We start from the raw sequence: 132,151 nt of genomic DNA, 5'->3' as shown, positions 1-132,151 counted from the left end.
TGGAGAATGGAGAGGGTGAAGGAGTGGAGGAGTGGAGAATGGAGAGGGTGAAGGAGTGGAGGAGTGGAGAGGGTGAAGGAGTGGAGGAGTGGAGAATGGAGAGGGCCAAGGAGTGGAGGAGTGGAGAATGGAGAGGGTGAAGGAGTGGAGGAGTGGAGAATGGAGAGGGTGAAGGAGTGGAGGAGTGATGCGTGTCCTGTGTTCCAGGGGTCTGAGCAGAGTGAGCAGCAGCCGTGCAGTTGTGAGCTGCAGAGCAATTACACTTATCTACTCGTTAACAACCAGGGTAATTGACTACATGGGTCTGCACTGATACACTGAGGGAGAGACGGATATAGAGGGAGAGAATGGGAGGGGGAGGGGGAGAGGTAATGAGAGAGAGCGGGGAGAGAGAGAGAAAGGTGGAGAATGACAGCGGTGAGGGAAGAGCTGGGGAAAAAGGGAAAGAACGGGGAAAGGGGAGGAGGATGAGAGGAGAACACAAGAATGGGAGGGAGAGTAGCAGAGTGAATAAGTGGATGAGAAAGGTGTGTGTGTGTGTAGAGTGATTGATGGGACTGGTTCTGCAGGGCTGGTGAAAGAGCTTGCTAGACCGCCTTCACACAGGGAGGTACTTAGAGACAGCATATACCTATAGACACATACTGTATATTCACAATGACAAACTCATCTGCCTCCACTGACACACTAGCAGAGAATAAAGGGAATCCTTACACTAGTATCTGGTCCTAGAAGTGCTCTGTATGAAACGTTTCAACACTGACTGAGTCGTCGTCAGGACACACGTTTAACCCAATAATATTACACAACATGTAAAACTGGCTTCCTGGGACTAGGTGACACACTGATGCCAGCTCAGCAGTTTCTCTGGGGCAGCTCACAGGACTCGTCTACAGCATGTCGTACTACTCTAATGACTGTCCAGTACATTAAATAGGGCTGAAATATGGAAGACATGTTGCTATAGGCCTACAAGTCTTGATTCAACTTCCTCAACTAATCATCAAACCCTTGATTAGTTGAATCAGGTGTGCTTGTGTGGGACCGGAGTTGAGAAACACTGGTCTAGTATGTGAATCGACTCGTGAAACACTGGTCTAGTATGTGAATCGACTCGTGAAACACTGGTCTAGTATGTGAATCGACTCGTGAAACACTGGTCTAGTATGTGAATCGACTCGTGAAACACTGGTCTAGTATGTGAATCGACTCGCTCTGTCACTGCAATAAGGTGCAATGGCTTTGTCTTTCATGGAACGCAGCACGAGACACCTTCAGTAGAAGAAACATGTCGCTCCCGGATCCTCCTTGTTCCTCCCTGTTCCTCCTTGTTCCTCCCTGTTCCTCCCTGTTCCTCCCTGATCCTCCCTGATCCTCCCTGTTCCTCCCTGATCCTTCCTGATCCTTCCTGATCCTTCCTGTTCCTCCCTGTTCCTCCCTGATCCTCCCTGATCCTTCCTGTTCCGCCCTGATCCTTCCTGTGCTCCTGTGATGTAGGGGGGGGGGGGGCCTCATTACCTTGACATGATACCTCAACATCATTCCTCTGATCTAACACAAGCCTGGTCTAAGCTAGGCTCACCAGGTGGGTGGCAGCAGGCCTCAACATGAGAGATGGAAATTGAGAGAAAGAGAGAACATTTGAGTGAAAGAGAGAACATGTGAGTGAGAGAGAGAGAGAGAAAACGTGTGAGTGAGAGAGAACGTGTGAGTGAGAGAGAGAGAGAACGTGTGAGTGAGAGAGAAAGAGAGGACATGTGAGTGAGAGAGAGAGAGAGAAAACGTGTGAGTGAGAGAGAACGTGTGAGTGAGAGAGAGAGAGAACGTGTGAGTGAGAGAGAGAACGTGTGAGTGAGAGAGAGAACGTGTGAGTGAGAGAGAGAACGTGTGAGTGAGAGAGGCGGGGGTGGGGGGGTATTTGTCTACTGTGATGATGGCTGGCTGAATTTCCCCCTCAGAAATACATTGCCCCCTGTTGCATCACGAGCAAAGCAAGAGCATGAGAGAAAGGACGGAGAACATAGGGAGAAAAGGGGAGAAGAAAGCTCTCTCTATTACTCCTACAACTCTGTCACTCTACTCCCCTCTCTTTTTTTCTCCCCCTCCCTTCCCACAGTCCCCCCCCCCCCCCCCCCTCCTTCTCTATCTCTCATCATAGCTGAGCTGGTAGTGTAGGGGGATTTACAAAGTCATTCTGAAAATGGAAGTGGTTCTTCTGTTCCAACGGTTGCCCAAGTTGAGCCAATAAGATTTGCTCTTAGAATGCCCATTTTAGAAACAGCCCTGAACCCCCTCCTAAACACACATGCATACACACACAGCTGCACAGACACGGGCCTACACGCTAGACAGGAACAGGAAATGGCTTTTCTCCGTTTGACGTGCCACAAACAAACTGCATGCTGCAGGCCCATTTCTGATAGCTCTCCCCAGTACTCTGCAGGAGTGACTCTCCATGAATATGGAGATGAGGATTTGGAGAGAAAGAGAGAGAGAGAGAGAGAGAGAGAGAGAGAGAGAGAGAGAGAGACAGAGAGAAAGACAGAGAGAGAGAGACAGAGGCAGAGGGGCAGAGAGAGACAGAGAGAGAGAGAGGGGCAGAGAGAGAGAGAGAGAGGGAGCAGCTGGGTTCCGGGGTAGCTTTACCTGACTACACTCTGGGACCTGGCGGGATTTACTCACTGGATTTAGACTACCTTGTGTGTGTGTGTGTGTGTGTGTGTGTGTGTGTGTGTGTGTGTGTGTGTGTGTGTGTGTGTGTGTGTGTGTGTGTGGCAGCATCAGTGCTGTTGAGCCAGTCAAGGGGTCACTGTAGAAAAAGTTCAAGGAGCAGCAGGTCACAGAGTTATCAGACACAGACATGTCTGGGCTGCTCCCACTATCGTCCTCAATACCTCTTCTCCTTCACACAAATCCCTCTCACACCTGAACAGCTTTCTCCCTCTTTCCTGCTCACAGTCGGCGCACACACACACACACACACACACAGTCCTGTTTCCTCACCTGACTGCACAGTATAACACTCATCCACTTGGCTCCCTCCCTCCCTCTCTCCTTGTGTTCATTTGCCTTCCCTGCATTATAAATCTATAGGTTTCTCCATCTCCCAGGCATCCATGTATATTCAGGGCCATTTACAGTGCATTCAGAAAGTATTCAGACCCCTTGACTTTTTCCACATTTTGTACGTTTTAGCCTTATTCTAAAATGTATATTATTTTTTGTACTTTTGTACTATTTTTTGGACTTGCAACCAGCTCTAAGAAGAGTCTTGGTGGTTCCAAATTTCTTCCATTTAAGAATGATGGAGGCCACTGTCTTTTTGGGGACCTTCAATAATGCAGACATTTTCTGGTATCCTTCCCCAGATCTGTGGCTCGACACGATTCTGTCTCGGAGTTCTAAGGACAATTCCTTCAACCTCATAGCTTGTCTTTTGCTCTGACATGCACTGTCAACTGTAAGGAACTTATATAGACAGGTGTGTGCCTTTCCAAATCATGTCCAATCATTTGAATTTACCACAGAAGGACTCCAATCAAGTTATAGAAACATCTCAAGGATGATCAACGGTAGCAGGATGCACCTGAACTCAATTTCGAGTCTCATAGCAAATGGTCTGAATACTTATGTAAATATGGTATTTGCAAAAATGTCTAAAAAACTGTTTTCGCTTTGTCATTATGGGGTATTGTGTGTAGATTGATGAGGAAAATGTTTCATTTAATCCATTTTAAAATAAGTCTGTAACGTACCGAAATGTGGAAAAAGTCAAGTGGTCTGAATACTTTCCGAATGCACTGTATGTTGGGGAGATAGGAATCTCTGTAGCACAGTGCCGCAGGGATATACTATATGGATTATGGATTGGATGGAATGTGCAGAGATAGGGGGTCAGGGAGGAACAGGGAGGGTCAGGGAAGGTCAGAAAGGACTGCAAGGGTCCTTGTCTCTGTCATTCCCTTCCTGACTTCTCATGTTATCCTTGTTATCATCACTATCATCATCGTCAACATAATTATCAACATCGATGTCATATCCCTGTCATGCCCTTTTCAGAGTTTTAATCTAGTCTTGCTGATCATTTTTATTTATTTCACCTTTATTTAACCAGGTAGGCTAGTTGAGAACAAGTTCTCATTTATAACTGCGACCTGGCCAAGATAAAGCATAGCAGTGTGAACAGACAACACAGAGTTACACATGGAGTAAACAATAAACAAGTCAATAACACAGTAGGGAAAAGAAAAAAAGTCTATATACAATGTGTGCAAAAGGCATGAGGAGGTAGGCAAATAATTACAATTTTGCAATTTAACACTGGAGTGATAAATGATCAGATGGTCATGTACATGTAGCGATACTGGTGTGCAAAAGAGCAGAAAAGTAAATAAAAACAGTATGGAGATGAGGTAGATAGTCCATCTGTAAATAGCCCACCCAATCTATGTACAGCTGCAGCGATCGGTTAGCTGCTCAGATAGCAGATTTTTGAAGTTTGTTCCAGTCACAGGCAGCAGAGAACTGGATGAAAGGCAGCCAAATGAGGTGTTGGCTTTAGGGATGATCAGTGAGATACACCTGCTGGAACGTGTGCTACGGGTGGGTGTTGCCATCGTGACCAGTGAACTGAGATAAGGCGGACCTTTACCTAGCATGGACTTGTAGATGACCTGGAGCCAGTGGGTCTGGCGACGAATATGTAGCGAGGGCCAGCCGACTAGAGCATACAGGTCGCAGTTGTTACGGTTTTCTTCTATCTCCTCCTCTGAAGAGGAGGTGTAGCAGGGATCGGACCAAAATGCAGCTTGGTTATTTGTATACATCTTTAATAAAGATGAAAAAACACGAACAATACAAAACAAGAAACGTAACGCGAAAACCAAAACAGCCTATTATTTATTTTTTTATAAAAAATTATTTATTACCTTCAATACCATTCATTCTTTACAACTCATAATTTTCATACATACTCCAACAATGGTATTTTAATTTAACTAAACAAAACAAAAAACCCAAACAAAACCTCAGGGGAGCATCTTCCCTCCCCGTCACCCTACAAACTACCTTTCCCTAGCTCCCCGTCCCTAATCTATCCCCTTACAAATCTAAATAACACCCAGCCCTAAACCCCCCTTCCACCTCTCCCGAGCAGCATGCTGCCCCCACTTCCTCTCCTCCCTCTTCATCCTCCCCCTCAAATCTCCTTCCACCCTCCTCACTATCCCTTCCACCCCCCAGTCTCTCCCTGTCTTCACCATGTTCTGCCTGGCTTCCCACAGCCCCCGTTTAAAGAGACTCATGAGAAGCCAGAGCAGAAACCTGTCCCTATCCGTCCCTCTCGCTCTCCCTACACCTCTCTCTAACCTGGCCCACGTCAATACAAAATCCCCCCTTACCAAACCTAACAACACCCGTGCCCTAGCCCATACTACTCCGGCAAAGGCACAGTCCCAAAATACATGGCGCACAGTCTCCTCCCTGCCACAAGAGGATCTTGGACAGGTGGGGGATTGCACCAAACTATACCGGTACATGATGGAACGTACCGGCAAGCACTTATGGAGGCTCAACCAATTCAGGTCCTTGAGCCTGTTGTCCAGACCCCGCGCCTGCACTCCCTCCCAGACCACTTCCGAGATGCCCACTACAGGCGCCGGACTCCCTGCCTTTCTGACCTCCTCGTACAGGTGCCTGTGATCTAAACCTACTCGGGCAACTTCAACCTCAGGGTGTGCACGCAGCCACTTAGCTGCATGACCAAAGTGCCACGGCAGCTGTTCCACCCGAGGACCCGTGTTAGACCACACCATTACGCTTCTCGGCTTATACAAGAAGAACACCCGCAGGAGGTAACCGGACGGGTGTATCACTGGATGAGCAAGCTCCGTTAACAAGAAAGAAACAGAAATTGCGTCCAGCTTGAGGGGGAAATGTGGTGCCCCCCTACCTACCTCCCCGATGGGACAGAGCATGCGTGCCCTGGCGACCCACTCGCACCTGCCACTCCACATGAACTGAAACACAAGCCTCACTAGAGGCCTCCTCAGACAAGCCGGCAATGGGTAGATGTACGCCAAATACAAAAGAGACGGCAACACATCCACCTTTAGGACCAGGACTTTGCCCATAAAAGACAAATACCTAGCCTTCCACATTGCTAGCTTCCTCTGTACCACTGCGATACGCATGTTCCAGTTTAGCGTCGCTGAGCCGGAGGTCTCAAAATGGACCCTGAGAATCCTCAGGGCCCCCTCACAGAGAGATAACCCCCCAGGCACATCCGTTCTACCGCGCCATCTACCGAAAAACTTGACGGAAGACTTTGCATGGTTCAGAACTGCTCCCGACGCTCGGGTGAAATCCCCAAAGATGGCAAGGGACCTTGTCAGGCACGAGTCCTTGCACAGCAGCAAGGAAGTGTCGTCGGCGTACTGCGTCATCTTAACACGCAGCCCACCACTTCCAGGGATCAACAAGCCTTCCACCCCTGTGTCTGCCCTAATGGCAGCCCCCAGAGGCTCCATGTACAGAACGAAGAGGAGAGCCGAGAGTGGGCACCCCTGCCTGACCCCAGACGAGAGGTCAAAAACGTCACCCAAGTGACTATTTACACTAACTCGGCACCCCGCTCCGACATATAATGTACGAATCCATCCTATGAACTTCTCCCCAAATCCTAATCGACCTAACACTCTGAATAAAAAGGATCTATTCACGCGATCAAAGGCTTTCGCCTGATCTAGCGCTGCTACCATTAAAGGCAGTCCTCTATCTTCAACCCAAGCGATGGAGTCCCTGATTAACTGTAGGTTCCATCTAATAGAGCGGCCCTCTACCCCGCACGTCTGATCCTCATGGACGACGTAGGGAAGGGCTGTGCGCAACCGGTCTGCTAAAACCTTTGCAAGTAGCTTGTAATGTACACACAGCATGGTCAACGGCCGCCAGTTGCCAAGGTCTGTTACTTCCCCCTTCTTATATAAAAGTGACAGCACACCAACAGCCATTGATCCTCCCGGGACCCCCGTCTCAAGGATGGCCTTCAAGACTTCGAGGACCACTGGTCCAAGTATACCCCAAAACTTCAGATAAAACTCAGCCGGCAGCCCATCCATCCCAGGCACCTTCCCTTTTCCCATCCTCCTAAGAGCGCTCTCAACCTCTTCTAGTGAAATCTGGGCCTCCATCACCTCTCTAATGTCCTCCGGCAACCGCCTGGACAAGTGTTCTAAAAACACATTTCCCTGCTCTACATCTATTTCCCTTTCCTTAAATAAACCTTGGAAATGATCAGTTGTCACCCTGACCATATCCTCTGGTTCTCTAACTATACTACCATTTTCTTCCCTAACGCCATGCATTACCTTCCTACTCTGTCTGGCCCTAACCGACTTAAAGAACATAGTGGAACAAGTCTCATTGTGTTCTAGAAAGCCACTATGCGCACGCTCCAGGAAAGCTCGAGCCTTCCGCTCCTGCAACTCTCTGAGCTGCGCCTTTAGGGTAGCGGATCTCTCCCAGTCAAACGATCCGCCGAGGTTGCCTGCCTCGTACTCGAGTTCAATGAACCTTTGGATACGATCCACCTCCCTCCTCTCCTCCCTTTTTTTCCTCTTGCAATACCCTATTATAAAAGCCCTAATCCTCACCTTAACTAATTCCCACCACTCTAACACCCCCTCGCACATGGACCGGAGGCCTTCAAGCCTCCAAAAGAAACCATAAAACCCGTCAACAAAAGCCTGCTCCTCCAGCACATCCCGATCTAACTTCCAGTACCCCCTACCAAATAGGCAGACTGGCGACCCCACCTGCAGGAGCACCCCGTCGTGATCCGAAAAGAAAACAGGCAACAGCCGCCCAGACAACTTACCCAAAGACCTGGGTACAAAAATATAGTCGAGCCTCCGCTCAACCCCCCTGGAGTTGCGCCATGTAGGACCGGCCATTTTCGGAGTAGTGTGCAGACCACCATCAACCAGACCATGGCAAGCCATTAGCCCGGTAATGGCGCCTGCACTGCTATCCCCCCCTATTCCTAAATCTGTATTAAAATCCCCCCTATCACTGATTTCCTATTTGTGACACACAGGGGCGTCAGACAGTCCACCATCTCCCTCCTGTCTGCCACCACCTGTGGCCCATACACCACCACTAATCTAAATTTACAATCCCTTATCGTGACATCCACCCCTATAACCCTCCCCTGCATTACCACAAAAGAATCCTCCACTTTTATCTCCCTGTGCCCACACAAAATCCCTACCCCCTATGAGTGCACCCCCCCAATACCCCAAACCGACTCCCCCTTGTCCCACTCCCTCTTAAACTTACTAACATCCCCTCCATCCCTCAGGTGAACCAAAAATCAAACCCCACACCCTCCAAATAACTAAAAACCGCCCTCCTCTTAACAAAATCCCTTAAACCCCTTACATTTAAACTAACAAAAGTAAAATTAGACCCCATGAAAAAATAAAATTAAAACAGGTAATACACTCAAATTCTAAACACAGACAGAAAAAAACAAAAACAGGAGACTCACCCGATGCTCCCCTGCTCCATATCTACCGGTGAAAACACCATCCGTACTCCCGACATCCCCCCCACTTCCTCCATCTCACCAACCCAGGATGCAGGAATAGTGTTTGGCTCCGGGGTGCCCTGCACCCTGGGTCTACCCCCACACTCCTCCCCCTCCCCCTCCCCAGTGCTGCAGCTGGTTTGGAAAAAAAATCGGGGAGGCTGAGTCCCCAAACAAAAAACTCCCCACCTCCTCCTGTACCCAGTCCTGAGTCTTGTTAGGTGTGTCCCCACCCAACAGAAGTTGAGGGCCTGGGGAAACCAGCAGCAACCCAGAGGTTTCTCCCACCCCCATCACTCTCTTGGCCATCCCCTCCCTCTCACTGTCGGCCAATCGCACCCTCCTCTTCATTCTCTTCTTTGGTGATGGCGGCAGTGGAGAGATACCACCCCCCCCCCCCCGCCAGCTCCTCCACCATACCCCTCATCTCTTCCACCAGGGCACTTTCCCCCCAGTCCACTTGCTCTTCCACTGTCTCCTTCAACACGCCTCCCTCGCTTTCTTCTCTCTCATGCTCCTCCACTCGGTTGCCTTCTTCCGCCGCTTTTCCTGGTTCTCCTACTCCCGTGCCTTCCGTTTCCTTCTCTCTTCCATCCGCCGCTTCTTGCTCCTCCTCCTTCCTTGCGGCCTTCCCCTCTGGACCTGTACTCTGGTCATGAGGCGTGCTTCCTTCCCCTCCTCTTCTTCCCCCGCTCCTGCTCCCCCCCCCCCCCCCCAGCCTCAGACGCATATGACCTCTGACGAGCCGGGCACCCCTGCCACAGGTGTGCAGACGAGCCACACCCGTGGCACGCCTTAGGCTTGTCACAATCCCTCGCCTCGTGTTCCTCAGATCCACAAAATCGGCATTTTCTTGTGCTGCACGAGGCGAATATGTGGCCGTAGGCCATACAGCGCCTGCAAAATGGGGGCTGACGTGCATAAAACAACGTCCCCCTGTCAGCCCCTAGGGAGAACATAGCAGGAGAATGGAGGTAGCCACCATGTCCCTTTGGGTCCTCCCTGAGGAGGGCCTGGAAGCCTCTCCTCCCATTCCAAAACCCAAGGGAGTTTTTGAGGTGCCTTGCTGAGGAGGCGTTATCCATGTATCTCTCCAGAAAGGCCCTCACCTCTTCGTCCTTAACGTATGGGTTGTAAATGTTGACAGTTACAACCCTAAAGTTGTTCTTCGCCAGGCTTGTTATTTCATAATGGCTCATCGGCCTCTCACCTCCCACTGCTCTTGCCCTTCTCAGGATATCATCGTGTTTCTCCTCTGTATATAGTGCCACATCGTATGCTCCCTCCAACGAGTTGCCTTCACCGTCAGCTTTAGAATCCCCATCAATATTATCCTTCCAAAAGTTTCCCGTCCTAAAGGCTCCAACTCCTTTTCCTTCCAAGCAAACCGAATCGTGTTGGCCAGCCCAATCCCAGGGACCGACCGTGTTGATGAATTTAGCACCATCTCTGCAAGGAGAATGGCGCTCGTTCTTTTCTCTTCCAAAACAATGAAAAAAGAAAAACCAAAGTGACTGAGCCTATCTGGTACAAACTAACACAGAGACAGGAACAATCACCCACGAAACACTCAAAGAATAAGGCTGCCTAAATATGGTTCCCAATCAGAGACAACGATAAACACCTGCCTCTGATTGAGAACCACTTCAGGCAACCATAGACTTTTCTAGATAACCCCACTATACCACAATCCCAATACCTACAAAAAAAACAAGACAAAACACACCACATAATTAACCCATGTCACACCCTGGCCTGACCAGAATAATAAAGAAAATACAAAATACTAAGACCAGGGCGTGACAGCAGTGGTGGGTGGTATAAGGTGCTTTAGTAACAAAACGGATGGCACTGTGATAAACTGCATCCAGTTTGCTGAGTAGAGTATTGGAAGCTATTTTGTAGATGACGTCGCCGAAGTCGAGGATCGGTAGGATAGTCTGTTTTACTAGGGTAAGTTTGGCGGCGTGAGTGAAGGAGGCTTTGTTACGGAATAGAAAGCCGACTAGATTTGATTTTAGATTGGAGATGTTTGATATGAGTCTGGAAGGAGAGTTTACAGTCTAGCCAGACACCTAGGTACTTATAGATGTCCACATATTCTAGGTCGGAACCATCCAGGGTGGTGATGCTAGTCGGGCATGCGGTGCAGGCAGCGAACGGTTGAAAAGCATGCATTTGGTTTTACTAGCGTTTAAGAGCAGTTGGAGGCCACGGAAGGAGTGTTGTATGGCGTTGAAGCTCGTTTGGAGGTTAGATAGCACAGTGTCCAAGGAAGGGCCGGAAGTATACAGAATGGTGTCGTCTGCGTAGAGGTGGATCAGGGAATCGCCCGCAGCAAGAGCAACATCATTGATATATACAGAGAAAAGAGTCGGCCCGAGAATTGAACCCTGTGAACCCTGTGCTATCTTCTCATTTCCTCCTGTGTCTACTGATGAAGGCCACAACCATTAATTACATCCAAAGGTATTTTCTGAGCACTGCACTACGTGAGACCAAGTCCATTCCCATTCTAATGACAGTGTGTTTGTTTGGCCTGTTGTCTCAGGCCCTAATGGTGCAAGAGACATCATTAAAATGACTTACAGATGTAATCCTTCTCCTTTTTCCCTCGCTCACCCCAAAATAACTCACCGTAATATCCCCACAAGGATTAAATTAAATCGGAATCCCTCTTTCTCCTTCTCTCTCTTAGTTCTCTTTCTTTCACCCATTCTCACTCATTTCCTCCTCGGGTTAAATGTTTCTCCCTGCACACACACCTTATGCATCTCATAACCTCTGACATCCTCTCATCCCTTGCCCTCTCTCCCTCGCTCATTCTCTCAGTAATTAAGGGGATACTGTTGGTAATTCTAATCATTTCTGGTCTCTGGCTCAAATGCTATCACCCAGTAAGCAAAAGGACGTTGAAAAGACAATAAGGTGTTGAGTGAAATGTTAAAATAAGGAATTTTTGCGGACATCGAAAATATGTATTTAAAATAGGTCAAATATATCTTATACGGACATCAAAAAGGTGCCTTAAATGGATGTTGAAAAGATGTCTTTTAAGAGATGTCTTATATGGATGTTGAAAATACATCTTATGTGGACATTTAAAACATAATTTAACAACATTGAAAATATATTTTTCAGTCATTGACTCTATCCACAAATTTCAACTGCACATAAAGTACAAGTCAAACGTTTGGACCCACGTACTGTAGACCATCATTGTAAATAAGAATTTGTTCTTAACTGACTTGCCTAGTTAAATAAAAGGTTCAAAAAAATACAAAAATAAATCTACTCATTCAAGGGTTTTTCTTTATTTTTACTGGCCTCCACAATCACCTGACCTAAAACCCAAATAAGATGGTTTGGGATGAGTCGGACCTCAGAGTGAAGGAAAAGCAGCCAACAAGTGCTCAGCATATGTGGGAACTCCTTCAAGACTATTGAAAAAGCCTTCCAGGTGAAGCTGGTTGATTGAATGCCTAGAGTGTGCAAAGCTGTCATCAAGGCAAAGGATGGCTACTTTGAAGAAACTCAAATACAAAATATATTTTGATTTGTTTAACACTTATTTTGGTTATTACATGATTCCATATGTGTTATTTCATAGTGTTGATGTCCTCACTATTATTCTACAATGTAGAAATAAAAATGAAGACAAATCCTGGATATGTAGGTGTGTCCAACCATTTGGCTGGTACTGTACATTCTCAATGAAGTAAGCATTATATCACAACAATATAGGAAAGAGGAGCCAACTGAAGACTGCAAAATAATATTTTTTATTGAGCCAATCTGTCACATGCACTTATGTGAGCTTTTTCAAAAGCTTTAATACTGGCAGCAATGACGTTCAACCAACAGAACACTTCAACTGCAATAACATTCTCAGTAACGGTAACAGATGTTTTAATTTTCTTGCTATAACTGTGATATGTTGTTGTTTATCTACCTTAGTTGAATGCACTGAATGTCAGTCGCTCTGGATAAGAACGTCTGCTGTATGACAAAAGTGTAAAAGTTAAAACAAACATTATTCTAATGAGCTCCACCCCCAAACAAGTACAAATTTGGTCGGTGTGGACCATATCCAAATCTGAAAGAATCATAGACGTCTAAGCAGTTTTACAAGTTTGAACATCACGTTACAGTATGGCAGATTAGTTAAGCAATAAGGCCCGAGGTGGTGTGGTATATGGCCAATATACCACGGCTAAGGGCTGTTCTTATGCACAACACAATGCAAAGTGCCTGGACACAGCCCTTGGCCGTGGTATATTGGCCATATAACACAAACCCTGAGGTACCTTATTGCTATTATAAACGGGTTAACAATGTAATTAGAGCATTATATAAATAAATGTTGTCATACCCGTGGTATACCAATCAGGTATACCTGTCAGCCAATCAGCATTCAGGGCTCGAACCACCCAGTTTATAATACATTATAGAGCACAGTAGGGTATGGTACAGGACAGTCAGGTTTTCCTCAGTAGAGCAGAGCACAGTAGAGTTTAATTCAGTAGAGTAAAGCAGAATACAGTAAAGTTTAATTTAATAGAGTACAGTAGAATACAGTAAAGTTTAATTTAGTAGAATACAGTAGCATTTCATTCAGTAGAGTACAGTAGAGTTTAATTCAGTAGAGTAGGCCACAGTAGAGTTTAATTCAGTAGAGTACAGTAGAACAGTAAAGTTTCATTCAGTAGAGTACAGTAGAATACAGTAAAGTTTCATTCAGTAGAGTACAGTAGAATACACAAGAGTTTAATTCAGTAGAGTACAGTAGAATACAGTAAAGTTGAATTTAGCAGAGTACAGTAGCGTTTCATTCAGTAGGGTGCAGTAGAATACAAAAGAGTTTAATTCAGTAGAGTACAGTAGAATACAGTAGAGTTTAATTCAGTAGAGTAGAATACAGTACACTTTCATTCAGTAGAGTACAGTAAAATACAGTAGTTTCATTCAGTAAAGTACAGTACAGTACAGTAAGGTAAAATCAGTAGAGTACAGTTTTGTTCAGTAGCGTAGACTACATTAGAGTACTGCACTATACTTTTATTGACTGTACACTGTACTCTGCTTTCCAAACTTGTGAAACATAGATGTCTATTAATGGTTTAGATTATTATTATTTTTTTTTTAAATCAACATCCATGGACGTTGAAATCAAGTCCGGGACAAATACAAACGTCCGAAAGACGTTACCTGACGGTAAATGCTTAGTGGGATCTGTCTCTAAACTCCCACTGTTCCCCTCCCTCCCTCCCTCCATCCAAGCTCTCTTTCCTTCATTCTTTCCTCTTTCCCCGTTCATCCCCCAATCCTCTGCCATCCCCCATGGTTCATTCCCCTCATCCAACCCTACAAAGTCATTACACTCACCATTCCCTTCCACCTACACACACACACACACAACATCACTGCCAATATGCAGCCTATACATATTTGTGTGTAAAAACATTGATCCCTCTCGCCTTTCCCTCCTGCCCAGGATTTTGCCCATGCTTCCCTAGGGGATTGTGTGTGTATGATCGTCTGTGATCGTGTGTGATCGTCTGTGATCGTGTGTGTCCCGGGGACTGGTTAGCAGTGTGTGTGTGTTTAACAGCAGGGGAGCCAAGGCCTAATGGTGATGAATTGGGATAATAACGGATGCCTCTCCACTTCAAATAAAGTGGGTCACGTCTACGCAGCACAGATTAATCTCCACAGAGCTGCATCCACACCCATTACCCTCTCTGTTTTACTAACCATGGGACCAGTTGGAGTGTGTAGATGTGTGTATGAGAGAGTTTACGCATGTGTGTGTGTGTGTGTGTGTGTGTGTGTGTGTGTGTGTGTGTGAGAGAGTGTGTGTGTCACAGCCAGTTCATTCATCCTCATCATTATCGGCGTCTTTATCATCGTTGGTGTAACCGTGGAAGAGACAGATGAGATGGAGAAACGGAGAAAAGTTGGACAGAGAAAACAGACATGGTAGCTGTAGGCCTCTTGCGCAGCACTCAGCTATCCTCTGCCTGTCTCACTCTATCCATTCCTGTCCTCCATCCCAGAGATGTGGCTATTAAATAGAATTACATCTCTCCTGCATGTTTACATGGCGAGACACACGACATAATTGAACGAAAGTCACTTCCAGATACAGCGCTCGTTAAATGTAAATATTGAATCTTGAAAGCAATAACAGGTTGAATTCAAGTAAAGCACGAGTATCTATGAACAGAAGACACTGTATCGCTGAAGGCAGCAGCGTGGTATGGAATAAAGCATTTGAATGAAATAGACTGACTGCACTACAGTGTGTATGTACTCTTCTATTGATCTCTAATGGTCAAACATTGTTTCATCCATGATCCAACGATGAACGTTCTGACGCAATGTGGTAAGCAGAGGTGCAAAGAGAAAACATTGAAAAACATTTGGGTTACTTTAATTTTGCAGATACATGCTATTACAGTTTAATGTGCACCAGTCTTAACACCTGGAAATTACTAGCGCACTTTATTGTAAATCGTCCTTTTATAATACAGTTCCTTTACTGTTAAGGGAAGTTGGGGGGGGGGGGGGGGGGGGGTGAGAGAGAGAGGTAGAGAGGTATAGAGCGAGGTAGAGAGGTAGAGAGAGCGAGAGGTAGAGCGAGAGAGGTAGAGAGAGAGAAGATCTGAGAGACTTGGCAAGAAGGGCATTCTATGCCATCAAAAGGAACATACATTTCAGCATAACAATTAGGATTTGGCAAAAAATACTTGAATCAGTCATAGAGCCCATTGCCCTTTATGGTTGTGAGGTCTGGGGTCCGCTCACCAACCAAGACTTCACAAAATGGGACAAACACCAAATTGAGACTCTGCACGCAGAATTCTGCAAAAATATCCTCCGTGTACAACGTAGAACACCAAATAATGCATGCAGAGCAGAATTAGGCCGATACCCACTAATTATCAAAATCCAGAAAAGAGCCGTTAAATTCTATAACCACCTAAAAGGAAGTGATTCCCAAACCTTCCACAACAAAGCCATCACCTACAGAGAGATGAACCTGGAGAAGAGTCCCTTAAGCAAGCTGGTCCTGGGGCTCTGTTCACAAACACAAGCACACCCTACAGAGCCCCAGGACAGCAGCACAATTAGACCCAACCAAATCATGAGAAAACAAAAAGATAATTACTTGACACATTGGAAAGAATTAACAAAAAAACAGAGCAAACTAGAATGCTATTTGGCCCTACACAGAGAGTACACAGCGACAGAATACCTGACCACTGTGACTGACCCAAAATTAAGGAAAGCTTTGACTATGTACAGACTCAGTGAGCATAGCCTTGCCATTGAGAAAGGCCGCCGTAGGCAGACATGGCTCTCAAGAGAAGACAGGCTATGTGCTCACTGCCCACAAAATGAGGTGGAAACTGAGCTGCACTTCCTAACCTCCTGCCCAATGTATGACCATATTAGAGAGACATATTTCCCTCAGATTACACAGATCCACAAAGAATTTGAAAACAAATCCAATTTTGAAAAACTCCCATATCTACTGGGTGAAATTCCACAGTGTGCCATCACAGCAGCAAGATTTGTAACCTGTTGCCAGGAGAAAAGGGCAACCAGTGAAGAACACACACCATTGTAAATACAACCCATATTTATGCTTATTTATTTTATCTTGTGTCCTTTACCATTTGTACATTGTTAAAACACTGTATATATATTTAATATGACATTTGTAATGACTTTATTGTTTGAAACTTCTGTATGTGTAATGTTTACTGTTAATTTTGATTGTTTATTTCACTTTATATTTTCACTTTATATATTATCTACCTCACTTGCTTTGGCAATGTTAACACATGTTTCCCATGTCAATAAAGCCCCTTGAATTGAATTGAGAAGTAGAGAGAGAGAGGTAGAGGTAAAGAGAGAGAGGTAGAGAGGTAGAGAGAGAGAGAGAGAGGTAGAGAGAGAGAGAGAGGTAGAGAGAGAGAGAGAGGTAGAGAGAGAGAGAGAGGTAGAGAGAGAGAGAGAGGTAGAGAGAGAGAGAGAGGTAGAGAGAGAGAGAGAGGTAGAGAGAGAGAGAGAGGTAGAGAGAGAGAGAGAGAGAGGTAGAGAGAGAGAGAGGTAGAGAGAGAGAGAGAGGTAGAGAGAGAGAGGGGTAGAGAGAGAGAGGGGTAGAGAGAGAGAGGGGTAGAGAGAGAGGGGTAGAGAGAGAGAGGTAGAGAGAGAGAGGGTAGAGAGGTAGAGAGAGAGATAGAGGGAGAGAGGTAGAGAGAGAGATAGAGGGAGAGAGGTAGAGAGAGAGAGGTAGAGAGAGAGAGAGAGAGGTAGAGAGAGAGAGGTAGAGAGAGAGAGAGAGAGGTAGAGAGAGAGAGGTAGAGAGAGAGAGGTAGAGAGAGAGAGGTAGAGAGAGAGAGGTAGAGAGAGAGAGGTAGAGAGAGAGAGGTAGAGAGAGAGGTAGAGAGAGAGAGGTAGAGAGAGAGGTAGAGAGAGAGAGAGGTAGAGAGAGAGAGAGGTAGAGAGAGAGAGAGGTAGAGAGAGAGAGAGGTAGAGAGAGAGAGAGGTAGAGCGAGAGAGGTAGAGGGAGAGAGAGAGGTAGAGCGAGAGAGGTAGAGGGAGAGAGAGAGGTAGAAATAGAGAGGTAGAGGGAGAGAGAGAGAGGTAGAGAGAGAGAGGTAGAGAGCGAGAGAGAACCCAGAGAGCCCATTTTCTTTTGTCAACTACAGTCATATTCTGTCCATTGTTTTCGGTTGGAAAAACAGCTTTGTTTGAAATCAGCTGAGCTAGCGACGGTCCAATCACACTGCCAATTACAGAGCATTGTGTTGCATGGTGATATTCTCTTTCCTTCCTGTAAAATAACAGTCATTAACCCAGACGCTACTAATAACGTTACCTGCCAACCGCCCCGCCAAGCCTGTCCCATTCTGTCCTCTCGCCACTTTTAATTTCCTTCCTAAGCCTGTGTATTGATTCTATCCCTCCTCCTATCTCCCCCATCCCAGTCCCCCTCCTCCTACCTCCCCCATCCCCGTCTCCCTCCTCCTACCTCCCCCATCCCCGTCTCCCTCCTCCTACCTCCCCCATCCCCGTCTCCCTCCTCCTACCTCCCCCATCCCCGTATCTCCCCCATCCCCATCTCCCTCCTCCTATCTCCCCTTATGCTTTTATTAATAATACAAAGCAATAACAAGTGTGTCACAACCTGAAATTTCACAAGAGCAATTAATGAGATGAATCTAAAGCCAGCGGACGTGTTTCCCACTCTCTTTACAGCTTTTACCCCTCAGCCCACTGGGACCACCTCCTTCCTCCCTATCCCCCCCTCTCTCTGTCTTCCTCTCCGCACACCCTCTGCCAAGTCCAACTTCTGAAAGAGGCCGGAGAGAGAGAGAGAGGCTTGAAAAAAAAGTTTTGTTACGGACACCGAGCAAAAGAAAGCTGTGGTGGTAAATTCTGAGGAAGAGGAGAGCAAGAGAGAAATATGGATAGGCTGAGAGATAAAGAGATGAATAAAAGATAGAGGGGAATAGATAAGATTGAAAGGTAGTTGGTGAGGGAGGTGAAATAGGGCGGATGTATTAAATCCACAGAAGTTCATCTCTTCCTGCATTCTAAGCTCAGCTCATTTCAAAGATGCTTATGAATCCTATACATGTAAATGCATAGGTGTGTGTGTGGGGGGGGGGGGGGGGGGGGTGGAACATCATCTCCATGGGAGTGTTTAAGTCTGTTAGATGCAGTCACCGAGCCACTGAACCGGTGGGCTCAACACCAGTAGCACTCTCTGCACTCCTTTATACATACTAGTATACTGTATATACTGTGTACATGAACGCATCTTAGAGGAGTAATTTAATTACCTTAGGTTAAATGGAGCATCTCTGAGTATGTTTTGGATAATTGCTCAGTTAATTGCTCATCACTAGTATATGAACCTGTGTGAGGGTGTAAGCATGTTCATGAACGAATGTATGTCTGCGTTCACATGAGTTTCTGTACCTATGTATTTTGCCTTGTGTGTGAATGAGTGTGCACGTGTGTGAATGAGTGTGCACGTGTGTGAAGGTGAAAGCGTAGTATAATATGTGTGTGAAAAATTAAAATGATTTATTTGTGTGATTTAGATTACAATGTGTGTGAGATTGTGGAGTGGTGTGTGAGTGTGAGAGTGAGTGAGAGAGAGGAGCTGGGCATCTGAATGGCAGGGCTATGCAGTCAGGTACAGCTGTGTAATTGTTAGGGTGGCTGCAAGGCAGAGCTCCACTCTCCCACCCGCAGCCATTCACATCATTTCATGAGTGGTTGAGCACACCGTTAGCTGAGCACACTGTTAGCAGAGCACACCGTTAGCAGAGCACACCGTTAGCTGGGCACACCGTTAGCTGGGCACACCGTTAGCTGAGCACACCGTTAGCTGAGCACACCGTTAGCAGAGCACACCGTTAGCAGAGCACACCGTTAGCAGAGCACACCGTTAGCAGAGCACACCGTTAGCAGAGCACACCGTTAGCATAGCACACCGTTAGCATAGCACACCGTTAGCTGCAGCCCGTAGTGATTGCTTAGAGTGCTGAACGCTATAGGGCCCTCTTTCTTAATTGAGCAACCCCAAAAAAGATGCGTTGAGACAATGGCTGTGTGTGTGTGTGTGTGTGTGTGTGTGTGTGTGTGTGTGTGTGTGTGTGAAAGTGTGAGCGAGAGAAAGTTAAGTAATTGAGAGGATTGACACCTGATTGTGGTTTATATTAGTATTATATCTGTATATCTGTTATATCTGTATTCCCAGTCATGTGGAATTCATAGATCAGGGCCTAATCAATTTATTTCAATCAGCCCGATCGTTGAAATTGATGCATGTTGCATTTATATTTTTGTTCAGTATAGATGGCCATATATAACAGATTAAGATCTAATATAAACAGAATGAAAGATGGAGTAGACGGGAGGAGAGGAAAGGAGAGAGAAAAGAGCCGTTGAGAAGGGAGGGAGGAAAGGAGAGAGAAAAGAGCCGTTGAGAAGGGAGGAGAGGAAAGGAGAGAGAAAAGAGCCGTTGAGAAGGGAGGAGAGGAAAGGAGAGAGAAAAGAGCCGTTGAGAAGGGAGGAGAGGACAGGAGAGAGAAAAGAGCCGTTGAGAAGGGAGGGAGGAAAGGAGAGAGAAAAGAGCCGTTGAGAAGGGAGGGAGGAAAGGAGAGAGAAAAGAGCCGTTGAGAAGGGAGGGAGGAAAGGAGAGAGAAAAGAGCCGTTGAGAAGGGAGGGAGGAAAGGAGAGAGAAAAGAGCCGTTGAGAAGGGAGGGAGGAAAGGAGAGAGAAAAGAGCCGTTGAGAAGGGAGGGAGGAAAGGAGAGAGGAAATAAAGACAGAAAAGTGTATCTGATCAGACAGATTGGTTGGTTTGTTTCTCCACAACATCATCCCGGTTTGGGCTGCGGAGAAAGATGAATTAAAAATGAATGTTTATAAACGGAGCTAAACTTCCCCATCCGCTTTCATTCAGACTTAGCGGATAGAGGAGATGGAGAGAAAGATGGATGGGGAGAAAGCAGGAGAGGAAAAGAGGGGAGGTTGGTTGGAAGCGAGGGAGTATAGGAGAGGTAGATGAAAGCAGAGGGATGGAGGTATATAGGGTCTCAAAAGGGAATGCCAATGGGGGAAATATCTCATTTGAGAAGTGCAGCACAGCAAAGGAAAATGCAGAGTTCAGCAAGCCCTGTGCAAGAGAGATGTGGAGGGTAAGCTAGAGCAACTGCAAAATAGAAAGAGAGAGAGGGAGAGTGTGAGAGAAAGAGAGAGAGAGAAAGAGAGAGAGAGAGAGAAAGAGAAAGAGAGAGAAAGAGAGAGATCCAAAATAAAACAATAACAGACAGGGGAAAGACAAAGAGGGCTGCAAAACACATTCTCTATGCAAATGAGGAGGGAAAGAAACACCACAGGCGTTGATGCTGGCCACCTGGGCCCAGTCAAACCTTCCCAACACACCTGGCCATCACATCCCTGTATCCCGGGGTCAGAATCAGAGAGGGGAGGAGGGAGAGAGTGTGGCAGGGGGAGAGATCGGGGAGACGATGGAGGATGGCGGCCAAGAGATCAATCACCAAACAGTGGGGCTGCCGAGGTAGCAAACGTCCCCCTGCAGAAATCTGTCTGCCCTCCTTCCCTCCCTCATTCCCTTTTAACTGGGGAGCCTGTATCCTGCTGATCGGCTCTGATTCAACCATTGTGCGGCTGCTAAATACACACACCACTGCCTGATGATTGAGGTGTGTGTGTGTGTGTGTGTGTGTGTGTGTGTGTGTGTGGCTATTGTCACAGAAGTGCACTGCTGGGATGGAGATGGACTGACAAGGGGAGGGGATAGAGAAATGGCAATGAAAGCTATTGACGGTCTGTGGCGAGTACACACAATACCACTTAATCATTTCTGGGCCTTCGCCACTCTGGGGTAGGGGAGTGTGTGTGTGTGTGTGTGTGTGTGTGTGTGTGTGTGTGTGTGTGTGTGTGTGTGAGTGAGAGAGAGAGACATTGAAATAATGAGGGGGAAAAAGAGAGAGGGATTAATGTAAATGAAAAAAGAAAGACATGAAAAGAGAGAAACAGGTTCTGAACGAGGACAACGAGAAGAGAAAGGTATGCCAAGCTACAAGGAAAACAGAGAGAAAGGTATGCCAAGCTACAAGGAAAACAGAGAGAAAGGTATGCCAAGCTACAAGGAAAACAGAGAGAAAGGTATGCCAAGCTACAAGGAAAACAGAGAGAAAGAAAATGGGTTTAAGTACATTGACGAGCTGCACCAGGTGTGTTCCTCCCGTCTGATACATCATCCTTAGAAGCTCATCAGAAAAGGCCAGTATGTGGCCTGACATTTGAACTGTGCAGAGAAAATTTCAGCCCAAACTAATTCAAGTAAATTCCTCTGCAAAATCCAAGGTCTCTCCGGGAGAGTGTGTGTCCTCCACAGTGCCTGCCACATTGCAAAATGATTTATCCATCACCCATCTTTGGGGATCAACCTGATTTTTAATTACCAATGTTTTATGTTTGTTTTTAATTTTCTGTGTAAGCCCATTAATCACGTTCCCCTCAACACCACTCAAATCCATCTCCCCAAGCCATGGAATTGCATATAAAAGTAGGCCAGACTTAGTGGAGGGACTTCTACATGATCTGATCAACAGAAAGGTCACAGGAGGACATTTTGGGGGCAACACTATCTGCCATCATGGATATTTGACACTAAATACAAGGGCATTGTATTGTTTCAAACTGAGTGCTAAGATATTGTGGAGAGAGGAGACCAGTACACATAACAGGCCTATACAAGACGTATCCATGGAACAGACATGAATACCAACTAGAATACCAGTCCCTTCGTGGACTCTTTCCATTGAAATCCATTGGCCACAACAAGCCTGTTCATTTTCATTTTCCATTTCCCCAACAAGGCAGAGTAGGCAACCGTTCCAATGTTCTGCCTGTGGTTCTGGCTGTGCTGACTAACATCCATATCTGGGTCCTCTCTGTCGAATTACCTCAATATCAATGGCTGGCTCGCTGTTAGGCTGTGTGACTGTCCTGTCCTGTTCTGCCAGACAGAGAGGCTAGGGAGAGGAGAGGGCCCAGGCCCGTCTGTTAGGCTGTGTGACTGTCCTTTCCTGTTCTGCCAGACAGAGAGAGAGGCTAGGGAGAGGAGAGGGCCCAGGCCCGTCTGTTAGGCTGTGTGACTGTCCTGTCCTGTTCTGCCAGACAGAGAAAGAGGCTAGGGAGAAGGCCCAGGCCCATCTGCAGAGGGGTTGGGTTAAATGCGGAAGACACATTTCAGTTGAAGGCATTCAGTTGTACAACTGACTAGGTATCCCCCTTTCCCATTACACCCTTTCAGATGAACATGGAGATATCAGCATCTGCAGCCACACAGGACTGTCTCTGAGAGGCTGCATCCAGCCACAGAGCCAGGCAGTGGTACATCTGTCACTCCATGCACCGCTGTAAACTACAGAGAGCCCAGAGAACAGCACATCACACTCACTGAAATGAGGTGAATCCAGCTCTACCTGCTTATCACCTTCTAACCATCCCGACAAACGACTCCTTAGTGACAGAGCTATAAACTCAACAAGCACTAACCCGTCTTCAAGGTCGCTGGTGCTTGGCCGTTTCTTAGCGCCGGCCGCGCTTCTCAGAGCGTAACAGTCTCTCCCTTTAAAAAAGGAGAGTTCCCACTGTGAGGTGAGATCATCTCTTCCCATCGGAGCCAGAGATCCTTTCTTCCCATCGAAGCCAGAGATCCTTTCTTCCCATCGGAGCCAGAGATCCTTTCTTCCCATCGGAGCCAGAGATCCTTTCTTCCCATCGGAGCCAGAGATCCTTTCTTCCCATCGGAGCCAGAGATCCTTTCTTCCCATCGGAGCCAGAGATCCTTTCTTCCCATCGGAGCCAGAGATCCTTTCTTCCCATCGGAGCCAGAGATCCTTTCTTCCCATCGGAGCCAGAGATCCTTTCTTCCCATCGGAGCCAGAGATCCTTTCTTCCCATCGGAGCCAGAGATCCTTTCTTCCCATCGGAGCCAGAGATCCTTTCTTCCCATCGGAGCCAGAGATCCTTTCTTCCCATCGGAGCCAGAGATCCTTTCTTCCCATCGGAGCCAGAGATCCTTTCTTCCCATCGGAGCCAGAGATCCTTTCCTTTCTTCCCATCGGAGCCAGAGATCCTTTCTTCCCATCGGAGCCAGAGATCCTTTCTTCCCATCGGAGCCAGAGATCCTTTCTTCCCATCGGAGCCAGAGATCCTTTCTTCCCATCGGAGCCAGAGATCCTTTCTTCCCATCGGAGCCAGAGATCCTTTCTTCCCATCGGAGCCAGAGATCCTTTCTTCCCATCGGAGCCAGAGATCCTTTCTTCCCATCGGAGCCAGAGATCCTTTCTTCCCATCGGAGCCAGAGATCCTTTCTTCCCATCGGAGCCAGAGATCCTTTCTTCCCATCGGAGCCAGAGATCCTTTCTTCCCATCGGAGCCAGAGATCCTTTCTTCCCATCGGAGCCAGAGATCCTTTCTTCCCATTGGAGCCAGAGATCCTTTCTTCCCATTGGAGCCAGAGATCCTTTCTTCCCATCGGAGCCAGAGATCCTTTCTTCCCATCGGAGCCAGAGATCCTTTCTTCCCTCTGCGCAGGTGGCCCGCCCCGCTTTGTTTTCTCATCGAAAGGACTGCATGAATTGATGATCTTATGAATCTGTAAAAAGCCCTGCAAATCATCTCGGTAAATCTCCCCACAGCGACATTTAGCACCTCACTGGAGTCTCTCCCTTTCCGGCCCCTCTCCCCTCTCCCCTCTCTTTCCTCTGGAACGCTTAGGGGTCTTTAAGTGTGGCCAACTTTTCCAGGATTGTTTTCATATCCTGGTAATTAATTGCCCCTAATTAATGGTGGTTTACAGTTTACTAATGAAGCGGAACAAAGCTCACTCCTGACACTAAATCTGTTGTCTCAGGCTGAGAGAGAGAGTTGGGTGTGGTTCATGCGATTAAAAGCGATGCTACTGTAGAGAGGTTCCAGAGGTGTGTGTCAACAATGAGGTCTGCTTGGTTTCGGTTGTGATTATATGGGTTGAATGCTATAACACAGGATCTAACAATTAATAGAAGTCCCATGATGGTAGTGACTGCCCATTACTGATGATCAACTATTAACCATCATTTATTCAAATTACTTTACTAAAATATTATTACCAATTAGCTGTTAATAAACAAAAAAATAACTGAAATTTAGATTTTTCGGCTCAGCACTAGTCAACAATTATCTGGCCTCCCTCCAGAACCATATTGCTCAATCTTGTGTATTTGATCTAGTGGCAGCATTTATCCTTTTCACTGAATCTAGCAATCAACAGACATGCTTGTTGTTGAAAGAGCATATGGGACGGCTCAGATAAACAAAGCATTATATCACTGTTGGTAACAGCTAATAATGACAAGCCCACTGAGAAACTTTCTTCTTCAACTCCCCCACTTCAAACACACATTAGGAGCCAAACAACTCATTATCGCCATTATCGTAATTAGCTGGCCTGAATAAGGAACATAATCCGTCTGGAATATCAATGTTTCATCCAAGTCCTAAAAAAGTCCTTCCATCAAGACAAAAAAAACAACCGCAGCCAACGGGCAGATTCACAGTAGATATGAGTCTGCACCGAGACGGGGGCATTGGGAGACATTCTAAGATGGTGACCTCATCGCAGACCTTTTCAAACGTGTTGTGGTGACCTTTAAATACGTGAGTCTGATTTCCCTTCAAGAATGACTGAACAAGCCGATCGGCACGTGTTTTTCTGTTGCTCATTAGAAAAATGAGATTTCAGTTTTGGAGTTGTGTTTCTTGACCGATTCCGCTTTTGGTTAATGATGTTTGTGCCCCATGAGATATTGTAGACACGGAAGCCTATTTCACTTCCCTCAAAATCCCCAGAATGAATGTAAGAGAACTCAAGAGATCTTCATTTTGATGTTTTCATTGCACAATTTTACATCTAACTAAGGTGTTCTGTGCAGTATTTCTCAAGTAAAAACATGTGAGACGGGTTGTCTTATGTAAACAGTCGGAGCTGCTGGGCAGGTCTGTCTCACTGTCTATGTTATTGGATAGAGAGTAATCACCACAGCTGTTCACCCTGTTAGTGGGCCAATGGACATCGTCAAACCAAAACCCAACCTTCATTTACCCGTTGTGATGCACCGTTGTTCCAAACTCTGATTTAGACAAGGCTGACTTTATGACTCATATCGGTGCCCCATACGCCGTTTTAAAAAGCAACAAATATCTTTGAAAGGCAGTCACTCTTTAAGAAAGACTGAACATTACCAGAGCTCATCAAGACATACCATTATTAAAAATTTGAATTCCTGGTAAATGGCAAGCTGCTGAATGGCTGTGTGTGTGTCACTTAGGGGGTTCAGGGAGGGTTCTGAGAAGGTCAATTCAAGAGGAAATCTTAGTCATTTGAAGAGGGGGGTGGGGGGGTTAATACTGAAAGCTGAGTACTACTGTGCTGTTCTACACACTATGTAAGCGGGAGCATAGCGACCTGAGAGAATGACAGACAACAGTCTATGTCATTGTGTGTGTTGTATAGAATGAGCTCATGGCCTCTTTTCTCTGCGTAGTCTACACAGCACCCACTCCTCTCTACATGGCCATCGTGTCTCTCTCCCACTCCTCTTTCCACTCTGCCGCTTTGGATCTCTGTACATTGCCTGTGGTCACACCTCTGTTCTTAATCTCTCCCCCTCTTTCTACTTCTCTTCCTCCAGATTTACACCTCTCGAGTGTATTCAAACATTCAAACTGGACAGTTTTATCTCAATCTCTTTATTCAAAGACTCAATCATGGACACTCTTACAGACAGTTGTGGCTGCTTTGCGTGATGTATTGCTGTCTCTACCTTCTTGCCCTCTGTGCTGCTGTCTGTGCCCAATAATGTTTGTACCCTGTTTTGTGCTGCTGCCATGTTGTGTTGCTACCATGTTGTTGTCATGTTGTGCTGCTACCATGTTGTGCTGCTGCCATGTTGTGTTGCTACCATGTTGTTGTCATGTTGTGCTGCTACCATGTTGTGCTGCTGCCATGTTGTGTTGCTACCATGTTGTTGTCATGTTGTGCTGCTACCATGTTGTGCTGCTGCCATGTTGTGCTGCTACCATGTTTTCATGTTGTGTTGCTGCAATGCTGTTGTCATGTGTTGCTGCCATGCTGTTGTCATGTGTTGCTGCCATGCTATGTTGTTGTCTTAGGTCTCTCTTCATGTGGTGTTGTGTTGTCTCTCTTGTTGTGATGTGTGTTTTGTCCTATATTTTGAATCCCAGCCCCTGCAGGAGGCCTTTTGGTAGGCTGTCATTGTAAATAAAAATGTGTTCTTAACTGACTTGCCTGGTTAAACAAAAGTTCAATAAAAAGGGCTCTGCACGGGCAGATTCATCTTCCTTGTCTTTCTCCACCCTTCCATTTTCAACTCTAAATCCTGCAATCATTCACTCGTTTGTTGGACTCCTCTCTCCGTCTCTCACCCCGACTCTCAGCCGGCCCGCTCCACTGGTCTGTGACGTACGCTCAGGGCTCCTTCCCTCCTTTCCCAGCTTCCCTCTTTCCCAGGCCCAGCCAGCAGCAATATACACTCTCCTCTTTCTCCTCTCTTATCACCCTCTCCCTTCCCAGCATAAACCATCTCCAACAGAGCCAGACTTCAGGGGGACTGGTCTGCGTGTCATGCCCTGCTGAGGAAGCATCACATGGGCTAATCTCTGTGTCTCTCATCCCCCTGACCCTGGAGGAGCCCCTAATACAGCCCATTCAGAATCTGTACTCAGACTGTACTCATGAGCTAACGATGGGACAGTATTAGCCCCATTACACTGTTGTGCCTTACACTCCAATGTAAGATGGCTAACCACTCATCACAGGTGATTTGAAGTGTGTGCATGTGTGTGTGTGTGTGTGTGTGAGCGGGCGTGCTTCGGTCTGCTTTTCTCTTCATCCTCATCAAGCAATGGGAGGCATGTATTAGCTCCGTTGCTCAAGCAGCACCCAGGTTTCAACACTCCAATTAGAGACGGGTGGCCTTTCAGTTCAATCAGCTCCTATCATCCAATCAAGGCTGGCGAGGGCTCGAACGCCGTCTGAGTGGGTATAATCACTGTGGTTACAGTGTTACCGGGGGCCTTCCATCCCGCTGTGTTAGTGCCAGGCCATCCGGGAGTCACGGAGACAGGTGTCAGCAGGGTGGAACAGGGTGTTAAACAAGCAAGGGGGGCAAAGGGGAGGGGGGCGGTGTTTACCCAGAGTCATGGCAACAAAGTCCTCAATAGGAAGGAATGTTCACCCCTGTGACTTCCCCTTCTTCAAGGTCTATATCCTGTTTTCTCTTTAGCCCTGTTTCTCTCTCTCTCTCTTTCCCACTCCCTCGTTCACTCATTGTCCCTGTTTCTTGCTATTGTTGAATTCAATTCCGAGGTCCTTCACATAAGAGTGTGGCGCACATAGAACACACAGCAGTAGCACCGATACTACACAAAGTGTCAAGCGATGGTGAAGTGGGAATCGATGCTCTGATTTCACAGTCTCAACAGCAAAACAGACACAGAGACAGCGGTAAGGAACATAAAGAGCCCCGGCCCAAGAGACAGAAGGTCAGAACATACAGAGGGACATGAGAAAAGGCTGTCAGTTTACTGACCAAGAAGCTGGGGAGGAGAGAGGAGCAGACACTCAGCGGGAGATTAAACAGCAGATTGATTGACAGGCTGAGAGAGCCAGACAATAAGGATGTCCTTGCCATCTCCTCTTCACCATAACATCTTCCCAGAGAAGTTGGTGGAAAGCCAATTACTCAGACATGTCAGAAGGACAGCTTAGGTAAATCACTGTTATTATTAGCATGTTTAGCACTCTCTGAGTGATTCTAAATTAACTTCCGCTTTAAACAATCAAGTCAATATATATATATATATATATATTTTTTTTTTAAATAATCCCTCACAAATCCAGATTTTTTATTTTGTTGGACTGAAAATAAACAAATGAGATATCCGACTAAAATCATCAACATGGTTGCCTTCTGCCTTTCCATTGCCAGTGTCCACAATCTATTTATATCCTGTCGACTTCTCACTGCGGACAGATCAGCTACTGTAAGTAGTAAACAGGAAGTGAACTATGGCATGTGACCGACGGCCAAGTCTGATAGAGGCCAAGTCATCTCAATACTCTCAAAGTGGCTTCCTCTCTTCCTCTTCTTCCCTCCCTCTGCAGTCTGCACTGACATCGATGAGCTAGACATTCCTGATGGGCTTCTACCATGTTGCTTTCACATATCCTGTGTTTTCAGATCAGTGTGTAGAGGAAGAGAGAAAAGACTAAGAGGAATATACTTAAGACCTGAGATATTTGCCCATATTTCCATAGTTCCATTGTTATGGATGAGATGGTGGGCTAGTTGGAAATGAGAGAATCATTACAGTTAAATGCATCACCTGCACTAAACAGTCAGCTAGGAAATCTTCAATCCATGAGTAATGGAACCATAAAACCAGAGGAGGGAAGAATAAAACTCACCCACATTACGCTCCGTAACTCACTCTCTCTCTCGTTCACCGTTGTGACTTTGTGAAAAGCGACACACTCAAATTTGTTTATGACTTGATCCCTTCAGTGTTCCGTAGTGCAGAAGACAGAGCTTCTGTTTTGACAGCAGATAGCCTTAAAACTAAATCAGCTGATCAAACTGCTGTGATACTGCCGTGCCAGGCTGAATACAATCAAACCTGAGTATCACCCCAATCATGTTGACTTGACGGGCACGCCAGCATCGTATGATAACGTTTGATTTTCCCATTGTGTAGTCCCACTAGAGAGGAATCATGAAATAACGATGTATTACAGAGAAATTCCAACATTGGCATCGCTCATGACCTTTATTATGGCACTTCTGTGAGAAGAGGAGGACGTTCCACTATTTTAATTCAATTGTCGACAACCTTATTTTATTTGGAGTAGAATTATCAAAGGTTTGGATCAAAGGATAAAATCTTGGCTTACGCTGAAGACTTCTTCGATGCATTAAAGAACAAAGTGGTGAGCTGAACTAGTGATTCCGGCGTAATCTAGAAGAAAGCACAAGTGAATCCTCCTCTGACATGATGCAAACTATGCCTGACAAGCATAAAAAAACGGCTCAGGCTGACAGCGTCTTGCGTAATCATTCATCTTCTTGCATTAGACAGTAACCTGATCAAACGGTGTCAGCTGTCCTCTGAAGTCGCAGTGTGTGTGTGTGTGTGTATGCCTGCTTCCCTATATGTTAGTGTGTTTAAGGCAGAATAAGACGGTGACTCACACCGACATTGATTTATACTCGGCGCATGTGGATGTGTACGTGTGCACACCGACAATAATTGATATTCAAATCTTCTCCCCCCAAGTCCATCCAATTGCTACCGTTTTTCAACCGCCAGCATCTTTAGCAGATCCATGGCCCAGATGCATGATGACAAGGGGTTCAAACAGATGGCTCTCATTGCATGCAGTCACATAAACAAATGGAGGTGATTAAATGCCCAGAGGTGATAGGAGCAGCAGTAATAGCAGACGGGCTGGGGTGCAGTGTGGTGGTAGTGGTGCTGGTAGCAGCAGAGGTGGCATTCGCAGTATTACAGTGAGGGAAAAAAGTATTTGATCCCCTGCTGATTTTGTACGTTTGCCCACTGACAAAGAAATGATCAGTCTATAATTTTAATGGTAGGTTCATTTGAATAGTGAGAGACAGAATAACAACAACAAAAATCCAGAAAAACTCATGTCAAAAATGCATGAAGCACCCTCAGCCTGGTGCTCCATGCAAGATCTCATGTCTGACCTCTGTGATTGCCAACAAGGGTTTTGCCACCAAGTACTAAGTCATGTTTTGCAGAGGGGTCAAATACTTATTTCCCTCATTAAAATGAAAATCAATTTATAACATTTTTGACATGCGTTTTCTGTTTTTTGTTGTTGTTATTCTGTCTCTCATTGTTGAAATAAACCTACCATAAAAATTATAGACTGATCATTTCTTTGTCAGTGGGCAAATGTACAAAATCAGCAGGGGATCAAATACTTTTTTCCCTCACTGTAGGAGCTCTGCAGTATGGCAACTGCTCAGCCTCCGACCGCAAGGCACTATACTGAGGGTAGTGTGTACGGCTCAGTACATCACTGGGACCAAGCTTCTGCCATCCAGGACCACTATACCAGTCGGTGTCAGAGCAAGGCCCTAAAAATGGTCAAAGTTCTCTCTGCTACTGCACAGCAAGCGGTACCAGAGCACCAAGTCTAGGTCCAAAAGGCTTCTTAACAGCTTCTACCCCCAAGCCATAAAACTCCTGAACATCTAATCAAATGGCTAACTGGACCATTTGCATTGCACCCCCACCCCCATAAGTCACTTTAATAACTCTACCCACATGTATATATTACCTGGACTAACATCGACTCTGTACCGGCACCTCCTGTATATAGCCAAGCTATTGTTCTTTTACTGTTGCTCTTTAATTATTTTTTACTTTTATTCCTTTTTTTAAAAGGTATTTTTCTTAAAACTGCATTGTTGGTTAAGATGCTCTGGCAGTTTGGCCTGCAGCTGTAGCGGATCACCCACACACACACACACCAGAACCCCGATACAGAGCTCTCAGTGTGTGTGTGTGTGTGTGTGTGTGTGTCCCTCAGGCTTGCCCAGCAGACACGCGCTGTGAAGTCCTCCTTGCCTGTGCTTTGCTTCTTCATCTCTCTCTCTCTCCCCCCCATCGCTTTCTGCCCCTCTCTTTCTCCTCCTCTTAGGTAGCCATCTCTGGCTGCCTCCCTGTCTTTACATCACTCTGTCTATTCATCCATCCAATCAATCCATCTCACTCTCTGCCATAGTCAGAGGGCCTCTCTTTTTCTCCCTTCCCCTCGTCTCCCTCCTCCATCTCCCCTTTAAATTAGTTTTCTTGATTTCCATCCTGATTTGCATGATGAAGGGGTGTTGAAAACCAGCCATCTCTCCAGCTCCATCTCCTCACTGCCGCTCTGCCTCTCCTCCAACGCCCTCTTTCTATCACTCTCCACCATCTCCCTTCCCCATTCCAGCTCCCCATAAACTCGACCACGTTACATGTCATGATTCCTTACTCCCCTCGGCTGACTCCCCACCCCCCCGGCCCTGTCACTGGCTTGATTAATGACAGTGATCACCAACCAGGCCCCAGCCAAGGCAGCCTGCAGCTCTGACAAAACCCTGCACAGTAAGCAGCACAAACACCTTTCTCTCTTACTCCAGTAAAGGATACATGCACATACAGTAACACACTCATGCATATAACATCATTCCCTCTCTCCCTCTCTTGGCTATAGAGCAGCAGCTGTGAATACACACATAGGGGTACGGAGGAAAGACTCCTGTTTCCCCAACAGTAGACATCATCGGCAGGCACAGCACCACTCTGTGGAATACACACATAGGGGTACGGAGGAAAGACTCCTGTTTCCCCAACAGTAGACATCATCGGCAGGCACAGCACCACTCTGTGGAATACACACATAGGGGTACGGAGGAAAGACTCCTGTTTCCCCAACAGTAGACATCATCGGCAGGCACAGCACCACTCTGTGACAATACACACAGTATGGAAGCAAGATCTTAACCCATTCACTGCCTTGCTAGAAGCATAATCAATATTACTGAATATAAAGACATCAGCCTACACTACAGCGTAATATAACTTGGTAATAGCTAATGGGTACTATATGGGAACCTATAAAACAAGACTATCCACACAACCCACTTCTAATTCCTGTGTTAGAATCATGAGAATAGTAACTCATTCTAATAAACATTGATGCAGGCTGAGCTAAAGCAATTCCTCTCGGATACAAACAGATGGCAAATCCAAAGCCATGCAGTAAAAAAGAGCAAGTTGTCTTGGAGATGACATTAATCCATATCTCCAATGTGCAGCACATGCACTTCTCATGGGATGGTGAGCATGAAATAGGCTGTCCCTATGGGAACAGAATGGAACAGGTTGGGTCTATCCCTAGGTAAAGACATACAAGGGAGAGAGGACAATAGTAGCCTCCAGCACTGCCTAAGGGTGCCTGGCTGGCTTTAATGGACATTCTGCAATACAACACTTATAGATATCAGACCAGCTGATAAGGTGTTGAGAACTCAAAGCTTCCAGAACACATAATGTGGAGAATGTCAGAAAATTAGTAGTAATCTATCAGACGAACATATGAGGCTAGGGATACTGGGCTAGCACACTGGGACTATCTGTCCCCAGAACCCAGGCATCAAAATGATTCTGCCGAGGACGCTGTCAGCAGTGACTGACTGGACAGAGAATGTGTGGTAGTAGTGGGATTCTCTGCTCTGCTGCGGTATTTGTTATGAGTAGGCATGTGGCTGAATCGATATTCACACTGTGCGGTTACATAGCCTATGCGCATGGCGCGCACAGTCGTATATCTAGCTATACACCCCGTTATGTGTAATCCCAACTATGTTCTGTCGATACAAATGATGAAGTGGAAGATGTATAGGTTACGGCGTATGATGGCGATGAAATGTACAATTAAATATCATATAAGATCGGAACACTGGCCAGAAGGTACAATGGTGGCAATGGCTTTTACTTTTGTTTTCAATATGGGGTCGTAACAACGCATGTCTGCATATAATACTACATGTCCAAACAGAAAAATAAACCATGCTACCATGTAGCATCAATATATCGATGTGTAGGAGAAACATCAACGATGTGTGTTCAATGAGATACAGACCTCATCCGTCTTAAAAAGCTTCACAGACCACATGAGGCGCGTAATTGCATATGCACAATCACCAGTGTCCCAGGCAGGCAGCGGGCAGTCCTATCCACTGACAAAATATATAATTTACATGACGAAATAGCCTGCGGTGCATATTTAGCGTTTATGTTATTGTCACGCACTCCTTTCCACTTGAATAGTCAACAAAGGTCAGTGCAAGTCCCTACAGAAAGTAGGAATCTCTCGTTTCTGAGTCTTTCTTAACCAGCGGATGGCCCATTCTTTATATAATTCCCAAATAGAAAACGTTCTTACCTGTCCCCACAAGAGATAGCACAGTGATGACAGACAAGGGAACGCAGTAGTTCCACACCGCCGTAAATGCCATCGTTGATAGTCCCGCTGATCTCTTTTTTGATATTCCTCTTCCTTGGAGAAATCAAAGTGACGTGAACCCGCAGGTTCACCCGCGAATAAAGCCTGGAGTGTGTCTGGTTCTGTTTAATAACATTCGCTGGGGTCTTTTTACATACAAAAAAACTGCATACTACTAGACACATGCACCCATTTATTTCTCGTTGACGTGAATAAACGACCGTGGTTTGGACAGTTTTTCTTGGTTACTTAAATATATTTAAAAGCAAGCAGAGAGGGCGGGACTCGGAACTGTTCTCTGACCAATAAGAAGCAAGGAGCAAGTGGAGGATTTGTATATAAAGATGAGGGTGTGTTTAGAAAAAAAGGGGAGAGGGAAGGAACATACTACAATATATATCTATATGAATCAATCAATGTATGTAGGCTGCAATAAACCTGATTGATAACAAGCATTAACAGCCTGCCAAATAAAAGTTATTTACAAAACATGCATAGTTAGGCCAACATGTATGATTCAAATTCAATCAGATTAATAAAACAATATATACACTACTGTTCAAAAGTTTGAGGTCACTTAGAAATGTACTTGTTTTAGAAAGAAATACATTTTTTTGTGCATTAAAATAACTTAAAATGGATCAGAAATACAGTATAGACATGGTTAATGTTGTAAATTACTATTGTAGCTGGAAACGGCTGCTTTTTTAAATGGAATATCTACATAGGTGTACAGTGGCCCATTATCAGCAACCATCATTCCTATGTTCCAATGGCACGTTGTCTTTGCTAATCCAAGTTCATAATTTTAAAAAGATAATTGATTATTAGAAAACCCTTTCGCAATTAGGTTAGCACAGCTGAAAACTGTTGTTCTGATTAAAGAAGGAATAAAACTGGCCTTCATTAGACTAGTTGAGTATCTGGAGCATCAGCATTTGTGGGTTCGATTACAGGCTCAAAATGGCCAGAAACAAATAACTTTCTTCTGAAACTCATCAGTCTATTCTTGTACTGAGAAATGAAGGCTATTCCATGTGAGAAATTGCCAAGAAACTGAAGATATCGTACAACGCTGTGTACTATTCCCTTCACAGAACAGCACAAACTGGCCCTAACCAGAATAGAAAGTGGAGTGGGAGGCCCCGGTGCAGAACTGAGCAAGAGGACAAGTACATTAGAGTGTCTAGTTTGAGAAACAGACACCTCACAAGTCCTCAACTGGCAGCTTCATTAAATAGTACCCGTAAAACACCAGTCTCAACGTCAACAGTGAAGAGGCGACTCTGGAGTGCTGGCCTTCTAGGCAGAGTTCCTCTGTCCAGTGTCTGTGTTATTTTGCCCATCTTAATCTTTTCTCTTTATTGGCCAGTCTGAGATATGGCTTTTTCTTTGCAACTCTGCCTAGGAGGCCAGCATCCCGGAGTCACCTCTTCACTGATGACGTTGAGACTGGTGTTTTGTAGGTACTATTTAATGAAGCTGCCAGTTGAGGACTTCCACAGCGTCTATTAAAACATTCCCCCAACCAGAAACCGTAGATTGATGGCAGCATTCACGCAAAACTGAAAGCACGAACCACTGCTTTTAATCAGGGCAAGGTGACCAGAAACATGACCGAATACAAACAGTGTAGCTATTCCCTCCGCAAGGCAATCAAACAAGCTAAGCGTCAGTATAGAGACAAAGTAGAGTCGCAATTCAACGGCTCAGACACGAGAGGTATGTGGCAGGGTCTACAGTCAATCACAGACCACAAAAGGAAAACCAGCCCCGTCACGGACCACAATGTCTTGCTCCCAGATAAACTAAACATCTTCTTTGCTCGCTTTGAGGACAACACAGTGCCACTGACATGGCCCGCTACCAAAACCTGCGGGCTCTCCTTCACTGCAGCCAACGTGAGTACAACATTTAAACGCGTTAACTCTCGCAAGGCTGCCGGCACAGACGGCATCCCCAGCCATATCCTCAGAGCATGCGCAGACCAGCTGGCTAGTGTGTTTACGGACATATTCAATCAATCCTTATTCCAGTCTGCAGTCCCCACATGCTTCAAGAGGGCCACCATTGTTCCTGTTCCCAAGAAAGCGAAGGTAACTGAGCTAAATGACTATCGCCCCGTTGCACTCACTTCCGTCATCATGAAGTGCTTTGAGAGACTAGTCAAGGACCATTTCACCTCCACCCTACCTGACACCCTAGACCCACTCCAATTTGCTTACCGCCCCAATTGGTCCACAGACGATGCAATCGCAATCACACTGCACACTACCCTAACCCATCTGGACAAGAGGAATACCTATGTAAGAATGCTGTTCATCGACTACAGCTCAGCATTTAACACCATAGTACCCTCCAAACTCGTCATTAAGCTCGAGACCCTGGGTCTCGACCCCGCCCTGTGCAACTGGGTCCTGGACTTCCTGACCGGCCGCCCCCAGGTGGTGAGGGTAGGTAACATCTCCACCCCGCTGATCCTCAACACAGGGGCCCCACAAGGGTGTGTTCTCAGCCCTCTCCTGTACTCCCTGTTCACCCATGACTGTGTGGCCATGCACGCCTCCAACTCAATCATCAAGTTTGCAGACGACACTACAGTGGTAGGCTTGAATACCAACAACGACGAGATGGCCTACATGGAGGAGGTGAGGGCCCTCGGAGTGTGTTGTCAGGAAAATAACCTCACACTCAATGTCAACAAAACAAACAAGATGATCGTGGACTTCAGGAAACAGCAGAGGGAGCACCCCCCTATCCACATCGACGGGACAGTAGTAGAGAAGGTGGAAAGTTGTAAGTTCCTTGGCGTACACATCACGGACAAACTGAATTGGTCCACCCACACAGACAGCGTGGTGAAGAAGGTGCAGCAGCGTCTCTTCAACCTCAGGAGGCTGAACCAATTTGGCTTGTCACCAAAAACACTCACAAACTTCTACAGATGAACAATCGAGAGCATCCTGTCAGGCTGTATCACCGCTTGCTACGGCAACTGCTCCGCCCAGAACCGTGAGGCTCTCCAGAGGGTGATGAAGTCTGCTCAACGCATCACCGGGGGCAAACTACCTGCCCTCCAGGACACCTACACCATCCGATGTCACAGGAAGGCCAAAAAGATCATCAAGGACAACAACCACCCGAGCCACTGCCTGTTCACGCCGCTATCATCCAGAAGGCGAGGTCAGTACAGGTGCATCAAAGCGGGGACCGAGAGACTGAAAAACAGCTTCTATCTCAAGGCCACCAGACTGTTAAACAGCCATCACCAACATTGAGTGGCTGCTGCCAACATACTGACACTGACTCATCTCTAGCCACTTTAATAATGGAATATGTATGTAATAAATGTATCACTCGCCACTTTAAACAATGCCACTTTATACCATGTTTACATACCCTACATTACTCATCTCAAATGTTTATACTGTACTCTATACCATCTACTGCATCTTGCCTATGCCGTTCGGCCATCGCTCATTCATATATTTTTAAGTATATATTCTTATTCATTCCTTTACACTTGTATGTATAAGGTAGTTTTTGTGAAATTGTTAGGTTAGATTACTTGTTAGATATTACTGCACGGTCGGAACTAGAAGCACAAGCATTTCGTTACACTCGCATTAACATCTGCTAACCATGTGTATGTGACAAATACAATTTGATTTGATGAACAAAGACATTTCTAAGTGACCACAAACTTTTGAACGGTAGTCTATATACAGTATGTTATTGTAAGATTCAAAACATAATAGGTTGAATATTAAAATGTGCTATTATGGCCATATACATGGAGGCTTTAGAACTTATTGTCATCAAAGGAATTTATTAGACCTAGTTTGATATTGGAGTAGCCTAGGAGTAAACAAAAAACTTGTGTTTGTTTGTGTTCTAAATGTAAAGTGAAATCATCAGTGGAGTGTAGAGCAGAGCACTAGCCTAAATAACGCTATATTTGATCAAATTACCGCTTGGAATAGCGGTAATGGAATGAAACCAACAAAACTCTCCAGCGGTTCCAAACCCTTGTTCTTGACAGAGCTCGGGGCGCACATAACGTCTGAATAAGACGCACCGGAGACTCTTACCGTCATGCTGTGGTTGCACTGCACTCCAAATTGTGTTTTCTAGTCAGAGCGTGGCACCAAACGGGCTTATTATGAAAATGGTATTTTCTTTTGAATATACCTCAGTGAATATTTTATTATACGTGAATGAATATGTTTCAAAGTAAGTGTTTGGCGACACCTTTGGATGAGCAAAGTGCATAGCATGTCAGAACAGCTCGTAACATGAGCCTGTAATTAACATGTGTTTGTTAATTAATTAATTCAGCCTGAAAATTATAATATATTTGAAGCAGGGCACATTCTCATTTTAAGCTTTGAGAATTGCTCGATGGAAATGTTGTAGCCCTAAGCCTGAATGTTCCTCTAAAATTGCTACATGAAAAGTGGCCTGTCTCAGTCTCCATAACAGGCCCATCTGTATAAATTCTTCTGCCCCGTGGGTAGCCTGACATGATTGTAGGCTACTGATTTACCCTTCTGTACTTCTCCCGCTCAACCACACTTCCGTTCCTTCTGTCTTTTGATTTCTACTTGTCCCACGCCGAGATATGTTCGCTTTCATCATGTTGTTTTGGCTAGGATAATATCCGCCCCCCCTCGCATTTCGCGTTCCGTTTCATTTTCCCCTGTCACTTTCTCTCGGAGTGTTTGTTCCGGGGTTGGCGGGTGTCAGTGGCGGCTCCCCCGCATCAGATGGGGCATTGTTGGAAAGTAATGATGTGGGAACACCTGCCTCTCCAGAGAAAACCTATATTTTATTTCAGTCCATACATGTTTTTATATACAAGGAAACATACAAAACCAAGTGACATGCACGAATGTCCCAGTCTATAGCAATTCAACAGAATAGAGACCACGTGTTCTAAAAATGTCTTTGCCAGGCCCTAGTTGCTATATTATTCAAGAGAACTATACATGCTCTAGTCATTCTCATTCCAATGGAGATGTCCACTGAGACAGGCTTCTGTAGACGGGTATACTGCTGTCTTGCTGAAACATGTTGCACTCCAGTTCACAGCATAGTTTATCATTGACTGCAGGTCAAGTAGCATCAGCTAGTCACCCAACTATAGACTTAATGTAATAACCAATGTGTGTGGTTATGGGTATACTTATCACTATATTGTGAATGGATATTCTTAGGAAACAGAATCAGCAATGATAAATACTTGGTGCAGGATAATAATAATGAATCCTAACAATTATTCCTATATGATATGTGAGGTAAAAGTGTAGCTGGTCATCTTTTTGTAAGCCTACTCCAATCCTATGACCTTTAGCTACTGACATGAGGTCAGAAGCCAGACCATATGCCAGTGTCTAAGGGCAGCCCTCAACTTTACCTGGTGACATTAGAAGGGAAATCTGATTCTAGGTCAGTGCCTAGGGGCCAGAGCTATCCAAACACAACCATGGAGGCAGAAAGCCCTCATGCGACTGACCTCATTGTCATCTAGTAGTCCTTGGCCATCCTGTTGAACCAGCAACATCCATGAAGGCGGATGATTTTTACCCATAAATGCCTCAAAGGCCAAAATAAAACGCTGTTCACTGGCATTTCAAATGAAGAGCGCTTCAAATTTCCAAATGGTATTTTGATGAAGCATGACTGTTTTATGGACTTTTGGCTCCACAGTTTTGACCTCAGCCTTTACACCTAGCATCTAGGACACACAAATGGCCTGTAACAAGCCAGACGGTGGCCGGAGACTTGAATAATCAGTTTAATAACATTATCCTCGCTGTGCTCTGTAGCGCGTGGACGGTACCCTTTAACAGAGTGTCATCATTAAACCACAGCATCTCCTTCCGTTATTAACGACAGCCTACCTTCAACCAGGCACACATAGTAAAACATCAACAGACAGTCCAGGCGTAATGAAATAAATAGTTATGAGAAGAGCCATTATAGTGATAAGCGGTGAAGCAAATACGGTAAGGTTAGAAAGGCAACAGAGGAGAAAATGAAAGAATGAAGTTGTAGCCTGGCTGGGAGAGGGAGAGTTATTAATGGTGCTGTAGGATGCAGTGGGGAATGAACCATGTGTAACCACATACATAGCCTCACTTAAAACAATGGGTAGATGCCTCAAGGTTGTCTGTCGGTCTTCTGTTATTGACTGGGCATATCGTACGTAGGCTCTCTCTCCGTGGTTAGATGGCGTGTGTGAGGTGCAGTAAAGGTCAGCAGTAGAGGAAGGCCTTGCAGAATGGATAGGGAGTGGAGGGAACTGAGGTTACAGAGAGGATAGGAGGTCAAGAGGCCATTGGATTTACTGTATGTGTTCAAGCTTGTACCAGCATCCAGCTTTCCCAGCATTGTCAATACTCCTCCCGCTCCCGATATGTCCTACATTTAAATCAATGATAAAAGACACTGGGGAATTACTATTAGAATGTCTCAAAGGAACTTTATATCATGAATATTAAAAGTACAGGAAATACAGCAAATAGATAGCTCTGAGGGTAATGTTTGAAAGTGCTTCAGTTGTCATTGGAATATAGAGATAGAAAATAATCTACAAGTGTACATCTTGTCTGTATACTTTGAAGTGCATCACCACTAGTATGCTACATAAGGTTATACATTTCCTTGAGAAAGAAAATCCACACCAATATTCTACACCACGTAAAAGTATTGAGGGGAAAAGGCACATTTGTGATACAGCAGTCACATTATATTTGCAACGTAAGAGACATTCCTTTTTGTGAGCCCAAGGCTGCAAAAGTGGTGGTGGTGGTGAGCAGTTTATCCCAAGGTAACCTCCTGAAACTGGTCTGCAGCTGCTCAGGGTTCACACAGTACAAAAGACTCCTCCCCCCCGCCTTGCCTCAGATAAGAAAGTGAATGTCAATTTTGCAGGTTGCGAGATCAATAAAGAGAAAATTGCACACCTTTTGTTCAAGAACACTTCAGCCAAGCCCGCTGGAAGCAAACCACCCCAGTAAAACAATCATTTGTCTCCCTCCTCTTACACGCAGCCAGCCTTTGATAATAGCTTCGATTTTACTCTGCATCCTGGCTCACTGCAACTCTGCATCCATAACCCAGGCACCTCTCCTCCCACCTCGACATCTTCCCTCCTTCCTATTCCTCACTCCCTTGCCCCCTTTACCATCTTTCTCCATTTGTTCCCCTACTTCTCCTCTCCATCTCTTGGCGCGGTCACACCAGTGGTTGTTTGTCTCCACTGGTAGAGGCCAGAGACTCCACACTGGCTGTGTAGATGGGCTTCTTCTGAGAGTGGTCATCACTGGAGGTAGAGAGAGGAGGAGGAGAGAAAGAGTGAGTTGCACCATTATGTGTAAATGGACTGCTCAGAGAACCACAGAGGAGAGAAAGATAGAGAGTCGCACCATTATGTGTAAATGGAATGCCCAGAGAACCCCAGAGGAGAGAAAGATAGAGAGTTGCACCATTATGTGTAAATGGACTGCCCAGAGAACCCCAGAGGAAAGAAAGATAGAGAGTTGCACCATTATGTGTAAATGGACTGCCCAGAGAACCACAGAGGAGAGAAAGCTAGAGAGTTGCACCATTATGTGTAAATGGACTGCCCAGAGAACCACAGAGGAGAGAAAGCTAGAGAGTTGCACCATTATGTGTAAATGGACTGCCCAGAGAACCCCAGAGGAAAGAAAGATAGAGAGTTGCACCATTATGTGTAAATGGACTGCCCAGAGAACCACAGAGGAGAGAAAGCTAGAGAGTTGCACCATTATGTGTAAATGGACTGCCCAGAGAACCCCAGAGGAGAGAAAGCTAGAGAGTTGCACCATTATGTGTAAATGGACTGCCCAGAGTACCCCAGAGGAGAGAAAGCTAGAGAGTTGCACCATTATGTGTAAATGGACTGCCCAGAGTACCCCAGAGGAGAGAAAGATAGAGAGTTGCACCATTATGTGTAAATGGACTGCCCATAGAACCCCAGAGGAGAGAAAGACAAGTAAAAGAGAACAAATAGACTGCCAACCAGTAATCTACAGAATATACTGTAGGTCAAACACACAGATGTAAAGAGCAACCTAACCTCAATAGCTTTCATATATAAGACAGAATACCTATTACAGAAAACATGTACTGTACTCATGTTGTAATCACGCTGATATGAGGTTGTGGGTCACAATGTGTCTGATTACTGTGTATTTATTATTATTTTAACAGTACATACTATATGACCACAGTATCCTTACATGTTTTGCAAGAGTCTGGTGAAAACGCATCCACATGAAAAAAATACTATAGTATAAATACTATAGTATGCATTGCAGTGATTTTGAGGACTACAGTCTGCAAAACACTACAGTGAATACTGTAGTACTTAGTAGAAGTATACTGTAGTATCTACAGTTAACTCTATCTACAGTATAAATACAGTAGTTAAACAAAACGTGTAGTATATACTACAGTAATTAATGTAGTGTTTTTGTAGACTGTAGTATAATGTAGTATTTACTGTAGTGTTTGTGCAGACATTACTGTAGTGTCCACTAGAGTGTTTTGTTTTATTATCTTTTACATAGAAGTGGAGGCTTTCACTTAGAAGAAACCTACTAGAGAACCTGTAACGTCAGCTCTTTTCTCTAACCTGTAAGTAGGTAGGACTGGGGTCTGAACGTCAGCTCTTTTCTCTAACCTGTAAGTAGGTAGGACTGGGGTCTGAACGTCAGCTCTTTTCTCTAACCTGTAAGTAGGTAGGACTGGGGTCTGAACGTCAGCTCTTTTCTCTAACCTGTAAGTAGGTAGGACTGGGGTCTGAACGTCAGCTCTTTTCTCTAACCTGTATGGAACACAATATATGGTCTATACTTGGCATGCAGGTTTTTTACTTATAGGTGGCACATATTGGGATAGGGGAATGGGTAGGGATATGCTAATTAAATACTGTAGTATTTACTTTAGTTTAAAAAAGTCTACAAAATACTACACATGATTGAGGGATACTACAGTGTGTAGTATAGTTTTCTATAGTATACCACAGAATTCTATAGTAAGTACTGTAGTATTTTATAATAAACTGTAGTATTATTTCATGTGGGCAGGGAAGAGATCAGGGAGGAAGTCAGCGACTGAGTCTAGCTGGTCACCGCCACTGGGACATAGCGGTCTACAAGAACACTAACACACACAGTAAATCCACCTTAGCCTTGGTACTATCGTAAGAGTCAGAGTGAAATATAAGGCAATATATATAATATATTGGCCTGGCTATAATCTGGGATAAATGGAAGAGTGGAGGGGAAGGAGATAAGAGAACGGAGGGGGCACCACACACACACACACACACACACAGAGAGAGAGAGAGAGAGAGAGGTGAGGAGGGCACTGTGCCACAGAGCTCAGCACTCACATGGGTCCCTTGGTGCTCTTGGCCTGCTTGGCCCTGCGGACCAGGAAGACGGTGATAGACAGGATGAGCACCAGGAGAACCGCCCCCGCCACGGAGGTCATCAACACCAGGTTGGTGGAGTCGTACCAGGCTTGGTTGAGACGGCCGTTGGTGGCTGCAGGCCGGAGAGTCAGACACACTACAGGCTTTAATACCAGATGATTCACAGACAGATTATTTTGTTAGCCTAGCTCCATACTGTCCATGTTGTCATGTATCCAACTCTACTGGATAAAATGGTTATAATCTGACCCTGCTGGTCATCTATGAAAGTTTGAATGTCTTGAAAAACGATCTGGCCTTAATGGCCACATGCATCTCCACCCGGTACAGCCAGAAGAGCCTGATTCCTCTCTAGGTTTCTTCCTAGGTTCCTGCTTTTTAGGGAGTTTTTCCTAGCCTCTGTGCTACTTCATCTGCATAGCTTTCTCTCTGCGGTTTTAGGCTGGGTGTCTGTAAAGCACTGTGACAACTGCTGATGTAAAAAGGCTGTATAAAAATACATTTGATTATTCACTTCCACTTCATACTGAAGCAGTGTCTTTACTGTTATAATTGACATGCATCCAGTTTGATTGGCGCAACTGACTTGGAGGATAGATAATTGAAACGATTGTAATCGCAATGATTAAAATTGAAAAACTGAAAAATTGAAAAACCCGTGACCATTAATGCAGCGTAATCATCTCGCAGGTCGCTGATAAAAATGAACAATGATCAGTATGATAAATTGGATTAGCTGTAACGTAATGAGTCCTCTTCTTCAGTGACATATTTAGTGTCCTAAGACATGTCCTCTGCAGTGGCCAGTTCCTCTCCTCCATCACATAGCCGTAAGACCCTCGCCTTCACGGGAGCCTCTCGCTAGACACTCCCCTGTACCCCTCCTCTACATATGTGCATTGGCCCTAACATCTGTACCTCTCACCCTCCCTCTTGTCCTTCCTGCATTCTAACCCCTACACATAATGTCCCTCTTCATAACCCCTGACCCCCGTAGTCCCCCCCCTTCCTAACCCCTGACCCTCTACCTACCTGTCAGCACAGTTATGGAGATGGTGCTGCTCTTCTTCAGGCTGGACAGGGTGGGATGCTCAGCCATGCAGGTGTAGTCTCCACCATCCTCCATCCTCACATTCTTCAGCTTCAGCTTGGAGGAGGGCACAATCCAGTCATCTCCCTGTTAGAGGAAAGGATGGTGGGTGAGAGAGAGAGAGGAGAGAGAGAGAGGGGTGCGAATGGAGGAAAAAGCGAGCGAACGAGTCAAGAAAACATTTCTCAGTGGAGTTACATTATGTGTGTCCCTTTGAGAGAAGCGATAAACTCCCAGACAAGGTGTATTTACCTGAACAGTAATCCCACTGAATAAATTCCACATAAACCCCATTCACTGACCTAGATGGGGAAATCAGCAAAGAATAGCACGGCAACACTGTTAACAACACATAATGAGAAAACGGGAGGCACTGTGGACACAGAACTAGCTGCTGGGCTATTATTAAGAGGGAGAGTTAGACACAGTAGGGGAGAAATAATAGGGGAAACAGAATAGAAACAAACCAAAAAAAAGACATTACACCATGCAAATGATTTGGCTCCTGGGATCTCCCATTTTCCTGCCAAGAAAGTACATTTCAATTTGAATGAGGGGCTGAATTAAGAGGATTTCCAGGAAAGGCCAGGTTTGGCCAAAACAGCATTCTGTATGCAAATCCACTGGCTCAGATGCATCTAGCCTCCTGCCTGCCTCCCATTGACATTACTAGAGACCAGGACTGTGCAGTCAGTCAGCTGCTGTCCATCAAATGGCCCATACTGTTGGTTTCTCTGCCCCCATAATTCCTCCCATCCCCATCCTTGAATACTTTCTACCACTTGTCTAGACCTCATTAAACCATTAATCCTCTGAGTGGACATGCTGCTCTCCAGAAAGAGGAGGGCCCAAACCAGGGAATAACATGAATACTGAGTACCTCTTATGGTGCTGAGAGAGAAAGAGGAGACAGAGATGTATAAACAGTTATGCAAATAGTTATGAATGTGTGGACAGAACAGTTCAAAAGGTAGATGGAGGATATTCACAGTGACGGATATTGGAGGGTGGAGGGGTATTCTTTCTAAAGACATTCAAATTCAGAAAAATGTATTAAAATGAGGACTAAGTTGATTTTAAAGGTGTGAAATTGCATCAGGTCTGAAATAGTGGACCACAAAGTGCTGAAGTAGTGATACCTTATTTTACCACTAGGGAGCAGCAAATCAATTCACCAAGGTCTTATTGTTGCCTGCATGGCCATTCGGGAGTTTGACATTTAGCATTGAGAGGTCTTAATTCCCCTGGGTATTTGGTTTGTGGCTTTGGTAACAGCAAGTTGAATAATTCAACAATGGTTAACTGAACATTGGAAAATCATTAGGAATCTATCAACAGATTGGCTTTCAGGTTGCCACTTGTCTAGACCTCATTAAACTATTAATCCTCTGAGTGGACAAGCTGCTCTCCAGAAAGAGGAGGGCCCAAACCAGGGAATAACATGAATACTGAGCACCTCTTATGGTGCTGAGAGAGAAAGAGGAGCGGGACAGAGAGTGAGAGATCGAGCGATAGAAGGCCAGATCCTGACAGACCCAAACTCACATATTTCTTCCAGAAGTATTGTGGTGCCTCAGAGGCTGTGGTGGAGCACTCCACCTCTACGTCTTCGCCTAGTGTCACAAGCAGGTTTTCCTTGATGAACTTCCGTCTGGAGGAGGACACATCGTACACAGACAGCTCACGCATGTCTGAACAGGGGATCAGAAACACAGCAGGTTCAGGCAGAAATCAAGAAGAATGCATGTGTGATGGTTTTAAGAGGTTTGAGTGTGTGTGTGCAGCTGTTCACACAGTGTACAAACATGCATAGACATCAGTCAACAGAGTCATATCCTTGAGTATACTGCAGTATCGTGCCTCAAATCCTCTACAAATTGCCCATGAGGGAACAATCAGATAATGGTAATTGCCATCATCTTCCTAAGTCCTCACAATGGTGCACTGTGGAGTGTGAAGGTTCATTTTCTCCCTCTCTACGTCAACGGAACCATCTCCATGTGCCTTGGGCTCTCTCCTTCTGTCCACACAAATAATTCCCCATTATCGATTGCTCCACAGGCAAAGAAGCCTATCAAAAGACGTGACGGACGATTTGATCGCCCCTGTAGCGCAAGGGAAAATAGGCTTCACGCTATGACCACCCTTTCATGTGCCTTGTACAGTACAATATGTCTCTTCTTCTGGTTATTTGTATTTCTATTCCCCTGTGAATTTCCGTTTCTGGAACATTGTTTTTGAAAACAAGGAGAATGGATATACTGTACGGTGGAGTGGATAGCAGGCGCTCCTCCTGGAGAGCTACTACTGGGTGTGCAGGGGTTTGTTCCAGCACTACACTTACCCTCCAGATTCAGCTAATCAAGGTTCTAGGGAGCAGCTGATACAAATCAGGTGTATTAAAGCAGGGTTGTACTAAAAGCCTGCATACCCAGCAGCTCTCCAGGAGGTTTGGTCTTTCCTGCTGTGCCAACTTATTGGCCATCGCGCCATTTTAAAAACAAAAAAACAAAAAAAAACAGCTGTTACAGACATGCATGTGACTATATAGCCCACCCCAGACTCACAGTTGATGGTGATAGCCAGGGGCTGGGAGGAGTTGTCGGTTGCCGTGGCGTTGTCTGAGACACAGCGGTAGAGTCCCTGGTGGAAGTAGCTGTGGATGCTGCGGATGGACAGAAGCAGTTGGCTCGCCTCATGCCTCAAGATAACACCAGGGATACATCGGCGGTACATGGGCTCCTCCTCCAGCCGATACCACTTATTCATGTACTGATGAAGAGTAGGAGAGAGAGGAACAGTTAGAGAGAGAAACAGAGATTTACCTCATCTGCAAACAGCAGTCATATGCGGGACTGGCACAGTGATATGAGTAGTAGTGAGAATGATTACCTTCTTGGTCTGCACACATTGGTAATTTTATATACAATAAAAATGATAAAGCTGAGCCCTATTGACATAAACATACTGCACTAACTGAAGTCGAGTTCAAGTCATGTTTCGATAAGTGTAGAGCCTCAACACGCTTTACTTCACATAGTACAGCAACAGAATTGGCAATCATATAACCCAATTAGAAGTAAAGTCAGAGGTAGAAGTAGCCTGTGTCCTGACCTTGGAAAACTTCTCAAAGTGGACTTGGCTGGTGTTGAGCTCCGAGTCAGAAAGCAGACATTCCAGGGTGACTTCATCGTTCTCCAGAACAGGCTTGTCTGGTCCCTTTATGACCAGGGCCGCTAGACAGCACAGAAGAAGACAACAAGGACCAAATCAACCCCATCATCATACACTTTAGTTGTTGTTTAGCTAATCTTGTCCCATGGCTGGTAGTAGACGAGATTATTGTTTAGCCCACCTATTTCTAGAGTCATTCCAGTGGGGTTTCTTTGTTGAGAAGTATTTTGATACACTTCAGTGGATGGGCTGGTGCACCTAATATTAGGCCACATATAGACTGGGCTGGTGCACCTAACATTAGGCCACATATAGACTGGGCTGGTGCACCTAACATTAGGCCACATATAGACTGGGCTGGTGCACCTAACATTAGGCCACATACAGACTGGGCTGGTGCACCTAACATTAGGCCACATATAGACTGGGCTGGTGCACCTAACATTAGGCCACATATAGACTGGGCTGGTGCACCTAACATTAGGCCACATACAGACTGGGCTGGTGCACCTAACATTAGGCCACATATAGACTGGGCTAGTGCACCTAACATTAGGCCACATATAGACTGGGCTGGTGCACCTAACATTAGGCCACATATAGACTGGGATGGTGCACCTAACATTAGGCCACATAGAGAGCATTAGACTGTGCTGGTGCACCTAACATTAGGCCACATATAGACTGGGCTGGTGCGCCTAACATTAGGCCACATATAGACTGGGCTGGTGCACCTAACATTAGGCCACATATAGACTGGGCTGGTGCACCTAACATTAGGCCACATATAGACTGGGCTGGTGCACCTAACATTAGGCCACATATAGACTGGGCTCGTGCACCTAACATTAGGCCACATATAGGGCATTAGACTGGGCTGGTGCACCTAACATTAGGCCACATATAGGGCATTAGACTGGGCTGGTGCACCTAACATTAGGCCACATATAGACTGGGCTGGTGCACCTAACATTAGGCCACATACAGACTGGGCTGGTGCACCTAACATTAGGCCACATATAGACTGGGATGGTGCACCTAACATTAGGCCACATATAGACTGGGCTAGTGCACCTAACATTAGGCCACATATAGACTGGGCTGGTGCACCTAACATTAGGCCACATACAGACTGGGCTGGTGCACCTAACATTAGGCCACATATAGACTGGGCTGGTGCACCTAACATTAGGCCACATATAGACTGGGCTCGTGCACCTAACATTAGGCCACATATAGAGCATTAGACTGGGCTGGTGCACCTAACATTAGATCACATATAGGGCATTAGACTGGGCTGGTGCACCTAACATTAGGCCACATATAGGGCATTAGACTGGGCTGGTGCACCTAACATTAGGCCACATATAGGGCATTAGACTGGGCTGGTGCACCTAACATTAGGCCACATATAGGGCATTAGACTGGGCTGGTGCACCTAACATTAGATCACATATAGGGCATTAGACTAGGCTGGTGCACCTAACATTAGGCCACATATAGGGCATTAGACTGGGCTGGTGCACCTAACATTAGGCCACATATAGGGCATTAGACTGGGCTGGTGCACCTAACATTAGGCCACATATAGGGCATTAGACTGGGCTGGTGCACCTAACATTAGGCCACATATAGGGCATTAGACTGGGCTGGTGCACCTAACATTAGGCCACATATAGGGCATTAGACTGGGCTGGTGCACCTAACATTAGGCCACATATAGGGCATTAGACTGGGCTGGTGCACCTAACATTAGATCACATATAGGGCATTAGACTAGGCTGGTGCACCTAACATTAGGCCACATATAGGGCATTAGACTGGGCTGGTGCACCTAACATTAGGCCACATATAGGGCATTAGACTGGGCTGGTGCACCTAACATTAGGCCACATATAGGGCATTAGACTGGGCTGGTGCACCTAACATTAGGCCACATATAGGGCATTAGACTGGGCTGGTGCACCTAACATTAGGCCACATATAGACTGGGCTGGTGCACCTAACATTAGGCCACATATAGGGCATTAGACTGGGCTGGTGCACCTACATTAGGCCACATATAGAGCATTAGACTGGGCTGGTGCACCTAACATTAGGCCACATATAGGGCATTAGACTGGGCTGGTGCACCTAACATTAGGCCACATATAGGGCATTAGACTGGGCTGGTGCCCCTAACATTAGGCCACATATAGGGCATTAGACTGGGCTGGTGCACCTAACATTAGGCCACATATAGGGCATTAGACTGGGCTGGTGCACCTACCATTAGGCCACATATAGGGCATTAGACTAGGCTGGTGCACCTAACGTTAGGCCACATATAGGGCATTAGACTGGGCTGGTGCCCCTAACATTAGGCCACATATAGGGCATTAGACTGGGCTGGTGCACCTAACATTAGGCCACATATAGGGCATTAGACTGGGCTGGTGCACCTAACATTAGGCCACATATAGGGCATTAGACTGGGCTGGTGCACCTAACATTAGGCCACATATAGGGCATTAGACTGGGCTGGTGCACCTAACATTAGGCCACATATAGACTGGGCTGGTGCACCTAACATTAGGCCACATATAGGGCATTAGACTGGGCTGGTGCACCTAACATTAGGCCACATATAGGGCATTAGACTGGGCTGGTGCCCCTAACATTAGGCCACATATAGGGCATTAGACTGGGCTGGTGCCCCTAACATTAGGCCACATATAGGGCATCAGACTGGGCTGGTGCACCTAACATTAGGCCACATATAGAGCATTAGACTGGGCTGGTGCACCTAACATTAGGCCACATATAGGGCATTAGACTGGGCTGGTGCACCTAACATTAGGCCACATATAGGGCACTAGACTGGGCTGGTGCACCTAACATTAGGCCACATATAGGGCATTAGACTGGGCTGGTGCACCTAACATTAGGCCACATATAGACTGGGCTGGTGCACCTAACATTAGGCCACATATAGACTGGGCTGGTGCACCTAACATTAGGCCACATATAGGGCATTAGACTGGGCTGGTGCACCTAACATTAGGCCACATATAGGGCATTAGACTGGGCTGGTGCACCTAACATTAGGCCACATATAGGGCATTAGACTGGGCTGGTGCACCTAACATTAGGCCACATATAGGGCATTAGACTGGGCTGGTGCACCTAACATTAGGCCACATATAGGGCACTAGACTGGGCTGGTGCCCCTAACATTAGGCCACATATAGGGCATTAGACTGGGCTGGTGCACCTAACATTAGGCAACATATAGGGCATTAGACTGGGCTGGTGCACCTAACATTAGGCCACATATAGGGCATTAGACTGGGCTGGTGCACCTAACATTAGGCCACATATAGGGCATTAGACTGGGCTGGTGCACCTAACATTAGGCCACATATAGGGCATTAGACTGGGCTGGTGCACCTAACATTAGGCCACATATAGACTGGGCTGGTGCACCTAACATTAGGCCACATATAGGGCATTAGACTGGGCTGGTGCACCTACATTAGGCCACATATAGAGCATTAGACTGGGCTGGTGCACCTAACATTAGGCCACATATAGGGCATTAGACTGGGCTGGTGCACCTAACTTTAGGCCACATATAGGGCATTAGACTGGGCTGGTGCACCTAACATTAGGCCACATATAGGGCATTAGACTGGGCTGGTGCACCTAACATTAGGCCACATATAGGGCATTAGACTGGGCTGGTGCACCTAACATTAGGCCACATATAGACTGGGCTGGTGCACCTAACATTAGGCCACATATAGGGCATTAGACTGGGCTGGTGCACCTAACATTAGGCCACATATAGGACATTAGACTGGGCTGGTGCCCCTAACATTAGGCCACATATAGGGCATTAGACTGGGCTGGTGCCCCTAACATTAGGCCACATATAGGGCATTAGACTGGGCTGGTGCACCTAACATTAGGCCACATATAGGGCATTAGACTGGGCTGGTGCACCTAACATTAGGCCACATATAGGGCATTAGACTGGGCTGGTGCACCTAACATTAGGCAACATATAGGGCATTAGACTGGGCTGGTGCACCTAACATTAGGCCACATATAGGGCATTAGACTGGGCTGGTGCACCTAACATTAGGCCACATATAGACTGGGCTGGTGCACCTAACATTAGGCCACATATAGACTGGGCTGGTGCACCTAACATTAGGCCACATATAGGGCATTAGACTGGGCTGGTGCACCTAACATTAGGCCACATATAGGGCATTAGACTGGGCTGGTGCACCTAACATTAGGCAACATATAGGGCATTAGACTGGGCTGGTGCACCTAACATTAGGCCACATATAGACTGGGCTGGTGCACCTAACATTAGGCCACATATAGGGCATTAGACTGGGCTGGTGCACCTAACATTAGGCCACATATAGGGCATTAGACTGGGCTGGTGCACCTAACATTAGGCAACATATAGGGCATTAGACTGGGCTGGTGCACCTAACATTAGGCCACATATAGGGCATTAGACTGGGCTGGTGCACCTAACATTAGGCCACATATAGGGCATTAGACTGGGCTGGTGCACCTAACATTAGGCCACATATAGGGCATTAGACTGGGCTGGTGCACCTAACATTAGGCCACATATAGACTGGGCTGGTGCACCTAACATTAGGCCACATATAGACTGGGCTGGTGCACCTAACATTAGGCCACATATAGGGCATTAGACTGGGCTGGTGCACCTAACATTAGGCCACATATAGGGCATTAGACTGGGCTGGTGCACCTAACATTAGGCCACATATAGGGCATTAGACTGGGCTGGTGCACCTAACATTAGGCCACATATAGGGCATTAGACTGGGCTGGTGCACCTAACATTAGGCCACATATAGGGCATTAGACTGGGCTGGTGCACCTAACATTAGGCCACATATAGGGCATTAGACTGGGCTGGTGCACCTAACATTAGGCCACATATAGGGCATTAGACTGGGCTGGTGCACCTAACATTAGGCCACATATAGGGCATTAGACTGGGCTGGTGCACCTAACATTAGGCCACATATAGGGCATTAGACTGGGCTGGTGCACCTAACATTAGGCCACATATAGGGCATTAGACTGGGCTGGTGCACCTAACATTAGGCCACATATAGGGCATTAGACTGGGCTGGTGCACCTAACATTAGGCCACATATAGGGCATTAGACTGGGCTGGTGCACCTAACATTAGGCCACATATAGACTGGGCTGGTGCACCTAACATTAGGCCACATATAGGGCATTAGACTGGGCTGGTGCACCTAACATTAGGCCACATATAGGGCATTAGACTGGGCTGGTGCACCTAACATTAGGCCACATATAGGGCATTAGACTGGGCTGGTGCACCTAACATTAGGCCACATATAGGGCATTAGACTGGGCTGGTGCACCTAACATTAGGCCACATATAGGGCATTAGACTGGGCTGGTGCACCTAACATTAGGCCACATATAGGGCATTAGACTGGGCTGGTGCACCTAACATTAGGCCACATATAGGGCATTAGACTGGGCTGGTGCACCTAACATTAGGCCACATATAGAGCATTAGACTGGGCTGGTGCACCTAACATTAGGCCACATATAGGGCATTAGACTGGGCTGGTGCACCTAACATTAGGCCACATATAGGGCATTAGACTGGGCTGGTGCACCTAACATTAGGCCACATATAGGGCATTAGACTGGGCTGGTGCACCTAACATTAGGCCACATATAGGGCATTAGACTGGGCTGGTGCACCTAACATTAGGCCACATATAGGGCATTAGACTGGGCTGGTGCACCTAACATTAGGCCACATATAGGGCATTAGACTGGGCTGGTGCACCTAACATTAGGCCACATATAGGGCATTAGACTGGGCTGGTGCACCTAACATTAGGCAACATATAGGGCATTAGACTGGGCTGGTGCACCTAACATTAGGCCACATATAGGGCATTAGACTGGGCTGGTGCACCTAACATTAGGCCACATATAGGGCATTAGACTGGGCTGGTGCACCTAACATTAGGCCACATATAGACTGGGCTGGTGCACCTAACATTAGGCCACATATAGACTGGGCTGGTGCACCTAACATTAGGCCACATATAGGGCATTAGACTGGGCTGGTGCACCTAACATTAGGCCACATATAGGGCATTAGACTGGGCTGGTGCACCTAACATTAGGCCACATATAGGGCATTAGACTGGTCTGGTGCACCTAACATTAGGCCACATATAGGGCATTAGACTGGGCTGGTGCACCTAACATTAGGCCACATATAGGGCATTAGACTGGGCTGGTGCACCTAACATTAGGCCACATATAGGGCATTAGACTGGGCTGGTGCACCTAACATTAGGCCACATATAGGGCATTAGACTGGGCTGGTGCACCTAACATTAGGCCACATATAGGGCATTAGACTGGGCTGGTGCACCTAACATTAGGCCACATATAGACTGGGCTGGTGCACCTAACATTAGGCCACATATAGGGCATTAGACTGGGCTGGTGCACCTAACATTAGGCCACATATAGACTGGGCTGGTGCACCTAACATTAGGCCACATATAGACTGGGCTGGTGCACCTAACATTAGGCCACATATAGACTTGGCTGGTGCACCTAACATTAGGCCACATATAGGGCATTAGACTGGGCTGGTGCACCTAACATTAGGCCACATATAGGGCATTAGACTGGGCTGGTGCACCTAACATTAGGCCACATATAGGGCATTAGACTGGGCTGGTGCCCCTAACATTAGGCCACATATAGGGCATTAGACTGGGCTGGTGCACCTAACATTAGGCCACATATAGGGCATTAGACTGGGCTGGTGCACCTAACATTAGGCCACATATAGACTGGGCTGGTGCACCTAACATTAGGCCACATATAGGGCATTAGACTGGGCTGGTGCACCTAACATTAGGCCACATATAGGGCATTAGACTGGGCTGGTGCACCTAACATTAGGCCACATATAGACTGGGCTGGTGCACCTAACATTAGGCCACATATAGACTTGGCTGGTGCACCTAACATTAGGCCACATATAGACTTGGCTGGTGCACCTAACATTAGGCCACATATAGGGCATTAGACTGGGCTGGTGCACCTAACATTAGGCCACATATAGGGCATTAGACTGGGCTGGTGCACCTAACATTAGGCCACATATAGGGCATTAGACTGGGCTGGTGTACCTAACATTAGGCCACATATAGGGCATTAGACTGGGCTGGTGCACCTAACATTAGGCCACATATAGGGCATTAGACTGGGCTGGTGCACCTAACATTAGGCCACATATAGGGCATTAGACTGGGCTGGTGCACCTAACATTAGGCCACATATAGGGCATTAGACTGGGCTGTTGCACCTAACATTAGGCCACATATAGACTGGGCTGGTGCACCTAACATTAGGCCACATATAGGGCATTAGACTGGGCTGGTGCACCTAACATTAGGCCACATATAGGGCATTAGACTGGGCTGGTGCACCTAACATTAGGCCACATATAGGGCATTAGACTGGGCTGGTGCACCTAACATTAGGCCACATATAGGGCATTAGACTGGGCTGGTGCACCTAACATTAGGCCACATATAGGGCATTAGACTGGGCTGGTGCACCTAACATTAGGCCACATATAGACTGGGCTGGTGCACCTAACATTAGGCCACATATAGGGCATTAGACTGGGCTGGTGCACCTAACATTAGGCCACATATAGGGCATTAGACTGGGCTGGTGCACCTAACATTAGGCCACATATAGGGCATTAGACTGGGCTGGTGCACCTAACATTAGGCCACATATAGGGCATTAGACTGGGCTGGTGCACCTAACATTAGGCCACATATAGGGCATTAGACTGGGCTGGTGCACCTAACATTAGGCCACATATAGGGCATTAGACTGGGCTGGTGCACCTAACATTAGGCCACATATAGGGCATTAGACTGGGCTGGTGCACCTAACATTAGGCCACATATAGGGCATTAGACTGGGCTGGTGCACCTAACATTAGGCCACATATAGGGCATTAGACTGGGCTGGTGCACCTAACATTAGGCCACATATAGGGCATTAGACTGGGCTGGTGCACCTAACATTAGGCCACATATAGGGCATTAGACTGGGCTGTTGCAGCAGCTTACTGTTTGAGTGAAAAATACAATGTTTTATTTTATACAAGTGCTTCATTTTCCTTCTTGTTGACTGGTTCAAACCAGGCTGGCAATTAGCCAAACACAGCCAGATGAACAACAGGTTTGTCTACTTGACTAGGAGATGCTGGTAATAAAGTAGGAGGTCTCCTGCTGGACAAAGCGTTTTAGTGCAAAAACACATACACACCACAAACTTGAATTACTTGAACAACACGTTGAAAGCACACCAGTTCATGGGGATGACTGTGGCATTATCGATCCACACCATGGACCATGCTGAAGAAAAGCAATTGGAAACATGTTTTTAGATAGTGACAAAAAACTAAACAGTGACTTAAATTGCTTTTCTCCACAGGCATTGAGTCTCCAAGGTAAATCAAATCCCATGGAATTGGATTGAGGTGCAGAGATTCATGTGATTTGTCACACATTCAATTTGTATTCAAATAATTGGCTTTTCAGGGGAGTTCCGCTCTCAATTAATAATTGAATCGATTACCCAGGCATAAACAGAGACAATATAAAAAAATATTTATAAACTCAGCAAAAACAAGAAACGTCCCTTTTTCAGGACCCTGTGTCTTTCAAAGATAATTTGTAAAAATCCAAATGAATTCACAGATTTTCAATGTAAAAGGTTTAAACACTGTTTCCCATGCTTGTTCAATTAACCATAAACAATTAATGAACATGTGGAACGGTCGTTAAGACACTAACAGCTTACAGACGGTAGGTAATTAAGGTCACAGTTATGAAAAATTAGGACACTAAAGAGGCCTTTCTACTGACTCTGAATAATACCAAAAGAAAGATGCCCAGGGTCCCTGCTCATCCGCGTGAACGTGCCTTAGGCATGCTGCAAGGATAAACGGATTCGCATTTATTGTGGAAGGAATGAGCCTTAACACCGAGGTCTGTACTCTGGAGCGGGATCGATTTGGAGGTGGAGGGTCCGTCATGGTCTGGGGCGGTGTGTCACAGCATCATCAGACTGAGCTTGTTGTCATTGCAGGGAAGACATCCTCCTCCCTCATGTGGTACCCTTCCTGCAGGCTCATCCTGACATGACCCATCATGACAATGCCACCAGCCATACTGCTCGTTCTGTGCGTGATTTCCTGTAAGACAGGAAAGTCAGTGTTCTGCCATGACCAGCGAAGAGCCCGGATCTCAATCCCATTGAGCACGTCTGGGACCTGTTGGATCGGAGGGTGAGGGCTAGGGCCATTCCCCACAGAAATGTCTGGGAATTTGCAGGTGCCTTGGTGGAAGAGTGGGGTAACATCTCACAGCAAGAACTGGTAAATCTGGTGCAGTCCATGAGGAGGAGACGCACTTAATTAAGTACTTAATGCAGCTGGTGGCCACACCAGATACTGACTGTTACTTTTGATTTTGACCCCCCCTTCGTTCAGGGACACATTATTCCAATTCTGTTAGTCACATGTCTGTGGAACTTTTTCAGTTTATGTCTCCGTTTTTGAATCTTGTTATGTTCACACATGTTAAGTTTGCTGAAAATAAATGCAGTCGACAGTGAGAGGACGTTTCTTTTTTTGCTGAGTTTACATACACATCTGCGTCACCTGATTTTATGCAGCACTTGAGATCATTTCAGCGCGACCAAATAAACACTTGCAAAACCGAGAATATATTTCCCACAATATAATAATATACCAACCATGATAACACACCATGTGCAGGTAATGAGATAATGAGTTCAAGTTAAATCTGAGTATAAGCCCTTATTTGATGCCAACACAGCTGATCTACAATATCTTGTCAAGTAGTGGTGGAAAAAGTATCCAATTGTCATACTTGAGTAAAAGTAAAGATACCTTTATAAAAAAAAAAAAAAAAAAAAAAAAAAAAGTTAAAGTCACGCAGTAAAATACTACTTGAGTAAAAGTCTAAAAGCATTTGGTTTTAAATATACTTAAGTATCAAAAGTAAAAGTAAAACTATGAATCATTTCAAATTCCTTGTATTAAACAAACTGGATGGCAGTGGTGGAAAAAGTACCCAATTGTTACACTTAAGTAAAAGTATAGATACCTTAATAGAAAGTTACTCAAGTAAAAGTGGAAGTCACCCAGTAAAATACTACTTGAGTAAAAGTCTAAAAGTATTTGGTTCTAAATATACTGAAGTATCAAAAGTAAAAGTATAAATCACTTCAAATTCCTTATATTAAGCAAAGCAGACGGCACCATTTTCTTGTTTTGAAAATGTACGGATAGCCAGGGGCACACTCCAACACTCAAGACATTATTTACAAACGATGCGTTTGTGTTTAGTGAGTCACAGATCAGAGGCAGTAGGGATGACCAGGCATGTTCTCTTGATAAGTGAATTGGACAATTTTTCTGTCCTGCTAAGCATTCAAAATGTACTTTTGGGTGTCAGGGACAATGTATGGAGTAAAAAGTACAGTATTTTCTTTAGGAAAGTAGTGAAGAAAAAAATTGTCAAAAATATAAATCGTAATGTACAGATAACCTCAAAAAACTACTTTAGTAGTACTTTCAAGTATTTTTACTGAACTTTTACTGTACTTTACACGACTGTTGTCAAATAAACTAACTTGAAGGACAATGCTGAACAGAGTTCACATTTGCAGTTGAATTAAAACGAATAAGCCTACATAAAATGTAAGTGTATAGAGAGAGTAGAATAAAATTCACTCAGTTAAAGTAAATAAAATTATATTTACCAATACTGCTGTGAGCATGTGCAATTACTAAAATCGCAAAGAGTATAACACCTCTCATGTTTGTTATTGGATTCTGGGTCTTGATGAGTATTCCCACTCTGCTTCACTGTCTGTATCCAAATAATGCAAATCCGTCTGACTGTCGAAAGGAACGTCTGGCACTATACTTATTGATACTGGAGGAGGCGTGGCTTCCAGGGTTGTCTTTCTTTCAAAGTTTGGAAACAAGCTTTACACACACACACACACACACCTCTTTCTTTCCACGTGCCGACTGTTTTTATTAAAGTGTTCTTTTTTCTGTTAGGTTTTAAATAATATCTACAACAGTGGAGAACAGTTAAGTAAATACGCTCCAATTACCAATCACTTGTTAGTGCGTCACTTGTCTCCGTGTGCTCAGGATGTTGATGTAGTTTCACGCAGGTCAGTGCTATACGGATCATTGGAAAGTCCCTACCCTAACCACAACCATAGGACTTACCTAACATTTTAAAATCCTACTTTAATGGGGTAGGGATGTCCCAAAGATCCCAGATAGCACTGACCGTGTCATGCATGGTTCTCCAACCCGGTTCCTGGAGAGCTACCCTTCCGTAGTTTTTCGCTCAGGATGGTAGCTCACCAGGATCATGATTGCAGAGACGTACTGCCATCTATAGGTCAATTACCTATCATTAACCAAACCTGTCCCAACTTCAGGTGGGTCCGAAAATGGTTCCGTTTACACTTAATTACATATCATGACACACAAGTGGAAGGACGCTCTTTACCCATGAATGACTGTTCTGCGTCGCCTGATTTTACGCAGCACTTGAGATCGTTTCAGCGCAACCAAATAAACACTTGCAAAACCTATAACAAAATCATCTCTTTCCAAAAGGTACTGTGAAATGCTGTTGAGTTTCGAGGAACCGTGAACAAACTTGAAACAGAGCCTTTTCATGGACACATTTTGATTTGTCATATTCCCAAGAACGCCCTTCTCATACGTTTTTCATTTTTCTGTTTCTAGTAAACCAATTCTGCTATTTCTGTAGTGTCATCACTAGTGGCTTGTCATGCTATATGTCTGATATAAGATCTCCCAGATAATTGTACAAGCCTTGCCTGTTGTTGGGAATCCCAGCTGACCGTGGTTTTAGTATCAGTTTATACCAGTTAGTAAACATCTGAGACACTCCGAAGCACATCTTGGGTCAAAGAGGCTGGAATGAAATTATCATTACAAAAGGCCCTATAGATGATATTTTTAAACAACCCTGAATGACTGAGGGCAATCATTTACTGAAAACTGGTCTACGTGGAAAAACAGATGGATATATAAAATGTATTTTGACAGGGAGACATCTCTTTTACAGATGAGCCCTGTCTGTATACATACACACTATATACATCAATATAGACAAATATTCACATCAACACACAATCATAGAAAACAAACACAATCTTCGGTAAAAAGGTCCTCAATCAGTCTTTTGAACTTCCCTAGAGGCTACAGAATACCAAAGAAGGGAAGTTGGCCATACAGAAGTTTCAATAGTTTCAGTGTCTGGAAAATAAAGACCACAGGCAACAGTAACATTTGAAAATAGTGGGAGGCAACACAGATATCTAGATCAATAGTTCAACCTTTTTCAGTAACTGGACCCCCACCTGAATTGTGCTCGGTCTGGACTACTCCTGAAGCACAGGGGGTTGGTGGCACCTTCATTTGGTAGGATACGCTCATGATAATGGCTGGAGCGGAATGGTATCAAATACATCAAACAAATGCTTTTCATGCGTTTGATTCCATTCCATTCCATTATCATGAGCCATCCTCCCCTCAGCAGCCTCCACTGCTGAAATACCCCCTCATGTGCATTTTACCACTATTTTCTCAAGTACCCCCTGTGGATAGGCCAAGTACTCCCAGTGGTCCTAGTACCACTGGTTGGGAACCACTGATCTAGAGAAGGGTGTCAAACTCATTCCATAGAGGGCCTAGGTGTCTACAGGTTTTTGTATTTTCCTTTCAATTAAGCCTAAGACAACCACATGTGGGGAGTTCCTTACTAATAAGTGACCGCAATTCATAAATCAAAGGACAAGGGAGTAGCTAAAACCCGAAGACACTCGGACCTCCATGGACAGACTAGTTTCAGTGTCTGTGTTTCTGCTGCTGTGCTTCTAAATGTCCACTAGGTGGAGATCTGAAGCAATAGAAAACAGGTCAACAAACCATGTGTCTCTGAGAAATGATCCTGATAAAAAATATACTTTGTATAAGAAATATCTTCCAACAGTGAAGATATTGATCCTCAATAAAATCACTAAACCACTAACATATCAGTTGTCATGAAGTTTAGTACAGTGTGGTTTATGCAAATATATGTATTTTTTATGTACTAGAATGATCTAATCTGAGATCAAGGCACAATGAGCTAAATAGATAAACTGATATACACAAGTATATAAGGGCCTATAGACATACAATATCAGTTTCTATTATTACAAAATATATATTACATAATGATGCTAAATACAACATATCCTCACTTACTTTTGATGTATTATTTAACCTTTATTTAACTAGGCAAGTCAATTAAGAACAAATTCTTATTTACGGCCTACCCCGCCCAAACCCTCCCTAACACCTTACCAGGACGACGCTGGGCCAATTGTGCGCTGCCCTATGGGACAATGTCTTACAGTGTCATATATTTGAGATGATGTTATCTGTGGATTTTGCTAAACCAGTAAAATACATTTTAAAAATCATCCAAAGCTCTCAAATATCATCTTTATTAGACTAATCATGGTACTTGACTTTTTTTTTTACCCCTTTTTCTCCCCAATTTCGTGGTATCCAATTGTTAGTAGCTACTATCTTGTCTCATCGCTACTCCCTTACGGGCTCGGGAGAGACGAAGGTTGAAAGTCATGCGTCCTCCGATACACAACCCAACCAGCCGTACTGCTTCTTAACACAGCGCGCATCCAACCAGGAAGCCAGACGCACCAATGTGTCGGAGGAAACACTGTGCACCTGGCAACCTTGGTTAGCGTGCACTGCGCCCGGCGTAGTGCACGCTATTCCAGGCCTAAGACTTCCTTAGGCCTGGAATCTTTTAAAGTGGAATTCAATCTGAAATATGTCATAGATCCCATTGATAGACACTTCATTTTTCACTTTGTCTTCTCACCCTCCCTTCACCAACATGCCTTTACACATTTTCCTCCTCGATGAGTCTCAAGCTTTCGGCCTCTTCTCACCTCTCCATGTTCCCATTCCAGTTTTCCCACCTCTCCCTTAGCCTTTGATCCAACAATCTACTGCATCAAGCTTCCATCTCTCCCTCTCACCCCTCCCTCTCTCTCACCCCTCCCCCTCAGTGTCCCCCAGGTCATCCTCCTCTACCCCTTCTATGGAGTAGTGCTCCAGAGTTTGGTGTCTGTTTCTGGAGGGAGCGTCCCCAAAACGCAGCCCACAGTCCTCACAGGTGTACAGCTGAGCCCTTCCTTCCCTGCTACTGTCTGGTTCTGCTCTTCCGGAGGGGATCTTCACACCGCTAGACTGGCACTGGAGCTCTTTGTCGGAGGTTACAGTCAGACCTGACCCTGGAGGAGCAAGGAGAGACCCAGGCGAAAGGATTTTGGTCGGGGCAGGAGTAATGCTAGAGCACACGTCAGTATGGGGGCTGTTGCGTATCCTGTTTGGATTGGCACTGGGGCGTCCCACAGCAGCTGAGCTGCCTAGACTCTGTCTCCCCCTATGGGACCCACCGGCTTCTCCACCCCCTTCCATATCCGACACCATCCCATGGACAGTGCGCTGGTGGAAGCGGATGCCGGAGCGGTTGGAGAAGCCCTTCCCACAGAGGCTGCACACAAACGGCCGTTCCCCGGTGTGGATCCTTGTGTGGATCTTCAGTGCCCCCGACTGGGTGAAGCACTTCCCACACTGGGTGCAGCGGTAGGGCTTCTCACCTGTGTGGGTCCTTTGGTGGGCCCGGACCCCGGCCAGGTGGGGGAAGCCCCTCCCACAGTAGGTGCAGGTATAGGGTCTCTCCCCAGTGTGGATGCGACGGTGGATCTTCAACGCTCCCGACTGGCTGAAACTCTTGCCGCAGTCAGGGCATGAGTAGGGTCGGGCGCCGGTGTGTACGTTGAGGTGGATGCGGAGGTTGGAGTGGGAGTTGAAGGCGCGCCCGCACTCAGTGCACAGGAAGCCGCCAGCCTTGTGAGCGTGCTGGGTGCGCTGGTGCTGTAGCAGCTGAGAGGGTCGGGGGAAGGAGGCTGGACAGTGCATGCATGGGTGTAGGGTGGGGGACACTGTGGTCACCCCTCCAACATGGTTCTGGGGGGGTTTGTGGCCCTGCTGGTGGCGGAGGAGCTGGGAGCAGGAGGGGAAGGAATGCTGGCAGGACAGGCCATGGTGGGAGTGGTGGTGGGGCAGGCAGGTGGTAAGTGGGCAGTGGTGGTGGTAGTGGGTGTGCGTCTGGGAGAAGGGAAAGTCTGCTGCCCCCTGTTGGTGGTGCAGTAGTTGGGTGCAGGTCTGGAAGCCCAGGCGGCAGCAGAAACAAGGGAAGGTGGGAATTTGAGGCAGGGGGCTTGGTGAAGAAGTACCCTGGTTAGTGGAAGTGGTAGAGGCTGCGCTGGGGCTATGGGTGCTGGTCTCCTTGTCCTGACTCTGGGGCTGACTGAGCTCTGGGCTGTAGGTGCTGCTGGGCTCGGGCTGTGAGGACACAGTGCCTCTGGGCTTTATGGTCTGGAAGGAGGAAAATGAGGAAGAGTATGGGCAGCCAGGGCAAGTGCAGGTATGGTGCTGAGCTGTGTATAAGTGGGGGAAAAGACAAAAGCAAGAAAATAGATTTATTATAAAGCCAGACAAGCCATTACCTATGAAAACAAAAGTTTCCTTAGTATTCCCTGTCCTTTCCTATTACTCCACAATGTTCTCCACTCACCTTGTCCACTGATTTCTCTGGCCTCTCTAATGCTCTCTGCCTGGGCCTGGACCTGTCTGGGCTGGGCTGAGCCTGGGGCTGAGCCTGGGCCTGCTGGTGGGGCGTCCTTTAGCCCCAGAGCCCCCCCAGACACCATCAGGTCTCCAATGAACTGGTGCATCTCCAACCAGGAGCATGGGTCATGCTGGGTGGGGAAATGAAGAGGAAGGATAGGGGTCAATTGTAAATAGCAATGAGATTGCTTATACTACAACATGTTTAATTTGTGACTTACATATACATATACAATAGCAATAGTTATCAGTTTAACAAATATTTAAACTGTATTATATATATATATTTTTTACAATAATACTTTTTTAATCCAAGACTGATTTTTGGTTCCTTTCTTATTATGGATACAAATAGGCTACACAATCATATTCTCACTTCTTCAAAATATGCATTTTATTGACAGGCCTATATACTTACGCTCACAGCGAACTTGTCTTTGTCCATGTAGAATAATGTGTACAGTTATACAAAGTTTTTGCCGTCTGTTCGTTTCATCAGCCTACATTGCTCGAAGCAAGAGAAAGGAATTTGAGCTTCGTAACCCAACGGTCTTCCGATCGACACTGAAAGGGATATATATTGCAAGCTGTTGTGTGTTCTTTACGCCCGCCACATTTCCCTACTTGTGTTATCTTCGCCGGATTTGACAAATTATTTCCGGGCTTTCTTACCATGTGACAATATTTGTAGTCTTTTCTTCAACCGAGCTCTGTACTGTGCGCATTAGCACTATCCAACAGTCTCGAGGAGGTAGGCCTATATAATTACAGACCTACCTAGCCGAGTTCATAATTTATTAACATTTCAAAATTCAACACTGGAATTACAACGCGTTGGTTAAATGTTAGGTTATGTTATATTAATATTTATATCAGTGTGTTTACAATGAGATACAAACACTTACCATAGTGCCTTCCCGCATTCCTCTCCAGCACTCAAGTAGGAGTGTTCTGTATAGGTCAATGAAAGACAGCTTTCCAAGAAAATCCCTCCATACCATTCCGACACGTTGATCTTTATTTGTATCCTTTAAGATCCCAATTTCTGAACAGAGTGTTTTAAAACTCTACAAAACACTGTAACCATTCAGTTGAAGTTGGGGTAAGACATTCAACGTGATAGAAAAAGATATACAAGTCAATTTAACATTACAATTGGACAGCACATATTTCTTGCATATTTTACCCATTATGGAACTCAAATCAAACAAAAACCGAGCTGTTGAGAAACATTTCTCAGAAAGTTGACAGTACATTAAATCCTGGCTCCCAAACATTCTCCATCAGTACCTGAATAAGAAACCTTGGTGACTGAAGTCCCATACAGCAGCTTATATTGAATAGAAACTACAAAATTACAATGACATTCAATTGAAGACTAACTAGACAACCTATAACAAAAAAATAACAAATAAGTTATATTGGTATAGTCAAATAGATATGGAGTGTTTGGAAATGTGTGCGGTAACACTGGAAGAAGTGCATGATCCTATTGCCAGCATACGCAACTACTGTAATATAGAAAACAATAGCCACTATTTACCCTAATCTCAATCGCTTGCCACACAGTAAGCAGCTAACAAACAGGATTGTTGGCTAGCTCTGTAAGCACTAGCAGGTACATTAAACATAGCTATTGAAGACTTGCAATGTCTAACAAAAAAAATCATTGGAATACAGGAAAGCAACCAAATCCCGAGGGCAAAGTAATGTAGTGGCATGGTTTATCAAAATCCCCACTAATTCACAAAATGTGTTGCTATTATGAATTAATAACAGGCCTAATATGAATTGTTTTACATTAGGCTTGGTTGTTGTCCTCTGTTCCTCGGGCCATTAAAAAGCAGCCTAATTAACATTGTTGTCAGCAATCTTATTTTTTACTCTGTAAAGTACTGCCCTTATAATAAACAGTCGTGTAGGGCTCTAGGCTTTTCTCTTGTCCTTAGTGACCTTCGTCTTTTACATGGTGGTGAGGAGGGAGGAGAGGGGATGAGAGAGGAGGGGAGCTGTGTCTCTGGGTTATGGGCTGTGGGTTCATCAACAGGTGTGTCAGACTCCTCCGTTCCATCCTTCTCTTTCCTCTCCTCCGATCCATCCTTCTCCTCCGTTCCATCCTTCTCTTTCCTCTCCTCCGTTCCATCCTTCTCTTTCCTCTCCTCTGTTCCATCCTTTTCTTTCCTCTCCTCCATTCCATCCTTCTCTTTCCTCTCCTCCGTTCCATCCTCCTCCCCTTTCTTCTCCTCAGTTCCATCCTTCTCTTTCCTCTCCTCCATTCCATCCTCCTCCCCTTTCTTCTCCTCCGTTCCATCCTTCTCCTCTGTTCCATCCTTCTCTTTCCTCTCCTCCGTTCCATCCTTCTCTTTCCTCTCCTCCGTTCCATCCTTCTCTTTCCTCTCCTCCGTTCCATCCTTCTCTTTCCTCTCCTCCGTTCCATCCTTCTCTTTCCTCTCCTCCGTTCCATCCTTCTCTTTCCTCTCCTCCGTTCCATCCTTCTCTTTCCTCTCCTCCGTTCCATCCTTCTCTTTCCTCTCCTCCGTTCCATCCTTCTCTTTCCTCTCCTCCGTTCCATCCTTCTCTTTCCTCTCCTCCATTCCATCCTCCTCTTTCCTCTCCTCCGTTCCATCCTTCTGCTCCGATCCATCCTTCTGCTCCGATCCATCCTTCTGCTCTTTCCTCTCCTCCGATCCAACCTTATCTGCTTTCCTCTCCTCTGTTGCTCCATCCTTCTCGCCACCATCAAGCTCTTCCTCTACATGGTCTCCTTCCATGTTCCTCTCCTCTGCTTTCTCCGCCAGATCACAACTGGCTGGGTTACCTCCATTCAACCTCAAGTCGAGCACACAGCCTGGGGTGCCCCCATCCCATCTCAAGTCCAGCCCCACGTCTGGCTCCATCTTCCTCTTCAATGCTGTCAGCGGGCTGGACCAACAGAAGTCTGAGCTCTGTGTTCCACTGTCAGGCTCTAGAAACAGTGGTTCCTGCTTTATCTGGACTAAGCCCCGAAGCATTTTGGAGTGCAAAGAGCTGACTGACTCGATTTTCAGCTGATTCACTGGATCCACTTTGGCAGTGTTCTTCTGTTTGACGGTCAGGAGCTGTAGTGTTGACGGGACTCCCGGCATGGGTGACTTCTTCATTTGAGACTGAGTTTTTCCATCATCTCTGCTGTCATTTTGCCTGTCTTCATCTCCTCTCCCTTCTCCATTTTCCCCCTTCTGAGCCATAGCCTCCATTTTAGAATCCTCCCCTGGCTCCCTCTTACTCTGAAAGACTATCCCCTTTTTATCACCCGTTAAACTTGTGAATACCTCTTCCTCAGTTTCCTCTGCAAACCCAGGGTCTCTCGGTTCAGTCTTGACTACAAGGTTAGCAGGGGGAGTGGAGCAAGTCGACTTGTTAGACAGATCAAGAGGTAGTAAATTAGCAGGCTCCTGTTCGTAGTCAGCTGTCTTTAATGCCAGATCCAGCGGGGCATCAGAGGAGTAGCGCCGGTTTGCCTCTGCTATGAGGCTCAGGCCCGGCTCAGAGGTGAAGCTGGACTGGCACAGCACAGGAGGGGCTCCTGGATTTGGTGCTGGGTTGAGGACCTTCCACTGGGACTGGGTGCCTGAGAGGGCTGGAAGCTGGGGTGTGGAGGATGGGCCAGAGAGGCCAGAGGCCAGAGGGGTGTTGGCAGGGACAAACATGACCAAGGACACCCCAGGAGGAGGCTGTTTGTCCAGGCTGAGCTTCCACAGTCCCTTGGTGGGTTGGTCAGGGCTCACCACACGGACAGTAGTGGTGTTATGGACTCCCATAGTGACTCTGGCAGGGGCAGAGCCTGGCATTCTCATCAGAGTAGGAAGTGGTGCTGACACTTGACTCTCTGGTTTCTTCACAGGAGCAGGGAGATGCCTTGGAGCGAGCTGGGGTAGGGGTTTGGAAGGAGCAGCAGGGGGGTCCTTCCGTGGTTTCTTTGGAGCCATCTGCACAAAGAGAGAGTTACAACAGTGAACAGAGAGCTACTTGTACCCTTCTCTATCCAATCCAACTTAAACTAAACTAATATGAAAATACTTTTATTCCAAAGAGCCATATACAGTGACAAACATATATCAGTGTATTGCTACAGTCCTTAGGGGGTTAACCCATACTCACCACAGGAGGGGGTTTGCGTCCACAGTCCTTGAGGTGGCTCTCGTAACCCTGCTGGTGAGGGAAGCCCAGGCCACAGTTCTTACACAGACAGGGCCTCGACCCTGCGTGGCCCCCCATGTGTGACATCAGCATCAAGGCCGAGCGGAAGCCCTTGCCGCACTCGGAGCAGGTCATCACCCTCTGGTGGGCCCCGGCGTGATTCTTCAGCTCGTCAGCCGTGGAGAAGGCCTGGCCACACTCCATACAGCGGATCTCATCCCCCTTGGTCCCCTGCTGGCCCCAGCAGCCCGTCTCCCTCTTGTGCCTCTGGAAGTCGTTGTGGCTCTGAAAGACGCCCAGGCATGCCACACAGTGGAGCCGCTCCGGCTCACACTCGTGCTTACGGTAGAGCCTGGCCAGGCGGAAATGTGCACGGCACTGGATGCAGGTGTAAGGCAGCAGGCCCAGGTGGGAGAAGCTGTGCTTGAGGAGGGCATTCTTGCGGCTGAAGTTCAGGGGGCAGTCAGTGCAGCGATAGCTGCGGACACAGCCCCGCTCCTTGTGGCGGCGGAGAGAGCGGCGCAGGCGGAAGCGGCGGCAGCACTGCAGACACACGTGGTCCGCCAGCTCGCGCTTGTGCTCCTCCAGGTGCTCCTCACACTTGGTCAGGCAGGTGAAGATGCGCTTGCATGCGTCACACTCATAGAACTCCTTCTCAAAGTGGGACTTGGCTAGGTGGTCCTTCAAACCCTGCTCAGAATCGAAGCCCTTCAGGCAAACACGGCAGCGGAGCTGTACGGGTGGGACTGAGGTCTGGGGCTGGGCGTGCGTACGCAGGTGGGAGCGGTAGTTGGCCAGCTGACAGAAGCGCTTGCCACACTCGGCACAGCAGTAGGGGCGTGCCCCTGTGTGCAGGTTCATGTGCTCCTGGAGCTGGAAGCTGGAGGAAAGGACCAGATCACAGACGCTACAGCGGTGTTCGCCTGAACCTCCAGGCTCTGCTTCTGAAAGGCAGAGGGGGAAGGGTGTTAAAGGTCCAGCACAGTCAAAACGTTTTCAGGAAATTGATGATATTTGGATGAAACCAGATCAAACTGGGATACCTAAAGTATGAAGAATGACTGTTGCTTCTTCATTGATAAGTTTGATTATAAAGTTACTGGTCCCCTCCCCAATGTCAAACACCTGGATTCAAGAGGTGGGAATATTAAGGGCATTTTGTGACATCACAAAATCTCAAATTTGAATACACCAATGGTATTGTCATATTCTCTTACCTCGTTTCGGAGGGGCGTGGTTTACATAGCTAGGTAACTAGTCTACTACTGGTGCCAAAATGTGACTATACTGTATTTGCTGACACAGTGCAATTAGAGGTTTCCCCTATTCATCTAAGGCAAAGATACTTAGAGGTTTCTGCTTTCATCTGTGTCTTGTGTTAGCTAGTAGCTGGCTAGCTAGGTCTTCAGACACCATGAAACAAAAGCGGGGGAAGGGTTGCCAAGAACTCAGACGCAGTTGTCATGTCATTACATCAAGAGACATGTTAAATAGAAGATTCATACAAACTTCTTGACATTGATAGCAGAGGTGTGGACTCGAGTTACATGCTGTACAGCTAGCTATAGGATCGGATGCAGCGCAAACATGCAGCTCCAAAAATGTCTGGTGATTAATAATATTTACTGTTTACTTTGCAAGCTCACCAGCAATGGGGCTTCAAACAACTAGCATACGTCTACTGCTCTCTTGGTATGTCAACATTGCTTGAAATTAATAATTTACTTGCATTTGGAATTTGTTGTTAAAATGAATAATTACATAATCAAAATATGTTAGAGACAAAATAAAGAACAGGGCTGTCTGGTATCCTCAATAAATAGACAAAGACTTGTAGTTGAACAAGTCATTGCATGAAAATATATATTTTTTTACTTGACGTGCGACTCGACTAGCTCATATAACGCACGAATTGGACTTAACACAACCAATTCTACATGGGACTCAACATGAGAACCGGACCTTGTGACTTGACCCAACCAATTCTACATGGGACTCAACATGAGAACCGGACCTTGTGACTTGACCCAACCAATTCTACATGGGACTCAACATGAGAACCAGACCTTGTGACTTGAGACTTGCAACACGAATAATAATGACTTGCTTCCACCTCGGACTGACAGTCATGACATATAAACATTGTCTGGTCGTCAATGTACAAAACATGAATATTGAGTTGCACCCCTTTTGCCCTCAGAACAGCCTCCACTCGTCAGGGCCTGGACTCTACAAGGTGTCGAAATGGTTCCAATGGGATGTAGGCCCATGTTGAATCCAATGCTTCCCACAGTTGTGTCAAGTTGGTTGGTGGACCATTCTTGATAGACAAGGGATACTGTTGAGCTTAACAAACTCAGCAGCGTTGCAGTTATTGACATAAACCGGTGCGCCTGGGACCTACCCCGTTGTAAAGGCACTTAAATCTTTTGTCGTCTCGGCTATTCAACCTCAATGGCACACACACAAAAACCATGTCTCAATTGGCCAGTGGAGTAAAAAATAACGCATAATTAGCAGTTCCATTTAGTCAGCATATAAAACAGTTTGGCCAGACCAAATATATACACATTCCTTTTTTCTTGAAACATTAACATCTCATCGCCTTGAAACCTGGGCTTCCTACTTTACTCGTAGCATTACTAACTTTTACTTGCATACTTGCAAATATTTGTCAGAACTTTGTCAGAATTTCCTTGACTGCCTGGTAGGGAAGAGTGGGGGAAATGTTTGGAGAGTTGCACGGTCACTATTAGTATGGGGAGACCATGGAAAATTGTAAAAACCTTATATATATATATATATTGTAGACATGTTTGCACAGTGGGGAACCTATTGGACCTTCAGTGTATTACAGGCTTTTGATGCTGAAAAGGACCTGCAGGAAGGTACCCTTCCTGCAGGCTCATCCTGACATGACCCTCCAGCATGACAATGCCACCAGCCATACTGCTCGTTCTGTGCGTGATTTCCTGCAAGACAGGAATGTCAGTGTTCTGCCATGGCCAGCGAAGAGCCCAGATCTCAATCCCATTGAGCACGTCTGGGACCTGTTGGATCGGAGGGTGAGGGCAAGGGCCATTTCCCCCAGAAATGTCTGGGAACTTGCAGGTGCCTTGGTGGAAGAGTGGGGTAACATCTCACAGCAAGAACTGGCAAATCTGGTGCAGTCCATGAGGAGGAGACGCACTGCAGTACTTAATGCAGCTGGTGGCCACACCAGATACTGACTGTTACTTTTGATTTTGACCCCCCCCCTTCGTTCAGGGACACATTATTCAATTTGTTAGTCACATGTCTGTGGAACTTGTTCAGTTTATGTCTCATTTGTTGAATCTTATGTTCCATACAAATATTTACACCTGTTAAAATAAACACAGTTGAGACAGTGAAAGGACGTTTCTTTTTTTGCTGAGTTTACATGATTCCATGTGTTATTTCATAGTTTTGATGTCTTCACTATTATTCTAGCATGTAGAAAATAGTAAAAATGCAAAAAAAACATGAATGAGGAGGTGCGTCCAAACATTTGACTGGTACTGTCTCTCTGTGTGTGTGCGTGCACCAACACACACACACACACACCTTCAGAAAGTATTCATACTAAAAAAATATATATAAATCTACACACACGCACCACATAATGACAAAGCAAAAACAGGTTTAGACATTTCTGCTAATTTACAAAAAACAAACAATTACATAAATATTCAGACTTAACTCAGTACTTTGTTGAAGCACCTTTGGCAGTAATTACAGCATTGTGTCTTCTTGGGAATGACGCTACAAGCTTTGCACACATATATTTGGGGAGTTTCTCCCATTCTTCTCTGCAGATCCTCTCAAGCTCTGTCAGGTTGGATGGGGAGCGTTGCTGCGCAGCTATTTTCAGGTCTCTCCAGAGATGTTTGATCGGATTCAAGTCCGGGCTCTGGCTGGGCCACTCAAGGACATTCAGAGACTTGTTCCGCAACCACTCCTGCGTTGTCTGGGCTGTGTGCCTAGGGTCACTGTCCTGTTGGAAGGTGAATCTTCGCCCCAGTCTGAGGTCCTGAAGCAGGTTTTCACTCAGGATCGCTCTATACTTTGCTCCGTTCATCTTTCCCTTGATCCTGACTATTCTCCCCACAGCTAAAAAACATCCCCACAGCATGCTGCTGCCACCACCATGCTGCTGCCACCACCATGCTTCATCGTAGGAATGGTGCCAGGTTTCCTCTAGAGGGGATGCTTGGCATTCAGGTCAAAGGGTTCAATCTTGGTTTCATCAGACAAGAGAATCATGTTTCTCATGGTCTGAGAGTCTTCAGGTGCCTTTTGGCAAACTCCAAGCAGGCTGTCATGTGCCTTTTACTGAGGAGTGGCTTCCGTCTGACCACTCTACCATAAAGGACTAATTGTTAGAGCGCTGCAGAGATGGTTGTCCTTCTGGAATGTTCTCCCATCTCCACAGAGGAACTCCAGAGCTCTGTCAGAGTGACCATCGGGTTCTTGGTTACCTCCCTGACCAAGGCCTTTCTCCCTCGATTGCTTAGTTCGGCTGGGTGGCCAGCTCTAGGATGAGTGTTGGTGGTTCCAATCTTCTTCCATTTAAGAATGATGGAGGCCACTGTGTTCTTGGGGACCTTCAATGCTGTAGAATGTTTTTGGTACCCTTCCCCAGATCTGTGCCTCGACACAATCCTGTCTCAGAGCACGACGTACAATTCCTTCGACCTCATGGCTTCGTTTTTGCTCTGACATGCACTGTCAACTGTGGCCCCTGACATAGACAGGTGTGTGCCTTTCCAAATCATGTCCAATCAATGTAAAATTTACCACAGGTGGACTCCAATCAAGTTGTAGAAACATCAAGGATGATCAATGGAAAGAGGATGCACCCGAGCTCAATTGAGACTCATAGCAAATGGTCTGAATACTTATGTAAATAAGGTATTTAATTTTTTTATAAAATAAAAAATAAAAAACATTTGCTAAAATGTCTACAAGCCTGTTTTTAGCTTTGCCATTATGGGGTATTGTGTAGATTGCTGATAATTTTTATTTACTTTATTTTAGAATAAGGCTGCATTGTAAGAAAATGTGGAAGAAGGGAAGGGTTCTAAATACTTACGAAAGCATACATACAACAGTGCATTCGGGAAAGTATTCAGACCCCTTCCCCTTTTCCACATTTTGTTACAGCCTTATTCAGTTAATTTTGTATTTTTGTATACATTTGCAAAAAAACTGTTTTTGCATTGTCATTATGGGGTAGTGTGTGTAGATTGACGAGGGAAAAAACTATTTAAATCAATGTTAGAATAAGGCTGTAAGACAACAAAATGTGGAAAAAGTCAAGGGGTGAATACTTAGGAATGCACTGTATACAGTGCCTTCAAAGAGTATTCACACCCCTCAACTATTTACACATTGTTACGTTACAGCCTGAATTAAAAATGGATTCAATTGAGATTTTGTGTCACTGATCTACACACGGTACCCCATAATGTCAAAGTGGAATTATGTTTGACTCACATGATTTTTTACTGCCCCATCGCTGTACCCCACACATAAAACTATCTGTAAGGCCCCTCAGTCGAGTTGTGATTTTCAAGCACAGATTCAACCACAAAGACCAGTCAGTAGATTAAAAAAAAAGACTTCCCAGGGATATGTGACTCGTGATGATAGAGCATGTTGCAGTTAATAATTACATTTTGATTGGTGTATCAATACACCCAGTCACTACAAAGATACAGGCGCCCTTACTAAGAGAGCTGCCCAGTGACACGAGCCTACCAGACGAGCTAAACTACTTCTAAGCTCACTTCGAGGCAAATAACACTGAAACATGCATGATAGTAACAGCTGTGTCAGAAGACTGTGTGATCACACTCTCTGCAGCCGATGTGAGTAAGACCTCTAAACAGGTCAACATTCACAAGGCCGCAGGGCCAGATGGATTACCAGGACATGGACTGCGAGCATGCGCTGACCAACTGGCAAGTGTCTTCACTGACATTTTCAACCTCTCCCTGTCTGAGTCTGTAACACCAACATGTTTTAAGCAGACCACCATAGTCCCTGTGCCCAAGAAAACTAAGGTAACCTGCCTAAATGACTACCGACCCGTAACACTCACACCTGTAGCCATAATGTGCTTTGAAAGGCTGGTCATGGCTCACAACACCATAATCCCAGAAATCCTAGACCCACTCCAATTTGCATACCACCCCAACAGATCCACAGATGATGCAATTTCTATTGCACTCCACACTGCCCTTTCCCACCTGGACAAAAGGAACACCTATGTGAGAATGCTATTAATTGACTACAAACAGCGTTCAACACCATAGTGCCCTCAAAGCTAAACACCTCCCTCTGCAACTAGATCCTGGACTTCCTGACAATCCTGGACTTCCTGCCCCCAGGTGGTAAGGGTAGGTAACAACACATCCGCCACGCTGATCCTCAACCCAGGAGCCCCTCAGGGGTGCTTGCTCAGTCTCCTGCTGTTCTCTCATGACTGCACAGCCAGGCACGACTCCAACACCATCATTAAGTTTGCCAATGACACAAGTGGCAAACTTAGTTGCCAAGTTGCCAATGACACATATAGGCTGTCTCGCCAACAACAATTAAACAACTTACAGGGAGGAGGTCAGAGACCTGGCTGGGTGGTGCCAGGACAACAGCCTCTCCCTCAATGTGATCATGACAAAAGAGATGATTGTAGACTAGAGGAAAAAGAGGACCGAGCACGCCCCCATTCTCATCAACGGGGCTGCAGTGGAGCAGGTTGAGAACGTCAAGCTCCTTGGTGTCCACATCACTAACAAGCGAACATGGTCCAAGAACACCAAGACAGCTGTGAAGAGGGCACAACAAAACCTCTTCCCCCTCAGGAGACTGAAAAGATTTGGCATGGGTCCTCAGATCCTCAAAAGGTTCTACAGCTGCACCATCGAGAGAATCCTGACTGGTTGCATCACTGCCTGGTATGGCAACTGCTCGGCCTCCGGCAGCAAGGCACTACAGAGGGTAGTGCCGAACGGCCCAGTACATCACTGGGGACAAGCTTCCTGCTATCCAGGACTTCTATACCAGGCGGTGTCAGAGGAAAACCCTAAAAATTGTAAAAGACTCCAGCCACCCTAGTCATAGACTCTTTTCTCTGCTACCGCACGGCAAGCGGTACCAGAGCACCAAGTCTAGGTTCAAGAGGCTTCTAAACAGCTTCTACCCCCAAGCCATAAGGACTTCTGAACATCTAGTCAAATGGCTAGCCAGACTTTTGCATTGTGTCCCCCCCCCTCCTCTCTTTTACACCGCTGCTACTCTGTTGTTATCATCTATGCATAGTCACTTTAATAACTCTACCTACATGTACAGTCGTGGCCAAAAGTTGAGAATGACACAAATATTAATTTTCACAAAGTCTGCTGCTGCCTGTTTGTATGATGGCAATTTTCATATACTCCAGAATGTTATGAAGAGTGATCAGATTAATTGCAATTAATTGCCAAGTCCCTCTTTGCCATGCAAACTGAATCCCCCAAAAACATTTCCACTGCATTTCAGCCCTGCCACAAAAGGACCAGCTGACATCATGTCAGTGATTCTCTCGTTAACACAGGTGTGAGTGTTGACGAGGACAAGGCTGGAGATCACTCTGTCATGCTGATTGAGTTCGAATAGCAGACTGGAAGTTTCAAAATGAGGGTGATGCTTGGAATCATTGTTCTTCCTCTGTCTATCATGGTTACCTGCAAGGAAACACATTCCGCCATCATTGCTTTGCACAAAAAGGGCTTCACAAGCAAGTATATTGCTGCCAGTAAGATTGCCCCTAAATCAACCATTTATCGGATCATCAAGAACTTCAAGGAGAGCGGTTCAATTGTTGTGAAGAAGGCTTCAGGGCGCCCAAGAAAGTCCAGCAAGTGTCAGGACCGTCTCCTAAAGTTGATTCAGCTGCGGGATCAGGGCAACACCAGTAAAGAGATTGCTCAGGAATGGCAGCAGGCAGGTGTGAGTGCATCTGCACGCACAGTGAGGCCAAGACTTTTGGAGGATGGCCTGGTGTCAAGAAGGGCAGCAAAGAAGCCAATTCTCTCCAGGAAAAACATCAGGGACAGACTGATATTCTGCAAAAGGTACAGGGATTGGACTGCTGAGGACTGGGGTAAAGTCATTTTCTCTGATGAATCCTCTTTCCGATTGTTTGGGGCATTCAAAAAAAAAGCTTGTCCGGAGATGACAAGGTGAGCGCTACCATCAGTCCTGTGTCATGCCAACAGTAAAGCATCCTGAGACCATTCATGTGTGGGGTTGCTTCTCAGCCAAGGGAGTGGGCTCACTCACAATTTTGCCTTAGAACACAGCCATGAATAAAGAATGGTACCAACACATCCTCCGAGAGCAACTTCTCCCAACCATCCAGGAACAGTTTGGTGACGAACAATGCCTTTTCCAACATGATGGAGCACCTTGTCATAAGGCAAAAGTGATAACTAAGTGGCTCGGGAACAAAACATCAATATTTTGGGTCCATGGCCAGGAAACTCCCCAGACCTTAATCCCATTGAGAACTTGTGGTCAATCCTCAAGAGGCGGGTGGACAAACAAAAACCCACAAATTCTGACAAACTCCAAGCATTGATTATGCAAGAATGGGCTGCCATCAGTCAGGATGTGGCACAGAATTTAATTGACAGCATGCCAGGGCGGATTGCAGAGGTCTTGACAAAGAAGGGACAACACTGCAAATATTTACTCTTTGCATCAACTTCATGTAATTGTCAATAAAGGTAATTGACATTTATTAAATGCTTGTAATTATACTTCGGTATTCCATAGTAACATCTGACAAAAATATCTAAAGACACTAAAGCAGCAAACTTTGTGGAAATTAATATTTGTGTCATTCTCAAAACTTTTGGCCACAACTGTACATATTACCTCAACTAACCGGTGCCCCTAAAGTCTCACTATTGTTATTTTACTGCTGCTCTTTAATTACTTGTTACTTTTATTTCTTATCCGTATTTTTTTTAACTGCATTGATGGTTAGGGGCTCTTAAGTAAGCGTTTCACTGTTGTATTTGGCGCATGTGACTAATAAAATTTGATTTGATAAACGACAGTGAAAAGAACGAAGCCTGTACAGAATACAGGCTTCCTGTTTGCAATAAGGCACTTAAGTAATACTGCAAAAAATTTGGCTAGGAAAATTTGGCTAGGAATTTTTTTACCTCAATATAAAGCGTTATGTTTGGGGAAAATCCAACACAAAACATCACTGAGTACCACCCTACACATTTTCAAGCATGGTGGTGGCTGCATCATGTTATGGATAGGCTTGTCATCGGCAAGGACTGGAACGGGATTTTTTTATTTTATAAAAAGAAACAGAATAGAGCTAAGCACAGGCACAATCCTAGAGGAATACATGGTTCAGTTTGCTTTCCAACAGACACTGGAAGACAAATTCATCCTCCAGTTGGACAATTACCTAAAACTCAAGGCCAAATACACACGATTTGCTTACCAAAACAACATTGAATGTTCTTGGGTGGCCTAGTTACAGTTTTGAAAATCAATGGCAAGACTTGAAAATGGCTGTCTTTGCAATGATCAACAACCAATTTAACACAGAATATTTTTTTAAGAATAAATGGGCAAATATTGTACAATCCAGGTGTGCAATACTCTTAGAGACAAAGCTCTTTAATCGCTGCCAAAAGTGACTAACATGTATTGACTCAGGGGGTTGAATACATATCTAATCAAGATGGCGTTTTATTTTCCATCAAACATTTTTTGTGTAGACTGTTGACAAATTTTTTTCAATGAAATCCATTTTAATCTCACTTTTGAACCTCCCCCTGTAAAGTGAACTGAAATTGAAACTGAAGTTGTCCAAGAACTAGCTAGCTCACCTGATAAACAGTGCTGACAATTCCTTTTGGGCTAGCTAGCTAAATTATATAGCCAACATTTTCTCTATATGGATGCTGTTACATAACCAAACAGTTGGATACATTTTTTTGTGTGAAACCATTATGTGATGTATGACAGAATTGAATGTTGAATGCAATTTCAATGTTATTTTAGTTGCTTTTTGCATCAGCAAATTTGCTTGAGATAATCTCACTGCAAACATGTTGCTTGACATCGGTGTTTGAAAAAAACTTCACTCAAGGTGAGCTCCTCGCCTCACTCAGCCTACTAGCTACCCGCCCACTCAGTCTGCCTTTTCAGACTTCCTGGTAGTTTGACAAATTTTTAGCATTTTTAATCAGGGAAAAAATATTACAGTTGATGTTTTAGTCACTCAAAAGGCTATTTTACAATGGAATCAGAATGACTGTTTGGGAGCTTTAACAAACAACATGAATAGGAAATAAACATAGACGTGTACTTTAACGTATGTGAACTTACAACTGTTTTAAGCTAAAAAATGTTGTTTGACAATAAGGCAAAAAAAAAAAGTTTGACAATAAGGTATTACGATTTTAGAGCTGTAGCCTACCTGGGTCCAGTTCCTCATCCTCCTCTTCCTCTTCGTCATCATCCTCATTCTCAGAAACCTCACTGTCATCTGTTTCCTCAGAATCCTCCTCTAAACTCTTTGCAACTTCTGCTTCTTTCTCTTTCGGTTCTTGCACTTTCCCATCATCGAAAACACCTTTCCCTCCTCCAATTTTTTCCCCTGGTTCTTCTTCCTCAGCTTTATCAGCAACTGCCCTTCCTGGCTTCCCTGTGTTTACAGGTTTTGGAGTGGTCTGAAACATTGCAGTCTGGTCTGCCAGTGGCAACTCGGAATCATTCTTAATGGTTCTTAAGTGTTCAACAGGGGGAGTGGAAGTAGCTGGTACAGACGTCAACACAGTACCAGCTCCAATACGAGACACAGATATCAGGACAGTTTTAGTTATTTGGGGGTTTTGGTGAAGGGTCTTGCTTTGACCACTTACTAAACTCTTGGGTAGCAATATGGGACTAACAGGCCGTGAAGTGTGTGGCACTACCACAGGTTTGTGTGTAGAAGGAGGGGGTGGGCAGAGTATTGTCAGTGTCTCAGGGGGCCCAGAGGGATTTGGGGTTACTGTAATATGAGTGCCAGTCTGTGAGGCAACCTGCTGAACTGTAGAAGCAGTCTGTGAGTCTACAGAAACCAGCTGATCTACACCGACCAGTTCTGGGACCACAGCTGTGGGGGTGAGTGCAGCAGGAGGCGGCGAGGAACTGGGGGTTTGGAGGTTAGCCAGGGATAAAGGGGAGATATTGTTAGAGGCTGAAGGCGATGGTGTTTCCTTCACACAGGTTGTTTCTCTGGGCTGCAATATGTCAGGGAACCCTAGTTCTGTCAGCTGGATATCGATGGTGAAGTCTGACATGGTACCTGTGAGACAAACACAATCCATTGATATAATTCTCTAATGCCACCATTTCAGGATCAGGACAAAAGGCATCAGAATTATGTACAGCAAGACCAGACCATGATGCAATTCCAATGTCACTAAAAGTAACTGCCATTACAAAACAAAATGTTGAATGCTTTTATACTAATGTTGGCAGAAAACAGCTAAGACAATGTATGTTTGACACTGATTCTGAAATATACAAAAAGTAACTAGCCATATTCAAGCAAGTGCAGTGAGCGAGCTGAATACATGAACGCACTGACTTTGAAGGCAACATTCACCATATTAACTTTGAATTGTAGCTAGCTAACGGTAGCTAGTTACTTAGCCAACCTAATTAAAATCATAAGCGCAAAAATGCCCCACGTCAATAAAAACTACCTACCTACTACAACTATTGACAGAATAAGCAGGTAAATGATGACGACATATGGACTTCCGCAGATCACCTCAGTTCTGATTGCAACAGTGAAGATGGCTAATTTTCAGATGCTCCACCTGGACAGAAACACCTTGTGGCCGTGGAGGCATGCGCTCTTCACTGTCCCAAAAATATCCAGAAACTATCATATGTGACTGATCTGTGATACTGTATAACGTTTGTTGCACAATGTTACTATCTAGCCTAAATACTGGTTAAAACGTATGTTTATTTTTTTTGTAACACACCATTTGTTGTAATTGAATCACTCACAAACCGCGACCGATCTGCTTCCGTCTTCTACACAACAGTGGGACAAAAACATCCGGCACTTTACACACTTAATGACACCTACTGTCGTGGAGGGGTATTACAATAACAAATAATATTTGACTCTAAGAAGAGGCTCTTATCCAGAGTGACTTACAGGAGAAATTGGGGTTCAGGTCCTTGCCCAATGGCACATTGGCAGATTTTTCACCTAGTGGGCTCAGGATTCGAACCAACGAACTTTCAGTTACTGGACAACACTCTTAACCACTAGGCTACCTGCCTGACCTGTGAATGGAACTTTGCACAGAGTGTGAAAAAGCATAAAACTACAAGGTGGATATTTAATGCCAGAACATATTTTTTATTTTTTGGGGGGATGCGTCTGTAAAATAATGATTTCACATATTCTCAACATATTTTAAAAAAACAGTATGTGCCTCCTGTTTTCTGAACAAAATGCTGCAATAAAAAAGATTAAGATTATGATATGCAGTCCTGACAAGACTATGCAGAAGGGGATTCTGCGCATGAACGATCCATACTCTGCAGCTCCTCCTCCTCATTGCTGGAGGGTAATGAAGAGTCACTGTGATGAGGAGTGGTGAAGTTTATCTCCAAGATCTGGAAAGTTGCGCCTGAACTCTCCCTCTGTGGGTTTGTTGAGTTTGCTCTGTGTGCTGCCTGAGCTGCTGCATATGCTGCCTGAGCCATTGCCTTCCCTATGGCCCTCCAGGAATTGCTGCAGAGGTTCTGGCTTTTGTGCTTGCAGAACAAATGATGGCTGCCGAAATAGCCCCCACAGGTGGTACACTGGACCAGCCGAGGGTTGCACTTGTGTTTGTTGAGCACGCCTGGTGACCAGAACTCTCGAGAGCAGGCCTGGCAGACATGAGTAGGTTTGGGGCGTGTGTAGGGTTTCAGCAGCATATGAGCAACGCCTTTAGGCCGGCCTGGGCCACGTTTGGAGAAGGCAGGCCGAGGATAGCAAGGCAGAGCTAAGCTGTGCATGTTGACCTGGTGTCTGATGAGGAGCATGTCATTCTTGAATATGCGGCAACACATGTTGCATGAATGAAGGTGCCTTTCCTTGACATGATGGTGCAGAAGAATAGGCAGAGCAAAAGTTTCTTGGCAGAATCGGCACAGCAAGGGACCCGGGGACACCACACCAGGCTCGGGGGTCTGGAAGACACTCTGGCTTGCCTCCAGGGATGGTGGAAAGGAAAACGAGGAGTAGCCCAGATCTATGGTGTCAGGAGAGGGGAGCTGAAGTGGAATATCCCAGGTGGGCTCAGCAGTCGTCTGACTCAGGTTTGGTTTCATGTCAATGGAGAGGTTCAGAACAGGATCCCTAAGGACCACAAGGCACTGGACACAGAAGGACGAATTTCTAAGGGAATCTCTCCAGCCACAGTTATGGCAGTAGATCTTCTTTGGACTCAGGTCCAATGGCTCTTCCTCAGGAGATGCAGAGGATTGTGGAGCAGTGGTATTTCCTGGTAGGCAGAACAAAAAATATATGACAAGGACATCAAATCAGCAAAACAAAACAAGTCCCCAGTTCAAGCAGATCATAGTGGGCATTCATAAAATGATGTGCAAGCCCCTGGCATAAAAGGAACACAGAGGAGAGCTGTGCAATAAAGATGCAAAATACCTGTAAAATCAAACCCAGGTCTCGCTCTGTTTTTTGGTGGCATCTCTAAATGTATCCAGCCCTCAGGTCGAATATGGTATTGAAGCTTGATGATTGAGAACACGTAAACAGGGGACCACATGAATCAGGTGAGATCAATTGGATAAGTTCAATAAATTATAGGTTTACATTTGATTTTTAATAGCTACATGGCTCTATAAAAAACAGTGGTTCCAAGATAAAGACGAACTATGTGTGTAGGAAATTGTTTTACAAATCAGCAAGCTCACAAGATACTTTAAGCTTAGATCCATTTTGATAACGCAAAAAAGCAACTCAAAGGTAACTTTATTTTAGAAACGCAATACTTTCTTATAAACAGCAGAGGGCGTAGTAAACTAAATTATGTTAATCTTGCTATCAGCACAGGGCATCTGCTGTCGTTTTAATTACTCTTTGCGCTACGGCAAAACCCCTATATTTAATTTAGATTCAGTTTTTTCGTTAATCCATTTTACTCTACAAATAGCCTGTCCACTTTTTCAATTACCTGCGCTAGGTGAGGGATTACGTTTGGGATTGTCCGCAGAAAGATTGGTTGACCTATGGTCAGTGATTTTTTTGGGCCTACTTACTACCTTTAAGAATGTTTTAATTCCGAATTTAATTGATAATCGTCTGTCTGTAGTTACAGCTGCTAGGCAATAGCGGGTGACGTCACAAAGCACAAATTAATAAAAATAGGGGGTAATGAAGGACACATTGAAAGGCAAACAGACAAATGTATCATTCTGTAGCAGCCCTCGGGGCACCTTTATTACATATTGGCAGAGTGTCCAGGCATGTTACATGGGGAGAACAATGAAAACAAGAACACGTCCATTCAGGTCTCTGGTCATTTCGTCATCATGCCAAACTTAAACCAAATAATTTATGTAAAGTTCATTAGAATATTTATGACATTTAAATTAAGTATAACAAATCAGAAATATAGGTGACAAGGTGTAGCTGGTGGCAGGATTATCCTAATTCGAGTCATTGACTATTAGTCTTCTTTACAACCATTGTTTAGGATGACATTATGTTAAAATCCATGCATGACACCAAAGAAGAACCATTGGGCCTAAACCAAATGAATTTAAGAGGATAAATACACTGATATTTTTTATGCCCTGCGCATTTAACAATAGCAGTACAATTTAGAAGTTAATCATAATTGAACGTTTGGCATTACAATGCACCACTACATGAACCAGAAACCGTATATAAATAGATTTCTAAGAGACGTTATGTAACTCCCAAACATTACAATCCATGGTTCACTTATCACAATCTTTTTCAAAAAGTAAATAGCCAACAGGTTTTAGAAAATGCACGGTGGTTGCATTTCATCTTCTACTACAGAAAAAGTAATTAGCAATATAAAAATCATAAAACATACAAGAAAAGCTCCATGTCAGACAGCATGAAAGCCATTTTACATACACCTCTAAAAATAATGTAAAAACAGTAACTCAATTCTCATGATCATCATTTAAAGATAATCAAAACAGTGGGAACAAACACGATACCCAAAACTAATTATTGTCGTTCTTAGTCCAGAAAAGAAACAGATGGGTTTAACAAAGACTAACATCTTTTGGTTAGTAAGTCAGTCACTCCAAGTGTGATGTGTGCCTTGAACATCCTAACACAATCCAAAAATGACAAATGCTGAAGAGTCAGTGGGACACCTCAGGTCACCTGTTAAAAATCCTGCAAGAAATTCCTCACATTCTAAAAACACCTCAAACGTATGATCTAAATTTTACGCCCAACCTCAAACAAAAACCCCTGACCAAATTCAAATTCTTTAAAACCCCTCTGATACTTCGTCCCCCTCCCCAATCACTTTACAGAAAACCCCCTTCCCCGTTCTGAATTATCTCTTGCTGCGGCCCGCCGCCTCTTGCTTCTCCTCCTCCTCCTCTTCCTCCTCTGGGTGGCTGCTCTGCTGGTGGCCCTTCAGGTTGCTCGCTCGGCCAAAGCTCTTGCCACAGGTAGGGCAGGCGTAACGCCCCTTGGTGTGTGCCCGGTTCTTGTGGGCTTCTAGCTGCTCGGGACGGGCAAAGCTCTCCTCACACTCCTCACAGGGATGGGCCTTACGTGGGGTGTGCTTTTCCTTCTTGTGGGCGCGGAGCTGGGCCAGGGCAGGGAACGTGAGCTCACACTCAGGGCAGGGGTGTTGCTTGGGTGGAGCGGGAGCCGCTTTGTGTTTCTTCTCCTCTGCTGGGGCTTCACTGTCATCTTCTCTGGCCTCCTCGCCTGCTGCTGCTTTAGGACGGCCTCGCCTGCCACCTCCTCCTGCTGCTGCTTTCCCCTTGGTCTCAGCCGGAGCTGCTGCAGCCTCCTCTGCATTGTTTCCAGTCTCAGCCTCCTCTGTGCCCTCTTCCTTCTTCTTTCTCCTCTTCCCTTTCTTCTCTCCGACCGTTGCGTCCTCTGCTTTAAAGGGCCGTCCGCGCTTCTTTGCAGGCGAAGCACTGCCGTTGCAGTGCTGGTCACCGGCGTGGTTCTCCTGGTGCATTATTAGCTCAGACTCGGTCTCGAAGCCCCGGTTGCACTTCCCACAGCGGTGGGTCTTGGTAGGGTCATCTGGCTCATCCACCTCTGCCTCTGGACGGGGGTGCTGGGCCAAGCGGTGGGTACGAAGGAGGGCAGGGCTGCGGAAGGTCTCACTACAGTCCTTACACACAAATTGCCTCTCTGGACAAACTTGTCTCCTGTGGGTCGTCAGCTGAGGGGGAACAGAGAGTGAACAGAACGGAAATGTGAGTCAAGGCTGAGGGAAGAGTCCAGTGATTGACATGAACTGTTCTAGCCACAAGCAGGCCTGTGCTTTTACTTGTCTGAAAGCTCAAGTCGCCAAAAAAAAAAAAAAGGGATCTGTAACACCATGGGCCAAATAGGTGACTGAAAACTGTGTTGAGTGATGCAAGGAACCACTTCACAAAATAACATTAATTATCAACACTGGTATTGACAATAGAAGGCTGCTGGTCTCTGATCCCATGTACTACATCTCCTCCTAGTGGCCTTGAGCAAAGGCACATAACCCCCACAAAGTAAAATACTGCACTGATATAAAAGGCTACTGTATAAAACATGGTCCGTCAACCCTCCATCTGGAGAGCTACTGGGTGTGCAGGCTTTTGATCCAACCCTGGTCAAACACACCAGAGTCAAGGTCCTGTTGAGTAGTTGATGTTTTACAATGTGGTGTGTTCAAGCAGGGCTGGAACAAAAGCCTGCACTCCAAAGTAGCTCTCCAGGAGGATAGTTGGGCACCATGCAACATTACAATTACAACCAAATACTTTTTGATATCTTTATTAAATAATTCCCTCACTCAATGTACCGGGGATCAAATGGCTAAGGTGGGAGAGGTAGCTAACTAAGATATTTAACTATTTGTAAAGTTAAAATATTCAGTGTTCAGGGAAATGTGGACAGCAAAGGAGTTACTAGTCAATAACTTTTTTTATTACTTTGTCAGAATTTCATGGCCAGTATTGAATAGAGATTCTTAGCCAATTTTGAGGTCGAGACGGTATTACAAACAGAGTAGGCAGCATTGGTTTCATCAACTGCGCACCCGTATCAACTGAACTGTCGACAATTTACGGTTATACACAAGTGCCAGTGGAAAGTTATTTTAGGACATTGAACATTAATACATGCTAATAGCTAAATAGTTAGCGAGAACCAGCTATAGTACACAATGTTTTGAATTGGCAATTAGTTAGTCTTATTATTTTACCTGCTGAGCAAACATCTCTCTCTCTATCCCTCTATGACAACAGCCCACTGACACCCACGCAGGCGATGTACACACCATGACCTTTCCAGGATTTTAATTTCTGACCAAAAAATTGCCCTAACTTGCCAAATAACTCACTAACTAGCAATGAATATCAACAAATGTGCACTTTGATCAAAACGCATCTCGCGACTGCATGATTGAAAGACCCCTCATGCCCTTCAACACAGGACTACAATAATTATACTCCGATGCACTCTGCATAGATTGGCAGGACAGTGAGAGAAACATCACATCCGGAGGACAATTATATCCAATTCTGATCAGAGTAGCCTAATTGTTTGATAGTGATTTCTTTACTTGTCCATTTGGACAATTTCAATCTATAATCTCCTTGCTTGAAAATGTTTTATTGCCCTGGGCAAGAGTGTTGGGTTAGTAAGTAAAAGGTTGCTGATTCGAATACCCGAGCAGACAAGGTGAAAACTGTCGACGCGCCCTTGAGCAAGGCACTTAACCCTTATTTTCTCCAGGGGCTCCATACTATAGCTGACCCTATAAATCAACACATTTCACTGCACCTATCCGGTGTATCTGACGATAAAAACACATTTATTTATTTACTTATTTATTATGTCGAGACCTCGAGTCGGACACTTTACTAGTTCATTTCAAGCAGTGTTACACTAAACATATTGCTTCAGAACCTGTGTCACTGTTCTGCACTCACCTCAGAGAAGGTGCGGAAGCTCTCCTGGCAGTGAGGACACTTGAAGGGCTTGTCCTCCTTGTTGTGTGAGCCCTGGTGCTGGGTCAGCTCCTCCGAGGACGGAAAGGTACGGTCACACACATAGCAGGTGAACAGAGTATCTCCCTGGGAAGAAAATACAGACGTGCATAAATTATGTTATGCCGCAAATTCCTACGGGTCTAGTCTGGAAATAAGCATTTACAGTTGAGGTCGGAAATTAACATACATCTTAGCCAAATACATTTAAACAGAATTTCACAATTCCTGACATTTAATCCTAGTAAAAATTCCCTGTCTTAGGTAAGTTAGGATCACCACTTTATTTTAAGAATGTGAAATGTCAGAATAATAGTTGAGAATGATTTATTTCAGCTTTTATTTCTTTCATCAGACCCAGTGGGTCAGACGTTTACATACACTCAATTAGTATTTGGTAGCATTGCCTTTAAATGGTTTAACTTGGGTCAAATGTTTCATTTCATCCCCACAACATAATGCTGCCACCCCCCGTGCTTCACGGTTGGGATGGTGGCTTCGGCTTGCAAGCCTCCTCCTTTTCCCTCCAAACATAACGAGGTTCATTATGGCCAAACAGTTCTATTTTTGTTTCATCAGACCAGAGGACATTTCTCCAAAAAGTACAATCTTTGTCTCCATGTCCAGTTGCAAACCGTAGTCTGGCTTTTTTATGGCGGTTTTTGAGCAGTGGCTTCCTTCCTACTGTGGATATAGATACTTTTGTACCTGTTTTCTCCAGCATCTTCACAAGGTCCTTTGCTGTTGTTCTGGGATTGATTTGCACTTTTCGCACCAAAGTACGTTCACCTCTGAGGCAGAACGCGTCTCCTTCCTGAGCGGTTTAACGGCTGCGTGGCCCCATGGTGTTTATAATTGTGTACTATTGTTTGTACAGATGAACGTGGTACCTTCAGGCATTTGGAAATTGCTCCCAAGGATGAACCAGACTTGTGGAAGTCTACAATTTCTTCCCCCTGAGGTCTGGCTGATCTCTTTTGATTTTCCAATAGTCAAGCAACAAGGTACTGAGTTTGAAGGTAAGCCTTGAAATACATCCACAGGTACACCCCCCAATTGACTCAAATTATGTCAATTAGCCTATCAGAAGCTTCTAAAGCCATGACGTCTTTCTATGGAATTTTCCAAGTTGTTTAAAGGCACAGTCAACTTAGTGTATGTAAACTTCTGACCCACTGGAATTGTGATACAGTGAATTCTAAGTGAAATAATCTGTCTTTAAACAATTGTTGGAAAAATGACTTCATGTACGAAGTATGTCATGTATGTCATGTACAAAGTAGATGTCCTAACCGACTTGCCAAAACTATAGTTGGTTAACAAGAAATTTGTGGAGTGGTTGAAAAACAAGTTTTAATGACTCCAACATAAGTGTATGTAAACGTCCAACTTCAACTGTATGTTGGTCTGAAGCTTATGATATGACAGAAAACATTAAGGTAAAAACAGGGCTTCAGTAGGTAATACCTTCTAGAAAGTGTTTTGATTGTTAGGCAGGTTGTGTAGTAGCATACCTGCTGGAGCTGCTGCTTGTACTCCTCACGATGGCTCTTCTTCATGTGCCTCTCCTTGGCTTTTGAGTTACAGAAGGTGATGAAGCACTGGAAACACTGCAGGTTCTCATGCTGATCTGTGAGAAGAGGGGGTCAGCGATATGACAGCTGAATATGCTTGCCTTCCCTACCTACCAGATTGATTTCATTCAACCAAAAGAAAATCTGTATTTGTCTATGTCTTAAGCTGGGTATTATATTATTCACAAGTGATATGCTAATATTGTCACCCATCACACTATTCTTGAGTTAATCTTGTCTTCACATATACTAAATAATATATGTGAGAAATTTGTTTTCATTTAGAACAGACCATTATCATGCACCTGTCTCAAAACAGAGGCAGCGGGGAAAAAAACACATGTCATCTATGCACTTAAATAGCAAATGGAGGATGCTTTTCCCATGGTTCATTATCATGGATGTCAGAGTGATAAGAGGGACAATTGCATGCTGAGTACCAAGCAGTTAGGCAGTTTGGTTGGCTACTAATGACCACCAGCAGCATCAGAGCTTGGAGAAGCCTAATTGCCGTGACTAAACGGTCACATGGAATTTGACTGCAGCCATGACTCGTGACCGCCGGTGCGGCGGTAATACGGTCACCGTAAAGGCCCTATCTGTGAGTCATTACAAAAACTTAAAACAGTAGAGTAACTGCCACCCAATATGTATGCATCTTAAGGTCTTTGTATAAGTAATTTATTGTACCCCAAAGCATAGGTTGTTAACATTGTCTGTTTGTATACTTTTGTATGTGTACTGTTTTTTCTGCAATAAAAATACAATTTCAACCAAAATAAGTAACTGCCACCCATCTCACATGGTTGAATGGTGGGTGGAGGCGGTGCTTTGAAGGAGGAGATGGGTTTGTAGGGTTCTGCTGGTTTCTCAGTGGTCAGTTCTGCAGGGGGATCTGGTGGCCCCTTCCCCATCACTATCTCCTCTATATTCAGTATGTCTGAGTCCATCGTGGGAGACTGGATGTCCTGAAAAGTTTAAACATAAGATGATCGACTTAGCCATCCAGGGAGGTACATTAATATGTAATGTAGCCAGATGGGTTTTAATATAGCTAATAATAAATGATCACATTGCAAGCTTGATAACTGAGAAGTTATGACAGACATTTAAAATAACTAAGTCTTGTGCACAGGCATATCTCAATTAAATCCCACTTATTTGGAGTGAATGCTAAAAATAAAAAAGGGTTCACTGACTTTATGGCTGGCTGGCTAATTCGATGTTAGTTGCGAACTAAGTTGTTGACTAGTTAACTACATAGCCAGCTGTTAACTAACATTAACTACAGCTAGCTAAATGCCCATAATTGATTTAATAGCTTTAATTTGTTTGCAAAAGTTAGACATAAGAACGTTAAAACATGCACAGCTAGCAGCTCAATGCGCTAACGTTAGCTGATATAGGCTCCCAAACCAACAAGGCCCTAAAGTTAGCTAACGGTGTGAAGATTGCCTATATCAGCTAACGGTAGCAAGTTACTCGACATTAGAAGGATATATTGCGAGTTTCCCCAGAAACAGATTATCATTTGGCTATATGTATTTTATGTATACAGTATGCCAATGACGATAGACATGTTACATTTGTACTAATGTTAACGTTTTCTAAATAGGACTTCGCGAAACTCCTGTTAGACAAACGTTAGCTAATGGTTGGAAAAGGCTACACCGACACGCCTGATACACAGCCCGATATATTCGTTACAAATTTAAACAAAAATAAATGGTTATGGGTTAGTTTTAGGTTGTTGCAAGACGGCTTAACAGTCAGCGGTGTATTTACCTTAGTCTTATACCTCAATGGTTTGCTGAGCTAACACCAAATTCGAATAACATAACCCAGCTAGCTACATTAGCTGGCTGGCTAACAATTCAAAACGGAGAAATAACAACGTAGCATTTTACGGACACGTTTAGTTCACGGAAACCAACTGCCCCACCATGATAATGGTAAATATGTAGACATAAGTCTTAAACGATACTAGCAAACTAACGTTACAGCTAAACATGAATTGCGAACAAGCCGTTAGCCACCTACCTCAAACCGCTTCCAGTACAGTGAATGTGGAAATTGAATTGCCCCTTGTCACGTGACGTGGTCTTCAACAAAACAATTCCATTTTGAATGCTTCTCTGCTCTTTTATCCTTAATTTGAGTAAATGCATAGACACGTGTTTGTCTATGCTTGCGTGCAGTTGATTTGGTAAATAATCTAATCAATTCGCTGTTTGTAGCTAAAGATTTGATGAATAACTCCGGTGAAAAATGTACCTTGAGAGCAGCAGGTGGACCAATACAATTCACAACCCAAACAGTCAGGAAACGTACATGTATTTACTCCAACAGTATTAACTCAATTATTACATTTACAAAGAACGCCAAAAAAAACATGCAAAAGCTTCTTGGCATGTAAACAACTAAACAAGGTTCAGAAAAAAATGCAGCACTATTTTAAATTATAATTTCAAAAACATCTTCAAATGTATTTTCACTTGGTTTCAGAAACATTGACTTTAAGGTTATCATTAATTCTCTTTTCACATTTTATTTTGTAGGCAAATTCATACAAAAGCCATTGCATACATTAAGAATACATTTACACAGTAGGCTAAAAAAGGGACCAAGTTCCTAATTTGATGCACAGTACTGAAGCTGACACATATTTGGGGTAGGGGGGAGAAATATGAAATCAGAGCTTCTAACTTAAAATAAAAAACATATTTAAAGAAAAGCAAAACATAGCATTAAATAAAACATGCACCACTTAATAAAAAAACGAATCTTATCAGCTTCAAAAAGTCCCTTGACTGTGGAAATTCAAGAAGCAGTTGTGGTTACGAGAGATACAGAGAAACACGCAACACTTGAGGCATCGTACTCGAGACAGTCGCTCACAGCCTCCGAAGCGGCACCTGCCACCTTCTCCCTCCCCAAGCTGCTCCGGCCAGTGGCCCGAACCGTCGTACCGTGTGGCCATGTCAGGGAGAGGACTATCCTGTAACAGGCCAGGATCTGGGGCTGTGCCCGGGGAGTGTAATTTCTGAGTGGGGTGCGGAGGGGCTGAGTCCTGGGTGTCTAAGCCACTAGAGAGGATCAAGGCCTTGGAGACCTCTAGCCTGAATGCCATGAGGTTCAAAGGCTCAGGCAGAGGAACATGATCCTGCCTGTACTGCATCCATGAGTTTACCAGAGCCAGATCTGTAAGGTACCACAGAACAGCCTGTGGCCAGCTAGTTGGTGCTGAGGCTGAGAGTGGGGAATGGTAGAGATTCAGTAAGTCTCTATTGAGGCTGGCTGCTTTTTGAGCCTTCTCGAAGCTGTCGACGAGCGATGCCATGTTCTGCTGGGCCTTCCCTACAGTAGAGAGGATGAAGCCGAGATGGTACCTGTGTAGCATCAGCCGCCCGTCAGAGCTAACAAACTCATCACCCATCTGTCCTTTGGCTCCTCCCACCTTTCCCGCACCATGCACCCCTGACCCAAGGAGGTGCTCCAACATGGCAGGGGTAGAGAGCTCCTGCTTGCAGAGATACACCATCCCATCCCTGGGCACCATTTTCTCAACAGTGGCCTCTTTGTTAGAGAGATCCAGACTAAGGTTGAAATCTAGGATCAGACCGTCACATCTAACTAAGACTGTGCTGTGCAAGGAGGGCCGCTTGTTGTTGACCGCTCTACACGTCAAAGGGAGAGGGTATTGATCGACTCCATGGTCACCCTCTCTTCTCAGCATCAGGCATCCGGCCCGAACGTGGTCCATTAACGGTCTAACCCTCCAAAGGGGGTCAGTTTTAAAACTAAAACAGTCCTGACTGGATGGCATGTCCCCACACCTCTGCCAAATGCTGTGAGGGACTGTGGACGTCTGGGTTGTGGATTTTGCAGACACTGACTTGGAGCTAAGAGCTTGTATTTGACTGTGGCCGCGTGTAAGTGTGTGGACACTGCCATCCAGTTCAACTCTAGTTGTGACAACTGTAGGGTTAGCTGGGGTGTGTAAAGCTCTGAGAGGGTTGCGTGTGGGGTCTCCCTCCTTAGGCCTGTCTGGATTACCACTGTGTCCAGCTTCCTGGGTGTCCATGGGATCCCCTGCTGGTGCTGGAGATGCCAGTTGCAGTTTGCAGGAGAGTTGGGAGAAGCGGGAGGCAGACATGGTGTCAGCAACCAGAGGCACCCTGGTGAAGTCCTGCCAGTACAGCTTGAGACTGGGGAACTAGGAGAGAAGAAAGGGAGAACGACATTGAAGACAATGTTAGTTTAGGCAGCATTAGATAGTGTGCTCATAAGAATGACTGTAGACATTCAAAAGTGCAGAGATTAGCATGAGTTTGACCCACTAGGCCTAACTAATTTGTTCTTTACATGTCCCATTCTGTGTAGTAAGGATGACGATGCAATAAAACTAGACGCCATAGGAATAAGATTCAGGTTATACGCCAATACTTTCATTTACATACCTTCAATGTTCCCATGGCAATGTGGATTCCGACAAACTGGGCCACCTCTTTTGCTGTTACTGCGTTCGAAAGATGGGACACTTTATTTGTGCAACGGGCAATCTCTGCCCAAGCGTCCCAACCAAAATACTTGGAGAAGTAATCAATGGGTTTCCTGTAGCCAGTCCCTGCCTGGGACCCTCCCATAGATACTGAATGAGCCTGGCTTTCTGTGGTTGGCAAGCTGAGGACAAGAATTTACATCAAAACTGACAGCATGACATGTCTTTAAGGATACATACAGTACATGACAATATAAAGTAGAAACTTTAATTAAATTGTACAGTGTAGTCATGAGTAAAATGCAAATTACAATACTTACTTGTTTGGTATATAATTTGAATGCAGTGAGGCATGGTTTTGGCTGTCATGGAAACAGGCCATAACTACAGCCTCAGGGTGCGGGTCAGAACATTCAACAACCTCGGACTCCACTTCGTCAGAATTCTGAAGTAGGAAATCAACAAGCTCCTCAGTGTCTTGCTGCTCAAAGTCTAGGTCACCTGGAAAAAAAGAAACAGTATTTAGTTACATCTATGGATAACTTCATTATTGCTTATGAAAATGTACATTGCTACAACACATGACTCATGTGGTGATCTTACCTTCTCCATACTCATTGATCTCAAATCTCAACTTTGCTGCTCTCCTGTTCACCTCATTCTCTACTGCAGGGTTGGTAGTGGATAGTCTCTCCATTGGATGGTTGAGTTTGGCCTCTCCAGGCACCACCAGCGCTGGTACTCCCTGCTCACTTTGAGATGGCTCATCCAGAAGCTCCCTTTCCTCCTTCACGGGGTAGAATATGCACTGCCTGGTACTGCTGTGCTCCACATTCAATTGGGATTGACCTTGACTAACCTGGGGGTCATTCAAAACCAGGTTGTTTTCCTGCTTCACCAGATACATCCTGACCCCCCTCTGCTCCACTGTGTGTCTGGCATGAGAGGTGTGTGGCACAGGAACCAAATCTGAGGTGTTCTCTTCCACCTTGACCTCCTGACCTCTCAAGTCTACCATGAGCACCACTCCATTCTCCCCCACTGCTGCCTCGCTCTGCCTTGAGGTGAGGAACCTCTCCAGTATGATGCCTGGGGATTGGCCAGTGTCCCTGTCGTCCTGGTCCCCTGCTACTCCTTTCATCACCATCCCATCTTCGGTCTTCAACACTTCCACTACACTGGTGGTGACTGACTCTAGCTCAAACACTACCTGGTCCTCAAGATCCTCCTCAAGCGGTGAGATGCAGGATCCAGATGGACATGGAGCTGTTAGCATGTTTTGCTCAGAGATCGATCTGTTCTCTGTCTGTAAACTGATGGGAGATGACTGACCAGGATGGAGAGTAGTGACGTCTGCTTCATCCTTGATTTCAGTATCATTATTGAGTGAATACAGCTGGTAGACTACCTGACATTCATCAATTTCTTTCTCTGGTTCAATTTCTCTCATGCCCGCTCCTTCTAGACTCTTCCTTGTGGCTGAACCTCTCCTCCCACGTCCAACTCCTCTTCTCCTGCCCCTGGTATAATTCCTTCTACCCACTCCCCTCTTTTCCACTTCTCTCCTCTGCACCATAATCTCCTCCTCCTCTTGCTTGATCTCCAGTGGGTCAGAGGGGCAGGATTCAGTCTGTACATTTTGTGTTGTTACAGTTCTATTCACATTTTCAATCTGAGCATGTGCAGATAGTGCATGAGTGCGGTTGTTTTCATGAGTGCTGTTTTCATGAAGGCTGGATCGCTCATTTTGTGATCTGTCTTTATGCGGTGAGCTCTGGTGTTCCCCCTCATTTTGGTCCCCATCCCCAACAGTGACCAAATCCACCTCAAGTAGTAACTCCTCTTTAATTTCATCCTCAATAGGCCCTAGGTGCTCAAATCCAGAAACGGTAGGTATGAGAGCATCAGCAGTGTCATTCATATTGCTCTGACTCTCTGACTTAGTGTCCCCTGTTTGGTGACAGCTGTGGAGGGGGGCTATGGGTGTGAGGTGAGGAGGAGAAAGATTCTCAGACAGAAGGGGTTGGACCTTGTCAGATTTGGCCAGATAAGTGAATTGAACTTGTGGAGGGGAGTAAGAAAGAGTTGAATTTGGTGCCATATGAGAAAATGATTCAATCCCCTCTGAGGTTTTATTCATGTTCTTCTCCCTTTCCTTCTGTCCACCTTCAACAAGCGCAGCAGCCAGAGGCAGAGAGGGGGAAGTGTTTAGGGCTGGGAAAGAGACTCGCTCCCCTCTTTCTCCCAACCCTACCTCTCTCATCTCCACCGCCATATCCCAGTCAGATGCTACCTGCATTCCAAACATGTTTTGACTCAATGAATTTTCAATGACCTCCTCAGTCACTTTAAGTGGAGGCGGGCCTAGATCTGACCCAGAAACGCCCTCAAAGATGTTGCCGTTAGTGTAGGTGAGACCAGGGCTCTCCACTGCATGCAGGGCTGCCTTGTGCTCCTGGAGGGACGAGACATCAGAGAACCTCTCTCCACAGTCCTTACATTCAAGGGCTCGCGGGGAATGAGAGCCACTGATGAGCCCCTCTGTCTCCACTTTTTGGGCCTTACGTTTCCTGCTGGTCTTTGGCTTGGTCGGAGAGGTGTCAGAAGAATGAGACGTAGTCTTTAAAGGAGCCAACACAGAGAGTGCTGCGTGGTTCTTTTTGGGTCTCCCTACTTTTCTTTTCCCTCCAGCAGCTAGCATTTTTAGTTGCTTGCTTTTTGGCCCTGTCTTCTTATGGATGGGATGGGTGTCTTGGTGGAGATCTGTTTGACCTTGGGGGGCTTTTGAGGCATCTAATTTGTAAACTTTCAATTGGGGCTGTTTGTGACCCTTCAGTAGGAGCAGGGACTGTTGCTTTATTTCAGGGCCGGGAATATCTTCTGTTTTTGGGCTTGCTTTCACATTCGGTTTATTTTTCTTTCTCCCCATTTTTGACATCTTTTGGCCCTTTGTTTTCTTAAGCTGGTCCTCCTGCGCTATCGTCTGCTGCTTTTTCTTTTTTGGCTTGGGTGGAGTGATCACCTCTTGCTCGCTAATCGGTTCAGCGCTAATCTGCTCAGAATAAGTCTCACTAATTACATACTTTTGCTTTTCTACTTTCTTCTTCCTCGGCTTCACTTGATGCACCTGCTCATCTACCTGCTGCACATGTGGGTCACACAATATGGATGGGGATTTGTTTTTTAACTTGGAAATATTGTTTTTCCTCTTGACCGTTTTTTCTTTACCAACCTTTAAGGGCAAGTTTTTGTCAGGTAGAGCTGAGACACACATTTGATTCATATCCTGAATCTGGTCTCCTTTCTGAAGCAACTTAGATGGTTGTGGAAGCTTATTCTGGTTTTTAGGCTTCTCTTTAGGGCCAAACTTCACAACAAGATGAGCTTTCATTGCTCTTGGTCGTTTGGCAGCCTCCCCTTTCAACTCAACCGTTTGCTGTTGCATATTTCCTTGCATTATAGAGTTATTTGGCTGCTTTCTCTTCCTCACTTTTACAAATTCTTGTACTGACATCAAATGCACAGGCAGTTGTGAACTCTGTGGTGCCTTTGTCTCGGACGGCGGAGGGAATATTTCTGACGTCGGAGTGCAAGGTTGTAGCTCTCTGCTGTTCAGTGCGTTGTTAGAAGCAGACTTATCTATCAGTGTCTGCAACTGCTCTTGTGATGTCTGTTTCTTTCCTTCGCAAGGATTTTCCAAAATGTGCTGCTGGTCATTCTCTGTGTTTTCTAGAAGAGGTTTCTCAACTGCTCTTCGCTGTCCTATTCCTGTCTGTTGTGTCTGTCCAATACTGGAATAGATCTGCTCTAACTGCAATGTCTCCATCTGTGTGGCTGTCTCTCCTACCTGGCTTGTTTGTCCAGGAGGAGTTTGTGCAAACTTAACTGTTGGTACCAATGAGGAAGTGGAGAGTTCTTCCTGCTGGTCAGTTAATGGCCTCAGCTTTAACTCCACTGTTGGTATGAGCGACGGGACAGAGATATTTCCCTCCTGAACCATTAGATTCTGTCCAGAAGTCTGTTCAAATAGAAATGTTGGTAGTGAGGAAGCAGACATAAGTCCTTGTTGATCGGTTTGAGTCTGTTCCAATTCCAGAGTTGGTAACAGTGAAGGTGTGACTTCCAACACAACCGTTTGACTTTGTTCAGTCGTTTCCCTGAGCTCAACTGTTTCACTGTGACAGAACACCTGTTCCACTGATACAGTCTGAATCATAGTGTTCTCTTCTTCAACTGTCTGACCAGTCTGTCCATGTAACTGCTGAGGAATCATCTCTCCTTCGTGTGTTTGTTTTAATCCAGCATGCTCAGTGTATGTAACTTCCTGTGTGTGTGAAAATAATGGGGTCTCCATTTGTCCATCTGATATTACAGGTTCCAATGTAATAATTGGTTCCAGCGATTCACATTGTGGCTTTGCCTGTTCCAGTCCCATTGACTTAGTCTCTCCACCCCCAATCTTTTTCAGCTCTATAAAATGTGGTTGAGTAAAACGGAATTGCAAATGCTCTCTCTTTCCCTGTAGCCGCTGTAGATCCAATGTTTGACCGTGTGGCAGCACCTGTCCCAGTATCACCACCTGGTTCACTTTGCGCACGTTCCCCAAAGACTCTATTAGTTTCCGGATTTGTTCAGTGTCTATGTTGTCCACCTGCTGGAGGGGACCAAGGGGTTCCATGTGGAGAAAGGTTGGCTGGCCCATAGGAACCTGGGTTATGATGGGCTGACCTAGCTTCACCTGTTGGCCAGCTAGTGTGGTGCTGCTGGGTGCTGTAACACACAGGTTGTGCTTGTGTTTCATGTGATGCAGCCGTGTCTTGGCAGTCTTGAAGTTTGCCTTGCACACGGAGCAGGACAATTTCACCACTGCAGTGCCTAGATACAAAGAATACAGATGAAAGTTTACATCTTGGTGTAAAAGGTGAAGTAGTCATTTGTCACAAACAAAAAGGTTTGACTCTGCGTAGAATCACTAGCTTTATCACTGTATATCACTAGCTTTATCACTGTATAGTGTATATCACTAGCTTTATCACTGTATAGTGTATATCACTAGCTTTATCACTGTATAGTGTATATCACTAGCTTTATCACTGCACATCCCAGTATGGGAAGTTGTATGACATGAAAACAAACACGTTTTTCAGCACTCACCACTATTCTTTAGCTGTGCCTTTGTCGGTGGTGTGATCCCTCCAACGTCTCCTTTCATTCCTTCCGGCAAATGCGCTAGTGCGTGTTTCTGGAGGGCCTTGGACATGCTAAACCTCTTGCCACACTCCTTACAGACATAGGGCCTCTCCCCTGTGTGTGTGCGGCGGTGATACTTCAGTAAGGTGAGTGTCTTGCAGGGTTTTCCACAGTCTGCGCAGGTGTATCCGTACAGGCCGAAGTGAAGCTTCTTATGGAGGGTGAGCTCAGAGGAACGGCTGAAGGCCTCACCACAGATGGGGCACTTGAAGGGTGTCTTTTCCGTGTGTGCACGCTGATGAAGCATGAGGTCACTGGAGTTGGTGAAGTGGCGGTCGCAGACGTAGCAGGCAAACAGGGCATCCCCCAGCATGCACTGCTCGTACTCTGCCGGGTGACTCTGCTTGAGGTGGCGCTCTTTGCTCTTGTGGTCGCTGAAGATTATGTGACACTCCAGGCACTGCAGAGAGATCTGGGAAGCTGGGGGGAGGGAGAAGGGATTAGAGGACAGAAAACTTGTATCCCAGCTTCAAACCTATATTAACACACATTGGAGGTTATTATAAGAGCAAAAAAAATGAATGAACTGTAGTAATAGCTTAAACTGCTAATGAAGACACAGAAATAAATCACCTAAAAACACTACAGGGGACATTATGAGAGTGTCTGCAATACTAAAGCCTTGAAAGATAAATACAAAAATGTATTACATGGTAACCAGTCATGTCAGACTATTAGAGAAGTTCAATACTCACATGTGAGCGGCGTCACCATTTTTGGTGGCCTGGACATGTCCATCTTGAGTGGCTCCATTCGGTTCTTCTTGGGGGGAATATTTTTTCTGTCACTAGCGGCCACGTCATGCACATGGGTCTCCTTCTGTGCATCCTCAGGTTGGCCCAGTTCCCGCTCTTCAGGAGCAGCAGACTCTGTAGAAGCTGTGGGGTCTGAGACACACTCCAAAGCCACTTCTACTGTGGCAGGTAGCAGTTCACTCATTGGTTGTTCTTCAGTTTCCATGCATTGTTCACCTGTAACGATTGGTTGTTCCTCGATTTCTGCTGCTTGTTCAACTGTCTCCACTGGCTGTGTCAAGCGCTCCATAACCGACTTGGTTCCTGCCTCCACTACTGGAGGTTCCATGTCTGTAAAATGAATTCCCTGCAAAAGAGTGACAAGTTCAACAACACTCACACAACATACTACATCTACATTAAGGTAAAACACAATGGTGTGGAAAACAGTGAAGCACACACTGCACACTAAAACACAGGCTAAAATAGAGACGTTTTATTTATTTAAAAAATACAACGACCCATAATGTGTGCATGTAAAGCAACCGACTCTTTATTCTAAAAGAGAGTATACGCCCATAAAATGGCCATCCCAAACTAAGCCTATAGGCTCTGATTCCAAGGGAATCATGACATGCTGCTGCCTTTATCGACAGCTGGCAGGCAGGCAAATTAATGGAAACTATATTTGTATGACAAAGATGCTTTCAAAGAGGGATGGATAATAGGCTACAAGGATGGTACTTTACATTGCGCTAGAACAGAAAACCAACACCAACAAGCCTACAACCAGGGGTACTTTACTGCTGCGCAAATGACGGGCCGACTAAACATGCCAAATAGTGACGAGGAACGTTATTGCTCACAACTAACTGGTGTCCATCAATCATCTTTAATTGTTCGGATGTCTTGCTGCTAGACTACTGGAACGGCATTGATGAAAGGCATTAAAATAGCCTATATTGCGTGGATTTAAAACATTTGCAACGCTCAGCATTACACACAAGCTGCATATGTATCACCGTATGACTGCTCATATGATCACACCACCATGTGTAAATCTATAACGTTACCTATGCTGGTTTCTTTAGCCCAAACATCTCCGCGTCGTTTCTCGCTTCGCACAAAGCCAACAGAAACGAGCTGCAGAGATCATGGCGTCATACACAAACCAGGTTGCAGAGTGGGATTTGTAGTTTTTCCTGAGATGCATTTATTCGTTGCTCAGCCTTAAAGGCCATGCGAGGTAAATCTGCTGTTTGGATTGGCCGTGCAGCATTTACCGTGATATGGCCTCTGCATAAATTGGGCATTCATGCTTCGCAGAGCTGTTGGTAAGGAAGTAAATTTGTATTTATACAGGAACTCCCGCCCTCACCTACCGCCAACCAACCATGTCAATGCGGAGCTACATGAAGCCCTCCATATCATTACATCATTTGAGAGTCGTACAGCGATGCGGTAAAGAGCTCATTTTGGCCTCTGCGTGCCTCCAGAGGCTCCGCGATTGCGTCACATCATCGATACCGCATGGGTCCCTTTTCTTTCTTTAACAACAAATCAATACAGGAAGTACATGTGGGAACACAACTATATACATATACATAATATACAAAGGACAATTGGGTCTGGGGGGTACAACATCACATTACACAAGGACATTGTGAGGCATACATACACTTATAATTCGAACAGCTTTTTTGTTAGTAGAGTATTTAATTGTCTTAAAATATAGTTCAATGTATTTTTGTATGGTAAGAAAATCTGGTGTTTTGTTTGTAAATTTACATTTGTGAATATGAAATTTGGCCAAAAGAATCATGAAATTAATTACATAAATTGTTTCAACTTACTTCTTTCATAGGTAAAGAATCCAAGCAGTACATCTCTCCGCAATAGTGTAGAATCTTCGTAAATGTGTTCAATTATAAATCTACTGATGTCATGCCACAGTTTCCTTACAGGAATACAATACCAAAAAAGATGTAACACCGTTTCTGAGTGGTCATTACAAAAGGTACAATTTGAGTTGATATTTTTCATTTTTTCTTTATTTTTATTTCACCTTTATTTAACCAGGTAGGCTAGTTGAGAACAAGTTCTCATTTACAACTGCGACCTGGCCAAGATGAAGCATAGCAGTGTGAACAGACAACACAGAGTTACACATGGAGTAAACAATTAACAAGTCAATAACACAATAAAAAAAAAGAGAGTCTATATACATTGTGTGCAAAAGGCATGAGGAGGTAGGCAAATAATTACAATTTTGCAGATTAACACTGGAGTGATAAATGATCAGATGGTCATGTACAGGTAGAGATACTGGTGTGCAAAAGAGCAGAAAAGTAAATAAATATAAACAGTATGGGGAAGAGGTAGGTCAAATTGCAATTCGTTCCAGTCACAGGCAGCAGAGAACTGGAACGAAAGGCGGCCAAATGAGGTGTTGGCTTTAGGGATGATCAGTGATATACACCTGCTGGAGCGCGTGCTATGGGTGGGTGTTGCCATCGTGACCAGTGAACTGAGATAAGGCGGAGCTTTACCTAGCATGGACTTGTAGATGACCTGGAGCCAGTGGGTCTGGCGACGAATATGTAGCGAGGGCCAGCCGACTAAAGCATACAGGTCGCAGTGGTGGGTGGTATAAGGTGCTTTAGTAACAAAACGGATGGCACTGTGATAAACTGCATCCAGTTTGCTGAGTAGAGTGTTGGAAGCTATTTTGTAGATGACATCGCCGAAGTCGAGGTTCGGTAGGATAGTCAGTTTTACTAGGGTAAGTTTGGCGGCGTGAGTGAAGGAGGCTTTGTTGCGGAATAGAAAGCAGAGTCTAGATTTGATTTTAGATTGGAGATGTTTGATATGAGTCTGGAAGGAGAGTTTACAGTCTAGCCAGACACCTAGGTACTTATAGATGTCCACATATTCTAGGTCGGAACCATCCAGGGTGGTGATGCTAGTCGGGCGTGCGGGTGCAGGCAGCGAATGGTTGAAAAGCATGCATTTGGTTTTACTAGCGTTTAAGAGCAGTTGGAGGCCACGGAAGGAGTGTTGTATGGCATTGAAGCTCGTTTGGAGCCGGAAGTATACAGAATGGTGTCGTCTGCGTAGAGGTGGATCAGGGAATCGCCCGCAGCAAGAGCAACATCATTGATATATACAGAGAAAAGAGTCGGCCCGAGAATTGAACCCTGTGGCACCCCCATAGAGACTGCCAGAGGACCGGACAGCATGCCCTCCGATTTGACACACTGAACTCTGTCTGCAAAGTAGTTGGTGAACCAGACAAGGCAGTCATCAGAAAAACCGAGGCTACTGAGTCTGCCGAAAATAATATGGTGATTGACAGAGTCAAAAGCCTTGGCAAGGTTGATGAAGACGGCTGCACAGTACTGTCTTTTATCGATGGCGGTTATGATATCGTTTAGTACCTTGAGCGTGGATGAAGTGCACCCGTGACCGGCTCGGAAACCAGATTGCACAGCAGAGAAGGTACGGTGGGATTCAAGATGGTCAGTGACCTGTTTGTTGACTTGGCTTTCGAAGACCTTAGATAGGCAGGGCGGGATGGATATAGGTCTGTAACAGTTTGGGTCCAGGGTGTCTCCCCCTTTGAAGAGGGGGATGACTGCGGCAGCTTACCAATCCTTGGGGATCTCAGACGATATGAAAGAGAGGTTGAACAGGCTGGTAATAGGGGTTGCGACAATGGCGGCGGATAGTTTCAGAAATAGAGGGTCCAGATTGTCAAGCCCAGCTGATTTGGGTCCAGGTCCAGGGTCCAGGTCCAGGGTCCAGGTTTGCAGCTCTTTCAGAACGTCTGCTGTCTGGATTTGGGTAAAGGAGAACCTGGAGAGGCTTGGGCGAGTAGCTGCAGGGGGGGCGGAGCTGTTGGCCGAGGTTGGAGTAGCCAGGAGGAAGGCATGGCCAGCCGTTGAGAAATGCTTGTTGAAGTTTTCGATAATCATGGATTTAGCGGTGGTGACCGTGTTACCTAGCATCAGTGCAGTGGGCAGCTGGGAGGAGGTGCTCTTGTTCTCCATGGACTTCACAGTGTCCCAGAACTTTTTGGAGTTAGAGCTACAGGATGCAAATTTCTGCCTGAAGAAGCTGGCCTTTGCTTTCCTGACTGCGTGTATTGGTTCCTGACTTCCCTGAACAGTTGCATATCGCGGGGACTATTCGATGCTATTGCAGTCCGCCACAGGATGTTTTTGTGCTGGTCGAGGGCAGTCAGGTCTGGAGTGAACCAAGGGCTATATCTGTTCTTAGTTCTGCATTTTTTGAACGGAACATGCTTATCTAAAATGGTGAGGTTACTTTTAAAGAATTACCAGGCATCCTCAACTGACGGGATGAGGTCAATGTCCTTCCAGGATACCCGGGCCAGGTCGATTAGAAAGGCCTGCTCACAGAAGTGTTTTAGGGAGCGTTTGACAGTGATGAGGGGTGGTCGTTTGACTGCGGATCCGTAGCGGATACAGGCAATGAGGCAGTGATCGCTGAGTTCCTGGTTGAAGACAGCGGAGGTGTATTTGGAGGGCCAGTTGGTCAGGATGACGTCTATGAGGGTGCCCTTGTTTACAGATTTAGGGTTGTACCTGGTGGGTTCCTTGATGATTTGTGTGAGATTGAGGGCATCTAGCTTAGATTGTAGGACTGCCGGGGTGTTAAGCATATCCCAGTTTAGGTCACCTAACAGAACAAACTCTGAAGCTAGATGGGGGGCAATCAATTCACAAATGTTGTCCAGGGCACAGCTGGGAGCTGAGGGGGGTCGGTAGCAGGCGGCAACAGTGAGAGACTTATTTCTGGAGAGAGTCATTTTTCAAATTAGTAGGTCGAACTGTTTGGGTATGGACCTGGAAAGTATGACATTACTTTGCAGGCTATCTCTGCAGTAGACTGCAACTCCTCCCCCTTTGGCAGTTCTATCTTGACGGAAAATGTTATAGTTGGGTATGGAAATCTCAGAATATTTGGTGGCCTTCCTGAGCCAGGATTCAGACACGGCAAGGACATCAGGGTTAGCAGAGTGTGCTAAAGCAGTGAGTAAAACAAACTTAGGGAGGAGGCTTCTGATGTTGACATGCATGAAACCAAGGCTTTTTCGATCACAGAAGTCAACAAATGAGGGTGCCTGGGGACATGCAGGGCCTGGGTTTACCTCCACATCACCCGCGGAACAGAGGAGGAGTAGTATGAGGGTGCGGCTAAAGGCTATAAAAACTGGTCGCCTAGAGCGTTGGGGACAAAGAATAAAAGGAGCAGATTTCTGGGCATGGTAGAATATATTCAGGGCATAATGCGCAGACAGGGGTATGGTGGGGTGCGGGTACAGCGGAGGTAAGCCCAGGCACTGGGTGATGATTAGAGAGGTTGTATCTCTGGACATGCTGGTTGTAATGGGTGAGGTCACCGCATGTGTGGGAGGTGGGACAAAGGAGGTATCAGGGGTATGAAGAGTGGAACTAGGGGCTCCATTGTAAACTAAAACAATGATAACTAACCTGAACAACAGTATACAAGGCATATTGACATTTGAGAGAGACATACAGCGAGGCATACAGTAATCATGGGGCGGGTTCAAACCCCCGGGCTGACAAGGTACAAATCTGTCGTTCTGCCACTGAACAGGCAGTTAACCCACTGTTCCCAGGCCGTCATTGAAAATAAGAATGTGTTCTTAACTGACTTGCCTGGTTAAATAAAGGTTAAATAAAAAATTAAAAAATCACAGGTGTTGATTGGGAGAGCTAGCTAAACCAGTAGGTGAGACAACAACAGCCAATCTGGGGTGGCAGTGTAGCCTAGTGGTTAGAGCGTTGGGCTAGGAAGCGGAAGGTTGCAAGTTCAAATCCCCGAGCTGACAAGGTACAAATCTGTCGTTTTACCCCTGAACAGGCAGTTAACCCACTGTTCCTAGGCCGTCATTGAAAATAAGAATTTGTTCTTAACTGACTTGCCTGATAAATAAAGGTCAATTTTTTTATTTTTATCAGCTAGCACAACAACAGCAGGTAAAATGGCGTTGACTAGGCAGAGAGGGTCGGATTAACTACACACAGAGCCTGAATGCGGCTGGGGCCGACAGATAAAACATAAACAAACAGAATGGTGTACCGTGATTAATGGACAAGCTTCTTCATACAGTGGTTGGCAGGATAATATTTATTAATCATTTTAAAGGAAACTTCCTTAATTTTGTTAACAAGTAGGTATGTGTGTGGCAACATCCAACATTTTCCCAACAGATATTAACATTAGAACCGTTCCAATAAGGCATGACATAAGGTATAGATAGATACAACATCCTGCTGAAACAAGGTTTGTATCGCTCTATTTTTTAATGGACCAAAGAGAAACTAATATTTCCTACTGATGAGTCAACAGGGTTAATAGAAGGAAGGTTCTGAATAATAAAGCAACACGCAAGGGAATGGCATCTAAAAGAATTGCAAAATCTTTAGGTGTTACAGGGATCTTGTAAAGTGATAAGAATTCCTTATAACTAAGAAAAAAACCTCTGCATTTACAAGTTGGCTCACCAATAGGATACTATTTCGGAACCAATATTCTAAAAACAAAGAAGTATTTTTATACACTATATCCCGATTATTCCATATATAATATCTGTGTGGGGAAAAATTATGCTTAAATTAAGGACCATGACAAGAAAACCTGCTGATGAAAAGCAGAGAGTTTCACTGGAACTTTGTCAATATTATAATTGCAAACCAACATGAAGTTAAGGCCACCAAAAGTAGAGAAGACATGAGGAATAAAATTCCACATAGAAGTGGGTCTTCTTAGCAATTGTTTTATCCAATTGATCTTAAAAGTATTATTTAAGGTAGTAAAGTCCAGAAAATTCAGCCTACCATACTCATAAGTGTTCCTTACAACAGTTTTCCTAATGTAATGGGTACGGTTTCTCCACAGAAAGTTGAAAAGCATCTGGTCTTTCTCCTTGCTTATTTTACCTTCAAGATATAAAGATAGAATGCCATATGTTAGCCAAGCGATACCTTCAGCCTTGGTTATTAATACTCTTCCTTTTAAAGATAAGTCCCTCTGTAGCCATTGATTTAGCTTCTTCTGTGTTTTTTAAATAAGGTTAAAATTTAGTAAGCCTTTAGACTTCTGATCCTTAGTAATGGTTATGCCTAAATATGTAAGTTCTTCTTCCACTGGAATACCATAATATGAAGGTGTCACACAATCTGCCATGGTAATAAATATTAGCCATGAGTTAACATTTATTAATGTTAAGATAAATACCAGATGCTTTGGAAAAGGATTGTATCACATTGATCAATATGGGGATTTGGTTAGCGTCCAGAAAAAGTGTGGTATGGTCAGCCAGCTGGCTCATAATTTTTTCTTTCCAGCTATGGAAATACCTCGTACAGGACAATTATTGAAAGAATTTGTAAAAAGTTGGGTGATTAATAAAAACAGATATGGAGAGATGGGACAACCTTGCCTAATTCCTCTCTTTAATTCAAATCTAGGTGTGGTACCATGTTTCAGTTTGAAAGAGCTGTTACCATTTATATAGAGTCTTAATAGCCTTACAGAAAAAAATCCCCAAAGCCAAATTTCTCAAGGGAGTGGAAGAGGAATGTCACGCCCTGACATTCTCTATTTGGTTAGGTCAGGGTGTGACTAGGGTTGGACAATCGGTTTTCTATTTCTTTGTTGGCCTGGTATGGTTCCCAATCAGAGGCAGCTGTCTATCATTGTCTCTGATTGAGGATCATATTTAGGCAGCCTTTCCCACCTGTTGTTTGTGGGGTCTTGTTTTTGTGTAGCTGCCTGTGAGCAGCCCAGAACGTCACGTTTCCGTCAGTTTTATTTTTGGTGAGTTGCAAATTTATTAAACATGTGGAACTCTTAAGTACGCTGCTGTTACGGTTTTCTTGTGGTGAAGGAGAGGAGGACCAAAATGCAGCGTGGTTATTTTGATTCATGGTTCTTTAATAAAATAAACTACACATGAACAAACTAACAAAACAAGAAACGTAACGTGAAAACCTAAACAGCCTTATCTGGTGCAAACAGATAAGGCGCGGACTCCCGGCCGCACTCCTAAACCCATAGGGGAGCGTCCGGGTGGGTGTCTGTCCACGGTGGCGGCTCCGGTGCGGGACGTGGACCCCACTCCAACAAAGTCTTAGTCCGCATGCATTGCGTCCTTAGATTGACAACCCTCGCCGCCGACCTTGGCTTAGTAACCCTAATCAAGGGCCCCACTGGACTGAGGGGCAGCTCCGGACTGAGGGACAGCTCGGGACTGAGGGGAAGCTCGGGACTGAGGGGAAGCTCGGGACTGAGGGGAAGCTCGGGACTGAGGGGAAGCTCGGGACTGAGGGGAAGCTCGGGACTGAGGGGAAGCTCGGGACTGAGGGGAAGCTCGGGACTGAGGGGAAGCTCGGGACTGAGGGGAAGCTCGGGACTGAGGGGAAGCTCAGGCAGGTAGATGGCTCTGGCAGATCCTGGCTGGCTGGTGGTTCTGGCAGATCCTGGCTGACTGGCGGTTCCGGCAGATCCTGGCTGACTGGCGGATCCTGGCTGACTGGCGGATCTGGAGGATCCTGGCTGACTGGCGGATCCTGGCAGACTGGCGGCTCTGGCTGCTCCATGCAGACTGGCGGCTCTGGCTGCTCCATGCAGACTGGCGGCTCTGGCTGCTCCATGCAGACTGGCGGCTCTGGCTGCTCCATGCAGACTGGCGGCTCTGGCTGCTCCATGCAGACTGGCGGCTCTGGCAGCGCTGGACAGGCGGGAGACTCCGGCAGCGCTGTAGAGGAGGAAGGCTCCGGCAGCGCTGTACAGGCAGGAGACTCCGACAGCGCTGTAGAGGAGGAAGGCTCTGGCAGCGCTAAACAGGCGGGAGACTCCGGTAGCGCAGAACAGGCGGGAGGCTCCGGCAGCACTGTAAAGGAGGAAGGCTCCGGCAGCGCTGGACAGGCGAGGCTCACTGTAGGCCTGATGTGTGGTGCTGGCACTGGTGGTACTGGGCAGAGGACACGCACAGGAAGCCTGGTGCGGCGAGCTGCCACCGGAGGGCTGGTGCGTGGAGGTGGTACTGGATAGACCGGACCGTGCAGGCGCACTGGAGCTCTTGAGCACCGAGCCTGCCCAACCTTACCTGGCTCGATGCCCACTCTAGCCAGGCCGATACGAGGAGCTGGTATGTACCGCACCGGGCTATGCACCCGCACTGGAGACACCGTGTGCTCCACAGCATAACACAGTGCCTGCCCGGTCTCTCTAGCCCCCCGGTAAGCACAGGAAGTTGGCGCAGGCCTCCTACCTGGCGTCGACATACTCCCTGTGTGCCCCCTCCCAAGAAATTTTGGGGGCTGACTCCCAGGCTTCCATCCGCGTTGCCGTGCTGCCTCCTCATACCAGCGCCTCTCCGCCTCCACCGCCTCCAGCTCTTCTTTGGGGCGGCGATATTCTCCAGGCTGAGCCCAGGGTCCTTTACCATCCAATATCTCCTTCCATGTCCAGAAATCTGGATTTCGCTGCTCCTGCTGCCGCTGCCTGTCACCACGCCACTTGGTCCTGTTGTGGTGGGTGATTCTGTTACGGTTTTCTTGCGGTGAAGGAGAGGAGGACCAAAATGCAGCGAGGTTATTTTGATTCATGGTTCTTTAATAAAGAAACTACACATGAACAAACTAACAAAACAAGAAACGTAACGTGAACCTAAACAGCCTTATCTGGTGCAAACAAACACTGAGACAGGAACAATCACCCACGAAACACTCAAAGAATATGGCTGCCTAAATATGGTTCCCAATCAGAGACAACGATAAGCACCTGCCTCTGATTGAGAACCACTTCAGGCAACCATAAACTGTTCTAGACAACCCCACTATACCACAATCCCAATACCTACAAAACCCCAAGACAAAACACACCACATAATTAACCCATGTCACACCCTGGCCTGACCAAAATAATAAAGAAAACACAAAATACTAAGACCAGGGCGTGACAGCTGCGAGCATGACAGGGAACTGATGCTTTGCTGTGTCAAATCCTTTATAAAAATCAAAAAATAATATGAAGCTATCCTCAGCTATTAGGTCTGAGTAGTCAAGTATGTCTAGTACTATTCGGATATTGTTAGAAATATGTATGTTCCTCATATAGCCAGACTGTGTTTCATCAATGATTGCATCCAGGACTTCTTTAATTATTTTTGCAAGTAGTAAGGCTAATATCTTATAGTCATTATTAAGAAGAAAAATTGGACGCCAGTTATTGATGAGCAGCACTTATTTTTTTAGGCTTAGGTATCAGTGTTATTAACTCCTGAGTCATTGAAGGAGGGAGAACATTGTTTTTAATTCTCTCTAAAAAAAAGACCTAAAGTAGAAAGGGAGCTACTTGGTCTGAAAATAATTTGTTAAATTCTGATGTAATTCCATCAACACCTGGGGATTTATTGCTTTTTAGATGTTTGATAGACTCTATAATCTCTTCAACTTTGATGGGTTCATCACACTGTTTAGATTCTGTACCACTGATAGAGTGAACATTATTCAGTGAGTCAAAAACATATGTGGATTCCTGAGAGTAAAAAATTGCTACAGTATTTAGCGATTCATTTTGCGTTCATCTGTAATAACACCATCAATGTTTAACTTATTGATAGTGTTATTTGTAGAGTGAAATTTCTCAAGTCTAAAGAAATAGAATGAATTCTGTTCTCCCTCAAGCTATTTATTTCTAGATCTAATAAAGGCTCCTTCTGCTTTTAATCTATAAATATTATCCAGTTTATTTAATCTATATATATATTATCCAGTTTATTTAATCTATATATTATCCAGTTTATTTAATCTATATATTATCCAGTTTATTTAATCTATATATTATCCAGTTTATTTAATCTATATATATATTATCCAGTTTACTTAATCTATATATATATTATCCAGTTTACTTAATCTACATATATATTATCCAGTTTATTTAATCTATATATATTATCCAGTTGATTTAATCTATAAATATTATCCAGTTGATTTAATCTATTTATTATCCAGTTTATTTTGTAACTCAATCAGTTCCATCTTCTCCTCCCTCGAGAGGCCGGCTGTGGACCTCTGAGAAAGGGAAGTTATTTTAATGATCACCTTTTCCTCCTCAGCTCTTCTGGTTTTAGCAAGATTACTACCATATTTTCTAAGGTATTCGAACACCTCAAGTTTAAAGAGCTCCCAGTTCTTGCAATAAGATTTTTCTACACAAGCCCTTTCCTAAAAGTGTAAGAGCAGATCTTTAACCTCAAACTTAACTATTTCATTATTTAATAATGAGCTATTTAGCTTCCAGTAGGATGCTCTACCAAGGTTAGTATCAGGGATAAATATTTTGATATCAATGTAAATGGCCCTATGGTCTGTGAGGGGAGTAGTACACATATTTGTAGTTTCACACTCACTATCAATACATTTGGATATGTCAAGGCTGTGGGTAACTGGTGAAAGGAGTCAGGCGCAGGAGAGCTGAGATGCGTGGACAAGGTATTTAATTAAAGAAAAAAACAGTACAAACACAAATACTATGGTGCTGGAAAAATACCGGTACCACGAAATACACGGGCGTAACAACAAAACCAGGCAACAATAATACCAGCTGTCAGATACAGCCTTACAATAAAACAAACACGCACACAAACATGGGGGAAACCAGATGGTTAAATAATGAACATGTAATGGGGGGAATTGAAACCAGGTGTGTAGAAAACAAAGACAAAACAAATGGAAAATGAAAAGTGGATCGGTGATCGCTAGAATGCCGGTGACCTTGACCGCTGAACGCCGCCCGAACAAGGAGAGGGACCGTCTTCGGCGGAAGTCGTGACAGGATATAAGCCAAAAATCTATTCTGGACTGTCTGTGTAACGGATGTGAAACGCTAGCTTAGTTAGCGGTGGTGCGCGCTAAATAGTGTTTCAATCGGTGACTTCACTTGCTCTGAGACCTTGAAGTAGTAGTTCCCCTTGCTCTGCAAGGGCCGCGGCTTTTGTGGAGTGATGGGTAACGATGCTTCGTGGGTGACTGTTGTTGATGTGTGCAGAGGGTCCCTGGTTCGCACCCGGGTATGGGCGTAACACTATTTAGCGCGCACCACCGCTAACTAAGCTAGCGTTTCACATCCGTTACATCTGGAACCTCTTTTGTTACTCCTAGTAAATGATCAATCGACAAGAAACCTCTCTCTCCATATATCAGTAAGATCAAACTTTTCCATAAAAAGTATTAAATCCAAATTCTGACTGGTTGGCCTACATGGGGGCCATCTATCAGTTGAATTATTTATAGTAATGTTAAAGTCTTCTCCTATCAAATAAATAATAACGAATTTGGGAAATTTAGATAACCAAATTTAGATAACCAATATAAGTATATGTTTCTCTATAGATTAAAGCAACTCATCATTCTCATGTTTAGTGTTGTACCCGTAGAAGTTTACAGTAATGAGCGTAATGTCATTGTAACTGATCACAAGACAAATAAAGTGACCAAAGGGGTCACATTCCGAGTGTAGAATATTACCACCAAAGCCATTTTTCATTGTAGTGACCCCAGCGGGGCTTTCAGATCCATGGGAAAGCCAAACCTCGTTGCCCCACTGTGACCCCCAAAAGTTGGCATCAGCAGAAATTGAGTGAGACTCTTGAAAAATGCAAAAATATGTTCGAAATTGTTCAGCAAATAAAAATAAGGCCTTAAGCTTGCATGGGTACCTCATCGCTGTGAGCCTCTCAAATGTTGTAAGAATGCGGGGGGCTCCGTGTAGCTCTGCATTGACATGATTGGTTTATATTAGCTGAGGGCGGGAGGTCCTGTATAAACACAAACACTAACCATGACAACTTCCTTCGCAATAGCTTCGCGAAGCGCAAGAAGTATGAATGCCCTGACTTCTGCAGAGGCCATGTCACCGTAAATACTGCACGGCTCCAAACAGCAGATTTACTATCCCTCTCTCTCATAATTTTGTTGTCTGAAGTCCTCTCTCCTGCGGTCTGAGTGTATGTAACTTAATTTAGAAAAGGTATATCCATCTGTGTCTGATCCGGAAAAGAACAGGCGCAATGGATATGGTCATTGTAGTTAATTACCAAATTTCTGCTCTGAAATAGGTTGAATATTTGCTTAATGAAAACTATAATTCCCTTAAACCCAGCAACCCATATAGTGCGTGACTTAAATTCTCTTTGAATTATTTTATTTCTCGAGAGCAGGTATTCCCAAACTGGGGGGTACGCATGTGATTCCCATTTTCAAACAGTCCATTTATATTTTCCATCGGGGCTATACATTTGGATGTTTTGTTTCTCACGCCTGAGCAGCCTCGCTTCACTGCCAAAAATAAAATTAAACCATCTAGTGTTGAGCTAAATAACACAATATCAAATACAGTTTTGGACACTACAGTGAAAATGGTTAACTTTGTTAAAGCAAGGACCCTGAACTCTCATGTCTTTTCTGCACTATGCAATAAGGGCAGCGAGCATGTAAAGCTTTTTCTCTGGTTATCGTGGGGCAAAGTATTGACACGTTTTTTTTGCATTGAGAGACGAGTTTAAAATTTTCTTTACTGACCATAATTTACATGTCTGACCGCTTGCATGATGACGAGTTTCTCACACAACTGGTCTATCTGCGTGATGTTTTTTCTCACTTGAATGATCTGAATCTAGGATTACAGGGACTCTCTGCAACTATATTCAATGTGCGGGACAAAATTGAGGCTATGATTAAGAAGTTGGAGCTCTTCTGTCTGCATTAACAAGGACAACACACAGGTCTTTCTATCATTGTATGATTTTTTGTGTGCAAATCAACTCAAGTTTACAGACAATCTCAAATGTGATATAGCGAATCGCCTGAGTGAGTTGGGGTTTAAAACTATGCAGATACTTTCCCGAAACGGATGACACAAACAACTGGATTCGTTATCCCTTTCATGCCCTGCCTCCAGTCCCCTTACCAATATCGGAACATGAGAGCCTCATCGAAATTGCAACACGTGCGTCTGTGAAAATTGAATGTAATCAGAAGCCACTGCCATATTTCTGGATTGGGCTGTGCTCAGATTATCCTGGTTTGGCAAATTGTGCTATTCAGACACTGATGCCCTTTGCAACCACATACCTATGTGAGAGTGGATTCTTTAAGACTGAGACTCTCTCCAATACAACCCAACACTGCAGAGTTATGTGCATCCTTTCAAGCACACCCTTCTCATTAACCTGTGGTGAAACCATGACTAGAGAGACTCAATGAATACAGCAAAGAGCTGCTGTTTTTATAAGTTAATGTTTAAATTGTCCACTGTCAACACTTTGATAAGCCATAAAATGTGCATTCTCCCTAATTCCACTCACGCTACAACCAGCACTGCAGCAGCAATGAATGAGTATAGCAAAGTGTTTTGATAAGCTTGCATTGTTATTATTTGTGGCTTTTAATATAGAGGAATATTTCACTTTCTCTGGTCATACTAGTAACACGAGGCAGAAATAATGCAGTGCGACTTGAGTTTCGCCATGAGCAGGAAGACTGTCCTGTTTTCTCAGCAGATTGAGGGAGATCGGAGGGACGGTGAACAAGGTGAGGCACTCACCACTGCTCTCTCCCTCAGATTGACCTTCAGATGCAGGCTCAGTCCAGTAAAATAAAAAACAAATTATTATGCTCACTCAGCTGTGCCTAAAGTAATACAGCACATTATCTATTACCAGTGTGATCATATAATTACAATTTTGAAATATACAGCCTACTGCACAAACCTCATTGCTACAGAACTGTATTTAATAAGTTAATGTTGCATAAGTTTGCTTTTTTAAGTCATGTTTAAAAATCTGAGCGGTAGATCTCTGCTTGCTTTTGGACCCAGAGATATTGACTCAGAAAAGGTTGGTGACCACTGATGTAGTTGGAGCTCAATTCCACAAAGCCTGGTTTCTGCTCAACTCCATTGGAGTTCATCAGACACTTCCTTCACCATGGAGTTGAGTTTAATCAGCTATGATTTAGTGAGCTTATAAAGCATGACAACATACTTGGTGATAAATGTATGTTTGATTGCTATAGCAATAATCATATTGTAAAATAAATAAGATGAAAACTTAGCATCAACCAGCAATCAAAAATTACTTAACAGGCAGGTTCCTCAAAACCAAGAATAGACTGGAGTCATCCAGTGACTGGAGGAATGCTCATAGGCCAGTAGATGTCGCCCTTTGCGCCACACCGAGCAGAAAATCGGCCTTATTGTGCACACACAAATGCAGGGTTGAAGCCTAAAATGGCTGAAATACTTATGGCATACAGTCATTACAATCTTTATCTAGACTATAGTGAGAAGATAATTGTGATGTAAAATCTCATATATGTAAAGTGCACATACAAAGAGTGGACTCAAAATGCATTTAATTTATTACCACAATTCTATTACAAAAACAGAAATTTAATCAAGACAAAAAAAAAAATCCTATGCAAAACATGCAGCTGAATAGGTTATCAGACTGACAGGAGAGCGAGTGATGTGGTTGTATTGAATAAAAATTCCTGGTACATACTAGATGACATGTTAATGGAATCATAGCAACTACTACAGTAGGCTGGATATACAGTACCAGGCAAATGTTTACACCTCATTTAAAAAAAAAAAAAACATTTCTACATTGTAGAATAATAGCGAAGACCTCAAAACTATGAAATACATATGGAATCATGTAGTAACCCCAAAAAAGGTGTTAAACAAATCAAAATATATTTCAAGTGATTCTTCAAAGTAGCCACCCTTTGCCTTGATGACAGCTTGGCACACTCTTGACATTCTCTCAACCAGCTTCATGAGGTAGTCACCTGGAATGCATTTCAATTAACAGGTGTGCCTTGTTAAAAGTTAATTTGTGGAATTTCTTTAATTCTTAATGCATATGAGCCAAATCAGTTGTGTTGTGACAAGGTAGGGGTGGTACACAGAAGATAGCCCTATTTGGTAAAAGACCAAGTCCGTATTATGGCAAGAACAACTCAAATAAACAATGACAAAGTACAGTCCATCATTACTTTTAGACATGAAGGTCAGTCAATACGGAAAAAGTGCAGTTGCAAAAACCCTCAAGCTCTATGATGAAATTGACTCATGAGGACCGCCACAGGAAAGGAAGACCCAGAGTTACCGCTGCTGCAGAGGATAAGTTCATTGGCGTTAACGGCCTCAGAAATTGCAGCCCAAAGAAATGCTTAACAGAGTTCAAGTAAGACACACATCTCAATATCAACTTTTCAGAGACTGTGTGAATCAGGCCTTCATGGTCAAATTGCTGCAACAAAAAAAAACACTAAAAGGACAGCAATAAGAATTAGAGACTTGCTTGGGCCAAGAAACACAAGCAATGGACAGGTGGAAATCTGTCCTTGGGTCTGATTAGTCCAAATTTGAGATTTTTGGTTACAACCGCCATGTCTTTGTGAGATGCAGAGTGGGTGAACGGATTAGAGGTTGACCGATTCATCGGAATGGCCGATTAACCGGTTAGGGCCGATATCAAATTTTCATAACAATCGGAAATCTGTATTTTTTGGCGCCGATTTTGTTTGTTTGTTATACCTTTATTTAACTAGGCAAGTCAGTTAAGAACACATTCTTACTTTCAATGACAGCCTAGGAAAGGTGGGTTAACTGCCTTGTTCAGGGGCAGGACGACAGATTTTCACCTTGTCAGTTCAGGGGATCCAATCTTGCAACCTTACAGTTAACTAGTCCAACGCAATAACGACCTGCCTCTCTCTCATTGCACTCCACAAGGAGACTTGCCTGTTAAGCGAATGCAGTAAGCCAAGGTAAGTTGCTAGCTAGCATTAAACTTATCTTATAAAAAACAATCAATCAATCATAATCACTAGTTAACTACACATGGTTGATATTACTATATTATCTAGCGTGTCCTGCGTTGCATATAATCTGACTGAACATACAAGTATCTAAGTATCTGACTGAGCGGTGGTAGGCAGAAGCAGGCGCGTAAACATTCATTCAAACAGCACTTTCGTGCTTTTTGCCAGCAGCACTTCGTTGTGCGTCAAGCATTGCGCTGTTTATGACTTCAAGCCTATCAACTCCCAAGATGCGGCTGGTGTAACCGAAGTGAAATGGCTAGCTAGTTAGTGCGCGCTACTAGCGTTTCAAACGTCACTTTCTCTGAGCCTTCTAGTAGTTGTTCCCCTTGCTCTGCATGGGTAACGCTGCTTCGATGGTGGCTGTTGTTGTGTTGCTGGTTCGAGCCCAGGGAGGAGCGAGGAGAGGGACGGAAGCTATACTGTTACACTGGCAATACTAAAGTGCCTATAAGAACATCCAATAGTCAAAGGTTAATAAAATACAAATGGTATAGAGGGAAATAGTCCTATAATTCCTATAAAAAGCTACAACCTAAAACTTCATACCTGGGAATATTAAAGACTCATGTTAAAAGGAACCACCAGCTTTCATATGTTCTCATGTTCTGAGCAAAGAACTGAAACGTTTGCTTTCTTACATAGCACATATTTCACTTTTACTTTCTTCTCCAACACTTTGTTTTTGCATTATTTAAACCAAATTGAACATGTTTCATTATTTACTTGAGGCTACATTTATTTTATTGATGTATTATATTAAGTTAAAATAAGTGTTCATTCAGCATTGTTGTAATTATTATTATTATTATGTCATTATTACAAATATTTTTTTTATTTTATCTTATATATATATATATATATTTTTTTTTTAAAACCGACTGATTAATTGGTATCGGCTTTTTTGGTCCTCCAATAATCGGTATCGGCGTTGAAGAATCGTAATCGGTCGACCTCTAGAACGGATGATCTCCGCATGTGTGGTTCCCACTGTGAAGCATGGAGGAGGTGTTGTGATGGTGCTTTGCTGGTGACACGGTCAGTGATTTATTTAGAATCCAAGGCACACTTAACCAGCATGGCTACCACAGCATTCTGCAGCGATACGCCATCCAATCTGGTTTGTGTTAGTGGGACTATCATATGTTTTTCAACAGGACAATGACCCAACATCTCCAGGCTGACCAAGAAGGAGAGTGATTGAGTGCTACATCAGATGACCTGGCCTCCACAATCACCCAACCTCAACACAATTGAGATGTTTTGTTAGACCGCGGAGTGAAGGAAAAGCAGCCAACAAGTGCTCAGCATATGTGGGAACTCCAAGACTGTTGGAAAAGCATTCCAGGTGAAGCTGGTTGAGAGAAAAACAAGAGTGCACAAAGCTGTCATCAAGGCAAAGGGTGGCTATTTTGAACAATCTCAAATATATTTTGATTGGTTTAACCCTTTTTATTACTACATGATTCCATGTGTTTTTTCATAGTTTTGATGTCTTTACAATTATTCTACAATGTAGAAAATAGTAAAAATAAAAACCTTGGAATGAATAGATGTCAAAACTTTTGACTGGTACTATATATATGAAATAATTCAGACAAAGTCTTCCCATTACTGACAAATGAAACACCCAAGTTTACGTCAAAATATTGGGAGAGGAATCATTAGGAATTGTCTTCAGTGTTCTTCAATTGATTCAAGGGATCAGCTGTGACTCAACTCTGAAGTAGTAGAAACACATTGAACAGTGCCCAACTCACCAATCATTTCACAGCTAATCTCACCATGTCCTGGGCCGTCATTGTACTGGCAGCTCCCCACTGGCGTGTTTCATATAGTGCAGGTGCAACGCTGACTCTTGATGAAACCCTTCACCACAGTCAAAACACTCCCATTCTTTAGGTCTTTTCTGTTGCACCGCCACATGTGCTTCTAATAAGGTCTCTTCTTTCCCCTCTTGCTCCTCCTCCTCCACTCCCGATCCAGAGGAATCAGAGTCGTCAGAAGAATCAGATCCAGAAGAGTCTGATGAATCTGATTTAGACAATCCCGAACCCGACGATGACTCCTCAGCGCCAGAGTCTTCAGAACTAGACTCAGACCCCGACTCTTCTGAGGCAGATTCCTCCTCACAAGTTACAATATCCTCCTCTACTTCTTCCTTCTCCTCCTCCTCATTTTGATGTTCCTGAAGCATATCGATCACCTCGTCTGTGCTACCCATCCCTGTGAACACCAGCCTCTTCATCTCAGTCACCCTTCTCCTCCCAGCAAACAGGTGGTTCCTGGGTCCCAGTGGGGTCTTGCTGGCCCCGACGTAGACCCATACGTGCTTCTTCCGATGCGTGATGAGGTTGCCCAGCTGAGAGAAGTTCTTCTTGCAGAGCGTGCATTTGTAGGGCTTGGCGCCGGTGTGAGTATTGTAGTGGAGCTCAGCGGGAACGCGGAAAGACTTTTCACAGAGGTCACACTTGTGGCGCCTCAGGTTGTGGCCCTGCAGGTGTTTGTCCAGAGAGAGCTCATGCCTAAAGCCCTTAGCACAGGCCAGGCACCAGAAGGGCTTCTGCTTGTGCAGGTCCATGTGGATCAAATAAGTAAGCAGGGAATTGAAGTTTTTTACACACTGATCACACTTCAGAGTGGAGGGTTCCATCGGCACGGGAGGCCTGTGCACTTTCAAGTGAGTCACCAGAAGGGACGGGCGAGCAAACACCTTCCCACAGTCCGGGCACTTGTTCTCTGTGGGTTGTTTTTTTTCTTCCTTTTCATGCGTCTTCTGGTGATTTCTAAACGACTCGAGGTAGGAGTAGACCTCCCCACAGAGGCATGCGTAGACCCTGTGGGAGCTGCTGAAGACTGGCTTCTCCTCCTCAGACAGCATGGCGACGCGGGGGCGAACTGTGACGATCTCCGATGGTCTGACCTGCCAGGAACTGTCAAAGAACTCTTCGTCTTCTTCATCACCTTCCACGTCTACGTCACAGTTCTCTTTGTAATCACCATGGTCATCATTTTTCTGCTTTTTCTCAGGTGCTGCCGATTCCGCATTGCCATTGCTCCCGTTCATCTCCAGAGATCTCTTAATGCTCTGCCTTTGTTCCTCCTCTTCCGCCATCGCCTCCTCCAGAACATGCTTACGCAGGTGAGTCTTGAAGGCCTCCCAGCGAGTGAACTGCTGCCCACAGTCCTGACACCTCATGCTGGCTAGTTTCACTGTGGAGGAGAGAAAGGGAGCATAAATTAGGACAATATAGTACCATGACATGCCTGTAATTTTGCTAAACTTTCAACAATTCACTTGAACTTAGTTTGTTTATCTCAGATTGAATTGCCAAACTATCAGCAGCATCGCAGTCGAATTTAGGATGAAGGGGCATATTTTTCACAACCAAGATGTTTACACCTATTGACACATTTTAGAATAGGCACAGCACAACCATATAGTGTTTTAAAAAGGTGCAACATGCAGAAATCGCTCTGCAATTTCCTGGTTGCTAAAATTCGAATAGGTTTGCCTAATTTCAGTGTGTGGCAAAATAAGCAATGTATAGTGTATAGAATCATTGTAACATCTAAACAACTGTGAAATACCTTTTCACGCACCAAAAATATTGTATTTTCAGCTGTTTGAAGCTGGTATACAAAGCTGAAAGTAAAAGACGTAAAAACAATGCTTAAGAATGGGAAGCATAGAAATAGCACATAGAAAATATCTACCGCCTCTTAGACTTGCTTTCAATGAGAATGACAGCTCTTTAACTCACATTTCTATGTGATTTCGGTCGGATCTCCCAAAAAGTTACATATTGCAACTTGAAGTGCAATATGTGCAACTACAGGTATGTAGTTGTTCTCTCCACTGCTAGGATCAATACAGTCAATCACACTCCTTGAGCCTAAATCTAGAATATTTTGAGGTGACATTAATAACTAACATGATTGGATACATACTTAATTAGAATACACTGCAAGACTGATCACATAATACAAACACACACCACTTACACCCCCAACATATAGAGTGAGCTACAAAAGTATTGGGAGTGTGACGCGTTGTTTTGGCTCTCCACTCCAGCACTTTGGACTTGAAATGATACAGATGACCTGGCCTCCACAATCACCCGACCTCAACCCAATTGAGATGTTTTGGGATGAGGTCGGGAACTCCTTAAGTGGGAACTCCTTCAAGGCTGTTGGAAAAGCATTCCAGGTGAAGCTGGTTTAGAGAATACCAAGAGTGTGCAAAGCTGTCATCAAGGCAAAGGGTGGCTACTTTGAATTATCTTAAATATAAAGTAGTTTTGGATTTGTTTAACAGTTTTTTGCTTAGTTAAAGATTCCATGTGTTATTTCATAGTTTTGATGTCTTCACTATTATTCTACAATGTAGAAAATAGTCTAAATAAAGAAAAACCCTTGAATGAGAAGGTGTCTAAACTTAACTGGCACTGTAGGTGTATGAAAAATGTAAGTAGTTGGTCCCATATTCCCTTTCATGCAATGACTACATCAAGTTTGTGACTCTACAAACTTGTTGGATATGTTTGCTGTTTGTTTTGGTTAGTGTTTCAGATTATTTTGTGCTCAATAGAAATGAAATGATAAATAATGTATCGTGTCATTTTGGATTCACTTTTACTGTAAATAAGAATGTTTATAAAACACTTCTACATTAACGTGGATTCTTCCATGATTACAGATAATCCTGAATGAATTGTGAATAAAGATGAGTGAGAAAGTTAGACGCACAAATATCATGCCACCCAAAATATTCTAACCTCCCCTGTTACTGTAATGGTGAGAGGTTAGCATGTCTTGGGGGTATTACGTTTTTTATTTAACCTTGATTTAACTTGGAAAGTCAGTTAAAAACAAATTCTTATTTACAATGACGGCCTACCCCGGCCAAACCCAGATGATGCTGGGACAATTGTGCACCGCCCTATGGGACTCCCAATCACAGCCGGGTGATATGCGAGTCTAGCTTCCTCGCTCATTACTCATGATTCATTTAGGATTACCCCCCCAAACAAATGACTGTCCCGATACTTTTGTAACTGTATAAAGAAGTGTACCTAATACTGCACAAGTTATCATTTGAAAGTTTGAAACAATTAAAAGGATGCACTATGCAGAAATCCCCCTGCCATTTCCTGGTTTCTAAACTAGTTCAACTAATTTCAGTTTGTGACAAAACAAGCAAGTTTAGTGTAGAGAATCATTGTAACATCTAAACTGCTGTGAAATATCTTTGCCATAACCAAAAACACTATTTTCAGCTGCTGTACAAAACTGAAAGTAAAAGACAAAAACAAAACTTAAGAACGGGAAGCATAGAAATAGCCACATAAACACATCTACCGCTTCTTAGACGTGCTTTTCTATAATTCAATTCTATTACAATTCTAGAACACAAACCCCCTTCCCTTTTTCCACTTGTTACATTACAACCTTATTCTAAAATTAACTTAAAGTCCACACACACAAAATACCCCATAATGACAAAGCGAAAACATGTTTTTAGAAATATTAAAAAAAAAAAAAAAACAGATACCTTATTTACATAAGTATTCAGACCCTTTGCTATGAGACTTGAAATTGAGCTCAGGGGCATCCCGTTTCCATTGATCATCCTTGAGGCCACCTGTGGTAAATTCAATTGATTGGACATAATTTGGAAAGGCACACACACACACACACAAAACTGTCTATGTAAGGTCCCACAGTTGACAAAACTGTACTTCAACTCTATGATACTCCCCCACTTAACATACTGCTTGACTAGTTGGGCCCAAGCTTGCTGTACAACATTAAAACCTATTCAGTCTGTCTACAAACAGGCTCTCAAAGTGCTTGATAGGAAGCCCAATAGCCATCATCATTGTCACATCCTTAGAAAGCATGAGCTCTTGAGTTGGGAAAATCTTGTGCAATACACCGACGCATGTCTTGTATTCAAGATCCTTAATGGCCTGGCTCCCCCTCCACTCAGTATTTTTGTTAAACAGAAAACCCAGACATATGGCAGCAGATCCACAAGGTCTGCCATGAGAGGTGACTGTATAGTTCCCCTAAGAAAAAGCACCTTTAGTAAATCTGCATTCTCTGTGAGAGCTTCCCATGTCTGGAATACACTGCCATCAGACACACATAACTGCACCACATATCACACTTTCACAAAATGCTTGAAGACATGGCTAAAGGTCAATCAGATTTGTGAACATGGTCCCTAGCTGTATGTTGCCACTCTCCATGTTGTCTGTTGTCTGTAGCTTGTGAGGTGTGGAAACACTTTGTTGCTTTTATGAATTTTGACTTGCTGCTTTTTGTTCTATGCTGCTCTGTCTGTATGCTACGTCTTGCTTGTCCTATGTTGCTCTGTCTGTATGCTATGTCTTGCTTGTCCTATGTTGCTATGTCTTGCTTGTTCTATGTTGCTATTGTCTATATTGTAATTGTTTTTAATAACCTGCCCAGGGACTGCGGTTGAAAATTAGCCGGCTGGCTAAAACCGACACTTTTACTGAAACGTTGATTAATGTGCACTGTCCCTGTAAAAATAAAAAAGAAACAAAAACAAACAATGCATATCAGAGCAAAAAACAGGTAGAGGTCGAAGGAATTTTTCGTAGAGCTCCGAAACAAGATTGTGTTGAGGCACTGATCTGGGGAAGGGTACAAAAAGAAAAAGGAGGGCCTTGGTCAGGGAGGTCACCAAGAACCCGATTGTCACTGACAGAGCTCTATAGTTCTTCTGTGGAGATGGGAGAATCTTCCAGGACAACCATCTCTGCAGCCCTCCACCAATCAGGCCTTTATGGTTGAGGCCAGATGGAAGCCACGCCTTAGCAAAAAGGCACATGACAGCCTGCTTGGAGTTTGCCAAAAGGCACCTAAAGGACTCGGTCCATGAGAAACAAGATTCTCTGGTCTGATGAAACCAAGATAGAACTCTTTGACCTGAATGCCAAGCAACACGTCTGGAGGAAACCTGGCACCATCCCTACGGTGAAACATGGTGGTGGCAGCATCATGCTGTGGGGATGTTTTTCAGCAGCAGGGACTGAGAGAATAGTCAGGATCAAGGGAAAGATGAACAAAGAAAAATACAGAGATCATTGTTGAAAACCTGCTCTAGACATCAGACTGGGGCGAAGGTTCATCTTCCAACAGGACATCAACCCTAAGCATAAAGCCAAGACAATGCAGGAGTGGCTTCGGGACAAGTCTCTGAATGTTCTTGAGAGGCCCAGCCAGAGCCCGGACTTGAACATCTCTGGAGAGACCTAAAAATAGCTGTGCAGTGACGCTCCCCATCCAACCTGAGAGCTTGAGAGGATCTGCAGAAAATGAGGGAAACTCCCAAAATACAGGTGTACCAAGCTTGTAGTGTCATACCCAAGAAGCCTTGAGGCTATAATCGCTGCCAAAGGTGCTTCACCAAAGTACTGAGTAAAGGGTCTGAATACTTATGTAAATGTGATATCATGAAAAAAAAATGGGGAAAAAAAAGAGTTTTTTTATATATATAAATTAGCATTATTATTATGCTACTTTTTGAGGGGAAAAACTATTTAATACGTTTTAGAATAAGGCTGTAACGTAACAAAATGTGGAACAAGGGGTCTGAATATTTTCAGAATGCACTATTCATATTGCAGCTTTAAGTTTTAACATCTATAATGTAGTGATGTTTCTCAACCATTTGCAATCAACTGTAAACATGACGCGTCATGACTGAAAACCCACTAGAATCTATTGAGTTAAGCTTTCAAGGCCCATTAACACCAGTAACTCAGTCAACACAATGAACCACACAGGAAACTTAACTACAGTTTTAACCATTTACTAAAACTCTTCATGTCTGCATTAATAAGACACCAGTAGTAGTTTAAAGGTACAAGGAAAAGGTTACATTGAAATGAGAGATCATAAAGGTCATGACTTCAAAAGATTAGCAATAGTCTAAAAACGTTAAGGTTTCATTTAAATCAACAAGGAATATAACTCCATGAACAAATGCTAAATCCGTTTGTTAAATCAAACTTATTACGATAGATAAATGTTTACACAACACAGGAAAGTAAAAGAAAAGTAACAATCAACTGTTAGTATTTGGGAACTTTGGTAGTGAAATCCAGGAAAACATTCCATTTTCTAATTATTAAAGGATACAATGTTAGTGTGGTAATATTTTGCAAAAGAAAACAGACAAAAATAGGTACTAATAATACGATAAACATCCATCTTATATAGACAGGTTAAAGCCAGAACTTGATTAATTTCTCAAAAGAAAGTCAAGTGCATGTTACTGAAAGTGGGTGACTCAGGTTCTCCCCTTGCATACGAAGTCAAGCAAAACAAACTTAAATTAGTGCCTACCTTGACAGACAAATCGCTGTACTGTACAGGATGTAATCATTTCTAGGCATGGAGAAACATTAGCGAACTTTCTCTATAACTACACATTTCTACACCAAGAGGACACATTTCAAATCAGGGGAACTGATAAAAGGAGTTTAGACAATTTTACATTTATGTACAGGTCCAGTGTGAAATAAAGCCTGAGAAAGATAAAATAATGGTGTCAAGAGCTAAAGAAGCACTTAGTGGATATATTTGAAATAATGTTAACAGCATTCTATAGATATAATTAGAATAGTCAAATTAGAATAGTCAAATTTAGCAAGTCTTAGACACTTAGTGCTTGAAAATACCCTGGAGAAAAAAAATGTCCACCTTGGAAATGTAACTTTAGTAGAAAGAGGTGCATAAGTGCATGAAAAAGTAAAATTCCACTTCTAATATCTCCTGACTTGTATTAGTTCCATCGTTAATCTAATATGCTCCACGAGCATGTTCAATGTAGTGCTGGTGCAACTCCAACTCTCGACTGAAACGCATTCCACATTCAATGCAAGTAAGGCCATCGGTGTCTCTTGAGGAGACAGCAGTGTAGGGATCTCTCTGCCCTTTGTCATCACCCATACATTCCTGGTGATGGTCAATGAGGTCCCGAATCTCACTGAAGGTCCGGGGACAAAGGGAGCAACGGTAGGAGCCATCGCTGTCGTGTTGAGCCTCGTGTTTATGCAGAGCACCTGGAGATAGAAATGCTTTTCCACAGTGCTGGCACTTGTGGCTATTCTGTGGCCGGGAGGGTGGTGTAGGTAGTGGCTTGAGGGATGACTTCGCCTTCAAATCAGGCAGAGGGACATTGAGTTTAGCGGGCCCTGTGCTTACAGAAGCACTGAGTCTGTAACGAAGCTCTGTTGGTAGTCGTCGGCGGACCTCGTCGTGCCAGGCCAGGTGCTGTTGCAACTGAGTCTCAGTCCAATATCCACGGCAGCACAGGGCGCAAGAGTGAGGTCGGCTCTTTTCCAAGTCCTTGTGGGCTCTTAGTTGCTCTTCAGTTGGGAAAGCTTTGCCACACTTGTCACACTTGAAGAGGCATTTGATTGTCTGCTCATAGAGGCGGGTTGGTGGTGAGGGTTCCTCTTCCACTACTTCTGCCATTCCTGGATTAACTTCCTGCTTGAACACTCCACAGATCTTCTTGTGATTATAGAGTGCCCCAGAAGAACTGTATCTCTTCCCACAGTCAACACAAGGGATGGATTTGAAACCCGGTCGACTTTTCTTCCTTCTGCCCACAGCATTCTTACTTTTTGTAACAAAGCGTTCGGTTTTGAGAACAGTGCCTTTGTTTTCTGTAACTAAGTGCTTACTCTCATTAATCAGTTCATTTTCCTTGGTAGCCAATGTGTTAATGGCAACAGAGTCCCTGCTCTCAGCCAAAGTGCCCTTGCTCTTAACCTTCTTGCCCTGGGAGTGGGCCTGCCATTTGTGGGCACGCAAGCCTCGAACCTTCAAGAAGCTCATATCACAATGAGGACACTGGTGAAGATTTGATTTAAGCTTTGGCTTCTTTAATGGAATGACTTCAGACTTGCTGTGTGACGTGGCAGGCTGCTCCGGGACCTCTTCAATGGACACGGTCATGGACTGGTCCCCCTGAAGATCTGCAGACTCAATGGGTTTGTTATGCTCACTTTCATAGTGAGCTGCTAAAAGTGAGCCCTTGACAAAAGTTGTGTTACATTCTGGACATGCAAACTCAGAATGTGAGGATTTGCGGTTGCCTTCCATGCTGGTGTCAGCTGCAGGCTCTGGTTCGGCTTTGGTCTGACATGGCGGGTAATACAACTGGTGCCGGCGGAGAACACACAGGTAAAAGAAGCCCTTACCACACTTGTTGCACTGAAAAGGTCCCTCATCCACTGACTTGTGCCCAACAGAATTTGTATTGTCATCTTTTATCAGTGACCCAGCAAACTTCTTATCTGTGTGCCATCGTCTGTGAGTGCCAAGGGCTGCATTGGAGATAAAACGTCTTCCGCATTCTGGACAACAGAATTGGCCTTTAGTTGTTTGCTCTACCTTTTTGGGTTGCTTAGGTTCTTCAGGGTTTGCGGCCACTTTAAATTTCAACTTTGGTTTTACTTTAGACTTGTGACCCAGAACATGAATCCTTTTATGGAAATTCAGTGCTCCTACAACGGCAAAGCTTCTCTCACACTCTTTACATTTGTATTTCAAATCAGTTGTGTTGATTGTGGCAGCTTTCTTCAAGGTTAGGGACTCACTGGTCTCCTTTTGTTCACCACGTTCCTTCGCAGTAACAGATTTTGTCATTTTCTCAGTGCCCGAGTTGTTTGACAGAGTTGTTTCCACAAGGTCTTTGACAATGCACTTTGTCACCTTCTCTAAACCTCCTTTCACTTTGGCATCCAAGCCTCCAATTGCCCTCGGCTTGCCGCATTCTTTTCGATGATACTGCAATGACAGTAAATTGTTGAAAAGAGAAGGGCAGGAGGGACATTTGAGCTTCTTCGCCTTAGGAACTGTGTCATGTTGGGCAACATCCTCCTTGTAGCTTTTACTGACAGTCTTTATCTTGCCACACTGTTTTCGGTGAGTATGCAATGAGGATTTGTTGCTGAAATGGGAAAGGCATGTCGAACACTTCAGCCCCTCAAGCTCAAGAGCAGATTTAGGCGATGAGGCAGAGTAGTCGGTCTCATAACCATGGCTCTTCATGTGGAATTTAAGTGCCTTGGCTCGTGAAAACAGTTTTCCACAATCAGGGCAGCTGTATGCGTTCTTCTTCACTTGTTCTACCTGATGTTGAAAAGACTTGATAGGAGGCGGGAGGATTTGAGCATTATGTACAACCTGGTGCCTGAGGAGGCTTGAGAACATGCGAAAAGACTTGCTACAAAGCTCACATCTATGATTCCCATTCTCGTGCTTCCTCATATGAGATTTCATAATGCCTTGGTGACGAAATTTCTTCCCGCATACAGGGCAGGCAACTTTACCACGAACATGTGGAGGGCCATTGACAGAATGTGAAGACACTGTTGGCTCATGCTTCTCCTTCAAATGTGCACACTGAGCTTGATTCTGCTTGTGGTGAGCGTAAGCACCCAATGACCAGAAGCCCTTCCCACATCGCTCACAATAAACCGTTGGGCCTAATAAAGTCTTCTTTGGATTAAACACTTCAGTTTTAGTGTCTGATACTTCATCTGGGGTGGGGGTTGGAGCGTGGCAGCTTTTGCGGTGGTTGTACAAACCACTGGCATTAGAGTAAGTCTTCTCACAATCTGGACATGGATGAGCTTTGCTTTTTGGATGCTGTTGCTGATGAGAGTGTAGGGCAGACATGCGTGAGAAACACTTTCCACACACCTCACATTTGAAGCTATTCTTCTGTAGTCCGGCAAGCTGGTAAAATACACTCTTGTGTGGTTTTCGGCCATCGTGTTTTCGCATGTGATTGTGGTACGTTTTGCGATGTGTAGTGTCAAACCCACAAACATCGCACTTGAAAATATCATTTTCAGGATTCCATAGTTTTTTGCCATCTACTCTGTGCCATAGTTTGTGAGAGCGCAAAGATGCAACACTGGTAAACCAACGGTAACACTCAGGACAGTTAAATCTTTTAGGTGGGTCTTGTCCCTGAACCTTCTCCGTTCGAGCTCCTTCGCCTGCAAATGGCGGAAAGTCAATTTGTACAATTTTCAGATCAATCTCTGGTTTAGACTTAAGTGTACTAGAAATGTACTCCGTTGGACACAACACAGCATCCATCTCCTCTTTTCCCTCCTGGTCTGATTCACACAGTAATTCAAGATCAGGGTTGAGTTCTTGTAGTGACTCTTCTTCATCCCTTACAGAGCCATCTGAGGCACTTATACTGATCACCTCTACATTGACATCATCAGTTCCATCAGCCTCTGCATCGCCATCAGTTTCACAGAAACAGGGGTCTCTCTCGGTCACAAGGGTCTGAGATGTGTCCTGTGGGTAGACAATGGCCCCTAAAGCAAATGTTTCAGTGTCTGTCTTGTTATCCAGTAATAGCTTATGTTGAGGTAGTGGGGATGTTTGTGTCTGGGATTCTTTCTCAGTCTGTCCAAAAACATCGTTATGGCAAAGCCGATGAGACTGGAGAGCCGAGGCCCTGGAAAATCGGAGCCCACACTCCTGACACTCAAACGCTTTCTTCTGGAGCTGGCAAACCTGATGAAGGAAAGACTTTGCTGGAGTCTCTTCAGTATGAGCCAAACGCTGGTGCTTGTAGTAGAATGTGAGCGTTGTGAAGACCTTGCCACACTCCTCACATGGAAACCTTTTGCCACCACTACCACCTCGTCTCATATGATAGCGTTGATGGCAGAGCATGCCGGCATAAGAACTGAAGGTCTTCTCACACTCACTGCAGTCAAATTTTTTGGGTTTTCTCTTAAGCTTTTCAGGAGAACATTTTTCATTGTGGCTAAATCGTTGGTGTGTTTTCAGGCCAGACTGGGCGCGAAATGTTTTGCCACATGAACACCCAAACAGATTTTCCTGTGCCTTATCTATCTGTTCAGAAGCTTTGTTGCTGTCCTCTGTTGCAATGGCAGGCTCCTCTGCGGGTGGTTGCTTCTCTGCACCCCTTTTGCGGGACTTTGGGATTAGTTTGACCTCATGACAACGGCGGTGAGCATCAAGAGCTGATGAACGGGAGTAACAGCGACCACAAGTTTGACACTCAAAGGACTTCTTTTTCAGGTGTGCCAGCTCATGGAAAACTGATTTGGAAGCTTGTTTGTGTGAGCGTGTATGACTGATGAAAGAGCCCATCGAAGTATAGGATTTACCACAGTCTTCACATTCATAGACATACTGCTTAGCCACCCCCAAGCTCTGATCATGAGATGACTGGGGCCCAGCTGTTGACTGGCCCACAGGAGTTGATTGCAAAACAGGAGTTGACTGCTTGAGGGCTTCATTACGGTGTTTGACCTGGTGTGAGTAAAAACCCCTTGAGTCTGCAAATTTGCGCCCACAAAGAGCGCAACATAGTGTCCGTTGGCCCCCACTCTCTGAAACAAGCAAGCCATCCAACTGGGAGTCAGAGTCCAGGCAGACTATTGGGCCATCATGGATGTGCTCATGTTGATGCTCCTGGTAGGCCGCCTCCTCCCCAAAGGCTTCTCCACAATCCAGACAGCGGAAAAGCCCATCCCCTAAAAATAGAAAGGGGAAAATGGGAGGTCAGGGCGACTCCTGTTGCCAAAGAAAAGAAAAGAGAAAAGAAAACCAAACAATAACAAACAACATAAATTAATATTTATGTCAGATAATGACTATGTGCCTCCATGTACAATTAGGGCTTGCACAATTACCGTATAATCGTGTAACCAACAATTATGGATGAAGACAGTCATGAAAATGTAAAATAACCGTTATAACCATTATTTTTTGTGTGGAAAGAACAGCTGACTGAAGACAGGACAGCTGACATTTAGTCCATTTCTGCGGGAACATGGACTAGTCACAACCTAATGAAACTTTGTTGCTCCTTGCTGAATAAGCAAGGTGTTGTAGTAATCAAGTCTTGGGTTGCCTAGGCAATGCCTCCCCCCTCCCTGCAGCAGCTCAGGAGTGGAGAAAATGTCTTTAAAAGAATGTAAAAGATTATAAACGGTTACCATCATCCAAAATTCCATTACTGTCAAAAAGAAACAAGACTTAAGCATATTTTATTACAACGATACATATTATCGTCAAGATAAAAATGTTGCAATGGATACAGCTTTTGTTTGGATGGACGTATATTTTGACAGACATTTTACTTGACAATTATAAACATCTTTGCTAAAGTGCATATCACCCTAACGATGGAGAGTCAACTCATTGTGGATAATATACTTTTGAAATGTAATTTTTATAAAAAGACACGAATGTGTGAAGCAGCCTAATTTAAAAATGATTTCAACCTAACTTCTGTATTGGGAAAGTTTGATTTAACCTAAATGTTCATCACGCTTTTCAGATCAGTCAAGTTATCCTATTCACTACTGACCTGTGGACAGAGAAACAATTGGGATCGTATGATTTCCCTTGAGGTGAATGGAGCCAAATGTACGTCTACTCTATAGAGACCCCATAAAGTTACCTATATCAAACATTTCATCATGTCTCAAATAGGAGAATCTCACCCAAATATATCATATCAAATTATCAAAGATTCACATATTCAGCTCATGGGAAAATAAGGTCAGACCTTCTGTTTTGCTTATATGATAACTAGCCTATGACAGAGCCTTTTAAGACTTAAACAGTAAACATGTCGCCCCCCCCATGAATGATGCAGCACTTTGGCCAATTAGTGACAATTCAAGCTCAAACAGGACATATGCTTGTTCAAAGTTTGGAATTTCAGTTGATTACTATAGTGCCCCCTTTGGGCCAATCATTTTAATTGTGTAAATGCCAGATCTATGGCAAGATGCATCATACACCCAAGTTAAGACAAAATCATGTGTGACTAAAGTACGTACAAACGCAGACATATCCATAGTCCCCCCTTCCAATTGAAAGGTGGATATATGAGGCTCAATATGGCGACCTGAGTATGGGCGAGTGGGTGTGCAGAAAGGAAAGTAGTGGGCGTGTGGAAAGGAGTGGGTGTGTAAAGGAGTGGGTGTGTAGAAAGCACTCTGCTAATAGGTTAGACGGTTTTGATTGAGCAGTGTTTATTCCCTTCCATTTCTTACCACAACTACTGTATATTGATTTAGCTACCATACCGTGAGTACTTCTGTTTTGAAAACAGCGGATTAGTATGAGTCTCATTTCACTGTTTTACACAAATTGTACAGTTTCTTCATGCGTTAGGTACCGCAGGCGACAGGACCATGATATCCAGTAGGACGCTTCCTGAGCATCACGGTCATGTATCAGGTCGGCAGGCATGTCCATACAACACAGGTGCACTGGTCGCCGGCTTATCGACTCGTCATGCAGCCCAATCAGCAACGCAAAACGGTCTTGAGTTGCAACATACAGTATCTTCCCTATTGGGCAGCAGCTACCCAAAATGTAATCGTGGGGGCCAATTAGATGGCTCTGGCCTACGGGGAAGTTCCAAAACATTGGGGAGGTGATCACGTTAGTCCAGGGGCCTAATCATTAGCCAAACGTTTCATTTTGCAACTACAACGAGTTTCCAATGGACAAATGGAGGTAGGTCCCCGTTTCGTTCGCTCAAGGAACGTTTTGCAACAGAATAGGCGTAATAAATATGCCCCGGTATTATTTATCACAATATGACAGCCTATTTGATTGCACGTAAACATTGAAGAAACCGTAAGATCAAAGAGTAGACGTCTAACTATAACCGTACTAATGTCATTCGGATGATCGACAATTCACCCTTGCTAGCTAGCAACCCCAAGTAACGTCACCGACTACACGCACAGCTTCTTAGTCACCACTAGTTAGCTACTTTGCGAGCTAAAAATGTGAACAAGATCAAATGGGACAAATTGACTTATCTGGTCAATGGCTACCTAACAACTGCAACCTTAACTATAATCATGTTAGAATAGTTCGCTAACGTTAATTAGCTAACTAGCAAACGTGGATTTGAGCATGATGTAGCAATAGTTAACGTTAGCTATGTTTAGATGATTGTGAAAGGATGGGGTCACTTACCATCGGTACTGTCATCTTTGGCAGACTTGCTGGCGCTGTTCTCGGTCTTGGTTAAATGTTCTCTGACATCTTCCGACTCCTGTTCATCTCCTCCCTCGCATTTGATCGTTACAGCGGAGACATCCTCCATAGCTAACACCCAGCGTGGTGCTTGATTTGCTGTTACTAGGCCACTGCAACTTGGATCTTCGTTGTTAGTGTTTACCGCTTCTATTACTTAAATTCCCCTGAGTTTTCTCAGAGGGGGGGGCTTGTCTAATGCATGCAAAAATAAAACTCCTTTCACGGTGTAAACAATGACATAGGAGGCCTCGAATGATGTTCGGAGCGCCTCTTACTCTTCTCCTCCGCACTGTTGTTGCAGTGGTTCTGTCCTAGGAAATTACGACAAATGACAACTTCCTTGCCACAGATCTGGCGCGAGAATATCAGCGAATCATGACGCGTTCAAAACTGAGAACTTCGTTCAACAACACAAATGGGAACTCGGGAGAAAAACGAGTTGGGAAAAATGGTTTTGAACCGTCATCCAACTCGAAATTACAAAACGGGAACTCTGGCCTCTATCTTTTTAAATTATTTTTTTGTTTAAATTTGTTTAAATTTTATTTAAATTTTTATTAATAACAAATCAATACATAAAGCACGAGGGAACACAAGCATACATAGATGACAAACAATAGACAATCGAGCTAGGGGGTACAATATCACATCACAATTACACAAGGACCTTAAGGGATATGGATATACTTACAATTCTAACAGCTTTTTTGTTAGTAGAGCATTTAACCCTCTTAAAATACAGTTCAATTTCTTTTTGTATGGTACGAAAATGTGTTTTTCTGTTTGTAAATTTACATTTGTGTATATGAAATTTGGCCAAAATAATAATGAAATTAATTACATAAAAATGATTCCGCTTATTTATATTGTATGTAAAGAATACAAACAGTACATCTCTCCACAATAGTGTAAAATCTTCATAAATGTGTTAAATTATAAACCTACTGATGTCTTGCCACAGTTTTCTTACATGCATACAATGCCAAAAAAGATGCACAACTGTTTCTGGGTGGTCATTACAAAAGGAGCAATTTGAGTTGATGTTTTCCTTAAACTTCTTCATATAGTGGTTGGCAGGATAATATTTATGAATCATTTTAAAGGAAACTTCCTTAATTTTGGTATGTGTGTGGGTAGGTATGTGTGTGGCAACATCCAAACTTTTTTCCAACAGATATTATCAATAAATCCATTCCAATAAGGCATGACATAAGGTATAGATACAACATCCTGCTGAAACAAGGATTGTATCGCTCTGTTGTTGAATGGACCAAAAGAGAAACACATCTTTCCTACTGATGAGTCAACAGGGTTAATAGAAGGTAGGCTCTGAGGGTCAGGTCTTGACATGTTCCTGAATAACATAGCAACACCTGAGGGAATGGCATCTAAAACAACTGCAAAATCTTTAGGTGTTACAGGGACCTTGTAAAGTGATAAGAATTCTTTATAACTAAGAAAAAACCCTCTGCATTTACCAGTTGGCTCACCAATAATATCCTATTTCGGAACCAATATTCTAAAAACAGAGAGGTATTTTTATACAATATATCCCGATTATT

The 132,151-nt window shown here is 44.6% G+C and overlaps 6 protein-coding genes across 11 annotated transcripts; all 6 read right to left on the bottom strand.

Moving 5' to 3' along the window:
- Positions 1-39,756: 39,756 nt before the first annotated feature.
- On the bottom strand, positions 39,757-58,108 carry LOC116376679 (fibroblast growth factor receptor 4-like). The gene is made up of 7 exons (XM_031838017.1): positions 57,955-58,108; positions 46,966-47,087; positions 46,419-46,623; positions 45,397-45,542; positions 43,794-43,938; positions 42,720-42,873; positions 39,757-40,622 (listed from the first exon to the last, which is right to left on the bottom strand). The coding sequence occupies exons 1-7, from the start codon at positions 58,010-58,012 to the stop codon at positions 40,535-40,537; spliced, it is 918 nt and encodes a 305-aa protein (XP_031693877.1). The 5' UTR covers positions 58,013-58,108; the 3' UTR covers positions 39,757-40,534.
- Positions 58,109-58,214: 106 nt separating this feature from the next.
- Positions 58,215-63,595, bottom strand: LOC109901426 (oocyte zinc finger protein XlCOF22-like). Its single transcript, XM_020497418.2, has 3 exons — positions 63,378-63,595; positions 62,907-63,090; positions 58,215-62,769 (listed from the first exon to the last, which is right to left on the bottom strand). The coding sequence occupies exons 1-3, from the start codon at positions 63,402-63,404 to the stop codon at positions 61,316-61,318; spliced, it is 1,665 nt and encodes a 554-aa protein (XP_020353007.2). The 5' UTR covers positions 63,405-63,595; the 3' UTR covers positions 58,215-61,315.
- Positions 63,596-63,954: 359 nt separating this feature from the next.
- LOC109901652 (uncharacterized) lies at positions 63,955-79,300 on the bottom strand. Of its 3 annotated transcripts, none has more exons than XM_031838015.1 (4): positions 79,219-79,300; positions 77,655-78,527; positions 67,100-68,082; positions 63,955-66,927 (listed from the first exon to the last, which is right to left on the bottom strand). In XM_031838015.1, the coding sequence occupies exons 2-4, from the start codon at positions 78,520-78,522 to the stop codon at positions 64,861-64,863; spliced, it is 3,918 nt and encodes a 1,305-aa protein (XP_031693875.1). In that variant the 5' UTR covers positions 78,523-78,527; positions 79,219-79,300; the 3' UTR covers positions 63,955-64,860. The 3 variants fall into 3 exon arrangements, with proteins under 3 accessions (XP_031693875.1, XP_020353236.2, XP_031693876.1); XM_020497647.2 differs by having other exon boundaries at positions 78,935-79,274; XM_031838016.1 differs by lacking the exon at positions 79,219-79,300 and adding an exon at positions 78,999-79,208.
- Positions 79,301-81,663: 2,363 nt separating this feature from the next.
- Positions 81,664-89,309, bottom strand: LOC109901789 (zinc finger protein 572). Of its 2 annotated transcripts, none has more exons than XM_020497744.1 (5): positions 89,077-89,309; positions 87,839-88,004; positions 86,977-87,092; positions 85,406-85,549; positions 81,664-83,652 (listed from the first exon to the last, which is right to left on the bottom strand). In XM_020497744.1, exons 2-5 carry the CDS (start codon positions 87,984-87,986, stop codon positions 82,801-82,803), a joined length of 1,260 nt encoding a protein of 419 aa, XP_020353333.1. In that variant the 5' UTR covers positions 87,987-88,004; positions 89,077-89,309; the 3' UTR covers positions 81,664-82,800. The 2 variants fall into 2 exon arrangements, with proteins under 2 accessions (XP_020353333.1, XP_020353334.1); XM_020497745.2 differs by having other exon boundaries at positions 88,822-89,084.
- A 45-nt stretch (positions 89,310-89,354) lies between these two features.
- On the bottom strand, positions 89,355-98,920 carry znf576.1 (zinc finger protein 576, tandem duplicate 1). Its single transcript, XM_020497743.2, has 7 exons — positions 98,595-98,920; positions 97,483-97,888; positions 96,692-97,207; positions 92,141-96,412; positions 91,858-92,038; positions 91,497-91,719; positions 89,355-91,252 (listed from the first exon to the last, which is right to left on the bottom strand). Exons 2-7 carry the CDS (start codon positions 97,868-97,870, stop codon positions 89,831-89,833), a joined length of 7,002 nt encoding a protein of 2,333 aa, XP_020353332.1. The 5' UTR covers positions 97,871-97,888; positions 98,595-98,920; the 3' UTR covers positions 89,355-89,830.
- Positions 98,921-115,183: 16,263 nt separating this feature from the next.
- LOC109901791 (zinc finger protein 184-like) lies at positions 115,184-130,967 on the bottom strand. 3 transcript variants are annotated; one of them, XM_020497750.2, is made up of 3 exons: positions 130,527-130,967; positions 116,231-117,683; positions 115,184-115,824 (listed from the first exon to the last, which is right to left on the bottom strand). In XM_020497750.2, the coding sequence occupies exons 1-2, from the start codon at positions 130,654-130,656 to the stop codon at positions 116,269-116,271; spliced, it is 1,545 nt and encodes a 514-aa protein (XP_020353339.1). In that variant the 5' UTR covers positions 130,657-130,967; the 3' UTR covers positions 115,184-115,824; positions 116,231-116,268. The 3 variants fall into 3 exon arrangements, with proteins under 3 accessions (XP_020353339.1, XP_020353338.1, XP_020353337.2); XM_020497749.2 differs by having other exon boundaries at positions 115,334-117,683; XM_020497748.2 differs by lacking the exons at positions 115,184-115,824; positions 116,231-117,683 and adding an exon at positions 122,301-128,053 and having other exon boundaries at positions 130,527-130,916.
- Positions 130,968-132,151: the final 1,184 nt, after the last annotated feature.

This window comes from Oncorhynchus kisutch, linkage group LG13 (assembly GCF_002021735.2).
Source record: "Oncorhynchus kisutch isolate 150728-3 linkage group LG13, Okis_V2, whole genome shotgun sequence".
NCBI classification, from domain to species: Eukaryota; Metazoa; Chordata; class Actinopteri; order Salmoniformes; family Salmonidae; genus Oncorhynchus; species Oncorhynchus kisutch.
This window is presented reverse-complemented; position numbering and strand designations above follow the sequence as displayed.

Coding starts and splice junctions, on each gene's coding strand:
- LOC116376679 (XM_031838017.1), bottom strand. CDS start 58,012: ATGAGAGGTGTTATACTCTTTGCGATTTTAGTAATTGCACATGCTCAC. Junction 47,088..57,954: donor ACATGCTCACAGCAGTATTG/GTAAATATAATT, acceptor TGTGCTGTCTAG/CGGCCCTGGTCATAAAGGGA. Junction 40,623..42,719: donor AAGAGCACCAAGGGACCCAT/GTGAGTGCTGAG, acceptor CTCTACCTCCAG/TGATGACCACTCTCAGAAGA.
- LOC109901426 (XM_020497418.2), bottom strand. CDS start 63,404: ATGGACAAAGACAAGTTCGCTGTGAGC. Junction 63,091..63,377: donor AAGACAAGTTCGCTGTGAGC/GTAAGTATATAG, acceptor TTCCCCACCCAG/CATGACCCATGCTCCTGGTT. Junction 62,770..62,906: donor CAGAGAAATCAGTGGACAAG/GTGAGTGGAGAA, acceptor ACTTATACACAG/CTCAGCACCATACCTGCACT.
- LOC109901652 (XM_031838015.1), bottom strand. CDS start 78,522: ATGTCAGACTTCACCATCGATATCCAGCTGACAGAACTAGGGTTCCCT. Junction 68,083..77,654: donor GGATGAGGAACTGGACCCAG/GTAGGCTACAGC, acceptor TCTGCCTTTCAG/AAGCAGAGCCTGGAGGTTCA. Junction 66,928..67,099: donor GACGCAAACCCCCTCCTGTG/GTGAGTATGGGT, acceptor CTCTTTGTGCAG/ATGGCTCCAAAGAAACCACG.
- LOC109901789 (XM_020497744.1), bottom strand. CDS start 87,986: ATGGACTCAGACATACTGAATATAGAGGAGATAGTGATGGGGAAGGGG. Junction 87,093..87,838: donor TCCACCCACCATTCAACCAT/GTGAGATGGGTG, acceptor CTCTTCTCACAG/ATCAGCATGAGAACCTGCAG. Junction 85,550..86,976: donor ACAAGCAGCAGCTCCAGCAG/GTATGCTACTAC, acceptor TTTTCTTCCCAG/GGAGATACTCTGTTCACCTG.
- znf576.1 (XM_020497743.2), bottom strand. CDS start 97,870: ATGGAACCTCCAGTAGTGGAGGCAGGAACCAAGTCGGTTATGGAGCGC. Junction 92,039..92,140: donor GATCAATGAGTATGGAGAAG/GTAAGATCACCA, acceptor CTTTTTTTCCAG/GTGACCTAGACTTTGAGCAG. Junction 91,720..91,857: donor TCAAATTATATACCAAACAA/GTAAGTATTGTA, acceptor TCTTGTCCTCAG/CTTGCCAACCACAGAAAGCC.
- LOC109901791 (XM_020497748.2), bottom strand. CDS start 130,656: ATGGAGGATGTCTCCGCTGTAACGATCAAATGCGAGGGAGGAGATGAA. Junction 128,054..130,526: donor CAAAGATGACAGTACCGATG/GTAAGTGACCCC, acceptor TTCTATTTTTAG/GGGATGGGCTTTTCCGCTGT.